Here is a 144,179-nt window from a genome sequence, read left to right as displayed (position 1 = left end):
AGTCTCGTTCCATGGTTCCGTCAACTAACACGTCAAAACAAAGCCTCAAAATCCAAAAAAATACGAAATGAACCCTTTTAACAATTAATTTTTTGGACCACTGAAACAACGCATTCAACTTTATTATGGGAATTAAACATGCCGTAAACATATAAAGGTTACATCAACGAAAAAACAAAAAATTAAACAAGACATTCAGTTCTTTAGCGACGTCCCACTGACCTCGTCTTCAACATATTTAGTAAAGACAGCTAAAATTTCTATTGGTCCATATTTTTTCCAGTAGTTAGATTGTACTAACACCTTCAGCAGTTCTTCGTTGGTGATCAGCTCATTTATTTCATATTTTATAACCGTATCTGAATACTCAAACCGAGCTGGTTGGCGGAAAAACAATCGTCTTACCGTTTGTGATTCGTGAATTCCAAGAAGGGGAATCCCTTTAGGTGCAACTTGCTTGATTAAATTCTTCAGTTCATCGATGGTACATGTTGAAGGAATTTGAAATTTCTTAGGATTTTTTCCTGTGAACGCGCAACCAACAAATTTGTTCTACGGTGGCATGTTCCATTTGCCGTTGTAATACAGGATCACGTCATGAATACGAGGCATAGTGCGTTCAAGTAAGTTTATTATTCCATCTGGTGTTCTTCCAACGGTGCATAATAACTCAATCGGACCAACACAAGAAAATTGATCATTACACATTAACATTGTGTTGACATCGTCATCATTTATCAATTTGATACACTCAAAGCGAATTTGGTTACCTGTATCGGTGAATGGCTTCCGGTAGTGAATTTCATCCAAAAATTGTTTGTCGGATAGCTGAAGGGTATTGTGTATTCTGGTTTTTAGGCTTGCAAAATCACACCTATTTGGTACTCGAATGGGCACCGGAGTTGAAGTTTGGAAGTAAACCCCAGTATCATTGTGAATAATCGATCCATTTGGATAAATGAAAGCCAACCTTGAGTTGACAATCATCTGACTGCTAGTTTCTCCTAGAAATGCCATAGTTTGTGTATCAGTTGGGAGATTATTTGAAAGCAAGATAATGTGTGATTTAGTAGCCTAGTCTGCCATATATATAGATGGTTGTGACCGAGCCTTTGTTTAACTTTGTTTACAAAAAAATAGACACGCGTAAATGTGTAGTCAAGTCAGCCAATGTGTTGTCGCTAATGTGTAGTCAAGTCAATCAATGTGTTGTCGAGCGACTGCTAGTTTCAAAATGTGTACTGAAGTCAGCCAATGTGTTGTCACGCTCAAACTGTAATACGCATGCATGTCATTATGTGTTGTCAATTATGACAATGATGTATGCTGCACACGTAAATAATTTTTGTTGGACCAACAATTTCCTTGCTTAACCAAACGAGTAGTTGATAATATTAATTGGTTAGTAACGGGTTACAACGAATTATATCGCATAATGAATACAATTAAATAAACAATGCATGTTTAGTCTTCATTTAGGTCTACATAGTGTGTTTTGAATGACATCAAGCTTGTGTATTGCTGCATTCTACTAATATATGGAATTGCCCATTGCTTTGCCTGAGAATAACAATTGGTTGACCACAACAGCGCTGGGGGCGGCAACGGACAATGGTCTTTCAAATAAACCTGTTGTACATGAACAAACATTATATCATGCGCTGACCGTGCCAAACGAACCAGCGAAGTCATTGCATAATTGTTACACTAACTATATTCAATGTACCTGAACAAAATGATTTCCAAACACGTGACCGACACATATGATGCGGTGGCCAGAAGAGTCAGGTGGTGGTTGACTTCTAAGAGGGAAAAATGTCATGCTTTGTTGCTGGGACAACGATACAAGGATTACGTTATACCGTGAAGCAATCACATATCCCATGTCTGTTATATCCATCCACTTGTCCACACTAACCTGAATGAACCAAACATACACATGTAAGTAATTTAAACATTGTTATTAAAAAAAAGTAACCTAAAAACATACCTTTGAAAATCCATCAACAAGTAGGGACAACTTTAATTGTTCAAATCTCTCTGTGCCACCGAAGAGGTTCATGTACTCATGCGACCACCTGCCAAGTTCTTTAAGCAATTCATTACGCACTAACGGCCACGAATCTTCCCCCATACCTAATAAAGCGCCAATGGACCGATATCCACAGTTACCGTCCGCTTTCACATCCACAACGTCACGAATGAAACCTTGAAAGAATGACGCAAATTGATCCAACATCGGGATGATCCTTGTTGGCTGACACGGTTGAGAACATGATGCACTTCGTTTCACTGGAGAGTTGCTGCTTTGAACAGAATGAAAAGCATCAACATACTCCCAGTAAGACGGATCACGCTTTGTGGATGTTTGACTTCTTTTCATCGGTTTCTTCGGTGCACCTTTAGTGTTCACCTTTGATAGAGGAGGGCACATAGAATTATGATCAGGGTATGCGATTTCTCGAAGTTTACTCTTCAGATTTACTTTGCCAGCCACATCAAGTTTATCAAACCTTTTAGATATGACCTCTATTTCTTCCTTGATGGTGACTTCCGTCTCACATAACCCTTGGTCTGAAAAGCAAAGTCTCCTCCAAAAAAGATGGACTGACTCCAATGGGATGCTGCTAGCAGTATACCTAGAAAGCTCACATGCACAAGGAAGCCCGTGCGTGCTTCTCATCACACAACCACAAGAAGAGAGATTGTTGCCGAGATAACGTAGACGGTCAATCTCAGAAGCAATCTGATTTAAAGCATCCCTCGAAACCATCCCAAGAAGCCTCTTGTATAAGGTTTTTTTATATACATGGCCAACCACATGCGTACTGGTTTCAAAGGATACTTTAATTTCGACGTGTTGCAGCGTGATCATGTTGTTCATGGCATCCCAAACACTACATAGGTCTCCAACGCTATTTTGTAGTACTCTTTTGAGAGCCCAATGAGCTGATTCAACCCTACATTTAAAATACACAACAAACATGAAAATATACGACAATTAAATACCATTTAATATTAATCGTTACTAACAAATAAAATCAGTTGTTAATACCTGTTTGTTGTTGTGTTGCCTAGGTGCATGACCTTATTCGTCCATGCTGTAATAAATTTTTCCTTGTGGGGGATAATCCATGTGTCGTTAACATAGTCAACGAACATCGGCCAAGGCGAACAAGCAACTTGAAACTTCTGATATGACTCATGGAACTCGTATTCGGACGGACAATCAACCAAAGTACCCCAGTTATCCATTACATAGTCCCACACATTTTTTTCCCCGATTAAAGATTTGCACTTCGCCTTCACATTCTTATCGATATGAAACCTGCACAACAAATTAGTAGACTCGGGAAACACAGTTTTCACTGCATTCATCAGTGCTAGGTCTCTGTCAGTGACAATAACAAGAGGGAGGCGATCGTGTCTTAAAAATAGGCCTCGAAATCGTTCCAAAGCCCATACAATATTATTAACACGCTCAGCCTCCAGATATGCAAACCCAGCAGAGAATGTCATCGCCGTTGGTGTCACTCCAACAAAGTCAAGTAGTGAGAGTCTGTACCTGTTTGTTTTGTAGGTACTGTCTATAAAAAATACCAGATGACATGCATTGCATAACTTTACTGCATCTGGGTGACACCAAAACAGATCACGCACCACAACTTCATCCTTCAATCTATGCCAATGAATGTATTGATCACGTTCGAGAAGCTTCATCAGATGCTGCATTTCGGTATCAGCTCCTCTTATTGAAGAACGATATGCACTTCTTGCATTGTAAATTTGCTTTATCGTGGTGTAACTGTCGGCATTGTGTTCCTTCAACGTTAGCAAGATGTTTTTCGGTTTCACCATCGACTTTGTCATATCAGCAATAATTTTCTTTTCTTCCTTAGTCAATCGCCCGGCGTATGGATGTCCAACTAAGGACTTCGCCAATTCATGATTATGAATCCCACAGATCAACTTCACCATCCAACCTTCCCCTCCACGCACTGGTTTCCCACGAAGCCTGAAGGGACAACCACATTTCCTACTCCCGGTGTCTTTTCTAACGAATTCTTTATTTCTACACTTGTACGTACCACTCCTTTCACACCCAATTAACACAAATGAACTTCTTCCTCTGCTACCGGTCTCTGTGTCAGATTTCATAATCACTGCAACAAATCCATTTTCATGGGCAACTGTTCGAGCCCATTGCAAAACATCATCTCGAGTAGCGAATACCTACAACGCAACCCTAACACATTAATTTTCATACAAACCATCAATTCAACCAATGACTCAAATTACCTATGATTACCTGAGATGTATTAAAAGCATTTGAACAATCGACATGTGGTTCATTCACTCCACATTCTTCTTGATTATCATAATCATAATCCATATGAACTTCTTGTGACATCGCAAAGTCATACCTCCATTGATCTTCGTCCATCTTAAGGACATACACAAGTACATTCAAATTATCATATAACCACATCCAAAAATTTACTACACCTTAAATAACAAACATATTAATAGGACATATGCATCATACACGACTATATTAAAATTATCACTATATTCTAAATTTATAACTACATTATTTACTTAAACTAAACTTATCACTATAATAAACAACTAATAAAACATTTTTGTACCATTATACATTTAAGTTACCTAAATCATTTAATATTATACCATTATACCTAATTAAATCAATAATCCACAACATATATAAAACAGAAATAAAAAAAATTATAAAACAGAAATATATATATATATATATATATATATATATATATATATATATACCATTATAAAACAAAAAAATTATAATCCACAATATATATCATTATACCTAATTAAACCAATAATTCATTATTAACTAACAGAAATATATATATATATATATATATATATATATATATATATATATATATAAATTATAAAACAGAAATTAAAAAAAATTACTAATAATTTAACATTCCGGAAGAACTTCTTCCGGAAGTTACGAATGCAAATTCCGGAAGCACTTCTTCCGGAATTGGCCTTCACCACTTCCGGAAGAAGGTCTTCCGGAAGTTACGAAGGCCAATTCCGGAAGAAGTGCTTCCGGAAACTACTTCCGGAAGACCTTCTTCCGGAATTTGCAGTCGTAACTTCCGGAAGACCTTCTTCCGGAAGTTACGAAGCCCAATTCCGGAAGAAGGTCTTCCGGAAGCACTTCTTCCGGAATTGGCCTTCGTAACTTCCGGAAGACCTTCTTCCGGAAGTGGTCATTCCGGACCTTCCTCCTTCTGTGCCTAAAATTTCTTCCGGATACACTTTTTACTGTTTTTCTTCTCTAAAAACTAACCGGAAAACGAAATAAACGCGTACCTCCGACAAAATAGGAACAACAGCCACTAATAAAACTTCAAATACGGAACACGGGACCACCAAATCTTCAAATACTTCACTTCACGGGACCACCAACAGACTGCTGAAGGGACCACCACCGAAACAACAGCAAACGGAAGAAACAAACAAAGCAAACGGAAGAAGAAAGAAAGCAAACGGAAGAAGAAACAAAGAAAGCGCAGTAAAACACAGCCTCAACACGTTAATTTAAAGAAATTTACACAAGGGCAAAATCGTCATTACATACGCATTAAATATTATTTTATTTTTACTTATTATTATAAAATGAAAATTCTTTTTTCTTCATTTTGTTATAAAACAATAATCACGTTTAGGAATTAATTAATTTTTATGGTTTAAATTAATATTTGACATGCGCGTAAAAAACAAATTATAAATATTAGTCATAATTATGTTCACTAATTATTTAATTATTTATGCATAATAATATTAATTATTTTATTAATTAATTATTTATGCATAATAGTATTAATTATTTTATAAATTAGTTTATGCAATTAAAAGTAAATTATTACAAAATAAAATATTTGTTAAAAAAAAAAACTAACTTCCGGAAGAAGCTTCTTCCGGAAGACAATGGAAATCTTCCGGAAGAAGCTTCTTCCGGGAACATTCCGGATGACGTTCTTCCGGAAGTTGTCTGTGAATACTTCCGGAAGACACAAATTATTCTTCCGGAAGAAGGTTCTTCCGGAAAAGTTCCGGAAATAATTTTTCCGGAAAGTTTCCGGAAGAATCTTCTTCCGGAAGAATAATTGCTGAAGGGCAATTTCACCACTTCACTGTTTGCTGGGTGCCCCAGCAATAATGCTGGGTGCACGTAGCAACTCCCTGATTCTTTGGCCAAGTAGGACTAAATGATTGGGTTTTCTATGTTTTTTTATTTAAAAAAAGAAATGGTAGTAGAGATGCAACTTAACCAAAAAAAAAAAAAGAGTTAATAACTAAGAGTGTAATAAATAAAGGAAGAAATGGGGATACAAATTAAATGGATGAAAAGATATTTAATGACTTAATTATTTTATTCTTTTTACTTTTTTTAAATAATAAAAAACGATTAAGGAAATTATATATACACGTTCACAAACTTTCGGAAATGTCCTTATTCTCTTTTTAGTCTAATTGGAGAGAGAAGCTAAGATTTAAACTAACATATGTAGCACACTAAATGAACACGTTATTTACTCATTGTGACCAAAATTAGATAACAAGTCAATATACTAAACACAAAAAGGAGACTATAACACACTAAATACGCGTAAGGCTGCAACAAACAGATGAAATTTTCCATAATTAACTTACCAATTCCCACGGTTAAAATAAATTCACCTCTAAACCAATGAACAGGCGTTAAGATCTGTTACCTTGGTCGTAGTTCAAAAAATACATGTAATGCTGCAACACATGAAATTTTCCATAATTAACTAACCAATTCCCACGGTTAAAACAAATTCACCTCTAAACCAGTGAACATATATGCTTCAAGATTTGTTACCTTGGCCGTAGTTCAGAACAATCTCAAAATGCACAATGTAAAAGACAACCACATCGTACTAGAGGTAATTATAGATCAAGATTAACTAACCAGGATTCATATACAATCAAGAGAATCATCATCAAGACTTTAATTTGACCCCCTTTTGTCACTTAATTTCATCTAATTCTTTGTTAGTTAATTTTGTTGACTGGATTCAATATGTCGAAAAATTCTTTAAGGCCAAAAGATCACCAAAGGGAGGTTCATAAAACGAGAAGATTTGAAAGTACCAGAATAAATTTTGCCAAGAGTGGATGGATGTTTGTGGGTGCTTGCAAGAAAGGGTGGTACAAGATCAGGATGAACCTCAACTTCTGATTTCACATTAACCATTATGCTTTGTTCTCCAATGTATCCAATGAGAAAACAGTAGCATTAGAAAGCTAGCTAGATAGACTTATAGCTCCTCACATTTTTCATGATTAAAATGTTAGGAAGTTTATACATTTTTCGCTTCTTTGTTAAAGATAGCTATTATCTACGTATAGGCATTTGGGCTACCTAATGCTCATTCATTTTTATTGAAATAATGAAATGATAGAATCTGAGTTCACGTAAAAAAAAAAAAAAAAGTACATTTCCAACGGTTATATATCATTCTCCATGCCATATCTGTTTGCATGTTTGGATTTTTCTATTTTTTTTATACCTAATTTAAAAGTTCATAGACTTTAGAGTGTTTGAGACTAGAGGAGGAGCACTTGTGAATAAAGATTGTTTGTGGGTGAGTGACAAGGGATATACTTACTTAGAATGTTCCACTACATTTCTCATTCATACATTTCTCATTCATGCATTTCTCATTCATACATCTTGTGTCAAACAGAGGGAGATCCTTCGAGAGACCCTCCATGGTTGCTTCCTATGCGCAACTCCTTGGACAGAGTATTCTTCGAGAGATTCTCATGATTGCCAGGTAAATATATACTCTCTTCTTTTTACATGATTTTTACACAGACATAAGAAATATAATTAATTTATTAAATTTTAAAATTTTATCAAATAACTTTTTAATATATTATTTATTTATCTAATTAATGATTTATTTGATCTTCATATATGTTGCTTTCACTAAGTATTGATCATTATGTCAAAATTAAGCATAAATATCACCTATTAGATGGAACATAAATATACCACTTTTAGCTACTTAAAAAAAATATTTAAAATCGACTTTGAATTAATGTTGAAGGTGTGACACTTTCAACAAATTTTTAAGCCAATATTAAAAATAAGTCTTTGACATTGGTTTACGAATAAACTAATGTTGAAAGTGCATTATATAGGTGTATTTTTATCAGATTTTAAAGTTGATTTTGGTTAAAACAGGTTTAAACCTTTACAACATCGGTTTTGAAACAAAATTAAGTTTTAGTAAATTAATTTGATATCAGTATAGTTTTGAATTATTTTTTTTCGAAAATTGAAGTTACTAAAAGAAATAAAAATAAATAAATAAATGTATTATTATAAATATGAAACAATATTAAAAGTTAATTATTTTTAAAACATATATATATATATATATAATATTTTAAAATATTAATAATAATATTTGTAATTATTGTCATTGTCAAAATAAATTTTAAATTTTTTTATAATTCATCGTGTCATAAACTATGTTGTGAGATATTGATTGAATGAATGGGGTAAGATATATTAATTATTTGATAATTAAGTTTTAATTAATAAATTTAGAGTTCAAAATGTTAGAAAAGTAAAATAAAAATTGATAAATTATATTAAAGTAAGACTAGAATATAAAATTTACTAAAGATATCGAAAATTTTATATACAGTTTTAAAGATTTTAATAGTGGATAAAAAAATCTACGGCTAATATATATATATATATATATAGAGTGTTTGATAAAGTGAAATGAAATAGAATAAAAATAAAATTGAGATATTTTTTAATTAAAATATAATATAAAAATGTGAATCTCACTATTTTATTTTATAATATTCATTTCACTCCTTTCAGTTCCTTTTTACTTCAAACAAACGAGAGCTACAAGTGAACAAATATATTTTAAAATCTAGGGCTTTGTTAAAGCAAATTTAAGTATGATGTAAAATTGCAAATATCTGCAATGATACAAATGCTTTGATATCCTATATATTCGGACGTGTATTACTATTACTATCCTTTTTCACATGAAAGCTAGTCTAGCTGTAAGGAGTATGTAAAGACAAAATATCTGCAATTATTGTTGTTCCTATTTATGGATTTCTCAAATTCTCCAGATTGAAATTAGAAAAGAAAAATGTCATTTCACCAGTTTTCATATATTCTTCACGCGGTAGCATGCATAAATCTTCACGCTAGCTAGCATATAATTGCCCCAGTTTATACTCGTGCAGTGGCATTAACTTTAAAATATAGATAATACACGACAACAAGACAAGCTATATATGCATATAGAATGGACCAATAATTGTATATGTGATTCATGTTAACGTATGCGTGATAAGCATGTTGACATATCTTAATGTAGATATGACAAGGTCTTTTGGATTTTATATATAGCTTACACGCATGTTAAGTAGTGTTACTAACAGATTTTGGATATAACTGGAAGAGACTAATCACAGTGTCTCAATTAGAATTATCTCGTCAGAGAATATTTGTGATGAAAAAAATGATAGTATATACGCGATAAATTTTGAAAAAGATAACACAACATTATTTAGAATATACTCTTTTTAAATCATCCAAAAAATACTAAGATATTTTTATTATTTTTAAATAGTGTATAACTATTATAAATTTTATACATATTTTTCAATTAAATTCCCAAAAATAAATCATGTAAGTAATGTCTTAAATAATTATATGTTAGGTAGTGTATAGATTAACTATTTTTTACGATAAAAAAATGGTTCACGAAACTAATTCTCTGTTAGTTTCTTTCGGAGGAAAGAAAACGAAATAAAAAAATGTAAGTTGAACTAATAATAAAAAAATTATTTTCTTAAAAGTATTTTTTTCGTTTAAAATTTTGCTAACTAAATAAAGATTTAAAACATACCTCTTTATTTATATCTTTTTCTTCGCTTTCTTTCTTCATTCCTTAATATCGGTAAACTAGCTAGAGCCACATGACACTAAGATAAGTACTAGTACAATTTCCATTCCTTTTTCATTTGCTCAAATAGAGCATGTGGCTATCAAGGGTTTAAACTTTAAACTTCAGACTTCAAACATGCATTATGCATACCTGAATTGATTGAGTGATATTTGATTAAGATGAAATTTTAATTAATATGTTATCTGTGAATATTGAGCTGAAGGTCATCAAAATTATTGTGAAGCAAATCATTATGACCCCTCAGAAAGAATGATTGGAACCCACCGAATATTCCGAAGAAGATTCACCCCAAGAATCACTATGATCAAGAGTCTTTGCAAAATAATAATAATTATTAACCATTTAATCTTGGTTTATTAGCATGCACGTTTGTAAAAAATAAAATAAAAACAGGAATTTTGAATGGAAGGGCACGAGACTCAAGAGGCCGCATCACAATACAAACAGATGCAGATAATTAGACAACGCTTCACAATACGGAACAGACCCTAAACAGTAAACGACTTCTCTCACCACAAAATTGTTACATCCATCTCTTTCCACATTTGGCATAATCAATAATCAATTTTGTTAGCTACTTGTGTCAGATTCTGAAGCTGTCCATGTCAATGTATGTGTTCATTATTCATTTATGTCTTCCTTAATTGGGCAAAAATACCAAATAAAGTTCTTTTTACAAATTTTTTATCAAAATGGATCTGCTTTGAAGTTATTTATTTTATGGGTTTTTTTTTTTACTACAACGCATCTACCTGAAGGGTGCGTTCCACGAAAAACTGACACGTGACATGGTGGGACGGGGAGTCAAAACGGTGCTAACAGGGATTGGAGGCGCCGCAGGTGAGGCGCCACGTGTCATGTTGGGCCTGCAGGCGTCACACCGCAAGTGAGGCGCCACGTGTCATGTTGGGCCTGCAGGCGTCGCGCCCTGCACGCAGGCGCGTTGACCTGCGCCCTTGCCCGAGGCGCCTTGGTTCGCGCCCTAACCCCAAGCGCCCCCCCTCAACAGTTGGATAGTTTTTTTTGGTGCTTTTAATTTATTTAATTTATATAAATTGTTATATTTTAGTATTTATATATTTTATTTTTTGCATATAGGCATTTTGTGTTTTTTAGTGGATTTATTTGTAGAGGTAATTATTGTTAGTTTTATAGTGTGTTAGATTTGGATTTTTTTTTTATAATAATATAAAATTGTTAATTGTTGTTGAAGATAATTATAGATAATAATATTGTTATTTATGATTTGTCATTTAAATATTATATTATTGTTTTTGTTAATATTTAATGATATTAATTATGATTTATGTTATTTATGATTTGTCATTTAAATAGTTAATATTGTGATTAATGTTAAAATAATTTATTTAATATGTATGATTTGTGTCTGTATTTTTTAAATATTTTTTTTATCATATTATTATTATTATTATTATTATTATTATTATTATTATTATTATTATTATTTATTTGTGATTTTTATAGTTTTTGTTTTATTATATTAGTATTTTTAAAAATATATTGGATATATTTTCATTGTCGCATTTAATGAAATTATTATTGTTAATATTAATTTATATGGATGCCTTGAATTTATGTTCTTTTTTATATACATTTAATGATTTGTCATTTAAATAGTTAATATTATGATTAATGTTAAAAATACGTGGTTGTTATCGATTCTGTGTAATTAACAAGTTAATGGCATTTGACCCATATGGATAACATCTCAACAACCAGCCGAAAAGAAAACTTTCCATTTCAAAACCCATCCTAACATAACATATTAGCACTTTTTAAAATTTAATTATCAATATACTACATTATTCTGATAACAAAGTAATATGATTTGTCATTTAAATAGTTAATATTGTGATTAATGTTAAAATAATTTCTTTAATATGTATGATTTGTGTCTGTATTTTTTAAATATTTTTTATCACAATATTATTATTATTATTTTTTATTTGTGATTTTTATAGTTTTTGTTTTATTATATTAGTATTTTTAAAAATATATTGGAAATATTTTTATTGTCGCATTTAATGAAATTATTATTTTTAATATTAATTTATATGGATGACTTGAATTTATGTGTTTTTTTTATATACATTTAATGATGTTAATGTTTTTAATTATTTGAGTATTTATGGATATCATTTTTGTTATATTAAAATCATTAGTAAAATGTATTTAAATATATCATAATTTTTTATTTATTATTTATGATATGCGTGATTATTATTTTTTTTTATACAGGGGTTTTAAGATGGCAATTTTAAAATTATTGGACGGGTATTGCATTTCCCACCCCCGACTTTCTGACTAATCTCCGACCCCGCCCCCGATCCTCGCCGGGATTAAAAAATACATACCCACCCTCGTCCCCGTTGGAGGTCGGGTTTTCCCGCCCCGCCCCACCCCCGTTAGAATTGATTAAATTTTTTTTAAAAAAGAGAAAAAATATTGAAACTTATTGAAAAAAAAGGCTAAAAAATAGTTTCATAACAAAAAAACAATAACAAAGCCAAATTCAAAATATAGGATCATTATCATAATTTAAAAAATTACTAAAACAAATCAATATATTCAATTAAAATCATAAAATTTGGGTATTGCATGAGGAATTAAGGACATGCATATTTATTCCCCCCCCCCCCCCCCCCCCCAAAAAAAAACATTACCATCTAAATATATGTTGTCCCAACAATAAATAGCATATGATTCTATTTAGCAAAAAAGGAGATATTAATATACTATGTTGGTTGTCCTTCAACATGTTTCATTTTGTTTAGCAACTTAAACATGTATCATTCTTTCAAATTACATAATAAAAAAAAAGAAACAACTTAAATTGTTCAACAAATAAATGTTAATCATTCCTCCAAATTAGTGACACCAGCAACACCCATCATTTCACCTGCATAAAAGAAATAAAAAATTAGAACAAAAGCTTATATTATATAATAACAAAAAATGAAATTTAGAACATTATTTACCTTCATCATCTGAAACCATTTCATTCATTACATTAGCACTTTCAGCAACAACTTTATAGCTCGTAGAACCTATAAAAATACATTACTAGTATTAGTTCTTGAATAAACACAAATATCAATTTAACAACATATATGAATAAAACTTTACCCATATTTTCAGCACTCCGCAACCAACTTCTAGCGCATATTAAAGCCTCTAAAGTAGTTCATTGAAGTCTACTACGATGTGGGCTTAATACTTGACCACCAGTGCTAAATGCAGATTCTGAAGCTACGGTAGATACTAGAATAGCTAATATATCCTTAGCAATTGCTTGAAGTGTTGGATACTTGACACCATTAAACTTCCACCACATCAAAATATCAAAGTCAACAGCTCTTGGATATTAATTTATATGGATGACTTGAATTTATGTATTTTTTTTATATACATTTAATGATGTTAATGTTTTTAATTATTTGAGTATTTATGGATATCGTTTTTGTTATATTAAAATCATTAGTAAAATGTATTTAAATATATCGTAATTTTTTTATTTATTATTTATTATATGTGTAATTATTAATTTTTTTTTCTTTCTATACAGGGGTTTTAATATGGCAAGTTCGTCATCTTTTAATCATTATGATGTGGCATCTGGACCATTAGAGGATGATTTATTGTGGATGCAAAAAAATCATATATCACAACATATTTGGAATGGTGCTAATGAAAGGATGTTTAAAATCCGACGAGCTACCACTGTACAATCATAGAGAAGCACCACAAGACGAAATTATTCCTCTATTACAAGTTTCAGGTTTGTACCCAATAATGAAATTGGCGCATTTGAAAGTAAATGGAACATTAGTTAATGCTTTTATTGAAATGTGGAGGCCAAAAACACATACATTTCATTTGAAGTGTGGGGAGGCAACTATTACACTTCAAGATGTTTCTGTGCTACTTGGTATTTCTATGGATGGAAGACCTTTAACTAGCAATACAAATATTAACTGGTTTGAGTTGTGTCATGAATTATTGGGTGTCATGCCTGACAATGATGCAGTTGATGGGAACTCACTTTTATTGAGTTGGCTGGCTTCTCAATTTGAAAATATTCATGATTTTACAAGCAACCAACAAGGGCTTGAAATATTTGCTCATTCTTGGATCTCAAGATTCATATGAGGGGTGATGTTTGTTGACAAAAACAGCAAAAGGGTGCCAATGAGATATTTGCAATTTTTGAGAGACCTTAGAGAGTGCAGCACTTATGCATGGGGAGCTGCTCTTTTGGGTAACCTTTATATAGAGATGTGCATCGCAACAGACTATAATGTTAAATCAACAGGCGGTTTCACTCTCTTGATTCAATTATGGGCATGGGAAAGATGCCCAACGTTAGCCCCGTTGTTTATTCCTCCACAACAACAAAATGCACCACTTGCCTACAGGTATACTTTCCTTTACTATTTTGGATTGATTATTAATAAATACGCTTAGTTGATGTTAACCATTATTCTATGTAACATTTTATTTTATTATTTAATTTTTTGTAAAGATGGTTGGGAGGTGAATTTCATCACATAGGCAATGACAATTTACTTGATTTTCGTCGTAAATTAGATGTCATGAAACGCGACGAGGTAACAATTTTGACATTTATTTATTAAATGATGTTGTAATTCTTAATTAATTTATTAAATTTAACTTTTATATGCAGTTTGTCTGGATTCCTTATTCTGGACATGTGGAAATGAATTTGAGCCAAGTTGGTTTTATTGGGTCTGTATTATAGACATAAATCGTACCACTTATTTGTTTTCAAAAAGTGGAATGACACCAGCCAACGGATAGAGTCATGAGACAATTTTGAATGCAATAACCTATTTCGGGCCCTGTAATGTGACTTGACATTAAAGGGAAAAGAAGGAAAAAATTTGATGCGACTAATGCAACCCGCGCTTAATGGATGGAATAGTCGCTATGAAAGGAGAGTAGAGCAAACGCCGCCACAAACAGGGACCCTTAGTCTGAACTCTGAATATATGCGGTGGTACAAACGTAAAACAAAAGTTTATGTCGATCCAAAACATGCAAGAAGAAGACTATTGGTATACATTGTTCATTATAATTTAGAAAAGAATGTTGCACTTATTGAAAATTATTTTACTTACTATTCCATTATTTTATATGCAGGGTGAAATCGCCGAAACACTATATTTTATGGTGTCGCCTATTGGGAGAAGGGTTTGTACTTTTGACGATTTACTGGCATGTATCGAGAATATCACTCTTTTGTATGACGAAGAGGATAGGATACTTGAGGCACATGAAGATGCTCCCCCTTCTCAGCCACAATTTGAACATCAACAGTTTAATATACTACAACGAAGTGTGGAGACTCGAGGCTTAGCGCGACGTCGGGAAACTGTTGATGCAGCACCGTATAGTTTGCCTCCGATGCCAGAATGACAACATGGAATGTATTACACACCGCTGGCATTCACCCAAGAACCGTCACAGATACCGCCGATGTATTCATACCCACATGATTTACAACCAGGGTACAGTATGGCAGGCATATTTGGGTCCTCTCCTTCTTCAGGGGAAACTCCTTTATTTACCCAAAGTGGTGAACTATCAACCCCAAATGCCCCACTTGGTGGTCCGTGAAATGTACCTGAAATATACCCGACATGGATGACTTATTAGGGGTCGATTTACGTCATGATTTCTCTACCGAGGCTGACGAAGTGGATGAAAGGGCGAATCGTAGAAGAAGAAATCCTGATAGGGCAGCTAGGAATTGGGACCGGCCATGTGGGACTTCGTCGCGGCATCACAAACATAGTCATGATTGATTAATAATGGGTTTACATTTTTTTATGTTTTAACATTTTCATGTACTTTGTATTGTTTTTTTTTCATGTTTTAACATTGTCATGTACTTTGTATGGTTGTTTCCATGTTAATTTTATATTATTTCCACTTTAACGTTTCAATCTTATTGTGCAATGCTTTTAAAATAAATAATGATAATGTCAATGACACATAAATGTGTTTAAGAATAACAAAAAATGAAGTAAACATTTCATTATCAGATGATCTAATACATGACATCAACAACTGCCTTGTTGAGATTGCAATGGACAATTATGCCGGTTGTGTCCTACTGTCCCACATCTCCCACACTTATATCGAGTTTGTGATGGCTCCCTCCAATCCATTTCATTTCTTAACCGTGTTGATCTTGGCCTTCCTTTTTTGTCACGAATAAAACTTGGATCAGGCGGCTCATCAGATGGGAGAATCGCATCGTCATTCCCAAGAGGCCACCATTGTGCGGAGTAAGCACGTAATATGTAGTCATTTGTGTACACAACATCTATATATTGATAGAAGTTGATGTTAACAGTACCGCACGCAGCAATTATATGAGAGCATGGATAGTGGTAAGTAGTAAATTGTCCACATTGACAGTAGCGCCCATTCAAGTTAACTACACATTTATGTCCACCTCGTTGAGTCATAGGGTCGAAAGCCTCCTCAACCTTAAATATTGTTCTCTGAATATCATATATCCAAACAATGTGAGAACAAGCCTTTTCTTGATTTTCCCAAAGTTTTTTCATGACGTGTGAGCAATATATTTGACCATCGCGTATTTCCCTTTGTGCTTGACGACCGCGATCAACAAAATACTTTCGACACCTACTGTATGTTGACTTCACAAGGGCAGTTATTGGTACATTGCGACATCCCTTAAAAACTTTATTTACACATTCCGATAGATTGGTTGTCATATGACCGTATCTACGGCCTTCTTTGTCATATGTCATTGTCCATTTTTCTTTTGAGATCTTCCCAATCCATGCTTTTACAGGGGGACTCAGCTCACAAAATTTATCAAAATTTCTATCAAAAATATGCTTACACGGGGTGTATCCTGCACATAATTAATTATCCACATTAGTAAAATTTGCAGAAAAAATAACATGTTATATATGAAATAATATATGTTAGATAAGAAATGTTACCTAATTTTTTTTAACATTTCTTTTTGTTTCCCATTCTTAAACTTGTGATTAAAATTGCTTGCAATGTGGCGCACGCAATACACATGATACGCATGAGGAGGTTGCCACCCAAGTGCTTCATTCTTGAGTGACGGATCTTCTTTGATCATCCCTATAAAAATAAGTACGAAAAATTATTGTAGACCAACAAACACAAAAAAAGGATAAATAAGAATGAAAATTTATAATCATACCTAGTACACAAGTGGCAATCAAATCAGAATCCAATTTATCATGGTCTTGAGTTATACTCATATTCAAGCAATTGTGTGGTCCTCCCCATTGCGTAACTTTCCATGTATAATTTTTTTTAGATAAAATTGCCCTCATATAAAAAGGGCATGGGATGTCATCGCTTCTATTTCCACAACACACGACATATTTCTGCGATTTAGATTTAACAACTTTGAAACTTTGATGCACTTTCATTACATATTGTTGTAATGCATTTTTTACTGCGCTTTTGGTATCAAATTCCATACCAACATATAATTCTTGACCCATATTAAAATTTGATCCCATATCTAAATCGCAAATTTCTACTTGGTCAGGATGACTCTAATTAATATTACTATAGTGAGAAGCAGAATCCTAGAATGGAGTCTGACTTCCACCTACAAAAATAATATACCAAAAATTTAAAATTCAAGGGTAGTGAATTATTTAAATATTATAATATTTATTTATATATAACAATAAATATACCTTCTTCTAATTGCACAATTGTAAGTGGTTCGATCAAACGGGTAGCTTCATCATCTGTGTCAGATATTTCATCAATATCTTCATCCTCATCTAATGAGTCCTCAACGTATGAATTAGATATTAAATAATCATCATCATCAAAATCTTCTTCTGAATTTGTTCCAGCTCTTGCACTACCCGATTCATTGTGAGACATATTATTTCCGCATGATAACAATGAATTTGTGAAATTAATTGCAGAAGCACCCGCAACATCAACTTCAACACATAATTCTATGACAGACATTTCTTGTTGTTGTTCAAAACTTTCAATCATTGTTTCAACATCTTCATCGTCACAAATTTGCAGTGCAATATATTTACCTGCAACTAAAAATCTACAAGTGATAGTAGATATACTTTCATGTTTTTGTAATTTTACCTTGTCGTGTATCCTTTTTTTTTAAACTCTCAAAACTAATACCACGCTTTATTTGAATAGCTTTTTTAGGGCCTTCAAATGTGATACCATCATCAGTTTTATACATCTTACCATTTAAATAGACGAGTGTAATAATTGAACTCATTTTTCAAAAATATACCTACAATAAATAATTAATGTCGTCAACAAACAAAAATATAAAAAATATATTAACATAACATAAATTATTAACCTAAAATAAATTAACATCAACAAATTACTCAAAATAAATTAAATTATTGTGAGAACAAATTACTACTTTGCACACTCATGATGCAAAACAATCAGCATTTATTTTTAACGTCTAAGTAAATTTTGGCTATTAAAAAAATATACCAACAACATCAATAATTATGAGCTTAACTAATAATAATAATAATGTGGTGGACATAAAAACTACTACAATAAATAATTATTGTCATCAACAAACAAATATAACATATATAAACACAACATAATTATAACCAAATATTAAATTATTAAGTTACAAAAAAATTATTATTTATCACACAAAAAATATAAACAAAATTACTATTTAATTTTATAGTCCGTGTCAATTTGTTTATGCACCTACAAAATATAATCATTATTATCATCAACAGAATAAATATTACATAATGCTATAATATATCGAAGATAAAAAATATTTACTAGTTTTGAGCAAAATTTCTAATCGATATAAAGCACTTCAACAATGATACATACAACAGCAAGAAGTCAGATTCAACTGAGCTCACTTCAACGATTTCGTAGTGCAAATGAAACGGAGGAAAATAGGTTTTATAGGGAAAAAGGAAGTGTCAGGCTGACCAGCACGTGTGGTCGCGCTTGGCATACCACCACTTCTTCCCCCTGTCACCTAGTCATGTCATGCCACGTGTCAGTTTTTCGTGGAACGCGCTTAATCCAGTAACACGTTGTAGTAATAAAAGAGACTCATAAAGTAAATAACTTCAAAACAGACTCATTTTGATAAAATTTTTATAAAAAGAATCCTATTTAGTATTTTTGCCCCTTAATTGTGTTCTCTTTTGCAAACCACATGCAGCTACCACTCCACCACGGTTACCCACTATTGTGAATGAAAATAGTACTACATTGCGCAAGTGCACACCCTTATGGGACATTTGATGATATTAAGAAAAAAGTAGCCACCTTGGATGCGTCAAAGTTACAAATATTAGGTTTTTAGAAAGAAAAAAAATGTAAGCTAGCTCATGAATATCTTTAGCAGCTAGCATATAGGAACTAATGTAAGCTCACAGGATCCAACAAAAAGTAAAATCTAAAACAGATTTTAAGTAAAATTATTTTTATATGTTTTAAATAAGAGAATTATATGTTGAAACATTTTTGTTGATATATGTGGTTTTTTTGTCAACATCTAAAATCTTTTTGTACTAAATCATAATCAAGGACAAATACCTACAAACATATATTCAAAAGTTATGGTAGCCTACATGATTGCATCCTTATGCACTCACACAAGAGACATCACCCTAACAACGAAAGGAGATTAATATAAACAAACACAAATAACATCAAGTGGACATTCATTCATTATCCACTATGGATCACTGCTTTTACTTACAGACTAGAGTGTGTCAGAATCCTTATAAGTGACAACACTTTAATTTGACTTCAAGAATTCATTGAAGACATCGATCTCCTAAAGATTCTTGTGACTCCAACATGAATATTTCAATATGTTCTCATGCTCTATGTACCTACATCACTACATGCAAAATGTAAAATTATCGTGCAATGAAGGTACATTGCAGAGTTTCTATGTTTAAGAGACAAGTGAAAGTTAAAATAACTGACAAGAAAAAGAAGATTTTTTTTTAAGCAACTCCTCGCAATTATTGCACAATAATATATATAGCCCCTACAGGCTCTACCCTGTCCAGCAATATAAAATATGGAAAGGACAATAATTTTCCAAAATAATTAATTTACGATCCATTTAATCTGTATAATTAGATATTGCTAGATATCAATGTTAACCTAGCTATCTTATGTACTATTAATCATCATGTGAACGTATTGGTTATTATAATGAGTCTATATGGGTCTGGCCATCTGATCATGATTCATGAGACTTTAGAATGATATTATTCACATAAAGGATTAGTTAGGGTATATCATCACTCTCCCGTAAGCTCCAATTGCTTTATCAGGATCTAACCATTCTAAAAATAAAATATTACCAAGTTTCATTCTTCAACTTAATTTAGAAACGTGCAGTAGTAGACAATATAATAGTGATATTTTTTTATTCCCACGTTGCCTGCAGGGCCTTGTTTTATCATATGACTGAAATAATTAAAAAACATGAAAGCGTAAATATTTCGAATATACTTTTTGTCATGTGTTGTATTATTAGGAAGTTTTAGGTTTAAAGGATGTTTGCTAAGTTCAAGTCATACTTTCAGCAAAGCTTAAAAGACTTTGTTTTATAGTACTTTTTTATAAAATTATTTTGGATGCTATTCGGTGGATCGAGATTGGATCATGCTGACATATATATTTCTATCTTGCTTAAATAAAATAGAATCATCGTGTCTGTTACACCAAGTGAAAAATTAAGAGACTTATTTGTCAAAGACTTTGTGCTTTTGTTTACTACAGCAGGGTCGATTTAACTGAGATCTGAAACAAGTTTTGAAAAATTATTTTGTCTTTTGCTTACAGAAGAATTATTATATGGTAAATAAGAAAGTAATATGTTCAATTTTTTGTTTTATAAACTAATGGTAAAAAACAGAAAAAATATATAGCATATGAAACTATCTATATATCATCACTCTTTTGTGATAATTTTGGTAACATCATGTGACTGAGTGAGCCCAGTACAGTACGGTTCTCTAGGCTTATTGTGAAATATAAGATAAGACTTTATTTTAACAAATACTACTATAAAATATTGATTAAAGTTAATTATAACTTTATTTAAAATTTATCCTTTTAGATTTATTAAATTAAAAACAATTTAATAAAAGTGGTATGAAATATTACTATATCATACAAAATTAATAACTAGACTCAAAAGTTATGGGAATGATCCTCTGTGCAGTGAAAAAATATATCTTTGTTGAATTCTCGTCGTTAACTTGTTAAAATTTTCATTTTATAAGTACGAATTATTATAATAATAAAATTGAATGAATGATTCGGATCCTATGCTGACGGTGATCTTTTCTAAGGAGAAACACGTTATTTTTAGACACATTCAATAAATAATTTACACATTATTAAAAAAGAAAAAGAAAATTTTCTCTCTCCGTTCATTCCCTTTTTTTGGCACTCTCCATTACACCCCTTTATGGCTTCATCTCTTTCTTCCTCCATTGACACCGGTTACCATCACGGCACAACCCACCATGAAATTTCAAAATATTTGTTGTTTCATTTACACCCCCATCATATTTTCTATTCTATTTTGCTATAATACCTATTTTCTTTTTTCAAGTTGTGTCAAAAGCTATATATTTATTTGCTATTTGATAGTTCAAAGCAGAGCCAACGACGAGAGAAGTTTTTTGTTTTTTTTTTTAGATTTTGATATTTTTTCCATTATTTTTGTTTTGTTACAATAAGTGTTATGCCTGTTGGTTCCTTGCAATTGCATCCGAAAATGACGGGACTATTAATTGACATCTTAGAATCTTAAAAATATAAATTTAGATGAAACTCAACTCCAAAAAATAATTCTAAGGATGAGAATTGTTCCTCATTTTTATATTTTAATTTGATTTTATTTTTTTTATTGATATGAGACTTCAATTTTTTCTAACATGACAATGTGAAAGAAAATTGAAGCTTATGTTTTTATTTATTTTTAGGTTAACTGGGGTTACTATTTCATGTGAGTCTGAAAATGGCTGTTTTGGGAACCAATGACAGTGTGGGGAAAAAAATGATTTTTTTTAATGGTCTCGTTGTTGTCCATTATCAGTGGAGGAAGATAGACATGAGACCATAGGGTATAAATGAAAGTAGAAAAAAGGGATGAATGGAGAGAGAAAATTTTATTTTAAACCTTTTAACGATGTGTAAATTTTTTATTGAATATGGCTAAAAAATAATGTGTTAAGGTTTATCCTAGACTTTCTCTTTTTCTAAGTACATAACGATTAATAATTAACATCTGAACACACTCATACTATAGATACTTTTATTAATCTTTACTATTATTTTATCTCTTTCTTCTTAACTATTACATTTTTTATTCTTTCACTTCTCTTTCTTTATCTTTCAAGTGTTAAATTATATATGAATGTTCATTTTTTCCAATCCTAAAGATTAAATAGTACGATGTAAGTTCCTTATTAGGTGAGTGAATAAACTAATGAAAAACGTTTAGTGACGCAGGAATACAAGTTCAAGGAGAAAATAGAAAGAGAACTATAAAATGACATTTATCAGTTAAAAGTGTTGGAAATAAGGCTTTTTATGTTTAGGAAAAGTGTTTAGGAATATTGGAGACTTTGAATAGAAACTTGATAGGAAGGAGAATTCTTTATGGAGGAGAGAACTTTGTATTTTTGCTTGATACAAATGTGTAGGATTACATCTCTATTTATACTACTCTAAGGAGAACTCTAGACACACTAATTCTAGAGAGTTCTCAACTCTAGAGATCCAAAGAGTATTCTAGAGAATATTACAACCATAAGAAGTATCTAGACACTCCAAACACTACAAGAATTTTCTAGAAACATGACCCACAATTACTTAAGCCCAAAATAACTAAGTCCAAGGAACCAAATAATTAATTTGGGCCCAAATCAAGTTTATATTTCAACATCCCCCCTTAAACTTGATTTGTGACTCCAAGCATACTCCTTAGCTTCACGAAAGTTTCCAACTTAAGTGGCTTTGTGAAAATGTCGGCAGCTTGATCTTGAGACATCACATACTTCAACTTTACCTCCTTCTTCTCAATGCATTCTCTTATGAAGTGGTAACGGGTGTCGATGTGCTTACTTTTTTCATGAAAGACAGGATTCTTTGCCAAAGCGAGTGCTGATTTATTGTCAACACATATTTCCATAGGTTCTTCTTGTGGCATTTTTAACTCTTTCAACAAGTTCCTTAGCCAAATTGCATGACAAACGCATGATGTGGCCGCGACATACTCGGCTTCACAAGTTGATAGTGTGACTATTGGTTGCTTCTTTGATATCCAAGTGAAAGCAGTATCTCCCATAAAGAACACAAAACCAGTAGTGCTCTTTCTATCATCCAAGTCTCCACTCCAATCGCTATCACTATAGCCAACAATGTTATAATTGTCAAAAGAGTAATAGTGCAAGCCAAAGTTTGTTGTACCTTTGATGTATCGAAGGATTCTCTTTGCCGCCTTGAAGTGAGTTGTGGTTGGAGCTTCCATGTAGCGACTTACTACTCCTACAGCATAGAGAATATTCGGCATTGTACATGTCAAGTAACGTAAACTTCCAATCAAACTTTTGTAAAGAGTTGGATCCACATTCTCTCCTTTTTCATGCTTGCTCAACTTGCTGCCACATTCCATCGGGGTGCCAACTGGATTGGCGTCATCCATCTTGAACTTCTTAAGGACTTCTTTGGCATAGCCTTCTTGGGTGATGAAAATTCCTTTGTCTTCTTGTTTTACTTCGATGCCGAGATAATATGCCATGAGCCCCATATCCGTCATCTCAAATTCATTTGACATATCTTTCTTGAACTCTTCGAACATGCTTGGATTGTTCCCTGTAAAGATCAAGTCATCTACATACAAACACACAATCAAAATATCTCCACTTTGCGCTTTGATATAGAGTGCATGCTCATATGGACACTTGATGAAGTTCTTGTCTTGAAAGTACTTGTCGATTCGAACATTCCAAGCTCTCGGTGCTTGCTTGAGACCGTACAACGCCTTCTTCAACTTCAAGACTTTTTCTTCTTGCCCTTTTACTTCATAGCCCAATGGTTGCTCAATATATACTTCTTCTTCGAGAAAACCATTCAACAAGGCTGACTTCACATCCATTTGATATATCTTCCATTTATTTTGGGCTGCCAAAGAAATGATCAGTCTAATAGTTTCAAGACGAGCAACAGGAGCAAATACCTCATCATAGTCAATTCCTTGTCTTTGACTATAGCCTTTAGCCACCAATCTTGCTTTGTATCTCTCCACTTCTCCTTTAGCATTCTTCTTTGCCTTGTACACCCATCTTACTCCAATTGCTTTGTGTCCTCGTGGAAGTGTAGTAAGTTCCCACGTATCATTCTTCGTGATTGACTTGATTTCTTCGTCCATGGCGTCTTTCCACTTTATGTTTTCCGCCGCTTCTTGATAGCTTAGAGGCTCACAATCACCAAAAAGACAAAAGAGGTTAATGTCGTTTAGGTTTTTGGTTACCTCATAAATCTCTTCAATGCTCCTTAGTCGCGGTGTCCTCTCACTTGAACTTGTTTCATCCAGCCTTGGTGTCGGTGAGGCAGGTGGTGTAATATGTTCCTCTATGATTGGTTGTTCAATTTCATCATCTTCTTCAAAATAAGGAAGAAAATCATACTTATCTTCTTGAACACTCCAATCCCAACAATCTTCTTCGTCGAACTCCACGTCGCGACTTATGAAGATCTTTCTACTATTTGGATTATAGAGCTTGTACCCCTTGGATCTTGAGTCGTAACCCACAAACACGTACTTCTCACTTTTATCATCAAGCTTTGTCCTCTTTTCGTCTGGAACATGGGTATAGGCAATGCTTCCAAACACTTTGAGGTGAGAGATCCTGGGCTTCCTTCCACTCCATGCTTCTTGTGGTGTCTTCTCATGCACGCTTCTTGTTAGAGAACGATTTGTTAGATAAACTGCACATGCCACTGCTTCAGCCCAAAACTCCTTCGGCATCTTCTTGCTCTTGAGCATGCTTCGCACCATGTTAAGTATGGTCCGGTTCTTTCTCTCTGCTACTCCATTTTGTTGTGGTGATCTTGGCACTGTCAGTGGGCGACGGATTCCATGGTCTTCACAATATTTGTTGAACTTATTTGAAGTGAACTCTCCTCCTCGATCAGATCTCATGGCCTTGATGGAAAGACCACTTTGTTTCTCCACAAGGGCTTTGAACTTCTTAAAGTTTTCAAACACTTCTGATTTCTCCTTCAAGAAATAAACCCAGGTTTTTCTGGAATAATCATCAATAAAGAGGAGAAAGTACTTATTCTTACCAAATGAATTGGGTTTGATTGGTCCACAGACATCGGTGTGTATGAGCTCTAGCGGCTTTGTTGCTCTTGTTGTTGATTCCTTTGGAAAACTTTTACGAAATTGCTTTCCAATTAGACATCCTTCGCAAAGTTGGTCTGGGTGGTTGATGCTAGGCAAGCCTCTCACCATCTCCTTCTTCGCTAAACGTTCTAGACCGTCGAAGTTGAGGTGCCCGAACCGTAGATGCCATAGCCACGAAGAGTCGGTATAGCAAGCCTTGAGACACTTTGCCACATCATTTTGAATGTTCAAGAGGAACATTCTATTCTTTGACATAGGCACCTTAGCAATCAAGTTATGTCTACAATCTCTTAAGAAAAGACTATGTTCTTTCAAATGGATGTCATAGCCTTTCTCTAATAATTGTCTCAAGCTCAAAATATTATTCTTCATGTTAGGCACATAGTAGACATTGGATATGAATTGATGACTCCCATTCTTCAAACGTATGAGAATTTTACCTTTGCCTTTGACTTGTATCTTTGAGTTGTCTCCAAATGAGACATCGTCAGTTGCCGCTTCATTGATCTCCACGAACATGCTTTTATCGCCGCACATGTGGTTGCTTGCACCGGTGTCGAGGTACCACTTGTTTCTTTTCTCTTCAAATTTGTTTTGGCACGCGAGTAGCAAAGTTTCTTCTTCTCCGCCTTTTTCTTCTACAAAGTTAGCTTTCTCTTCAACCTTCTTCGAGAATCTACACTCGGATGCGTAGTGACCAATCTTGTTGCAATTGAAGCACTTGATTTGTGATTTGTCATACCTCGACCATGAATTTCCTCTTCCACGACCTCTTGTTACTTTTGGATTCCAACTTCTTTCTCCATTGTTGAATTTGTTGGAGTGGTTGTTGTAACCACCTCTTCCTTCTCCTCCATGTCCTCGTCCACGTCCACGATCTTGGCCGCGACCTCGTCCTCTTTGGCTCTTGTAATTTGCATAGTTTGCTTCCTTTACGTTGAGTTGTAGTAGTTGCTCCGTAGCCTCCTTTTGTTTAATTTTTCTTTTTTGTTTTTCTTCGTATGCTTGTAAGGAACCCATGAGTTGCTCAATAGTCATGGTCTTTAAATCCTTGTTTTCTTCAATGTTGGTAACAATGAAGTCAAAACTTGGATTTAAAGTTCGAAGTATTTTTTCCATGACCTTCACCTCATCAACATCTTCACCATTTCTTTTAAGTTGATTGACTACGGCCAATACTCGAGAAAAATAATCAGAAATTGACTCGGACTCCTCCATAAACAAACGCTCAAAGTCACCTCTAAGAGTTTGAAGACGAATCTTTTTTACCTGCTCAACTCCTTTGTTGCAAGTTTAAAGCTTATCCCATGCTTCTTTGGCCGTCGTTGCGTTGGATATCTTCTCAAATGTATCTTCATCCACCGATTGATAAATGAGAAAGAGAGCTTTCTTGTCTCTCTTTCTTGACTCCTTTAACGTCTCCTTTACACCTTGGCTTAGCGAGGCTTCATCTTGCTCCTCGAAGCCATTCTCTACGATATCCCACACATCTTGAGCTTCTAGTAGTGCCTTCATCTTGATACTCCAATTATCATAGTTGTTCTTTGTGAGCATCGACATTTGGAAAGGAAAACCTCCATTCGTCATCTTTTGAGGATCTTGAAGCTCTGATACCACTTTGTTGGAAATAAGGCTTTTTATGTTTAGGAAAAGTGTTTAGGAATATTGGAGACTTTGAATAGAAACTTGATAGGAAGGAGAATTCTTTATGGAGGAGAGAACTTTGTATTTTTGCTTGATACAAATGTGTAGGATTACATCTCTATTTATACTACTCTAAGGAGAACTCTAGACACACTAATTCTAGAGAGTTCTCAACTCTAGAGATCCAAAGAGTATTCTAGAGAATATTACAACCATAAGAAGTATCTAGACACTCCAAACACTAAAAGAATTTTCTAGAAACATGACCCATAATTACTTAAGCTCAAAATAACTAAGTTCAAGGAACCAAATAATTAATTTGGACCCAAATCAAGTTTATATTTCAACAAAAAGAACTAACCAATACAAGAAACTTTCGATTATCAAAGAAGAAATGGTTACAAAGATTAGAAGCTTCACGAGGACTTAAAATAGAATATTTGGTGTGATCTTTGGGATTATGGGTGCCAACATAGTTAGGATGTATATCACCCTCCAAGGTTTCCATGCTAAGTTTATTTTATATATATATATATATATATATATATATATATATATATATATATAATAAACTAATATTATTAAACGTCCAAAGCAAAGACTTTAGCTGCCTTTGGCTTGTTCACTCACATTTAGACCTGTCTATATCTTTGATTTTATCAAAAGAAACTTATTTTTATCGAACATGAATATTCATCGTTTAAATTTTTATGTATCACACACACAGACACATTTTCAAATAAGAAACCTTACTTCTGTAAGTAATTATAACTACACGTAAACAAGCTATAAGATTGTTCTTAAAATTAAAAGAATAATTCTGTAAAATACAATTAAAAGAATAATTAATAAAGTATCTCACTTTAATTAAAAAATAACAATTCATTTTTTTAGCGAGAGACATCGTGACACGCTTCGTGTTTTTCTGTTAATAAAACGTAGTACCAGGAGAGTCCTACGGCCATATAGCCACATCAGAAAGGTAATTATTGCATCCAAATCAATAATTGATGTTCTCTCCTCTCACTTTCATCTATATATATATATATATTCGTGTTTTTCTGTTAATAAAACGTAGTACCAGGAGAGTCCCACGGCCATATAGCCACATCAGAAAGGTAATTATTGCATCCAAATCAATAATTGATGTTCTCTCCTCTCACTTTCATCTATATATATATATATATATATATATATATATATATATATATATATATATATATATTATACACCAACATCAAATAAGAAACGTTTTCTTCAATAATTTATAACTACACGTAAACAAAAAGAAAAAAAAAAGTCAAGGTAATAACAACCCATGAAATGAAATTATTCTTAAAATTAAAAGAAAAAAATAAAAATAAAAGTATATCACTTTAATTAAAAAATGAATAATTTTTCAGTGACAGAGAATTGTGATATGCCTCATGTCTTCTATTGAGCTTAAATAACCTTTTATAATTATAAAATATGATATTTTTATTTAATTTAAAGTTTTTTTCTTTGCTTTAGTCTTTTAAATATTTAAATTTTTATTTTAATCTCTGTTATCAAATAATTAATATCGTTAAATGATAACGTAATAATAAATTAACAATTTAATAACATGTAATGTCATTAAAAAGTCTAACGAAATATTTTTTATAAACTTTATTTTTAATTCTCTTATCAACTACTACAATATCATCAATTATTTTAAACATACAAAAATTTAAAAACACGGTTTAAAAATATATACGTGTGTACTATTTAAACCTTTCTATTTAATAAAACATAATACTGCAAGGCCAATGCCCCACCATGATAAAACCACCTCATGAAGGTTCACACGTTGAAAACAAAGTTGAATTTGTTGAAAAATGTATTTAAAAGGCAATTATTGCATCCATTTTTTTAAAACATTATATTGCATCCAATTAAGACTAAGGAAATATTACTATTAGTTAAGAAATTAAGGAAAATCTTTTAAATATAATGTAAAATATTTAATGTTAAATTATATTTTAAAAATTATCAATGAGATTGGATCTAACAGAGCTTATTCCTCGTAACTTAACCAATCATATTCGAATCTCCATTATTGCAGGAGATGTTCGTATTTAATTTTTTATTGTACCTTAAACAAAATTGTTTATGAAAGAAATACATGTGTGAAATTAAAGAAATATATTTTTAAAATTTAATTAAAATAGTGTTAGAATTTTAATATCGCCATTTAATCTGTAACAAAAAAATTATCATTAATGATAGATTGTCATATATAATAATATTGTTGACTATTGTAATATATAAATATTCTAAAACTTATATTTAAAATTATTTTTAATTTATTAATAGCATAAGAATTTTTACAATAATAATGTATGTCTCAATATTAAATTTATATCTCTATAATTTAATTTTATAGAGTAAAATTCTCTAAAGTTTTTCAAATTCAGTTTTAGTTTTTTTTTTTTTTTGTCTTTTTACGTTCCTCTAATTCTTTTAATCCTCAATGTACATTTTATAAATGCTAATTATAACTACTTAATTTGAAGATAGAAGATAAAAGTGAAGTAATATATCCAAATTAGAAGGATAAAAAAAGGACAATTTTTTAAAGGATTAAAATTGAATTTGAGACATTTCAGAAGAATTAAAATCGTATATATTTTTCTGTAATTTTTTTCACTGTAAATGCAAATAGTTTAACAGTATTAATTACTTAGAATTTAACCTTAATATAACTTTTAAAATAATTATTACATAATTAAACAATCATAATATGCATTATAATCTACAGTTAAATAACAATGTACGTAATATTTCTTTATACTATAAAATTATAATGAAATTTATTATATTTGTAATAATTATTAATCAAATTATACCATTATTAATACTTTAACTAATATTCTTAAAACTCTATGCAGTGCACAATCGTGAAGTATCATTTTGTATTACCACAATCATGAAGTAGTTGAACAAGAGTTAACTTCGTACCAACCATCTGAATATTCCGTGCAATATTTTTTCTTTTAAATGATTAAAATTATTACATAATTTTTTTTATAAAAAAACATTAGTAAATATTACTCATACAATCTTACAATCAATGTTTTATATGCGTGTTTAATATTACAGAATATTCTTATACATGCATACACACACACACATATATATATATATATATATATATATATATATATATATATATATATATATATATATATATTATTTCTCTTACTCTTATACCAAAAAAATTTCTCTCACTATATATGTTTCGTATATATTTTTTCTATTTCAAAATGACCGATGTTTCAAATTTTTGTCACACATTAAAAACAACAATAAATATGTTATTGAAATAATTTTACTAAGCTTACTCTCTATAAATACATTATTTGTAACTATTAGGTGATAGTGGTAGTGATTGAAAAATTAATGGACACACTCAAAAGTCAAAATTATTAGATTGATGTAATATATTTGAAATAAATTCGGAACAGTTTTAATGTTTCATTAAAACCTTAAAATATTAATCAGTATGAATTTTATTTAAATACTAAAATTAATATCAGTCATTTTAATTAAAATGGAGGAAATATATAAATAAAAGTTTAATATAAGAAGTTTCAACATGGTTAATTGGTTATTAAAAAAATGTAAACAGTTGATGAAATTCAAAAAACAAAATGATAAATATAAAAAAATAATTTTTAAAATAATAATATAAGAAAATATCATCCATAGTGTGGTGTTGAGAAATAATTGATACCACTTATATTTTATCGGATTGGATCATGCATTGTGACGAAAGGGCAACTTGTGAACATAATATAATATATAAGACAAATGACAGCTATGCATTGATTCAGCTAACTATGCAAATGTAACGTGGTGGGGTTGGAACAAGGAGAGAGAGAGAGAGAGAGAGAGAGAGAAATATGCAAGAATATTCACTATTCCACGTCTATAAATCGAAAGATCCCAATGTCTTAGGAGCAGTGTGCTATAGTGAGTCTACGTGTTTGAGAGAAAGGTTGAGCTATAGCCTAAAGGGAGAGACACATAAATAGTTTCTACTTTCTATTCATAGATAGATGGCTGGCCCAATTATGAGACCTCAGATTGTGCTATTTGGCTCCTCCATAATTCAAATGAGCTTCGACAATGGTGGTTGGGGTGCTATTCTAGCTAACTTGTACGCTAGGAAGGTGTTTTTCTTTATCCTAATTCATCATTTTATGTATGGTCATTTAATTTGATTCTATATACCAGAGTTTCATCATAGTTTTGCTTCCTCAACAGCCTGAAACTCTTAGCAGAGTTTTCTTTGAATATACACCACAATTTTATTTCTTTTGAAAGGAATCGCACCACAAATGGTCATTTCTACACCTCAAAATTAATTAGCGATGATTAAGCATATCTTGATGCACACAAAAAGATTAGTAACACTTATGCATACATAAAACAGTGAAAACATTTAATTACTATGATAAGGATGTGATACTCGCTTTATATATATATATATATATAACACTTCCACGTTTTTTTCATTATATTGCTTATTATATAAATCATTTTTATGTTTTTTTTCTTTTTTCCTTATTTTCCACCTATTTTATCCTAATATTTCACCCCTAAATGGTGTGGATAAATATCAATATTTATTTTTCTTTTTGTTAATAATATAATAGATCAAATATATATTTTTTGTCTTCTTATTTCTGTTTTTTTTTTCTTCTTTTTATTACATTACTCATTTACATGAGTCACTTTCTCTCTCAATCCTTTTTTCTTTCTTCCTGTTTTTCTCCTATATATATCTAACTCCAATGTTCCACCTAAGGATGAATAATATCATTACTTCTTTTTTTTTAAAATAATGATAGATCAAATTCAATTTTTTAATTTAGTGTATATTCCAGTATATACTTTTTTTGTCAATTTTCATGGATGAATGAACCTAAATTATATAATGTTTAATATATATGATAACATAGGCGGACATCATCTTAAGAGGATACTCTGGTTGGAATTCAAGGCGGGCTTTGGAGGTTTTGGATGAAATTTTCCCCAAGGTATGGACACAACGGCATGTTGAATGCTTCATCAGCAGATTTCATTTGCTTTTGAATATTTTTTTTCTCTGGCATTGACCAATTAATGGAGGCATGCAACATCTCTCTAAAAGAGACATGAAATTTGACATGGTCTGTGGAGTGTTGGATTGGATCCAATTACTATTTTTTAGTTATTTTGAAGTTAAAATTTAGAATAAGAGATTTAATAAACTAAAAACTTAAAAGAAAGAGTGACAATAAGGAAAGAAAGAGGAGGAGACTGACAACAGAATGAGTAGAGACAAAAGCAAAGAGAATAAAAGTCATTTTTTATTTTCAAAAACTCTTTCACGTACTTTGTTTTTTTTATAAATTTTAATTTATTAAAAAATTAAATTACTTAATTTTTAATTAATTTTAGTGGAATGTTTTTATGTAAGTTTTTTTTAAATCTAGAAACTGCGACACGAACAACTAGTAATTTGTATCATTTAATTTTTTTCTTAATTAATTCTTTACGTTTAGTAAAAAAATATTTACAATCAATATAAAAAAACTAATTCTTTACATTATTGAGAGATTAATCTAATGACTTCCAGTAAAAAAAAAGTATCTTGCTTTAAAAAAAATCTATTTTTAAGAAGAAGAGAAGCCCTAACAAAGTCAAGTCAAATATTAATTCCCAAATATGTCTTGACAATTATATAACTTGAGGAATCCTGCACATGATATCCTGAATGCCTTAAATGGAAAAGTTGGACATGTTAAGAAGTTCTATTTGTTTTCAATTGTTTAGATTTGTACTCATCCTTTGCACAATGTGGTTGGTGTTAACTTTTCATAAATGTGATTTGCTTTGATTCTTGCTCCGAGTGAGACATATATATGAACAATGACCCTTATATATGTTCTGTTATTTTCTTAATTAAACTCAGGATGCTTATGTGCAACCATCATTGGTAATTGTGTATTTTGGTGGCAATGATTCTATTGATCCTCACCCATCTGGCCTTGGTCCTCATGTACCCCTTGAAGAATATGTTGAAAACATGAGGAAAATTGCTAATCATCTTAAGGTAATAAATAATTAATCTTCCACATCAAACTTTATTCATCATATCCACCCCAATATATTAATATAAACCTTATATTATTCGAATATTATTATTGTCTTTACTTGTACCTAATATTTAATTTGTTGGTGGCATTAATGTTTGACACAAATCATAATGCTTGACAGAGCCTCTCGGACCATATTCGCATTATATTTCTCACTTCTCCTCCGATCAATGAAGAACTAATCCGCAAAAAGCTCAGGTTCATAAATACGCTTCCTATTTGCTTATTATAATGTTTTTACTCACTAGCTCCACACTTACACATACATTTTTAGCTACTAAATGTAACACATTAAATTATAACTACATATATATCTCATCTACCCTTAAATTAACTAGCTAGAATGCATATCAGAATCCATAAACTCCTTGTACTCCACCAGTTTTCTAATGAATTTTTGGCTGCACCGAATCCAGTGCAACGCAATCAGGAAGAACCAATGAATCCTGTGGAGAGTATGCAGATGGGTTAATGGAGCTTTGTGAGGAGATGAATATCAAGGCCATTAATCTGTGGTCTGCAATTCAGACAAGAGAGGATTGGTTAGACGTTAGCTTCACGTAAGTATATAATATATATGATCTCTCTCCTATATATGCATGCATTATTATAAATTTTTTTAGTTAGTATGATTTCTAAAATTAAAAAGAAATTATTATCAAATTGTCATGCGTATGATAAATTTATTAATTTTTATAATAATTATATTTTGAATAATTGTTTTGTTGATTGACAGTATGAAAGTCTTAATAAAATTAAACTTTTGTTTTTTTAAATGAGTAACCATGATTAAAAGTGAGAAATTAAATAAAAAATTATAAACTTTTTAAGGATAAAACATGAGGGACCACAAACTCCCTGAATTGGAAATAACTCAAAATCTCTGCATTTCCTTCATCCTGATAATGGATTTTGGTAATTTCTTAGGGATGGAGTTCATCTATCAGCAGAGGGAAGCAAGGTAGTGGTGAAGGAAATATTAAAGGTTCTAAGAGAAGTAGATTGGAAACCTAGTCTGCATTGGATGTCAATGCCAACTGAATATGCAGAAGATTCACCATATTATCCTCCAAGTCCTGATGGAACAACAACCATAAATGTGTCTCATATTATCTCCCGAAGGTGTTTGCAGTGGGATATATAGTACTTTATGTATTTATATTGCGTACCATATAAGAGGCTCAATTATGTTGTGTGGAGTGGAGCTCTTGGAAAAGTGATATTTTCCCTACCCCATACGTTTTGGGGGCGCTTTAATTATTCTATTCTAGTTTTCATTTGTTACATGTACTTAAATTTGTGTTAATAAATTAAAATTCCACTCAATTTACACTTTATATTCTCTCTTGTTTTCAGCTTTCAATCTCATACACAGTAAGCTCTTTAATTGCCACTCTCATTTGTTATGGAGAAATTATTAAGTAACTCTGAACCATCTTTTAATTTTGATGTCTCACTACACTAGTTACAAAATTAACTTAAGAATAAAAGTGTTGATGTTTTTATCAATTAAATTAATCAAATACAAAAGTGTACATTTCAAACTCATTGGTATCAGGTTAATTTGGAAGCATCAGAGTCTAATGCTTAATAAACTTAGCTGCAAGAATGTGGGTCAAAAAGCTACTAATTTGTGAGTTAATTTCAATATTCCTTAGTGGAGTTTCGCCTTCGAATAACATTTTTTCCATTCAAAAAGTTCTAATTTAAGATATTGTTTAAAAAAAATCAACTTCAATATGACTCAGACGAATAATTTTTTAATTGGCAGAAAGTTTTATGCATATATAATATCCTCTGCTATTGTACTTCCAATGAATTCTGACTCGTAAATACATCACACACTATAATATGGGTTAAGGATTGAGATCTTCGGCACAGTTTAATTTTTAAACTGAATATATATTAGTAAGTTTTATAAATAAAAAAGTAAATAAATAATTAAATACGTACTCTCAGTGAATTCCGTTAGATCAAACTGCACCGGGTGTACGTAATTTATTTTTATAATCTTCAGAAGATCCAAAACTGGTTAATTATTCTTTTTTGAGAGCATCCTTTTCATCACTGTACGTTTGTAGGATCTATAGCAATGTGACGCGAGCGAGTTAACCGCGAATAAAAAAGACAAATAATTAAGTATGCGTGATAACTATGATAAGCCTTTTAACCTATCTAAATATATATGCATGCACGAGGTTGGTAGCGCATTATCCGTGGGGTTTGGAGATGGTGAGAGATCCACATGCCTTCCGTGGACGAGGTTGGTAGCGCATTATCCGTGGGGTTTGGAGATGGTGAGAGATCCACATGCCTTCCATGGAGTCCACAAAAAGGTGTGGAGGTGAAAATAAACACATGTATACTATGATAAAGTTTTTTGTATTAGCAAGATTAAGTTTCTTATGTATAGACAAATACACTTCTTCTATTTGTTTTAGCATCTTGATATAGGTCTTCTTGTATTAGCACTTTTGATTTTCTCTAACTGCGGGGTATGTTCCATTTATTGTTGTATCATTTTGGGTTTAATATAATTTACATTTTTCTACCTGATTCAAAGGGACTATGTAAGACACTGTAACATGTTCTTCTCATTTCTTGGTATAGTTTGTCACGTTGCACACACCTTGTGTGCTCCATACTACTAATTACAAGTAATATATTGTCTTTTGTCTATAAAAAAAGAAAACAATGACAGTAAAGATTATGAAGCAGATGTGTATATTTGAAATAATTAGTATTTTCTTGATTTATGTAGGTAGAATAAGTTGTTATTATTGTAACATGTTAGGAGAATCTTCTGTCATTTAAATTCAACCAAAATCTTGGAGTTAACTTTCTTATTTTCAACATTACTATTTATTGATAAAATCAGAAACACTTCAAAAAAAATATTTCAAACATACTTTGTATGCCACACCTTCAACATGTGTTGGTTATCATGTTAAAATAAAAAATATATTTTTAGATTTAGACATCTCTTTTGCCACGACTTATACTATGAATATTTTTTCAATATATATGACTCGAGCACGAGTTAATTAAGAGAGTAAGCCGACACCTTTTTTTGGTTAAATAATCCCAAACAATCTTATCATAAAAAAATATAAAATTGAAAATTATGTCAACTTATAATATAAATATTGCAAGGTTGATAACATTCTTTTTGAGATTAACTAGTTATTTTAACTAATAAGGAATACGTCTATTGGTATTTTAACTGTGAGGCAGACATATTTTCTTACCTACTGAATACTATTAAGGAAATTATTGGGAATATTATGCAATCAATATTATTATACTGATCAACTATTTCAACTACACAAGTATCCTACTTGTCGAAAGCAACTTGAAATAGGAATGGGAAAGTGTTTATTAAGACTAACATTATCAATTATATCCAAATATCATGCCAAAAGCGAACCTGCATCCTTTGGAATGTTTTAGCAAATTGAGCTGACTTTGTCAATCTCTGTCTGTTTATACAAAGAGCTTTTATTTGATTATATTGAATTCGCTTTTGTTGGTGTGGTCACATTTCGTGGCCATTAGCCTTAATAAAATTCGTTTTGCTGTTAAAAAAATATGACAAAGTTTCATTCGGTAAAATTAATCATGGAGAAATTACCAACGAAGATATATATATATATATCCGTCACTTTCTCATATGTTGCCACCGCCCGCAATGGAGAAAGAGAGAAGGAAGTTGTTTAGGTGTTGTTTAATTTTTTGTTCAGATGTTAGGTCACACTATTTGTTTAAATATAAAATTGTGACATAAGATGATAAGATTCGGTATACAGGTATAAAATTTAACACTTACTTTACACGAGAATGTGACCTCTATCATATATTATTACCTCCCGTCTTATATACAAATAATAAATAGTATTTTTTCCTAATTATGAACAATAATGATTAGTTTTTTAATTTATTTAGAGTTAAATATTTTTTTATCCTTAATTTATTGCTAATTTTTTTATTAGACTTTCACTTATTGAACTATAAGTATTAACATTAAATTATCACTTATAATATTTAAATTTAAATTTAAAAATACTTTTAAAATAAAATTTGAATTTATAATAATATTAACCGTGATTACCAGTTTTTTAGTCTTTTGATAATTTATTTTAGGTTTATTGTATATGGTAATAGGACCGGAGTAGAAAGGAAAGCTTACCAGAAAAGAATGCTTATAAAGTGCAATAACTGCACCGAGACAAGAATATTCAGAATCCAATTATGAAACATTTAATATTATGCTGGATTGAATTGCCGAACATGAAGTGGCAATATAATATGCCATGATTGGCAGCTATCCAGCCAGCCAGATAACGTGAATTTACCATTCGATTAGGTTGATTAAAAACAAACAAGCACTCCAATAATGCTTTCTTTAAATAAATAAATAAAAAGACAAATGAATGGGTAAATATTCTTGGGTCCCACATCTCAATTAGGGTTGGGAATAGGTCAGGTCGACCTACAGGGGCCTACGACCTGATCTACATAAAGTCTGGTTTGAACTGACCTATTTAATTAAAAGGTTAGGCTCAAGCTTTTTTAAAAGTCTATTAAATTAAATAGATCAGGCGTATACTTGTTAAAAAGTCTTATAAGCCTGATAGGCCGACCTATATATATATATATATATATATATATATATATATATATATATATATATATATATATATATATATATATATATATATATATATATAATTTTTTGGTATCAATTTAAACTTATATTATTTTTTGGGTACAATTAATTTTTTTTAAAACTAGCAGACTTTGATTACACATTTATGCTCCATAATTTCCATTCCTATACTCAAGTAAGACTTTAATTACAATTTAGGTGTGAGTCCCTTTTATATTACTCATTATTTTTATTGACTTTCCTATTCTAGTTAACATTTCCTTTTTCATTAACTTTCCTATTACGTTCCTACCCCAAAGCAAACAAATATAAAAATGCTTTTAAAAAGGCTATTCAGGCTAGGCTTTTAAAAAGGTCAGGCCGAGCCAAAATAAAAGCCTTTGATAGGCTATAGGCCAGGCTCAGACCTCAAAAATTCATCGTATGCTAGGCTTAGGCCTTTTAAAGCCTAGCCTAACCTATTTTCACCCTTAATCTCAATTGATTCTCTTTTGTCCTTTAGTTATGTTTACTCATCCTAAATTAGGGTTTAAAGTTAAGTATATAAACATGAAAATGACTAATGATAGATCATTTAAAGTAAAACTTAATATTTATGCTAATAATGTTTTTTAATATTTTTCTGTTATTATAAATTAGCATGAGATGGGGTTTAAAAATAAAAAGTGATTAATGAATATTCTAATAAATATATTAAGAAAATATAAAATGAAGTCTTACAATATAAAATTCATTAATCCAAAACAAATCACACAATGAAAATGACCATAAAAAACTTGAGAAAATGTAAATAAAGTCAATAAATAATTAATGTGTTTGGAACCACACATGTGTGACTCTCAAATAAGAGTTAGAAATGACAATAATAATTTAGTATAAAATTCATTAATTCAATGAATCAGACTGAAATAATAATAAGAACCTTGAGAAAAATGTAAATAAAGTCAATAACTATTAATGTGTTTGGAAGCACACTTGGATGGTGCAATATTTTTTATTTTATTTCAAAAAAATGTTTAACTAAAAGGCCTATATTTGTGAATAGATGAAAGGTCTTTATGGCTATGAGAAGCAAAACCTTTAGTCAGGGACTGACATGTCTAAAAAGCCAAAAGATGTATTGTACATTAGGATAATTCTTAATAGAAATACAATGAAGATTTTGCATACATCTGTTCTAGGAAGTAGTCACTCGACAGAAGGTAATTTCTAATAGAACTAAAAAGAAGGGATATCTTAATAAAATAATTGCTAGAAATAAAGTGATTGCATTATACTCATGCATCAAAGCAAACATCTAGAATTAGAACTTCATGCATTTTATCTATTGAATCGTTGCAAAGACATTTAGGAGATATATAGGTAAAATAGGCTTGTTATCATGAGACATTAGGTGATGTGAACCTTACGGGGAGGATCGCTTGATACAGGCTGTAGAGTTTTTGGACGACGCCACTTCCAGTGAAGGAAGATAAGTCAGGGTAGACGCCACTTCCGGTGAAGGAAGATAAGTCCGGGTAGACGCCACTTCCAGTGAAAGAAGATAAGTCAGGGTAGACGCCACTTCCAGTGAAGGAAGATAAGTCAGGGTAGACGCCACAAGGATTACCTTGATAAGTCTGATAATTGGTTCAACAAGGAACCCAGAGAGAAACTCTCACCCAATTTTATGAAAATGCCAAAAGTTTTTCTTTTATTCAAAACAAAAACCAATACTTATAGTGTATCTGAACAAAAAGATAAAAATAGACATGAGCCTTCTAAATAGTTTGGGCCAAAATTACAATAAATAAAAATTATAACTAAAAAACATATTTAACTTGGGCCTTCAAATTAGTTTGGGCCTTCAGCAACAGTTAATTGTCTTGATAGTGTCTCTGCCTCTGGACCTTCATCCTTCTCCACTTGGGCCTTCATCCTTCTCCACTCGGGGGCTTCGTCCTTCTCCACTTGGGCCTTTAGCCTGTATTTGGTCAGTTTCATGATTCTCATCATTCCCTCCTTCTTGGAAAACATTTGTCCTCAAATGTCCAAGATCATCACCGGGTTCAAGTACCACTTCCTTCCTTTTCTTGTTGTCTTGCTTGGCATAGCTTTCATTCTTCTTTGCAATTTGCACCTTCACTTGGTCATACAATCTTTTCAAATACTCAACTTTGGCATGTGCATCCTTACGTTGAGTCTCTTGAGGATTGCTTTTGTAAGTTGGCCTGTTAGGCAATGAAGCTTCGGGGAAGAGATCAACTTGATGTTCTATGCCTCTTGAAGGTGGCAGTCCATGAGGAATCTCCTTAGGAAAGACATTTTTAAATTCCTGCAATAAGGGTTGAACACTAGGAGAGATAGAAATAGTAAACTCATTAGAATTATCAGTAGAAATTTTACTGTCTTTGCAATACTGTAGATTGAGTGGTTCATGAGCAGGTAACACTTTCCTCACTTCACTCGCCTCTGAAAAATAATTAAATTTTCTCTCATGTGTATCACTCTCTCTCTTATGTGTATCACTCTTTTCCTCGGGTGTATCACTCTTCTTTTTCATATTCCTTTGTGGTGCCTCACTATTTTCTTTCTCTTGTTCTCTCTTTTCTCTCATTCTGATTTGGTCATCACACACTTCTCTAGGGGATAGAGGTTTAAGAGTAAATGAGGAAGATTTGGCTATTCGTCTGTAGGGCTCTTCTTTGTTACGGTTCAACAAACGTTGCATTTGTGTAGTTCACGCGTCCAGAAATAAGCGCTGAGATTCGTCCAATTGATGATATACACCACCATTGTCACCAGCTCTTGCCATGATTAAGGAACAAAGAATTTTGCAGTAAATTAGAAAAAAAATTCAGGACCTCACCACACTCTACTCACGTGTTTCTCTCTTTGATGGTAGTTCACTCATGTTTGATGCTCTCAATATAGGCTTTTGTGTGATTTTTTCACTCTTGCCTTTTACCACTCACTCCCTCTTAAGTTCCTAGATGGATCGAATTAGACACACAAGGTAATATAAAATAAAAGGAAAGACAATATAATTATCTGAGTAACAAATTTGATTTGGGATAACAACTTGGACTTGATTTGGATAGCAGATTGGATTTGATTTGGATAACAGATTATATTTGATTTGATTTGGATAAAAAAATTTGATTTGATTTGATTTGGATAATAGATCAGATTTGGATAACAAATTAGATTCAATTTGGATAACAGATATGATAACAAATAAGATAACAGATAGGATAACAGATAAGATAACAGATATGATCAATAAACTTTAAATGCTCATAACTTTTGCTACGGTTGTCCGTTTGAGGCCCACTATATATCAAAACGCTCAGAATTCAAAGGAGAATCTAGATAAGGGGATTTGGTACACGATTTTCTGCCAAAAAAAAGCCTCTAACTTCCTCAATTTCGTGTTCAAAGATCAAACACCCCACTTTCTTGTCTTTTCTTTTCTTTTTTTTTTCTTCTCTTTTTTTTAAATTTCTGCAACTTTTTTTTTTAACTTGAAATAAAACTCAAACAAATTTTTTTTTACACAAAGTCTGAAAGACACAAGAAACAAGAACAAGAACAAAAACGTGACAAGAACAAGAACAAGAACGAAACAAAGACACAAGCAAGAACGCAACAAGACGCAAACAAGAAAACAAATAACAGAACAAGGACAAAACACGAACCTGGACAAATTACAAAGAAAAATAATAGGATAGGATAGAACCTGTATCAAGAGCCGAAGCTCTGATACCAGATGATGTGAACCTTACGGGGCGGATCGCTTGATACAGGCTGTAGAGTTTTTGGACGACGCCACTTCTAGTGAAGGAAGATAAGTCAGGGTAGACGCCACAAGGATTACCTTGATAAGTCTAATAATTGGTTCAACAAGGAACCCAGAGAGAAACTCTTACCCAATTTTATGAAAATGCCAAAAGTTTTTCTTTTATTCAAAACAAAAACCAATACTTATAATGTATCTGAACAAAAAGATAAAAATAGACATGGGCCAAAATTACAATAAATAAAAATTATAACTAAAAAACATATTTAACTTGGGCCTTCAAATTAGTTTGGGTCTTCAACAACAATTAATTGTCTTGATAGTGTCTCTGTCTTTGGGCCTTCATCCTTCTCCACTTGGGCCTTCATCCTTCTCCACTCGGGGGCTTTGTCCTTCTCCACTTGGGCATTTGTCCTTCTCCACTTGGGCCTTTAGCCTGTATTTGGCCAGTTTCATGATTCTCATCATTAGGAACAAGTAATCTAATAGATGTGAGTAAGATAAATTTACCTGATTGATAAAAAAAAAAAAAATACATCTTAGACAAATAAGACATGTCAGGTCCTAACATTCTCATTTTATTGAATTCCCTATTAATTCTTTTCTTTTCTACTATTTTCCTTGTTTACTAATATATGTTATTACTTATTGTTCTTATTACCCATCCTTTATGTCATTTTTTCTCTTCTCTTATAAATTAAAAATTATACAATACAAGTACAAAATAAAATTCATATAAAAATCGTCATTTGAACTTTCGAATCTTAACTATTTAAATATTTGGTACACTTACCAAATAATTAACACAGTGGGGTTCTATTCTAACTAATATGTATTGTAGAAAGGTTTTTTTCTTTCTCTTTTTCATCAATTTTAATTCTAATGGTTACAACTGCTATTAAACTAGTTCCATAAGCTGGCAAGCACACATTATATATTATGCTTCTCTTTATATATAGTTTTCTTTCAACTAAGGGTTTAGATTCAATGTACACTTCAAGAGACGCTTAATTATTACCAAACTTAATTTATAAAACTGTGAAAAAATGTTGTTACTATATATAATGAATTTAACCAGGTCTAGTTCTAAATAAACATTTGGATTTCTAAATAAACATGTTGTCAATGGTTCATTTTTTATTATGTGTAAGATTTTGTTTAAAGAAATAAAATTCACTTCAATCATCTCTATCATTAAAAAAAAAAGGTGGAAAATTTGAAGTTTGAGTGAAAATATAGTAGTTAGAAAAGAAAAAAATAGCCAAGTAATTTGATTTTAGTAGTGCTTATCGATATTAAAGTGAATGAACCTGTTTTTTATATCTTGCGGATGTGGCCATACAGGCTGACATAATATTGCGAGGATATTTATTTAGGTTGGAATTCAAGGCAAGCTTTGGATGTTCTGGATAAAGTTTTCCCCAAGGTACGGAGCAAACATGTTCGTTGCCACGTAGATTTCGTTTGTATCCATTGGAATCTATTTTGTGTCTCTTAAAATCATTCTGTTTTATTTATTGTCATTAACTAAACAAGAATTGAATTGTTAGGATAAAACTAAACGTATATTCCAAATTTGAAATGTATGCATGAGTGTAAGGAGGAGGGAAATAGATATACCTAATATATGATGGGATAGGAAATGTAAAAAGGGATAAGAAAAAAATTAAGGAGTGAAAATAAGATGAAAGAAAAATTGATTGTTATAAATAATAATTTCTAGTTGTTCAATTTCAGTGCACCATTTAGAACTATATCACATTTGAGATAGGATGAAATATGATGAATTCAGACGATATTTTATAACTACATACTTATCTTGAATAAATTTATTATTTCTTTATTTTTTTATTGCCTAGAAAAAATAAAATGTTTTTTTTTTCTTTCTTCAATAACTTCTGATCTCTAATAAATCTCTCAGTAGGATTTAAACTCAGATGAAGTTCTGATCATCTATCAAAGAAAAAAGAAAGAATAACTCTTGCAAGATTTTTAAGAAATTCTTCAATTTCTTGTGGAAGCATATGATTATTCAGTTGGAGAATTTAAGGAAGTAAACATCAGATAAATTTATACCAATAAGTTATAAACGATCACATAAGAGAACTTGACATTATATTTTCATCTAAAATCTTTAAAAGTGAATTATTTTTTTTCCTGCTATCATTTATTTTTAGATAATATGTGATAATTTTATTTATTTTTTAGATTCTTGTTCATGTATTATATTGAAATGTAACTAGTGACTCTTGTTATTTTCTTGAACTTAGGAATCTCCTGTGCAACCATCATTGTTAATTGTGTATTTTGGCGGTAATGATTCGGTTCACCCTCACCCATCTGGCCTTGGTCCTCATGTACCCCTTGAAGAATATGTTGAAAACATGAGGAAAATTGCTAATCATCTTAAGGTAATAAATAAATAATTTTCCACATCAAACTTTATTCATCATATCCACCCCAATATATTAATATAACCCTTATATTATTCGAATATTATTATTGTCTTTTGTGCGTAATATTTAATTTGTTGGTGGCATTAATGTTTGACACAAATCATAATGCTTGACAGAGCCTCTCGGACCATATTCGCATTATATTTCTCACTTCTCCTCCGATCAATGAAGAACAAATCCGCAAAAAGCTCAGGTTCATAAATACGCTTCCTATTTGCTTATTATAATGTTTTTACTCACTAGCTCCACACTTACACATACATTTTTAGCTACTAAATGTAACACATTAATTATAACTACATATATATCTCATCTACCCTTAAATTAACTAGCTAGAATGCATATCAGAATCCATAAACTCCTTGTACTCCACCAGTTTTCTAATGAATTTTTGGCTGCACTGAATCCAGTGCAACGCAATCAGGAAGAACCAATGAATCCTGTAGAGATCGAGTATGCAGATGCTTTAATGGAGCTTTGTGAGGAGATGAGTATCAAGGCCATTAGTCTGTGGTCTGCAATTCAGACAAGGGATGACTGGTTAGATGATAGTTTCACGTAAGTACATATGCTCTTAAGGGAGTAAAAGAAGAAAATACACTCTCATGATTTTTAATAAAAATCCTTAACCATTATCCTAAGACACTAGTTAGTATATATGACCTTAAAAGATTAAATATTTGACCTCTTAGAGTGGATATATAACTACTAACTTCCTTTCTAATTTATAAATTTTTATAGTGAAGATTTAATTATCGTATTTTTTAACAAAATTTGTTCTCATATGTATTACTACTGAAAAACATAAATTCTACAACATCAATACGACGTCGGTGCTTCGGGGACCGTCATTGAATACAACGCGGTGACATTTTTGTAAATACCACGACATGAACAATGACATTTTTGGTCAAAACCGAAGTCGTATTTGACGCGGTTCATAAAACGACGACGTTTCAGTAAAAAAAAATGTTATCGTATTTGACTACAGGCAATGAATACAACGACGTTTTTTAAGACATCATAGTCATTGTTTCAATTTTGCAAATTAAATTTTATCTCAGAAAAAATCGTGCCGCCGTTACCTTTCGTTGTGCCCTTGATCTCTGTCGTGCCATCCCTAGCCTCGTAACCTCCTTCATCTCATAAAAACGTTTTTGGTTCTTTGTGTTACCTAGCCTCCTCCGTCGAGCCCTCCCTCATGGGCTTTCGCGTTTCGTCGGTCATGCCTTTCGATAACTTGTCCGGGCTAGGTTGTGGATCCAACTTTGGTGAGGTAAGTAAAATTCGTTCGTTAATTACTTGTCAGTTTTGCTCATGTACCAGTTCCTTATACTCTGGCATTAGGCTTGGTATTTAGAGTGACCTCGAACTCTAGGCTCTGTTGGACTAACTTCTGCATAAGCAACACGAAAATATAAAAACAGTAAAATGAACCTAGCTTGTCTATAATTTAGTGAGTGCCATGGTAAGTACTGTGTTCAAAAGTCAAAATAATTTTTTTAATTGGAGTTGTACACTTTGAGGTAGCAACGTATGTATGATAAAGCTATATAGGTGAATCATGGTTTTGAGGGACAAAGAGAAGGCTTCATGGGGTGGGAATGGTAAATAATGATGATGATGGTTTGTGGGGTTTTCTTAAAATATGAACATGAAGGTATACAGGGAGAGACGGAGGAGAGATGATGTTGAAGTAACTTGATACTTTGGAATCATTATATTATCTCATGCTTCTTTATTTCCATAATCAGTTTATTGATTAACAATGTGTGTACCAGATAATGACCAATTGGTACTGGTGTGGAGATTACTATTTTTTTTTTTTGTTTTTACAATTAAAAGATGTTGACTTTCTTACAATCTATTTTGTTTATGCTGCAAATCAGAAACCTTTTCCAAATACTTAGATACCTATATTTGTTTTACTTGGTGGTTAGTGAAATCCCATAATGCATCGGAATGTAGGTAAGATAACTAGCATTTTGATTTTAGGGATAATTTAATTATTATTTTTTTTGGACTCTGGATCATTATATGTAAATACAAATTATTTTGTTTGATTTCAAGCAGATTGGTGCTCCTTATTAAGTAGAGATCCATAGAATCTACTCCATTCATTAATTAGATTATTATTTTAGGACTTGAGATATATAATTTGTTTCCTTGCCTTTTTTTGTTTTTGTAAAGTATTTTTTTTCTATTTTTTATTTTTTTTTTCTAAAATAAAATATTTTAAGACGATCTTTTAAATAACCATTTTAAAAAGTGTATATTCTAAGACAACTGTTAACTTAGAAGAATACCCTTCTAAGACGATTTTTAAGGGTATTCTTTTCTAAGACGGTTTTTATGAAACCATCATAAAAAATCATGACTTTTGACAACGTTAACTTTAAAGACGGTTCGAAACCGTCTTTGAAAGTGATTTAGAACTATCATTGTAGGGTCTTTTTGCATTAGTGTTTCTTTCGTTTGATTATTGATTAGGTGATCTTTTGCTCATATTGTTGACTTTCGTAAGGATGAAGTTCATCTATCAGCTGAGGGAAACAAAGTAGTAGTGAAGGAAATATTAAAGGTTCTCAGGAAAGTAGATTGGAAGACTAGTCTGCATTGGATGTCAATGGCAATTGAATTTGCTAAAGACTCACCATATTGTTGGATCGAGTGGCCTTAGAATAATTAAGAAGGGGGGTTGAATTAATTATTCCTAAACCTTTACTAATTAAAAAATTATTCTTCTAAGGCTTTTACAAAATTCTTAAGAGAATGGGGAGTAGAAGAGAAACTTAACAGAAAGTAAAAGCAGAAATTAAATGCACAGCGGAAAGTAAAAGAGTAGGGAAGAAGGAAACAAACACATAAGAGTTTTTATACTGGTTCGGCAACAACCCGTGCCTACATCCAGTCCCCAAGCGACCTGCGATCCTTGAGATTTCTTTCAACCTTGTAAAAAACCTTTTACAAGCAAAGATCCACAAGGGATGTACCCTTCCTTGTTCTCTTTGAACCTAGTGGATGTACCCTCCACTAGAACTGATCCACAAGAGATGTATCATCTCTTGTTCTCAGTCAAACCCAAGTAGATGTACCCTCTACTTGTACCACAAAGGATGTACCCTCCAATGTGTTAAGACAAAGATCTCTTAAACCTTTGATACTTTGTGAATGGGGATACAAAAGAATTCTCAGGCGGTTAGTCCTTTGAACACTTTTGTATTAGGGAATGTGAAGAATCAAAAGAATTCTCAAACTGTGTCGTTTTGAATTCTTTGACAAGGGAGAAGGGAATGAAAAGATGAATAGCACAAGTTGTTTTCAAGGTTTGGAAAACCAGAAAACTTCAGAAAGCTTTTTGTACAAAGAAGAAGAAGAAGTTCAAATAGATTCAAGGCTTGTAAAAGATTGTATGAATATGAAAAGTATTCAAGATTATTGAAATGCAAAACAAAGTCTTGCTTTTATAGACTCTCCATGTCTGGTCAAGAAGACCATTCAGAAGAGTTATAACTTTTAGACCATTCAGAAGAGTTATAACTTTTAGAAAAACTTAAAACCCATTTGAAAAAGTCAAAACCTTTTTGAAGAGTTACATCTTTTGATTTTTTCAGAAACAGTCACTGGTAATCGATTACCAAATTAGTGTAATCGATTACACAAAGCTTTTGAGTGAAAGGATGTGACTCTTCACACTTAAATTTGAATTTCAACGTTCAAGGGCACTGGTAATCGATTACCAAAACATTGTAATCGATTACAGCTTTTTGAAAATAATTGGAACGTTGTAAATTCAGTTTGAAAACTTTTTCAAACTCATTTTGCTACTGGTAATCGATTACACCAATATGGTAATCGATTACCAGAGAGTAAAAACTCTTTGGTAAAGGTTTTGTCAAAAACTCATGTGCTATTCAAAATTTTGAAAAAACTTTTTAATACTTATCTTGATTGAGTCTTTTCTTCATTCTTGAATCTTGAGTCTTGAATCTTGATCTTGATTCTTGAGATCTTAAATCTTGAATCTTGATTCTTGATTCTAGGCTTTCTTCTTGAACTCTTGACTTGTTCTTGATTCACTTGAGATGTTCTTTGATCTTTGAGCTTTTTGTTCATCACCTTTGTCATCATCTTTTATTGTCATTATTGTTATCATCAAAACACCTTTGAATCACATTCACCATGAAGCTTTGCTTGAAGCTTTGCTTCTACACTTATTATCCTCCAAGTCATGATGGAACAACAACCATTAATGAGTCCTATTGTATCTCGCAAAAATGGTTGCAATGGGATGATTTGTAGAAACTATGTAGTATTAATTTGGAATTACCTTGCAGTATGTCATGGAAGATATGCTTTGTTATTATTCAAGCACCAAGCAATAGTCACGAAAGGACAAGGAGTATTTTTTTTAATGGATAGGGCAACACACCTCTACAAAGATCAATTAAAACCTTCACTAGAATAGCAAGGAGTATGATTATATAATAAGATGTTTTTTAGCATGTATTAATATTATAAATCTATGTATCAACATAGTTCGATGTTAACTCGTTGGCAAGTGTACCAAATCGTCACAAGTAGTAAAGTTCTCGGAAGTTCGAGTGTCGAATCCACAAGGACTTTGTTTGTACTTAAATTAATACAGACCCAATTTAAAAGCAAGAGATAAGAATTTAAAATAAAAGATAAAGAAAGATAGAAGATAAGGTAAAGAAAAGATAAGATATTTAAAGATAAAATTAGAAAATAAAAGAAAAGATAAGATATTTAAAGATAAAATTAAAAGATAATAGATTAAAAGATCAAAATAAAAGATAAAATATTTAAATTGGGATAAAGATGACTACTTCTACGAAATTCAAATAAATAAAATCTAAATCTACTAAATCTAAATACTTACTCCTATAACCCAACAGTAAAATAAGGAATAATTACTTCTAAGAAAAACCAACAATAAAAATAGGGAATAAAATCTATATATTAAAATCGCTAAAACCTAACAAGTATAATTAGCCTAGATATATGGATTCTGGATTTGTCTGTTATCAATACCAGTGAATTAATTATGTCCCACATCTATCCATCTACTTGCCCTTGATGCCTCACGATGACAAGCCTACCTTAATTACCTATCTTCCAAATGTCATTTGCGAAGACTCAATAACTAAGATGTTTTAAGATTACATTCTAGATGTTTGCTAAAGCATGGGCATTGAGGCATTAAGTCATGATAACCCAATGATTTCTTTCTTTAATTGTTCTATTAAGCGTTACCCTCTTCCGAGTGGCCTAACCCTTCAAACCGATTCACGCATTCATTCCTTATCCCTAATTAGGCTTTACCCTCTCCCGAGTGGCATAAAGACTAACAGAAAACAAGGTCCGAGATGCAGAATAAGCAAGAAAGAAAAGCAGATAAAAGAAACTGGAAGAAAAACCCTCTAAAAGATAACCCGATAATTTCCTCATTTTAGTGTTCTCTTAAGCGTTACCCTCTCCCGAGTGGCCTAACCCTTAAAACAGATGCAAGTATTCATTCCTTACCCCTAATTAGGCTTTACCCTCTCCCGAGTGGACTAAACCCTAACAGAAAGCAAGTTTAGAGATACAGGATGTAAAAAGAAAGAACGGTAAATAAATAAAGAACATGGAGGGAATTCCTCTTTTTATTGATAACTCTTGAAATGCTCCATTGGCTTTTTAGGCCTGTCAGGCCCTAGCTAGGGGGATTAGCCACTCATGGTCATGAGGGCTTTACAATGAGAAGGGTTGAAAGAAAGAAAGGGAGTAAATGATGGGGTTCTGTTGTCGTCTCTGTCCCTTAGACTAGCTTTCTATTTATAGCAACTAAAGTGAGCTTTGGGCCTTCATAGGCGCGCTTAGCGCGCGTGGTGGGCTGGGCCTGCTTCAGATTTTCTACTTTTCTTCAATTTTCCTGCCCTTTTTGCTTGTTACACCTCCAATTTTTATATCTGCAACCAAAAATTCAATTTAATTAATTTTCTAACTTTTAATCACAAATAACTGCTAAATAATTAATTTTAGGCCAATATTTAACTAATTTTCTACTATCAAAATACAATTATTTAGCAGTTATCATTCGACACAATTAGTGGATTGATGAGTCTCATAAGTATAATAATAGAGATTCAATACCTAATCATGTGTAGGAAAAAACTTCGTTAAAAGAGAACATATTTAATTTGCTCTATTTTAGTCTATTATATATTTAGTTAAGAGAGACTCAATACCTAATCATGTGTAAGTTTTTGCTTGTTTATCTCATATATTTTAGTCTTATGATCATTTTTATCAAATTTATTTTTCAAAATAGATTGTCTACTGACCTGGGGTCCTAGATGTGTCGTGAGTTGAAATGTTTCCTAAAAAATGCAGTTATTTTCCTCCTTAGCTTTAATTTTAAATAAAATAAGATGAGAAAAATTATAAGTGGTTGGATTTGGACAAAAATGCCAAAAGGGGACAATAATTTTTTTAGACTATCAAACAAGGATAAAATTTAAATTAATATCTACACAGAGATAAATCATAGATATCTCATGACTTCTAAATACAAAATCATAAATTAATTTATGACTTATATTTTTCATTTTTTTTCTTTTTTTACTAAAGTTGTAAAAAAGTAATTTTCATGATTTTTTTAATTATGACTTAGAAGTTGTAAATATTTAATGTTTAAAAATTTTTATTAGAAGTCAATTTGGGATTAAAAGTGGATTAAATTGCCACGTTCATTTCGATAGGGGTTCAAAACTAAATGGAGGAAACTATTAATTTATTAGCCCAAGTAATAAAATTATATATTTAGTCATTAAAATATCAAAATGACTAAATATTTATGAATTTTAATCCTTATATTGATATATTTTACTTAGAGACTAATTAATTTTTTTTAAAATATTTTAGTAAATTACTTAATGTAGTTTTTTATACTTGAAAATTTACTTATATAATTTATTTAGTTTAAGGATTATTCAGAAAAAGTATTATTTTAGAGACCAAATTGATGTTTGTTTTCCTTTTAATTAAATTTAGTATAATTCATTTTAGATGGATCGGGCCGTGAACAGTTTTGAAGTAAATGATCTACTACTTCATAGGCATAAATCATTTAAAAAATTTGTTAATAATTAATTTTTAAAAAAAATTGTAATTTTAAAATCATAAATCATATACAACTTCTAATAAAAAATTTAAAAATAAAATAAAATATTTACTATTCAAAGCTGTAATTAAAATAAATCAAAATTTTTTATGACTCTAGTAAAAAAATAAAAAAGTCATAAATTAATTTATAACTTTGTATTTAGAAGTTGTAAGGTATTTTAGCATCTATTTTTTTTTTGTAAGTATTAATTTAGAATGTATCCTATTTAATAATTTACAAAAATTATTACTTCTTCCGGTAGTTTGGCCTTGGATTTGGTGTTTTACTGAGGTGACTGTGTTAAACCCTAAAATTCAGCCATATTTGAATATATTTGATTTTATCCGTTGTTGTTATTATAGTCTGTTAAAAAAAAACAAGAATACATTATTGAGGTGGGTTCGGATCTGTTCCAAAACATTTGAGAGAGGCAGAAGAAGAAGAAGAAAAGATGGTGGGACCAGTGAGACCTCAGTTTGTGCTCTTTGGTTCTTCCATTGTTCAGCTCAGTTACTCTCTCCAAGGTTGGGGCGCTATTCTTGCTCATTTGTATGCTCGCAAGGTATGCTACCTTTCATTTCTCCTTAAAACTTTGAACTTTTAAACCTCTCTTACTGTCTCATACTCATTATGGTTTCAATCTGTGAATCAAACTGTGAACGACTATGTCTATTGACTATAGAGTTGTGATGTATGTGTGTGAGTAAATTTTTAAATTGTATAAGTTTTTTTCTTTGTAACTAGAGAGATTGGTATTGTATATTCAAATCATAACTCATCAACACTAAAAACTAGTATTTTAGTTGAGATTAGTACTTGCCGAAAAGAAGGTAGATTCATGAATTTGAATGAAATATGTAGTATTTACAGAGTATTTGGTTGGGGAAAATCAAATTATACTTTTAATGTCGAATTGGGATCAACTAGAACAGAAATAAAAGCTTTGGGTGGAAGTCTTCTTAGATATCAAAATAATAGCTATGAATTGTTGTACACTCTCTTGGTAAAGGGTAGATGAGTAGAATTGAGGCTAAGGGTGGCTTACAAACACTCTTCTGGCAATAATTGGATAATACGAAAATATGCTAGATAATGCAACTTGTTTTCAAGTGGAAGAAATATTAAAATGAAAGATAAACCTAAATTGTCGAGGAATATTTTTCTGCCAACAAATCACCTTATTGAGGAAAGTTTGTGGTAATGATGGTCCTACTTGGTTTCTACTCTCTACCAATCTTTCTTTTTCCAGTACAAGGCAATGGTATTAGAACAATATCTTACTGTTTCAAATAGACTAATATGAAAGCATTGCACATAAAATGCCTTAACTTTTTTAAATTTTCGGCCAGTAATTGAATGAGATAATTACCTTTATATATGCCTTTATGGGATGCATTATGATAGTCAATGAGTTTAACTTATTACACTTTGACATGACATAGGCGGATATAATTCTGCGAGGATACTCTGGTTGGAATTCAAGGCGTGCTGTGCAAGTTCTGGATGAAATTTTCCCTAAGGTATTAACAATGAGTGTTACCCCTGTTGATTCAAAAGCTCACCCTCTTTCTTCATTTTGAATCTTACGTCCTTTCATCCTGAATGACAGTTATTGGTTATTCTATTTGTGGTCATTGTCATTGAGAAACAAATGGAACCTCGGAAAAGAGTTAGGAAGTGACTAGGTTGTAGCCTTGTAGCTAAGGAGTGGTTTGAAGAATCTTTGCACATGATATCCTCAACTCGTGTGAAATGAACTTGGACATATTAGGAAGATTATTCTAAATTTTACAATCTGCAAAGTACTAAAATGAAGTACTTAGTTAATTATCAAAACTTGTAGCTTTTTTATTTGTTTATTTAAGATTCTTGTTTGCAAATCATGTTGAATCTGATTCTTGCTCAGACTGACAAACAAGGAATCACCCTTTTGCTCTGTCATCTTATTTAACTTAGAACGCCACTGAGCAACCAGATTTGGTAATTGTGTACTTTGGTGGTAATGATTCTCTTCTTCCACATCCAAGTGGTCTTGGTCAACATGTACCTCTCCAAGAATACATTGAAAATATGAGAAAGATTGGTACCCATCTAAAGGTAAACTTTCACACTAGAATAACGCCTTTCAACCTTAAAGTATTTCTTAATGCACTGCTTGGAGAATCTCCTTCTTTTTAGCTTTTATAGTTATTACTGCCAAGTTTGACACAAATCCTTATGATTGCTAGAGCCTTTCAAAGAAGACTCGCCTTATATTTCTCAGTGCTCCTCCTGTCAATGAGGCACAAATTTATGGAACCAGGTTTTGACTTCAATCTAATTGCTATTTAATTATTAAAATTTCAACAAAAAGAAAAAACAGATAACTATATGCTTTAGATTTCTGCACTTGGGTCAATACTATGATTATATGATTACTAACAAATATACCAAGAGTATCCAGAGAACTGATCCATAGAAGTCATGAACTAGATTTGCTTTTATATAAATAAAATCTGTTCCCAAAATTTTATCTGATTTATTTATTTATTTATTTATTTTGATCAGCAAAGATAATATTTTATATATTGAAAGAAGTACCAGAGGTACTTATAATACAAAAAGAGGCCATAGAGATGGTTCCACAGTCAGTCATTCATATTCTGAGGGGGAACCAAGCTATGGATACAATTTGCATATGAATTTACATGTATAGAGCTCATAACTATGCAGTCCCCTGCTGATACATAAAACTTTGTGGAAAATTACTTGACCATTGATTAAAATGCACTGTGAAATCCTTCTCAAAACTCCTAAGCCAAGACCATAGTTGGAATATTGCTTCTTCAAGCAGTTTATTAGCTTCGAAATTTGCATTAGAGAACACTATACTGTTTCTAAGCTTCCAAATGGACCAAGTTAAGGCTAATCACCAGCATTGCCATCTATTATTCCTTACACCAACAGCTTGAACACCCAAATGTTGAAGGAAATGCTGCTTTGGGCTTAATGGAAAAACACCTTTAATTTGCAGCCATGACATAGTTTCCCACCAAATGGGTTGTAATTTACTGCAGTGAAAGAATAGATGGGATGCGTCCTCTTCTTGAATTCTGCAGAGAGGACATAGTGTATCCGTGAGCTGTACTTGTCTCCTCCGCAAGTTTTGTCTTGTTGGCAATCTGTCTCTTATTAACCTCCACGCAAACACCGCAAACCTAGCTGGAATCCTTATCCTCCATAATTTCTCGAAACACTCCTCCTGACTGCCAGCTACTGCTTCTTCTCCTATCAAATTGTATGCGCTGCGTGTTGAATATTGGCCCGCTGGATCTCCAGACCACTCCCAAGCATCTGAACCCTGTTGCTGTACTTTCTTTTCTGCAATATCTCTGAGAAAGTTAGCCGCTGAGGTAACCTCATTGTCAAACAATGCCCTTCTCCAAGTAAGATTCCACTCCCACCCTATGTCTTGATGCATTCCCATGGACCTTATGAGTTGATGCTGCTGTAGTGATATTAAATAGAGTCTAGGGTATTTCTCTGCCAATGATTCCTCCTCCCCGGTCCACTTATCCTCCCAAAATTTGATTTGGTCTCCGCTTCCCACCTTCCACTTCAATCCCTTTTGAATAAGCTGTCTTTTATGTGTGCTGAAAAGAACCTTTTGTAAGTCCCTCCACCAAATGGATTTGTGGCCCACCCTATCCACTTCAGCCAAGCCTCTCCAACCTCCATATTTTGATTCCAACACCTTAGCCCATAGCTCCCCTTTGTGTTGCATTAGATTCCACTCCCATTTCCAAAGTAATGCTGTATTGAAGTTGTTGATGTCCTTTAAACCCAAACCACCCTTCTCTTTTGGCAGGCACACTGACTCCCAGCTGACCCATGCGATTTTATTTTGTTCGGGTCCTCCTCCCCAAAGGAATCTACGTTGCAATCGCACCAACTTATCCTCCACTGATTTAGGCACCCTGAAAAAAGAGAAAAAATAAATAGGAATCGAAGTTAGCACTGATTGTATGAGTGTCACTCTCCCCCCGAAGGATATATTTCTCTGTTTCCACTTAGCTAACTTTCGCTCGCATTTGTGGATGATAGGATCCCACATATTAAATCTCCTTGGGTTTGCTCCGATGGGTATTCCCAGGTAAGTGAAAGGAAGAGCCAACAAATGACAATTCAAATAGGTGGCTGCCTGCTGCTTCCAAAGATAAGATTGACTAAAAGCTCCGAAAGAGCTCTTGGCAAAATTGATTTTAAGGCCAGATACAAGTTCAAACGACCTTAGGATAACCTTGATTGTTTTGACATTCTCCATATTCGCCTCCCCAAAGAAAATTGTGTCATCTGCGAACTGTAAAATGCTGATCTTCACTTTATTGGAGCCTACTTGATAGGCCTTGTACATATTTTCCTCCCTAGCTTTTCTCATCAGACCATTCAACCCTTCAGCTACCACATTAAATAAGAACGGTGCAAGTGGATCTCCCTGGCGTAATCCCCTTTTCGGAAGAAACTCCCCCCGTAGGACTACCATTGACCAAAACCGAAATGGATGCAGATTTCAGGCACCCCTCAATCCATTTGATCCACTTGGAGCTGAAGCCTGTTCTTTCCAGCATGTACAGCAAAATTCCCAGGAGACCGAATCATATGCCTTCTCGTAGTCGACTTTGAATACGAGGCAGGACTTATTGCTCCTTTTGGCCTCCTCAATCACCTCATTTACAATAAGGACACTGTGCAGTAAGTGTCTTCCTTCGATAAATGCAGATTGGGTCTCGTCGACAATAAGAGCCATCACCTTCTTCATTCTATTGGCCAACACCTTAGCAACAATCTTATACATGCATCCAATTAGGGAGATAGGTCGATAATCATTCAAAAATTGGGGGGTCAACCACCTTGGGTATCAAGGCTATGAAGGAAGCGTTGCAGCCCTTTGGGAAAACACCATGGACATAAAATTCATCTAAGAAGCGTAGGATGTCAGGTTTAAAAAGCTGCCAAAATTGCTTGATAAATTTGAAATTCAAACCATCGGGTCCCGGGCTTTTGTCGCTCCCACAATCCCATATGGCTTGTTTAACTTCCTCCTCTTGGAAGCGGGTAGTCAACCTATCATTCTGGTGCTGATTTATTTTCTGAAAGCAAATGCCATCCAATGTAGGTCTGTGGTAATCAGATTCTTGAAACCTTTTTGAGAAAAATGTTATGACTTCCTCCTTTACCGTAGATGGCTCATGAACCCAAGTTCCACTAACCATGACACCCTTCAAATAATTATTCCTACGATTTGCATTCATCATCAAGTGAAAATAATGAGAATTGCAATCTCCTTGCTTGATCCATCTGACTCTCGCCTTTTGCCGCAATACTGATTCATGAGCTTGGGCGGTTGTCCACAGATCTTCCTGCAGTTGTCTCAATTTCATCTCTTCTTGAGTAGATAGCTTTCTTTGGCTTGTATCCTCTTCTAGTTTGTTTAGCTCCTCTTCAATCCTCTTGACCCTCTTGAGAATATCACCAAAATGCTCCCTATTCCACATTTTCAGTCTTTGCTTCAGAGTCTTTATTTTCTCTTTGAGGACATATCCACCCCAACCTGATTGCTGATTGGAGGTCCAACAGTTGATAACAGTTTCCTTAAAAGATTTGTCTAGCAACCAGCAATCTAGGATCCTAAAAGGTTTAGGACCCCAGTCCACTGATGTAGACCTGAGCAAAATAGGGTAGTGGTATGAAAAATTCCTAGGAAGGGTGGATTGAATACTTGCAGGCCATCTCTCTAGCCATTCAGGAGAGAGTAAAAATCTATCGAGCTTACTCCTGGATGTCCCGTTTGGTCTAAACCAGGTGAATTTTCTCCCCAGCCATGGCAGCTCCACCAACTCCAGATCCTCTATCCAATCATTGAACTCCTTGATGTCTTCGTCCCTGAACCCCTTTGGCAGATTCCAAATCTCTCAGCAAGATCCCTGATGTTATTAAAACCACCCAGGATGCACCAAAGGTCCCCTGATAAGGATTGTTTCAGCTGTTTAACCTGATCCCACAGTAGCCTCTTATTTTGTATTTCACAGGGGGAGTAAATTGTAAGTATACTAATTTGTTGAGCCTCCCTCACCCATTCTCCTCTCAAGAAAATAAAGTCAATGCCAACAACTTTCATTTGTAATTTAAATGTTTGTTCACTCCACAAGCATAATATACCACCTACTTTGTTAATAGCTGCCTGTATCTCCCAGCTGACTTCAGCATCTCCCCACAATGACTGACACATTGTTTTATCAATTGACTGACACATTCTCCTTCTTGATCAGTCCAAGAATAGCTGCCCATTTTACACCCCTCCCTAATCCCCTGACATTTTAGGATATTATATTCATGGATAACCGCTGCTATTTCCCAACCTTTCTACTTCCTTCTTATCTCTATCCTCCATTTCCTTTAATCTGTCAATAACTGGATGCAAATGTTCACCTTCTGTAACCCCTAGTTTTTTGGTCCGATTCCAGATGTCGGAAGCCTCTTGATAGTGCAATAATTCATCAGTTTCCTGGATGCCTTCGTTGAGAACTGCTTCCTGTGCTGTAGAGTAATTTGCTTCCTGTGTTGTGGAGTAATTATGGCTCATGGCAGCAGTCTCCCTTTGTACCTCTCTTTGGAGGTGCTGGGTTTGGGATTTATCGAGCCTCATGGGTGTCGCCTTAGTGGATGAGGGCTGACCCGCAGCAGTTTTCTTTTGGAACCATCTCTTTCTTGTATACACCATGCAGCTGCTTCCATATCCTCCAATATTATTTTGCAGATTTGGGCCGAAGGGGTGTTTGTGCTGTGGGGGGGTGCAGATAGAAAGCCCCTTATTATTATTTGGGTCTTCTTCCTGCATGTTAGTGGCCTCCCTCTCCACATGCACTGTTTCTTCACACACTTCCACCTGGGCTTCTTTATTTTTGAAACTGCCTGCCCCAGATTCATTAGCTTCTGCCACGTTGCTTGTAAATGCCACGTCACCATCTGCTTTATCAAATGTTGTGAAACATCTCTCCCCCTCCTGGGCCTCTTGTTTCTCCCTCACCTTTCTTTCCTTTAACGTGAAACATCTCTCCTCCTGCAGCGTTTACGTCCCCGACACACTTCACCATTCCCTGTGCAGTTTGCATGTCATCTGGGTATGTAGCCGTTGAGTTTGGTCCCACAATTTCTAGTATGTTCTGACAGGTGCTAGTTGTTGAACGTTGGCTAACACCATTGCCCAGTGCGTAACTGCAGACACGGGATCCGCTGGGTAATATGATTGTCTGTTGGACATCGTCGGCGTCGGCGTTCCTCAAGTCAGGCACCAATGTTCTGTCTGTATCCTGGTCGTTGGTTCCGCCTGACCTCGTCGGACTGGTCCACCCGTCGTCTCGGTGGTTCTAGGAGTTGCTTGATCTCGGAGTAAGATGTCCGAGAGAGCTATCGTCGAAAACAATTTCTTCCGACGACCCACTCAGGCTACAACGTCTTCGTCGACAATCGTGGCTTCCTCCTCCACTTTCCTCAACAACAAACACCTTAAAGCTTTCGCCATTTTCGCCACTTATGTGAACATCAACTGTGTGGTTGATTATCGCTCTCCATGGTGTCTTTACGAGCACCCTAGCCTTGTCAAGCCTCCGTTTCGCCTCTGTGTCATCGTCCACTTCCACCATGTCCCCCATTGCTGCCAGTATACTCCTAATGTACTTCAAGTTCCATGCCTGAAGCGGTATGCCCCAAACTTGAACCCATGTCAACCTGAAACTTGTGCATAAGATTGGGCTCCATTTTTCCATTGTATAGAACAGTGGTCTCCCCCCATGATGTCCGCCATTCATGAGTTGTTCAGCTCCGCTGTCGGTAAGTCCAAGTAACAGGACTAGATTGTCACCTATACTTAGGTGATATATCCAGTCCAGTTTCCTATAACAGCTCTCGTCCTCAATTTTGTCGAACATAGCAGGATTTGTTAGTCGCCCTACCCACGCATCCTTCAACCAATTGGTGTCGTTGGGGTCTATGTTTAGGTGGATCGGGGACATGGAACTTTGATGTCCTTGGGAATAGCTGTTGTAAGGCATCCGTGGCCCCTTAAGGCCCATATTTCTTCTCAGTGCCTCAGCGTATGATCCCTGGTTTGTGTGATGTTGTTTATCAATACGGTCAGCTGCAACCTGGTTACTGTCTTCTCGATCACGTAGCTTGTTCCCTGTTTCTCTCTGCCTTGGCCCCTCCCTATTGTACCTAGGGATGTTCACATACATCTTCAACCCCCCAATGATGATCCCGTCGAGTTGTTTTGCCAGGTGATGAGTGTCTTTAACCTCTTTGAATCTAACAAATCCATACCGCCTTCCATTATTATTCCTTTTGCTGGGTATAATGATTTCCCTCACGTCGCCCCACTTTCTGAAGTGATACCAGAGCTCCTTCTCCGTGATGTCGTCAGAAAATCGAGTGAAGTAAAAGGATGATATATCCTTTTTATCCCTCCAGTTTGAAATGTGAGTTTGCTGGTTTCTTCCTCTGTTTCCTAGGTCTTCCCATCGTGAGATCCCCTTAGAGCTTACTCTGTCTCTCTCTATTGCTTGACCTCTAGTCCTAACCCTCTCCCACCCAATGTTCCTCTCTCTCTCTGTCTCTGTATCTCTCTCTCTCGCTTGCTCGCTCTCTCTCGCTCTCTCTCTCTCTCGCTCGCTCGCTCTCTGTGGATCAATTATACTTTATGGTGCTATTCTCTCATTTCCTGATTGATTTATATTGTTCTTCAGACTTTAGATTCACCTTGAGTAACACTGCGTGGCTGTATTTAAAATTTGACATCTTCCACTTAAAACAAACAGCTTTTGAGTTTTGAATTTATATATATATATATATATATATATATATATATATATATATATATATATAGCTAGCATATCGCTAGTTCAGAGGATGACTGGTTGCTTTCCTAGAGCATTTAACATCCTTATTTCCTTTGTTCTTTCTTTTTTTGGAATTTATATTATTTAGATCTAAGACTCTGATGAACAAATTTTTTAACTTTAACCAGTGTGCCACTGGGGCAGCGATTAAGGAACAACGAATCATGTCAAAAATATTCAGAAGTATGTTTGAAGCTGTGCCACGAGATGAACATCAAGGCAATTGATCTATGGTCTGCACTCCAGAAAAGGGGTAACTGGAGAGATGTTTGTTTCACGTAAGTATATGCATTCATAGTCACACATCACATGCTCCTCAATAGACAAGGTTCAAATGTGCCTATTCTTCAATTTTTTGAGTGGTGTTTGATAGGGATGGAATTCATCTTACTTCTGAGGGGAGCAATATAGTGGCAAAAGAGATCTTGAAGGTCATCAAAGAAGCAGAGTGGGAACCTTGCCTGCACTGGAATTCAATGCCAACTGAATATGGAGAAGATTCACCTTATGATCCTGTTGGCCCTGATGGAAAGACAACTGTGAATGTCTCCAACTGGACCTTCCTTGAAACTAAGGAATGGGACTAGAGTGATGTGTATTTGAAAACTATAGACATGCCCCTATTCATAGAAGCCTAAGCAATAATCACAAAATAACTGGAATTTATATAGAACTGTGGCTAAAGAAAAATATATTGTTCTTAGTTCACATATCTGCATCATTTGTCACTGGTTTTTCACCATGTGAGTGGGATGATTTGGTGACTGTAATTGCACTTTGATTGAGCTAATTGCCTAGTTATTTTCACCATTTTATGGTTGTCTTTCACTAAGGTTATACACAATAGTTGGATAGGTGGGGGCACATTATAGAAACAAAAGTCACATGATCAATTGTGGGCCTGTATCTGTGTATGACAATATTTTTTCATTTTGTGCAACTTGTGTATGGCTTATATGCTTTGTAAATGACATTAGAATTGATAAATTTATGAAGTCAATTAATAATTAGAAACACTAAACATGTTACTATTATGTGAGATGATAACATTTTGTAAGGGGAAAAAACTAGTAAAAATACAAGAAAAACGACAACTTAGTTATTTAACAAAGAAAAGTTGGAGAAAAGAAGTATTCTAATAATATTTTTGTTGAAGCTCAGACCTGGTCCAAAATCTAAAAGGGATTTTTTGGTAGAGGGAAATTTAGGAGGAGAGAATACTGCTCTAGTCCGAAGCAGGAAAAACCTTTGAGTTCAAAGAGTGTTTACAACTATATTTAAGTTACCCAAGAAGACGAATGATGGTTTAAACCTGTGATATGACAGTGTCTTGCTCTACTCAACCTTTTGGAGTTAAATTCTAAATGGATTTTGTGAAACATTAATGATTTATTCAGTGCTACATTTTTAAGTCCAATTTTAACTTCCCATTTTCCTCGGTTTTTCTTTCATTTACTATCATATTGACATATGCCTATTAATTAATCTACTATTTTTTAATTTATTTTTTTATCTTCATAAGAAAATGTAATGTTAGAACTATAAGTGATAGTATGGCTGTTTTATTATTCTCTCATTTCTTTTTTAAAAAATATAATAATATAACCAAATTAGGTTATGCCAAGTCTTAATGTAAGAATTTTATTTTGTCCTTCTAAATGTCATTTTTGTTTTGTTCTTAGCCTCTATAAATTATATTTTTTGGTTTATAGTCTTTTTAATTTTCATTTTATTTTTCTTAATCCTTGTAAATTATATCATTTTTATTATTAGTTTCTTTAAATTTTTTTTATCCCTATATATTTTTTTTTGTTTAGTCCATATTGATGTGGCATTGGTAATATGATTTTTTTTTTCTAACTTGACACTTGTTGACGCAAACAATCGTTAGTTACGTCAGTCATTGTTAGAAATTTTTAGCAGCAATGACCAAGGAAAAAAACACGAATCCCATAATTTAATCATTTTTTGTGTTTAGTTCTTGTAATTTTTTTGTAGGAAATCCTTGGAATTCGTTTTTTTTACTAGACATTTTCTTATATATAGTGTTAGTTTTAGTTTTGAACACGAAGTATATAGATATGCCACCGAATCCCTGGAAAGAGCAGCGTATGCTCTAAGTAAGCCAAGTCTTTCTTTGATTGTGTTCCGCAGCCCTTGCAAATTGTTGCTTCACGGTGATAATTTGGAAGGTTTTGTCCTATGTGAGTCATCTTATCGAGTTGGCATATAATAATAAATTAAAAATAATCCAAGTTGATTTTTCTAACAATCGATTTATGCCATTCTTTTGATATTTGTTGGCACCTATTCATCGATTCTCACCATTCATTCATTTCGGATAAACTTTCGTTGAAATTTGTATGCACATTAAACCGACGTTAAGGAATAAAAGAAAAGGATTGTGTTTCTTGCCCAAACTGTTGTATTGACCAAGAAGAGCACTGTTATTGTTACCATTTTTTCATGTATGAATTTTATCAATACAAAGGTTAAATTTGGTCTGTGACAAAAATCATAGGTACCAATAGTTGAACATCTAGGGGTATTTGTGATGCAATTTTGTGCGATTTTAGCTTAAAATTAACTTGAACCAAACAAAAAAATTAAACGCGGTGTGTTTTAGTTTAATTTGGATTATCTATCAAATCTGAACCAAATCAATATTTTAAGGTTTGATTCCGTTCAATTTTTACAGTTTAAAAATTCAGCTAATAAATATTAAAAAATACTTAAAAAATTTGTTCTAATTGAACAAAACTTAAATAATAATTAATTCAACAATTAATGATATAAATGATTAACTTAGAGTTTCAACTTGAATAATAATCATTCAACTTAAATAATAAATTATTAAACTTAAAATTACAAATAATATGTAATACGTTCTTCCAAGTTTCAACGACTAAACTTAAAAAAAATAATAGTAAGTGTTGTCATTGGAGAGAGTCGTCACCCCAAACGCAAAGAGGACGGCATAGAGAGCGATTTTAAATTTTCAATTTAGAATTCCACTAGAGAGGAGAGTGGAGTGAGAGCCATTGGTGTTAAGTGTTTTAGTTTTAGATTTAGACTTAGAGTAAGTGATACTCTCATTAAGGTTAAAGTTACTTTGTAGTATACTATAACACTAATATGAATCTTATGATTTTTTATTTTCGCATGCTAAATTGAAAATTGAATTGAATTGCACGGTTCCAAAAAATCAAAAGGCAAATCAAACCAATGTCCTTTAATTTTTCTGTCGTTCTTGATTTTTTTGGGTTAATTTTAAGTTTTATGCTTGACTTGGTTCGATTTTAAATATCTTAATCAAAACCGTAATTTTTTTTTTACAAAAATAACATTTCTTTCTTTTTCATACAACTTTTTTTAATCAAACCCTTCGTATGAATTTAGGAAGGAGTATTTTCCAACCAAGATTGTGTCTGACGTTATTTTATTTTTTTCTTCCCTCTTCCTCACTTCGCACGCATTTTTTTTTTATCACATACTGTTTATAGGAGGCATAGGGTAAACGAATTCCAAGCATTAAACCGAGTCAAATAATTTATGCATGAAATCTTGCTGTATGATAAGTCCTTAGCTTGTTCAGGAATCGAATTAAACCCTTAAATTTCCTTTTAGTCTACGTGCAATTCTTTTTTCTTTATTTTTTTTTCAAAGAAGAAACTATTGTACTAACTCCCTTTTCAAAATTGTATGATAATTCTTGGCGTACAGATTTTGTTTTTTTTTTTTTAAGAAACCAAAAATATTATGTACACGTTAAGTGTATTTTTAATTTAAAACTGAGTTGGCGCTCATTGACAGTTCTGATACTTCCTTTGAATTGTTGTAAACATTGACATGGTAGTTTAAACAAACTACATATAATTAAATTAAGGTTGCGGTTTTGGATAAGAAAACTTTGACTTAGAAAAAGGAAAACGTGTGTAACTACTATATATATTCTCAGCCCCATTGTATTGGTGTGTATTTAATTTGTTGTGTTTTGTGTTTAAGAGAGAAAGATGTTAGGAACATCAAGGCCACAATTTGTGCTGTTTGGGTCTTCCATTGTTCAATACAGTTATTATGAAGGTTGGGGTGCTACACTTTCTCACTTGTATGCTCGGAAGGTATTTCTTGTTATCTTCATCTTGAATGTGTGACTCATTTGGTTTCTTTGGGTGAAAGAGGATGCTTGATATTAATTTTGACTAGTTTTATTCATACACTACAATATCTTACATCAATCTTTATTCATTACTTTAATCAGAGATAGCAACTCATTTTTCTGTTTAATTTTTCCTTTGGCAATAAAGTTGTGAAGAAATAAGGTGTTAGAGATTTTGTTGACCTTTGAAGGAGTTTTAATTAAGAATGTGAGATATTTTACTGAAAAAGAAATTAAATATAGCAACAAAAAGTATTAGTTGCTCCTTTCAAAATATATATATTAGTTATTGAGCTTATTTTTATTAATATTATTTGTATCAATCAAAAGATATTTTAATATAAATATTGTAAGACTACATACACTAAAATATATGATATCCTAATGATATAAAGTAATTCTTTATAACAAAATTACTTTTGAAAACAAGTTCACTTTAGGGACCGGAATATTTATTTATACTTTGAATGTAAAATAATTGTAAACTATCATCTAATTATAATTATAAATAATTATATATGATAATTTTATCTGATTTATCATTACAAAATCAATTTATAAGGTTAAGATTTTCCTCTACTTATAAACTTTTTCTTAACATTATCTCTAATCGATATGAGATATTTTTTAGATTTTTCTTAATATCCTTTCACCCTTAATACTTTTGGATTTAATGCATGAATAATATGGTAGATGATTAATTAATGGATTCAAGATAGATTTTGATGTCATCTTAAAATTTAGATTTAAGTTTGACTCAATTCTACAAAATTCTATCTTAACATTATTTATTGTTCTAGTTGATATAATAAGAAATTTTCTTATATGCTAGAGATCATGTCATGATAAATTCTCATCTTATAAACTGTTTTTTTTTCCTAAAATAATATTAGAGTCTATTTTAAATTTATCAATGATCATTCATCATATTACTCATACATAAGTCTATGTTGAGCATGAGCCATGAGGTAATGAATGAAAAAACTACATCACTAAAAATATGACCAAATTAATTAGTCTATATTAGAGGACAACCTTCACTCTATTTATTCATTAAAATATACACACTTTTAGTTCTTCTCATCATTATATTTATCTATTAAGGAATAACAATCAAAAGATTGACTTGTGACATATATATTTTTTAGGAACAGCAAACAATCTTTGTTAAATTAAGAAATGAGCATATCCTTTGCAATGATTTTGCATTGTGTATGCGTGCACTCTTGTTCGTGTAGATGAAACGCATGCAAACGGGTATTTTGTCCCTTAAAAGTCAAACAAAATGCAAATGGTGAAGCAAAAAATTTAAATGTATTTTTTCCGCCTAAAAATATGCAACTTAATCAACCCTGGTGGGGAGTGAAAATAATTTAAGTGGAAGAAGAAACTAAATTATTAAGGAATACTATTCTTATTTCCAGTCTGCAAGAAGACCATATTACAATATTTTTGGGGAAGTGGTGGTCTTAACGCACTCTCCATCACGCATAACTTCTATTTATTATAATATTAATAATTTTACTTATATATATATATATATATATATATATATATATATATATATATATATTTGAATTAGTTTTGACAGTAAAGAAATTATCTTAAATGTAATTTTTAAAGTAATTATTATAAAAAGAAAAAAATTGCTATACAAGATAATCCACGATTAAGAAAAGTATATATAAAAATACTACACAAATAATCTAGACTTATAAATATGCTTTTTGGGAGTAATAATGCATTGGTCAATGACTAAATATTTATCATCATATCCTACATGACATAATTAGGCGGACATAGTTTTGCGAGGATACGCTGCTTGGAATTCAAGGCGCGCTTTGCAGGTTTTGGATACAATTTTTCCCAAGGTATTCATCTAAGTGCTATATTCCAATCTTCAATCAGATTTTCTCCTTAAATGTTAACTCCACCACTTTCCCCCACCCCTTGTTTTGATATGGAAAGTTTATTACAAATGAACCTCACAAATTGAATATGCGTGTTACTGATATAGATGAGCTTGAAAATATTGCACATGATGTCTTCAACTTGTCTTAGAAGAAGTTACCATTGAAATATATGTTTGGAAGATTATATACTAAACGTACTATTGAATGAACTCAATTATCACAACTTGCAAGCTCATAAAACAAATTATCACAACTTGCAATGCTTTTTTTTTTTTTTTTTTTATTTACATTTAGCTCTGTATAATTACGATGATTCTTGTTGAGACTGTTAAACAAGGAATTGCCCTTTTGAAATGTATTTTCATGTTCATCTTTAACTCAGGATGCCAAGGAGCAACCATCATTGGTGATTGTGTACTTTGGTGGTAATGATTCTACTCTTCCAAATCCAAATGGCCTTGGTCCTCACGTACCTGTAGAGGAATACAAGGAAAATATGAGAAAGATTGCTATCCATATGAAGGTAAACATTCGCACTAGAGTAACTTTTTCTGTCTTAATCATTACTAGTACTATTTATCATGTGGAAGAAATCCTTCCTCATTCAAGAAATTCTTGAGCAGCGTGTGCTTAAAACTTGATCTTATGTTGATGGTTGCTAAGTTTGATACAAATCCTAATGATTGGCAGTGCCTTTCTGAGAAGACTCGCACAATATTTCTCACTACTCCTCCCATCAATGAGGCTCAAATCCATAACAACAGGTAATGACTGCAGTTGGTTATTTTAATTTCACATAAAGGTAGATAGATACATTATAGTATTAATTTTTTTCATGCAATGCTAGTATAAAGATTTTTAAATTGTAAACTAATAAAAAATCATGTCAAACATAACTTTTAAAATAATCTATAGTCTATAAAAACCATCCAACCATCACCACGTATTATCACCATTCTATGTTACATGGGTCCAGTGTCCTTTTTTTATAACTTTTTTTTCTCGTTTAACCTCTTTTTTTACTCTCTCTTTTTCATTTTTATTTTTGTCCCTGCATAACAAAAGTTGTTGCCTAATTATTATAAAAATCAATAAATTTATTATACATGATATATCAATTAGTGCTTAAGTGAAAGGATAACAATATATTCTAATTGAATTCATATAATATAGCATGGTTGATATGTAAGAATTTACATCTTGTTCATGGCAAGAAAATCGCCAATTAGTGAGGGATTATTTTCTCATATTTCTGTAGCTTCCCTTGCTATTCATGCTAATTCGTGACTAATAATTTACTCGCTATTTCGTTGTTAATCCCTTGCAATTCCCACGCTAATATGTCGCTAATCCCTCGCTATGCAGATCCAGACCCTAAGTCAATGAGATCAAATTATAAAAAATAAAATCAGTGAGTTCAATTATATAAATATAGATAAAATAAAATATAAAAATATAAGATTTTATTTACAAATTAGATGAATTTTAAAAAATAAGGAGATACAAATGCCTACCCTCACAACCATATAGGTCCGCCACTTCTCGCAATACCAATGGTTTAAGGTATACACAATGGCTACTCGCTTGTTTTGATGAAGGAAGAGGATAATGGAAAATATCATATGTAAAATGACATTTGATACAGAACAGAGTAGTAATAAAACATGGAGAAATCCATAGCACTGTCATAATGTCATGCAAAAAAATATGAATGTAAAACCCATAAAAAAAAAAAAAAAAAGACTACCTAGCCTCGTAACACTACGACCATAGAAGGTTGAGAAACATAATTCTTACTAATTAGTAAGGTCAAACATATATAGGGGTTGGTGCAGAGGAACTATACTATTCAATAAAGATATATATATTCACCTTAACTACTAGTAATTCATAATAATTTTAGCACTACCTAGATATACTTTCTTAGGTCAATCACACATCAAACACAGACAAACAGGATTATCATAAATCATAATAAATTATTCAGACTAACATGAGCATCTAAATAAGATACTGCAAAAATTGCTCTACCATCCTCACACCAAGACATAAGCAGCAGCAGTAACGTGCTTTCCATTACACAATATTGAAATTATTTTTGCTAAAATACAAACCACAATTTTGGAACCCAACAAAGAGCCAATTAGGGAAAAAGTGCGATAAAAGAATAAAACATCATCTGTTACATAATTGAGATGGCTACCTCATGGTTAGTAATTGAATTGCTTAAAGCCAAATAGTAATCCTAGCAACCCTTGCATCAACAGGGTCTTCCCTTTTAGAGCTGTTTGAAATAATAATTGAAACAACTATCAGTCATCCAATCAATAGTTTCAAATTACAAAATATAATTAGTTAAAAATTAAAAAAATAAGGTGAGTAGATGGGGAAGGTGAGTAGATGCCATAACCCAACAACTAATTACCACAGCCACCACAAAAAAAAAGGTAATGAATTCAGCATAAAATCTACAAGACCTTAATTAAATCTATTTTGCTGCCATATAAGTTTAGAGGATGACCGGTTGTTTTTATAATTAAAACCTTAACCTTTGACATTCTTATCCTAATTTCCTTTGGAATTATAATATGATTTTTAAACCTCTGATGAATAAATTGTTGGAATGAAACCAGTGATCCACATGGCCTGCTACTAAGGACAAATGAAGCTTGTCTAATATATGCAGAAGCATGTTTGGAAGTGTGCCATGAGATGAATGTCAAGGCCATTGATCTATGATCTGCTATTCAGAAAAAGGATAACTGGAGAGATGTTTGCTTCATGTAAGTATATATGCTCTTATGTTTCACTCAATTAAAAAGCTAAAGGTTCAAATTTGCATATTCCATTCAGTTTGATTAGGTGGCTAATTTGGTTTTTATTTCTTAGTGATGGAATTCATCTTTCAACTGAGGGAAGCAAGATAGTAACAAAAGAGATATTGAAGGTGCTCAAAGAAGCAGAGTGGGAGCCTAGTTTATATTGGAGGTCAATGCCAAGTGACTTTGGGGAAGATTCACCATATGATCCAGTTGGACCTGATGGAAAGTCAACTATTAATCTCTCCAACTTTGCATTTCCCAACAATGACCAATGGGACTAGACTTGTGTTTATTGAAAACTATATATAGACATTCCCCAATTCATTGTATCCTTAGGCATCAGTCACAAAATAGGCTTTAATTAATATTGTGCTTTAATTTGTGCCTAATGAAAGCATGATATATATTCTTTGTTGTTATATTTTCAATAATAAATGGGTGATCATTTGACCCTGGCTTTTCACCACGTAATGAACTTGTAACTTACTCTGTATGCGACATGTAGGTTTCATTTCATCTCATGATTTTATGTTTCCACGGAGTTCATTTTAAATAATGTAGTGCACGCCATTTGTATGAGAGGAGAATAAAGAAGTAAAATGAATGAAACTATTTTATGAGATAAAATCAATCAGTCATGATATTTAAACACTTAAATAATACTACAAATACTCTTTATTTTTTTTATATATCTCTTTCTCACTTATTACCAGTCAAATTAATTACTTATCTTTTCTCTTTTCCTCTCTAGGTATACTAGTATTCCAGGCATATCCACACTTAAATGAGCGGCCTTCTAAAAAGTTACATACAAATGCCTTGAATGTGTATGTTTATCCCTCCTATTTTTTATTATATTTTAACCCCTACCTATAATTTTTCCCTAATACTATCCGTCTTTAAATATAAAATTCTTTTTTTAATTTTGTTTATTCCTTTTTATAAGACTTTTTTTAAGTTATATTTTGTATTAATTATTTTTTGACCCCAATATCCTTAGTTACTTTATAATAAAGGTTATGTATTAATTAATAAGATAAATGTATTATCTCTTACAAGAATTGAATAAAAAAACTAACAAACATTAATTAATCAGGAGTGAAAATAATTAAGTGAAAAGTGAGCGATTGAATTCCAATAATTTTAAGGATAATTTTGAAATGTTATGAAGTATATTAAGCAACTTTCTTAAAAGATATGAAATAGTTAAAAAAAGTCTTAAATTTAAGAACAAAAGTAGTGCTTATTAATTTTTATTTTTTTAAATAGATTATCCCTCATGACTTAAGGTCCTAGATTTGTTGCAAACTAGTATACACACCTCTTAAGTGTTCAAGACTCCATGCGTGCATTTGATACACACTATTATACAAGACAAAAGAGAACATTGTGTACATGACAATTTTTATCATGTACAAGGATATGAACAACACAAAAACATAATATTAAATTTGTTAAAAATACCCTTTTTAATATTAATTATCTTAATATAATTTAAATTATTATATATATATATATATATATATATATATATTAGCAAATTCAAAATACATAATATATACAAGTAATTAGAAAAAAATCCAAGTCCCACATTAACTAGAGATAGTGTCAAGATAAAGCATATAAGGTGAGGTAATCCTCACTCTATGAGCTAGCTTTTAGGATTGAGTTAAGTCCAGATTTCTTCTTGCCATCAGAGCTTATCCTAGATTCATTCAAAAGGATCACGCACCAAGCCCAAAGAGTGTTGGGCATGAGAGGGTGAATTAGAAAAAACTCAAGTCCCACATTGACTAGAGATTGTGTCAAAATAGAGCATATAAGGTGAGTGCAACTTCACTATATGAGCTAACTTTTAGGGTTGAGTTAGGCTCATATAAACTGTATGATAAAGTGGTTAAAATTGGTAGATAACGTGAATTCAAAATATATGACATGATAAAGTTGTTGTAGCTAACAAATTATGTGTCTTTTGAATATTTTATAATTTGGATTCAAAATAACAAATTATCTCATAATTTTTTGAATAAAAAAATTAAATTTTTGTCATATCCTTATATGTTTCATTTGTGCCCTCCCATAATTATTTTTGTGAAAAAAATATTTGTCATAATGTGTATCTGTTAACTAATTGGCAAGTGCACTAATTCGTTCAAGTAGTAATTTAAAATGGTAAGATCGAGTACCGTGTCCACAACGATTTTCTTGCACTCGAATAATGCGTATTCAATTTGTATGCGATTAATAAATGACTTTATACTAAGTTAAGTAAATCATTTGTGTTGCAAGGCAAACAATAATGCAATTCCATGTTAAAACCTAGTAAAAGAAACAAACATCGAGCTTAGTGAAACAAGGAGAATACATGATTGCTTATGTTAGGGAACACCTTACCAGAACCTTTCTTGATGTAATTATAATGATTTTTCTCTATTTAATATTATTCTAAATGTCACTTACACCTATGAAATTACTTTTACTATGATTCCTCATATGAAAAAGTCTAATCCTTCCTAGTTTCGTTCTTGATTTCTCAAAAACCAAACTAAGTGAACAACATGACGAATGAGATGTAATCTATTACTAAATTACTTCACACTATACCTAGAAATGAAGAATTTTAGTTGCTCTTCCAAGTTCTAAGGATTAACCACATTTTCCAATGCTTAAACCTTAACACAACATATAAATGGATGATCAAGCAAAATACATGAAAATAAACACATGAAGAAGCAAAGGCAATAACAATAATATTAAATAGATAATGAGAGTTTTTACATCAAGAGAGTTCGGTGGAGATTCCCCAACAATGAAGTGTTTAGCCCTCCATTAACATGGAGAGCTCAACTATAAAAAAAGTGGAAAAAGCAAGGGAAGTGGATGATGTGATGTGAAATGAGGAAGAAGTGGGCTATTAAATGTCTTCTTTCAACCTATGCTCTAGGGTTTTTGTTCTTTCTCCCCAGAAACGTCATATCTTCCTCTTTTTTTGCCTACTTTAAAGCCTCTTGGGTTTCACAATCCGCGACTATTCGTTAAGTGCACAGGCTGAGCTAAGTGCGAGTAAGTGGCTAGGCGCTGAGCGAGCTAAACACACGCTAAGCGAGCTGACTGCACACTTAGCGCGAACAATGTTGGCTGCAAGCTCTCCAGGCTGCTTCTTCATGCTGGGCAGGTCTCTTCCCGTTGAGCAGCTAAACTGGCTAAGCAAGATTCATGCGCTGAGCGCGAGCCTTCAAACTTCACTTCTTAACTTCCCTTGCTCGAAATCTACAAAAATTCAAATCAAAATAGTATAAATTATCATGTTAAGATCTTCATTGTGTAAAACTCATAGGAAATCAACTTTCTAATGATTCACACAAAAAGAAACAGTAAAAGTGGAGGAACATTGCTAATTTTCATGTGTTTTAGTGCATATTTTACTTATGAATATCAATTATTAGTATCTTTCTTAATGAACATATACATCTTAACCTTTTCAAATAGTTGTTTAAAAAAAAAACACCATTACCCTTTTAGAAGTTTTTCTTGTTGCTTCTACAAAAGTTAAAATATATAGTTTGATTATAACTTTTTTAAAAATAAAAATACTAAAATCGTAAAATTTCAGTCGTCCCAAAGATTTAAACTTTATTATTTTTTGTATTTATACTCGTATAACTTCCTACAAAGAAAATTATCGGTATCCAACACAAAAATTATCTACTAGACAGCACAAAATAGAAATAACTAAAATTCTCGCTATAAATCCTAAAAAAATGCTGTCTTTTATGCCATCTTTGACATGTGTTTTGTGTTAAAGGATAATTACAGTACATCTTTATCCTAGTTTTGATAAATTTTATCACCTAAATTTTATTTTTATAAATTTTATCATTCAAATTTTTTATTTTTGTATATTTTATCATCATTAACAAAGATGAATGATTTAGATTTTAATATCAATTATAATTATATCCAATATAAAAATCATTTTTTTATATCGATTAAATTAGATCTAATAAAGAAAGTCATTTTTCTACGTCTATTAAAAATACAATCAATAATCAATGTACAAAATGTTAAAAAGTAATTTTTTACATGGTTTTATTACCAACATGATAATACAATATATAAAAAATGAAAATTTAAATAATAAAATTTATAAAATATTAAAAGTTGTATAATAAAATTGGTGAAAAAAAAAATTAAATTATAAATTCACAAAATTATTAAAGTTGGATGGTAAAGTTTAAAAAATAAAATTTATAAAATTAAGAATCTTTGTTAATAAAATTTGCAATTAAACTTTTATACTACTAAGAGAATTTACAACTTAGTACAACATAGGAAAAGACCCCTCTTGACGGGAAGGACCCCCGGTTAGTTGTATTCGACGACGTTGCCTGCGGCCTCTGTCTCTTCTGTTTAAGGGCCGTTGTTGTTGCTGGCAGCTCCTCTCTCGTGCTGCTAGGTGTGAGACAATTTATTTCTTCAGTGCTCCTCTTTTTTATGGCATCCTTAAGGGTGAGTAGTAAATTACTAATATGTTCTGCACCATAACACAACAATTTGGGAATTAATTATAAGGGTATTTAGGAAAAAATATTATAATGGAGGTATATATAAGGGTGTTCAAATTCAGACCCATCTAAAATAAAAATAAAAAATCACTAAATAAAATAAAAAATCAAACCAAATTGATTTATTTTGTTATGCATTTTATGCAAATATCATTGTGTTTTGTAGTGTTATGTTAATGTATACTACTTTTCTTTCATACCATTTTTTTTAAAGATATATTTAGTTTAAAATAGATGAAAATTCAGGGATTTAACATATTAATAAATATGGTAGATTGTTATCAACAATTTTTTTAATGCAAATTTATTTAAAATATGAAAAGAAAGTATATAAATTTTAATGAAATAATATTTTAATAAGAATCCCAAAAATTAAAGAAACCAAGTCGTAAAATATTAATTTGGTTTGATTGAGATTTTATTTTAAATGAAAATAAAATCAAATTTAACCAGATATGTTTTTTAAACTTGATTCCAATGATTTTTTCAATGAAAATCAAATCAAACCAAGCACACATACCTTAGGTATATTTGTTATATGGGGAAGGCATAATTATAGTGGGCCGTTAAAGGCTTAGTCCGTTGCCGCCACCGCTACAACGAGAGCAAAGCTTCGTAGCATAGCAGCAGCCAGCAGCACTTGGAGTTCCGACTTCGGCTTCTACTTCTTCCTTCGCTTTCGCAGCGAGGCAACGCATCGCAACGAGATTCTCCAAGCTCTGCATCCCTCGGCGACGCCGTCCACAACCTACTGTGTGAGCTTCTTCTTCTTGGTGTTGCTGTTGTGATTAATTTCTGGTTATGTTTTATTAACTGATGAAAAATGAAACCTTGGCGCGGCATGCATCGCATGTTCCCTATCATTTATCTTCACCCTTAAAATGATTCTTGCCCACAGCATTAGGTTTCAAGATGCTTTTTTATTTATTTTTTTTATTTTTTTGCATTTGGAGCTCACAACCCTGTTCTCCGAGTTTGGTCTGTGAGCGAATCTCTTGCATTCAATTTGTAATCCATCCCCTAAATGCTTTATAAGCATCGGATACTTTCATGGACTCAATTTTATTGTAGGCAGGGGAATTTCCCTAAACTTCTCTCTTTTTTCATTCCTTTCCTTTTTCCTTTCTTTTCTTTTATTTGAGCTGTATGGTTTGATACCTTTAAGTGAATTTGCCCCCAAGTGGATTGGATTTGAGTTAGGGTAATTCTCTCCGTGTCTTTGTTCATGCTTCATAGGACCGACCAAAACTTCGCTTTAAGGGATGCCAAGAAAAAAATATATGTGGTTTAGTAAAAAAAATTGAATTTGTTGCATTTATGCGGTTTTGTATAACTGAAATTGGGCCTTCTTTTGCAAACAAAACAAATAGACACTCATGCCATTGTGCTGCTACAAGGAGCATAGAGGCAGCAGCATTGTGAATACCATTAAAAATCAGTTACAGGTACTTCTTCCTTCGCTTTCGCCCTTCCTATGAATTAGTACATTGAATGGCACTAGAATCTAACTCAGCTTTTGCTTTTGCTTCTGCTTTTTTCAGTTTCATTATTAGTGCAAGATGCCTCGTTCTAAAGCCAACAACAACTCAAAGAAACTGAAGGGCATTGACTTCAAGGTTTCCCCTATGGCCCTAGCACTGCCCAACTCTATAATATGCATTTCTGCATGTGTAAAATTCTGTTTATGAGTATTTTGTAGCTTTTAAACATGGGTCACTTGTTCAAAATTTTCAGAAAATAAGGCGAAAGGTTGGGAGGAAACTGCCACCACCTAAGAATACAACAGATACTGAAATTAAATCTAAAGGTACCCCTTCTGCTCCAAAATTAAAATAGGTTCTGTTCATCACATGTTCATTTACCAATGGGTGTGCATGGTTATCCAAATTAAAACTAGATATATAGTTTGAGTTTTGAAACCATATCACTTTTTTTTTTTCCTGCAAAAATAGTATTATATTAATGAGTACCAGCGGTACTAAAAGTACATAATACAGGTCAGATCTGATCCCTTGACATTTGTTACGTCTATGGAACCATAATCTGATCTATGTGAAAACATTACAAAAATCTGCTCTGAAATTCTGTCCTCCTCATTTGAGGAATCCTACTCTAATTCTGTCCTCCTCACTTTTTTCTTTTTTAAATCTGGTTTGGTTTTTTGGCCAAATAGGTATATGGAGAAAACTGGATTTGGCTCAAAACCAGTTTTTGAACCAAACGTTATTCTAAAACCAGTTTTGAACTGATGTAAAATTAGTTATATATATATGAAGTTTGTAAAAAAATGGTTTTGAAACTGATTAACCGAACCATTTGTTAAGAAGTAATAAACCGGTTTGGTTTGAAAATCGGTTTACATTCTATGGATTTTTGGAATGTGGTTTGCGTTGGGTTATGGATTGGTTAAGTTTAATTGCTTCTTTTGCACACCCTAATAGTCTACTACCATTTTGTGTTAGCAAAGCAAAGTGCAAGACACGGTGAAATTTGTTGTACTTGTATTAACTTAATAACTTGTTTGATTTTGTTGATGCAAATAACAATCTGAGCTGTTTTCTTTTGCCATACTTCAAAGTTTTCACAAAAAATAACATAAAATAAAATTCTACACTATCCTGTCAAATTAAAATATATTTATATTTTGTCTGAAGTTTAAGAATGTCCATCTGCTTCTGCTGTTAATACTTATATAGTATAGAATCTCTCTTTTCCTCCCTCCGTATCTCTCTCTTACAACCCAACAAATGGAATTTCTTTTTAATTGTTTTACAACATTTATTTACAAATGACTTTAATGTCATGAAATAAGTTAACAAACATGTCTTCAACAGCAATTGTTCTTCCGGAACAGAGTCTTGCGGCAGAGAAGGCAGGTTTGGCTGTAAACAAGAAAGGTTTGACTTTAAAAGAACTTCTCCAGCAAACATCTCATCACAATCCAAAAGTTCGTAGAGGTATATTTATTTTTTTATAATATATTGTAATTATCTAATTGCCTTTAAATGTACTTATTAGTGTCATTAATCCTCTACATAACTATAGAACAAATTCTGTATGTTTTAAACCGATAAAATCTTCAAAAATATTATTCTTGATAAGCTGAGTTGAACAAAATTTTTCAGCTTAATAGAGATTAGCTTATTAAGCTATTAACCTTAAAAGTTAGAGGCCTGTTTATACTAGTGCACTTGCTACTAACATGTGATCATGTGGAGGGAATGTGACTGATTGAATTACGTAGATAATTCTAGCTATTTATTACAATTGTAATGTATTTTGTGTTCATATAATTAATGGAACTTTTTTATGAATTCAAATAACAATGAACCTTGGTTTGGAGCTGAAACACCAAGCCAAAACCTTGGTTTTGGTTTAGTTTTAAATTTTTGAGGAATGATAGCTCAAGTTGGTTCGAGTTTAAGCTTGAAGCCTAAAAATCAGTACCATGGATGCTGTGTCAATATTAGTCATTATTTCCAATCTGTCAAAAATAAAATTAAGCAGCCATTAATTATATTATTTGGATCTTATGAAAGTTAATCTAATGGCATGTCTTGATTGATTTAATGTCTTGGCTTGGTTTCTATTCCTAATATACTCTTAGTCTTTTTGAATTGTAATGTCACAGATTAATGTCATTGCGTTATTTAATCCAGTTAAGCATTCAAATTTTCATTTAAATTTGATAATCCTCATATTTAATACTCTTTCTTTTCCACCCTTTAAATTACAGATGCATTGATTGGTATTAAGGATTTATTCACCAGATATCCAGCTGAACAGAAGTTGCACAAATATGCTGCTGTAGAAAAACTTCGTGAGCGCATTGGTGATGATGATAAAGTGGTTCGAAAATCATTATATGATCTTTTTAAAGTAGTGATTTTACCTTGCTGTAAAGAGGTACTTTTCATTTTGTTTACTTAAATCACTTTTCTAATACATTGGGATGATGCACCATTATCATTTGGATGGATAAAATATTCTAGGCTGCAGCTTTTTTTCTCCTTTTTTGATAATAGAGTTCACGTAGAACAAAGAAAAAAACAGCAGGAGGATTAAGATTTTTCCTAAAGTTGGATAGGACACTATAGATATCGAAAAATAATGATAATGCACATCAACTCAAAAGAGCAGCCCAGTACATACTGGAAGCCCAGAACTAGAAGAACCTTTAAAATCTTATCAGCAAAACTGCAAAAGCCCAAAATGCCCAGGAATGGTGGGGTAGAAGAAATTTATGGTTAAAGGTTATGGAATCATGCTCCCACCAAATTAACCTCACTCCAGCTAAAAAGCGCAATATTTTCATCCTACTCCCTAAACCACTGATCCACACAAATGTTGAGCCATTCTAACTTCTTGTTGGCTTATGAAAAATATTTTGCAGAGAAAATTTCATCTGTTAGAAACTGAAATATATAGCATTTGTAAAGGATTTCAGTCAGGGATTATTAATTTCTGATTAGTCTAAAATTAGTTTAACAATATTTGATACCTTGACGGATTATTCATTGGCTTCCGGTTAAGGGATACCCCAGGTTCACAAAAAAAAAATGCATTTTGATAGTTATTCACCAAAATTTTATGCTTGATAAAGCCTTGGTACGCACTTTAGGGGAGCCTTAACAAGGAAAGGTGTAATATGGTGTTGGCTTGGAACATTGATATTGGATATTTTTTTCTCTTGTGAAAAAGTAAATAATGGTTTTTTTCTCATGATTTATGATTTGTTATATTGTCTCTGGTTATTGATCTATGATGCATTAAGATGTTTGATTGTAATACTCTATAACTCTCTGAAGCTGATTGCTATCCTCATTGTTTTTGAATTCTGATCGAGGATCCAATTATTTTTTTCCTCATGCACCCTGTAATCTTTATATGATTATATATCATTACAGTAAGGATTTGTAACACTTCAATTGCCTTATTATGTTACTTGGTTCTCCCTATATTTTGTAGGACAATCAAGAGCTGATCGTTTCTTTATTGATGCCTTACATTTTTAATGCAATGACTCATTTGGTGGTTGATGTTCGGATGATGGCATTTGATTTTTTAGACCTCATTCTTGAGTTTTATCCTCCTTCCTTTTCACCATCTTATGCAGAAAAGGTGATATTATCTGCCATATTTAAAATTTCTTTTGCCGACATGTTAGGATTGCTCCTTCAAATCATATTTTGTTTTAAGATGCAACTCTTTGTTCTATGGTGATTTTGGGGGGTGGGGGTGGGGTGAAGGTTATTTGCTCATGCAATAGCAGCAGTTGTGAGCTCTTTAAACTTCTCTGATGCTCTTGTAATTGGATTTTACTTCCACCTCTACGGATGAAGCTTTTAATAATTTATTGACACAATGTCAAAACCTTTGTTATACAGTTTCATGCTAGTGATCTTTGAATTTTATGATATTTTCTGTACTGAAATGTTGCCTAACAATAGGAAGAAAAAATAAGCCAATGCTTCAATATGTCTTTGGATTTTTTATAGAATTTTGTGTAGTGTTTAACCAGATATAACAATAGCTTAAAATTTACTTGAGGTGCAATTTCCTTGTTATTTTAAATATTCTTATTTCTGATATGTTGTTATTCTGAATTCCTATACGGTCAATAGAGTATTTTTTTTTTAATTATTAATACCGTTTGAATATTTGTCTGATGAATTTGGGAAATTTGCTTAAATTATTGCGGCAATTTATTTCGTAGTTCTGTTGGCAAAATACACTGCAATTCATTGCATTTCTATTTCCCATGGTTTTTCTTGATTGGTTTCAGTGCCTTCATTTTCTTTATCTATTTCCTAGCACGCTATTATATTCTTCATCTGCATGCTTTTATTCTTCAATTGTTGCTGAAATTGAGTTCTATATCTCTCCCGTTATTGTAGTTGTATTTTTGTATTTGATGCTTAGAATTCACTTATCTTGGTTGCATGGTTAACAGATTTTTCAGAATTATGAGGATATTCTAGTGAGGAACCAGTACTATTTACAGGACAAAGGAAAACTAAAGGATGCTCTTGCTGGGCTGGTTCGCTGCTTGTCACTCCTGCCATGGAATAAAGAAGAAACTGATTTGCACAATAAGGTATTTTATTTTCATTTGGCTGTGAAAATTAGTAAAGACTCTTTTACATGAATCGACAATACAATTGTAAATGCTCTGTTAGTCTTTTTAATTTAAGTTTTGCTATTTCTATGCATGACATAAACCTCTTTGCATTTTCATTTTAGCAATCTCTTTTGTCATTTCATTTCCACTTAGCTTTATGATTAAATTGGTTGATTTATGTGCATCTGGAACTTGTAACTTCTTCTCAGGATACATGTAGTACTTTGTAATCTTGCACAACTCATAATTTCACAATACTATTCGGATAAATACATATACTATGAATAGAGTGGGAGTTATGACTATGATTTATATTTTTGGCTTTTCAGACCTGGTAAGTTTCTGCTGTGTGAAACATCTCATTGTGATTAATGTTGACTTTATTTTATCTTTTGTGCATTCACCAATTTATTTCTAATACTTTTTCTAATTTTAATAGGATGCTACTGGACAAAGGGTGTTGCATGCCTTTGAAGTTGATGTGTCTATGAGCTCTAATGGTATGCTAACTTCAAAAAAAAAAAAAAAACAATTTGATTTTGAAACAAATAACTAATTGACTGCTGTTGCATGAGTTTGCATAATTTTCAAATATTTAAAAGTTTTGTCAAGCTTTTATGTTCTTAACAATTGTCTGACAGTCCTGTTCTATGCTTTATCTGTTTGTGTAGGTTTTTCTTGTATCATAAAGAATTTGAAGGATCTAGTGCCAGTATTAATAAATAGTTTCCTGGAATTTATTCCATTGGTTCATTCTATGGAAAGTCTTGAAGGGAAGTCTTTTGGTTGTATGATATCCATTCTTCATAGCATATATCTTATAGTCAGGTCTATTGCTTATGGGACTGATAAGGATTCAGAATCCCCAAGTTCTCAAGGTGGACCTGATGCAGCTGTATGGGATGTTAACATCTCTTCTGCATTCTTGAAGAAATTATTTCCTCGTTTCCCCCTCAACCCGGTTGATCATCTTTCTGAAAAGGTGTGTGATTGTGTGTGTCGATTTTACCCTTTAGTGGGGACTGGTGAGTAGAACAATAATTGTAAAATTGTGGTCTAAAGAGAAGATAGAACTATTCATATAAAATTGGCATGTTATGGTCAAGTATATTTCAAAAATAAATTAGTTTACCCCTATAAAAAGTTTGTGGTGGATTACCCTTTTTCTGCTGTGTTGTGGTGATCTGGTTCCATTTGTGACATGGAGTGGGGGGAAGCAGCAGGACTGTGATATTCCTCTAATTCCAAATAAACTAATTCTTTCTTCTTTTACTTTGCAGGATTGTGATAGGTTGTTTGACTTGAACATGATCGTTGCCAAAATATTTTTTGAATTAAATGAATGGACGAGTCTTCCTCCTAATTTGTTGGAGACATTTCTAGAATTTTTTGAAAATGCTTTGCTTGGGAAGGTTTGATACATAACATAATCCTTTTTAAGTTTCATTATCAGTTGAAAATAGTGGTCATTCTACATCTGAAATTGACTTGAATTGTTAGTATACAGTTCTGCAGGGCTACACAGTCTGGTAAGGCTGTCTGGGAAGAGTGTTTAGTTCAGCTCCTTTCATTTATTCCTAAATTTCTTTCACGTGGGGCAAGCTCTTGGACATCACGTCTTCTTCAGGTTTGACTTGACAGTTGCCACATGAATTCCAAATAATTTATTTTTGTTGGAACTTTGGAAGCCATTAATTTGGATATTCTGATTTTTTTTTATTCTACAGTGGCTTTTGGTTTCTTTTTAGTTTTTATTATATGTTGATATGGTATGTTTTCAATTACTTCAATAATTACAAAAAATGTCATCTTCTATTTTCAATTGTTTCCTGTTTCCAAGATGTTGTCAGAGATATGGTAGAAGCCTGATTTTCTTGTTTTCACCATCTCCCAGTCCCTTGTGACTTCTTGAAAATAATAAAGAAAGGGTGACCTTTTTGTTAATCAGTGAAAATATATTAACTAAACTGAAAACAGTAAATAAACTGAACACTGCATTAATTTTCTGGTTTTGTATTATTTTGTACCATGTTTATGGTAATTATGTTTTTCCTTTCCACAGGTTTTGATGTTGCTATTAACATGGAATTGTGGCACTTGCAGGCTTTTACCCAGACATTTAGGGAAAGCAAGCCAGGTTCCTTGCTGAAATTGGCCTGTGTTTCTGCTATTGAAGATATGCTAACTCCTGTAAGTTTGGCTTCATATCATTCTAGGAACTTCTTTGAAATGAAATTCTTGACTTTTGGATAATCTTATGATTTATGAAAGCAATTTATTTCCTTCCTCTTCTCTCCCTTTCCATATTAACATTTATTTTTGTCTTTGGTTCAAATCTAGATTGAAAGCATGCTTTCCATAGAGACAAGCAATCCAGAAAATTTAGAACTTCAAGATGCTTTACTCGCATGGATTAGAGAGCTCCCTCTGTTGCTTATCCAGCTTGGAGATAAACACCCAACCTGCTCCCAGGTAGTCATTATTTTGATTCGAAAAGCAGCTTTTTATGTGAAATTCCTGGATTTGACAGAATTTTGAGAGATCAATGTGCTTTAGTATTGATCTTAAATCTGCAATTTAGTGTCTTGTTTTACCTAAAATGTTCAATGTTCATCATAGGTTGTGTTACGCCTTCAACTTCGTATTGGACAATGCTCTTTGTTGAATTCATCACTTGTTTGTATGTATGACAACACACAGTACTCATTGCTAGATTTTTATTGTACATGTCAAGGAGGTAAACATGAACATGCTGTTGACATCAATATTAATTATACATTACCTGTGTGAGTTATTCTTTGGCTTCTAAGTTTTTGGCTTTTTCATCTTGCAGGACAGATATGTTATGGTCCTTTTCTCAGGCTTCCTAGAGAATCTCAAGAGCTCTCTTTATGTTCCCTTTACTATTTCTCTTATTTGGACCTGCCTATTTTAAAGTCAATAGCTTGTTGTTGCCTAAGTAAGCTTTTGCGCATGTTTTAAATTTGACTAACTTGATATTTTTTAATGAATTTTTAGTTCACCATATCTCTTCACTTAACATTTTACCTACTATCATTTGCATAATTAATATTAAATGTTATTAAATTTTACCATGATACATGATGGCAAGTTATTGAAAGGCTTATCATTTAAATTTAAACATTAAATATAAGAGAAAAAGGTTGTCTTTGAATTAGTTGAATGTGAGATTTTGTTATTTGAGGAGAATAAGTTTCCAACTTTGTTCTTTCTTTACTTCTAGTAATATTAATAAATGTGAGGTATAGCATAGAAGTCCAACTACTTTGATTTTTTTTTTTTTTGAGGAATTTTTTTTCGGAAGCATCTTAGTCTATGTCCTCAAAGATTTAAGTAATATTTATTTAATAAAAAAACATGTAATTGGTGTGTCATCAAATAAAAAAAATGAAGATATTTGTCTGACTTGGAAGCCTTATTTTTTATTTATTTTTATGGCCTCCAGTAAACAATGATGATGGGACTTTTCAATCAAGAAGTACATAATGTGGTTTATTTTTGTTAAAATCTTGTAATGTTGATTTTAAAATTGGGACTTTCCCCCCAAAGTAAATGTTACAGTGATAAGACATTGTTTCTAAGTTATCCGGGAGAGATGCCTACAAGGACTCTGATATTAACGAGAAATAAGTGTTTTGATAAGTTAAAGCAATGGAGGATACTTTTGTATGGTACTTTTTCCTCAATCCTCACTTCCTGTGTCAGTGCTTTTAATGTGCAATGTAGCCAATGCCTTTAAAGTTGGAATAGGATTCAGATACTAATTCTGTACAAGTTTCTGGCTTAAAGCTTATGAATATTAATTTTGTTTGTACTTATTGCAGGTGCAGATCTAGATCCCTATGTGTTATTTAGGATCATAGAGGTTCTCCATTCAGCCTATAGAGATGGACATATAAAAATTGCAGATTACTTGAGTGTTTTCATCACCTTGGTCTTGCGTTTCAAAGTTTCCCCTGGTAGCTTACAAAGATTTATTTGGACTACTTGTTTGAACTTGTAACTTCTGATAATATCCATTTCTTGTTTCACTTTTCCAATTTAGAGCTTTTGTACATTATACTCAGTAGTAGTGATCAGAAAAAACTAGAAGGGGTTGAAATTGGCAATGCAAAACAACATATTCCATGTAATAGAAATAGGACCCAAAAATTGAATAGGGAAACTGAACAGTATTGATACTGAAATATGACTAATCAGAGGGAGGGGAAACTTCTGTTACAACATGGAATTAAGGATAATTAAAAGGAAAACTAGACTGTAGGGGCAGAGCTCCTTGCAGAATGAAAATGAAGAAAACTGAAATAAGAATAATCCCTTTCATGAGGAAGAACCCCTTCACTCAGCCTATCCAGATATTTTTCACTCAAGAATCCTCATACCTCTCATTCTGCTACCTTCCCTCAAATATTCATTCTCTCTCCCCCTAGTATGATCCTCACATCTCCCTCCCCCACTCTCCTTCTAGCTATCCATTCTGTTATGCTCTCCTTCTCTTCCCTCCAAATCACATCTTACCCTTACCACTCCTCTTTATTTGTTAACTTCTAACTGCAGGCACAGTAAGCCCAATAGTTGGTTACCCTTCACCTTGTCTACATTGCTAATTTTCATCTGTACTTATCTATCCAATTTGCATTCCTACCACCTATATTTGGCTTCTTGGTAACTTGTAAATAACAATATTTATATAGCATTTTTTCCATGTTCTTGAGCTAGAAAAGCTACTGAATTGAGGAAAGTTGTGTTCATCCCTGGCCAAGAAAAAGCTAATTTAGTTATCTATGGTTATTGAAATAGCTATATTTATCAATCTTTTAAACCTACTTTTGGTAGTCAGTCTTCTGGCATCAGAAATGTTATTCTTTTTTAATTCTGCAGAAATCGGTTCTGCTGGTTTTAAGAGTGATCCACTCTGCCAAACTTTGAAGTCAATGACAACTGTTCTTTGCTCATACATGGCACAGATGGGTGACAATTCTCTTGTTCTGCAGATAGTAGAGAAAGTGATAATTGATCAGATAGTAAGTTGACACAATTGTTTGTTTTGAGCTTTCTTTTGCATTCAGATTTTTTTCTTGTATTTTTCTGGTGCTTGCTTGTTAGCTCATTTAGAGGTTTTCTAGAAGAATGACTCCTCCATTTCTCTTACTGATATTTTGTACCACAGCCACAAAAGCCTTCTTTGGATAATAGTTGCTCTCTCCTGAGAATGCTTGTTACAGTGGATTCCAAGCCCACAAGACTTTCTGAACAAAGCATTATCATTCTAGGCCAGCATCTTTCTGAATATCTGATGGATGCTGTGCAGGTGCGTATGCTGCCAAAAACTCTGACAAGCCATCAATATATGTTTGAAGCTATGTTGTTTCCTACATACATGTCTCCCTTAATTTTGTCCTTAATTTTGTTTTGAAAGTCAAATTGTTTAGAATGTCTTTGAAATATTATGATTGCTTGGTATGATATCTTACTATATAAAATAAAGATTGACAAGTTTTAAAAAGAAATGCAGAATCTGCAAAATATCTACGAGACATTATTATTTTATAGGAGATGGTGGGAATAATTTCTAAATCCTGCCTACTTCCCAGTTGATTGATTTTGGTTTATTTCCTTTGTTGATAATTGTTTTTGGAATTATCTAACGAGAGATATCAACATCACCCTTTTAACCGAAGTGAGAATTCTTTCAGAAAAATGTCGACTTGACCATTCTATGGGTGCTTACACCCTACTTTTGAGCTAGGACTTGATTCTTTTTTATTTTTCTTGCATTAATTTAGTGTTTTTTTTAATGGCTGAAGGTTCCATAGTTGAGGGTATATAAAACTAACCCTTCGGCCTCAAGGGTATTATTTGTAACAAATAACCAAGATCTTTTCATTTTCTCATCCTGCTTTAGAGACATCTATCAATTATTATTATTATTATTATTATTATTATTATTATTATTATTATTATGCTAGATCCCTATTATGTTTTCTGAAACTAGTACGTGCTTCTTGCAATTTATCATCATTTTCTTTTCTTTTCAAAAGCATTGGGTTTTAATTTTTGTTGACAACATGAATTGATTTAATTATTATATATATTTTAGTTTTTTGCTAGATTCCTAGTATGTTTTCTGATTCTAGTAAGTACTTCTAGTAATTTATCTTAGTTTTATTTTGTTATTTTTCCTAAAGCAACGGATCTTAATTTTTGCTGATATGAATTGATATTTTTCTTGATCATATATTTCACTGTACCACAGTGCATTCCAGAAGATGGTGATGAACAGGGGACTCCCTCCATTCAATTAAGTACTCGGCATTATTATCTCCTACCTTGTTTTTTCTTGTTTGATCGGTGCCATAAACTTATGAATCTTGTGTTGAAGAGAATGGGATCAGCTATAACTGAAAGTAGTTTGTCACCGATATCTGATAAATGCACTCAACATACAAGGAACTGTTTGGATAGAGTGAATGCTGTCACTTCTGTACTTTTTTTGATGCACAAGGATGCTAAATTGCAACCGATTATGTCTTTATTCAAGGAAGATATTGATAACGTCATACATAAAGTTTTTTCTTTAAAGGTAGGCTCAACCTTAGTGATCAAGAACATCTATTGATTGCTATTTTGAAGCTTGCTGTTCATAACTATTACTTATCTGCAAGAATTTCTTTTGGTTGGATAAAACAAAATTGTGAGTTTTAATAAAGGTTTTCAGTATTTTGTGATTGTCTATACTACTGTATGTAGATAGTTACATCCTCTACAGTGAGGCTTTGTGGCCTGCAACATACTAGGGATCATTTGCTTTTGGGATGTGTATCTGCACCAAATACATGCACACACTCCTTTATCATTTAATCCATAATATCACCTTTTGTTTTGGCAGCATAAAGTTCAAGTAGAGTGCTTATTGCATGCAATTATGCTAAATATATTGGCTAGCTTTCTGTAGGAAATAACTTCAAGGAAGATATGAAATGAATTACAATATTACATGGAAAGGTGTTCCTGTATTGACAATTTAGTGTAAAATGGGCTATTTTAAGACAAGATAATTCATTATCTTGAAAAAGGTTTGGTAATGGATTTGAAACATAACAATGTCTCCATTGTTGCTTCTATTATACTTAGATAAACTGTGGTAGGATGCCTTTGGTGCATTTATTTTAATCTGACCCATGAACTCTTGGGTGTTTATGTCCAAGTTACATCAGCACTCAGGCTTCTGCAGTAAAACACTGCTCAGGCCTTAATGGTTTCTTAGACAAACACATAGTCAAGCTAGTAGATACTAAATTTGGTTGGGTTGAAATCTGGTAATGGAACATTGCAAGTTTCCCAAAGAATACTTGTGCTGTGACATAATGATTTGATGTATTTTCATTTTTGTTTGTCTGACTGTTCTGTTAACTGTGGGATGAGTTTATTATTCTTGTTATTGTTCTGTTAACGTATTTAGTTTCCCAAAAAAAATTAATAGGCGTTCTTTGATTATTTCTTTTATTTTTTATGTAGACATCAGGGCGGATCAGTACGACAATTGAAGAAAGGCATGAAATACAATGTGCATTTGAACAACTGAAAATCTTAACGGGATAACAATTTTCAAGAAGGATGTTCTGAATTGAGAAACTGGTTCATGTATGTTTTTAAAGCTTGCTAGCAAATTTTTCTGACATATCATTCATCTTCATGTCATTTTATTATGTATCTGTTGGAATTTCGTATTTTGTTGTCTAGTGTGTACCATATAATACATCTTCAGGAATTTCAGAATAATTCTAGTGCTGTTTTTTGGTTTGTTCACTTGTCAGGGGTGAGGAGTGTCGTTGGGACATGTCTTCTAGTGTCTCTTGCTTTTGTGTATGACCTGTTTGAATTGAGCTATTCATCATAAAGATGACCCCACCTGCAATGTTGAATTTACAAACCAATGTTTATCATCTTCCTTCTCTGTCTTCGTCTTCCCTCCTCTTTTTTTGAGATATCATGTTTATCTTCTTTCTATCACTTTGTTCAGCTTAATCTTGCTAATAATTTTTTTTGCTTCATTTGTGTGCATTCAGCCTTTCAAATGAATCATACTATCCATGACTGCCAAGGTCACCAAAAAACATGAATAAAAATGTCATAAGTTGCTTAATCTATTATTCACCAAAAAAAAAAGTTGCATAATCTATCCCTGAATATAGCAATTGGGTAGTTCTGATATGCTCGAGTCCATGACAGGATATTTGCAGGCATCGTTGGCATAGAAGGGAGTTTTTTTTGTCAAATTGACAGGCAGAGGACATGGACTGAGCTCTGGGGTAGGTAAAATGTTATTCATATATATATATATATATATATATATATATATATATATATATATATATATCTTGTGAGGGAGCCTTTTTTATGTTAGAGTGAGTAGTAAATCTAGGTTATTAGATATATCATCATGAACGGTCAAGATTAATACACAGATTGTGTTAAAAGTTAAATGACTTTTTTAAGTGATCACAAACATTAAATTTTGACCATTTATGCATAATTGTACAATTCAAATTTACTTCACTCATTTAAAAATGTCTTTTCTCTAGATTTTCACTAGATATGCTCTTTCTCTCTTATTTTATCAAATTATGTTATAGTGTAAATTATACCAACTATGACACCATTCAATAATTTTTAATTGAATAATTTTATCTCAAAATTCACCATTATATCGAAAGCTCCTTTAAAATGGGCAAACTTTATTAGAGAGACTAAAATTAATCATCTAAAATTTGATAGGGTCTAAAAATGGGCCAATTTTTTGATAGGGACTAAAAATCGAATCGAAATTTGAAATAGTTGAGGGACAAAAAACTTAATTAATCCTATTTTTAAAATATATATAAACATGAAGCATTTGATCATCTTATTATTGTTCATTTATTTGCAAAGTTAAATTAATCACCTTGTGTAGTTATATATCAACAATTGAATCAAGTAAAATCACATTTTAGGTAAAGTTATTGACGGTGTAATATTTGGTGTTATGCAGGTGTAATTTGATCTCTCTCCATATGTGTGCGCCCTTTTTGTCTTAGATTGCTTCCGAGTTGTAACTTTTTCTCTCTAACTTGCGGTGAAGTCTGGATCAAAACTGGTAAACTTTGTTAGGGTAAACGCGGCATCAGTTTTATTACTCTCAGAGCATACTTGGCATTGGCATCCTCATCTACTAACCTACTTCTCCCGAGTTTAATTTGCAAGCAGTTTTGAGGCCTGCCTGCAGCAGGCACTTTATTTCACTTTGGAGAAATCTAAAGTTTGCATGCAGCCTCAGTTTTGTTTCACTGTGTTTCTATTAGCTAGCCTCGTGATGAGCGTCAATGGCTTAGACACAGTAGATATTATAGTTTTCGTGTTAATTTTCTTTCCTATACAAGTATACAACAATAGTGTTAAGACTAAAGATTTCTGACCAAAATTTTGATGATAGTATAACTTTATATGAGATTATTTAAAGTAATTTAACAAAGTCACCAAGTGTAAAAAATCAGAAGACGCTTGCAGCTAACAACAAATTTAAGCCTAAAGTCTCGTACTATATAATTATCTGCAGATCATTTGAAAGTTGCTCAAAGCAGTAACTTTCCTTGATACTGTGGTAGCTCATTTAAAATTAAACTTTGACAAAAATGGGTGAAGTATATAGGATGAGCAGTAAAGAAATAAGACAAAAGCATCAAATAAAATAAGATTGTTGCGCAAGAAAATATAGGTCACATGCATCAAATCTTTAAGAAGCTGTTGGTTTAATTGTTAAATTATACAAGAAGACAATTATTGTACAACGGCTTCATATATTTACTGAATCATGTTGAATAAATTCAAAAGCATGTTTGGAAGTTTGCCTCGAGATGAATAAAAATGTCATTGATGTATGATATAGGCAATAGAAAAAGGATAATTAGCAAGATGCTTGCTCCATGGATATGTCCCTGAATTTAGAAAAGTTTAAATATGCTTCCTTCATTTGATTTATTGGCAGCAAGATAGTGGTGAAGGAGATGTTGAAGGTCTCAAACAAGCAGAGTGGAATCAAGCCTTCACTGGAAATCAGTGCGATGTGTTGGAAAATGAGAAATGTATAGTAAAAGACGTATCAAATGACATTGTCGTTAAAGATTTATGTCGTTATGGATTTATGTCTCAAGGTACTACGAAAATTCCTCAAGAAATAATAGGCTCTTAAAGCTTAAGCAGAACAACTTTATCCTACGTTTAGATGGGCAATTAGAATTTGAAAGAAAAATATGATATTTGAATGACTTTCAATTGAATTTCCTACACCCAATGTTTGGATGGGTCACTTTTACAGAGCAAAACATTTTTTTATGAAATTTTGGCATTTTTACAAGATATTTAATTAACTAAAATAGTGAAATTTAAAATTCTACTAGAAGATATAGATGCATGTTCGCAATTAGAACTAGACATGCAAGTAAGCCCACTCGCGAAGCTTGCATTCAGCAAATTCCACAACCCGTAAAATCCATACAGTGAAGCGCATTCTAAACGTATCTAGGACGAAAACTGAATTTTTCTAATTTTATAGATAAGAAACATCTTTTAATATATATTTTTTTTCAATTGGATGTTTTCATCTAACTTCTTTTGACCATTAATTGTTAGACTTGGAGCTGACATTCCTATTAGATGCCTACGGATGTTTGGAAGAGTTTTGTTGCTGTTATGTAGTTCAATGTTTTTTCTAGGTAGCAGTCATGTCGGGTTATGATAGCAATCATTTCTTATCTAAAGTGTATGTTTAGATGGATAGCATATTCTCTGAAAGCTTTAACAACTATTCTATCACCATAGAACTTCCTCATTGATTGTCCTGTTTATTTTGTACTATCAACTGCATGTATTGATGTATAACCTTCGTTAGAAGGAAGACATAAAACCATATATAAGACATTAAAGAACAAATGTAGAAGTACAATCACAACAGTATTATGGAGAGAAACCAAGGAGAATTGAATCCCCATTTATGATTAAACAAACATAAATTATTGATGGGATTTTCGGATGGATCCACGTTTTCTTCTGTTTTTTTTTTCGTTTCAGTTTTTTCGGGAATTTGCTTTCTGAATTTGGTCCATTTTCCTCCCACGTTCAATCCTTATCTCTGCAAACGTTTAGTAATAAACTCACGTCTCTATCCTCAAACCCACATTCTGATCCGAATTGATTGAGCTATGTGATGGACAAATTCTATAGATAGGATGAAGTGCTCTCAGTTTTGTATCACCAAACCTACTTCTCTATTCAGAAAAATACATCATCTATTCAAAGTGAGTAAGGGTCTGGATAAACAAAGTTGTCTTTGGGTTCGTGCTTGTGCTGCTTCGTGTTTGATCTGCAATGGCTGGAAGTACACTTGTGTTGTTTAGCTTCTGCTGTTGGATCTGAATATGTCATTTAAATTCATTCACATGTTTAGATCAATATGTATATCTTTTACATTTGGTATCATAGCACTATATGTCTCTGTCTTGCTTCTATTTTGGAACTATATGTCAGTAATGTTGTTCTATTTAATGTGGCTGGAAACCTTCGAGTTCTCCTTTGTGTTGCTACTTTTTGCCCACGATGACATTAATGATTCACGAACCCATCTTATTGGTTGGAGGCCGGAGATGTTCGTGCATGTGACATCGTACCACTAGCATGGCGTGGCGTCGTCGTCGTTCCAGTTGGAGAAAGTGACGACGCTGGAGGCATCCACGACGGACTTCAGAGTGAAAAGCACGATGCCGTCGGAGGAGATAGAAACAGAGGGACGGAAATAGATGAGCAGAGTAACGATCATTTAGAATAAGTTATAATACGACACCGGTTTGGAAGTGAAAGAAATATCACGAGAAACCCGTCCCTGAAGTTTGAAAGCGTATACTGAAACATATATATATATATATATATATATATATATATATATATATATATATATATATATATATATATATGATATAATAAGGTCATCCTTTCACCTGTAGGAAAAAGTATATTAATTTATTATTTCTCTACTTATCAATATGATTTAAATATGAGTTGTTAAGTGCCTTTTTGTGTGTTTGAATTATTTATTTATTAAGATTAATTGTATGCTTATTTTGGTATTTAAGCATGCAATATTAAGTTAAATAATTTATGCACATTAAATTTAATGGTTAAGAGCTTATATGGTTTCAACTATTGGATAATTGTATGCATATATTATTTATTTACTTTTGAAGTTTTGTGTGTATGATTTTATGATTTTATACATGCGAAGTTATCTTGAATATTTTTTATGCAATGTTATTCAATTTATTTACATTATTTAGAATATTATGTAAATATTTAGCTCTTAATTAAGAATTAATGTTAAGTGATTAATATGATTTAATTAATTAGAGAATAGCCACAACATCTTTAATTGATTAGGTTTATATATTAAGTGTAAAAATCACATTTAAAAAACATTGGTTGTGATTAATCATACTTAATGTGATAAAATATACCCACAGGAATTTTGTTATGTTTGTATGATTAATTAGGATAAAATATCAAGTTATATTTCTTAATTTACCCACAGGAATTGAGGAAAATGAACATAATTTGATAGTTTTATCATAAGTATGAATCTAATTGAGTAGGACTTTGGCCCACAGGCAAGTTGTATGTCACTAGGTTCATGAACTAATACATATTTTACATTGGTAAAACATGACAATTTATTGAGTCTCAAATTACGAATAATGAGAATGTATTCTTCAACTTTGTAGTTAATCAATCCGCAAACATTTTTTATATTAAGTGTGATATTCCTGAATTGAAAAGGGACAATTATAAAGTTTGGAGGGAGAGAATTCTCCTTCATTTAGGCGGGATGTATATTGACTATGCTATTAGGAAAGACGAACCGTCAGGCATTACTGAAACTAGCACTCGAGACTCTGTTGATCTTTATGAAAAGTGGGAGAGATCTAATCGTCTATCCGTAATGTTCATAAAGACTAATATATCTACTAGTATCCGTAGTTCCGTCGATCAGCATGAAAAGGTCAAGGATCTTTTGAAGACCATTAATTATCAGTTTATTACATCTTATAAGGCCCTTTCCAGCACCCTTTTAATGCAGTTCTCATCCTTAAAGCTCCTTAAAGTTCTCACCCTTATAATGCAGTTTATTACATCATGCGCATGAGGGATATAGTGGCTCAACTAAAAGCCTTGGAGGTTACCATGTCTGATTCATTCCTAGTACACTATATTTTGTGTACTCTGTCCTTGCAATATGCTCCCTTCAAAATCTCTTATAACACACATAAAGACAAATGGTCAATTAATGAGTTGATGACCATGTGTGTTCAAGAAGAGGAAAGGTTAATTATGGAAGAGGGCGAAAGGGTGAACTTAACTGTTCATGGAAAAAAGAAAGGGGATCAACCCAAAAACAAGGGCAAAATTCCTGCCCAGCCAGTCATAAAGAAAGAGTCCATGTGTTTCTTTTGCAAGAAGAAATGACACATGAAGAAAGACTGCTTAAAGTTTAAGAGTTGGATGGACAAGAAAGGTACTCCATTTTCTTTTGTTTGTTATGAATCTAATATGGTTAGTATTAATCATAACACATGGTGGATTGATTCTGGTTCTACAATCCATGTTTCTAATACCTTGCAGGGTATGGAAAACCTAAGGAGGCCAATAGGAAGTGAGCAGCATTGAGAGACATAAGGCAAAACTTGTTGCCAAATGGGTTCACTCAAAGAGAAGGAATTGATTACACAGAGAATTTTTCTCCTGTATCTAAGAAAGACTCCTTTCGAATAATTATGGCATTAGTAGCTCATTTTGACTTTGAGTTACATCAAATGATGTGAAAACGACATTCCTTAATGGTCATCTAGAGGAAGAGTTTTACACGAAACAGCCTGAAGGATTCTCCTCTACTAAAGGCGAGCACTTAGTTTGCAAGCTTAATAAATCAATCTATGGCTTGAAACAAGCTTCCCGCCAATGGTATCTAAAGTTTCATGATGTCATCACTTCATTTGGCTTTGAAGAGAACATCATGGATCAATGTATATACCAAAAGGTCAGTGGGAGTAAGATTTGCTTTCTTGTGTTATATGTGGATGACATTTTGCTTGCAACTAATGATAAAGGTTTGCTATATGAGGTGAAACAATTTCTCTCGAAGAACTTTTATATGAAGGATATGGGAGAGGAATCTTATGTCATTGACATTAAGATCCATAGGGAAAGATCTCAAGGCATTTTGGGTTTGTCTCAAGAGACTTATATTAACAAAGTTTTAGAGAGATTTAACATGAAAGGTTGTTCACCAAGTATATAGCTCCAATTGTGAAGGGTGACAAACTCGTTTTGAGTCATTGCCCGAAAAATGATTTTGCACTAGACCTAACATTGCATATGTTGTTGGAGTTTTGGGAAGATATCAGAGTAATCCAGGTATTGACCACTGGAAAGCAGCAAAGAAAGTGATGAGATATCTTCAAGGGACAAAGGATTACATGCTCATGTACAAAAGGACTGATTGTCTGGAAGTGATTGGCTACTCCGATTCAGACTTTCCTGGTTGCGTTGATTCACGAAAATCAACATCTAGTTATATTTTTATGTTAGTCGGTGGAGCTGTATCTTGGAGAAGTGTCAAGCAAACCTTAATTGCTACTTCCACTATGGAGGCTGAGTTTGTTTCCTGTTTTGAGGCTACCTCGCATGGTGTATGGTTGAAGAGTTTAATGTCTGGCCTTAGAGTTGTGGACTCTATTTCCAGGTCATTAAAGTTGTACTATGACAAAGTAAGCACATCGATGTCAAGTACTTAGCCATAAGAGAACGTGTTAAAGAGAAGAAAGTGGCCATTGAACACGTCAACATTGAGTTGATGATTGCTGATCCTTTAACTAAATGCATGCCACCAAAGAATTTTAAGGATCATGTAGTACGAATGAGACTTGGTTCCATGATGTAATTTCATTGTACGTATATTTGTTATTTTCAATGAAACTCTTATTTAGTTAGATATTTTCTCATATGGATTTGTGCACATATTTATTTATTTCGAGAAAAATCATTCGGTTTAGATCTAGAATAAACATATGGTTTATTCATTAAGTTGAGAGACTTGATATATTGTGGTACATGGAAGATATTACTCATCATCAGAGGACCTATTGTCATGACTCATATATTATGTTTCTTGTTATGGTTGATGTTGAGTTAAATGGACCAAGTGGGAGAATGATGGAATTTTCGGATGGGTCCACGTTCTTCCTCTGTTTTTTCCCGTTGCAGTTTTTTTCGAGAATTTGTTTTCTGAATTTGGTCCATTTTTCTCGTGCCTTCAAATTGTTGACTGCATTTTATTTCTTCTTTTTGATTGAAGAACCTTTGGGATGCACATGACTAAAATCAGATATTAGTAGTGTTAGCATGTGCCTTTAAATTGTTAATTGCATTTTTTTGGAAAAAATAGTATTTATAACTAAAATTATTTTGATATCCTAACAGAATATGCTTATTAATTCGAAAATCATGATAATTTCTATATCCTAACAGGATATTTAAAATTCATTGTTAAGTACCTATTAATTTGGAATGAAAACTAACAAAAATACAAATAAAATATGCTTATTAATTAAACATTAATAAATTGACAACGATTACGGCAAAAACAAATACAAAATCGAAGCTGATTTGAATAATATGTTAAAATTGATAGTATAATATTTAAAAATCTCAAGCAGATGAATGAGAGGCTGCATAATGAATAGAAATGAATGAATTGATTGCATATATAGATAAGAGTAGTGAAGATTTAAAAATCTCAAGCGGGACGTTGCTACTTTATACAACAATACTAACCTAAAAAGTGGTAAATTTATATGAATATGCTTTAGTGGGAGTGATGTAATACAATCGTACACGTGCGCAGGTCTGTCCCGTAGACTTGTTAATGGTCATTGCAAATGAAGTCGTGAATGGAAACTGTCTTCCAATTAGTTTGAATGGCCACGAAGAATCAAAAGGAGACATATTCATTCTTGGTATAAACATTAATTTTTTTATCAATGGTGTTAAAATTCATTATGAAATGGATGAAAATTAAGTTTATTTGGATGATAATAATGTTTAAGTAGTCGTGTATGAAAATTTTCTTCTAATATTATGTTAAAATTGATGGTGTTATATTTAAAATTAATTGTTAAGTACCTACTAATTAGGGATAAGTCAACCTCTAAATTATGATTATTTCAATATCTTAACAGAATATGCTTTAATTTGAAAATTATAATTATTTTCATATCCTAACAGAATAGTTAAAATTGATTGTTAGGTGCCTATTAATTTGAAATGAAAATTAATAAAAATACGAATAAAATATGCTTATTAATTGAACATTACTAAATTGACAATGATTACGGCAAAAAAAATACAAAATTGAAGTTGGCTTTAATAATATGTTAAAATTGATACTGTAATATTTAAAATTGATTGTTAAGTACCTACTAATTAGGAATAAATCAATGTCTAAATTATGATTATTTTCATATCTTAACAGACTATGCCTATTAATTTGAAAATTATGATTATTTTCATATCCTAACAGAAATTTTAAAATTGATTGTTAAGTACTTATTAATTTGAAATGAAAATTAACAAAAATACAAATAAAATATACTTATTAACTAAACATTAATAAATTAACAATGATTACGACAAAAACAAATACAAAAAATAAGTTGGTTTTATTAAAATTGATATTGTAATATTTAAAATTGTTTGTTAAGGACCTACTAATGAGGAATAAGACAACATCTAAATTATGATTATTTCCATATCCTAACAAAGTATTACTTATGAATTTGAAAATTATGATTATTTACCTATCCTAATAGAATATTTAAAATTAATTCTTAAGTACCTATTGGTTTGAAATGAAAATTAACAAAAATACGAATAAAATATGCTTATTAATTAAACATTAATAAATTGACAATGATTACGGCAAAAACAAATACAAAATTGAAATTGGTTTTAATAATAAAAATTGATATTGAAATATTTCAAATTAATTGTTAAGTACCTACTAATTAGGAATAAGGCAACGTCTAAATTATGATTATTTTCATATCCTAACAGAATATGCTTATTAATTTGAAAATTATGGTGATTAAGTACCTATTAATTTGAAATGAAAATTAACAAAAATACGAATAAAATATGCTTATTAATAAAAAGTTAATAAATTGACAATAACTACGGTAAAAACAAATACAAAATTGAAGTTGGTTTTAGTAATATGTTAAAATTGATATTGTAATATTTAAAATTGATTATAATCATTTTTATTATTATAATAATAAATTATTATAAATGATTATTATTATAAATCATTATTATTAATCATAAAAAAAATTTGTTATTATTATTTTTATTTTATTATTGTTATCAGATGCAAGGGGAAAATCGAAAAGCCAACATGTCACACATTTGAATTCAAAATGAGATTGGAAGTTCAACATTATTTTTCTTGGAAACATTAATTCGGCAAAATAAACATAAAAGACAAAAAATAATAAATGCTGATTGACATTGACGGAAATAATAAATGCTGATTGACATTAACGGAAATAATAAATGTTGATTGACATTGAAGCAACAAAAACATAGAAGGCATAAAATAGTGGAAAATTGAAGGAAAGAAAACGCAGAAGCATTAAAAGTAATTTGTTTTTATTTTTAACCTGTATAAGCACAAATGCCAAGAATATCTACTTCAGGGATTTTGTACACGTTGATTCGTTACCTTAATAAGAACAGAGATATTGGAGAAGATTGAAAATGACTCGTGAACCTCAAAGTTAATCATAGTAATAGACGTCATTTTTTGCAAGTAATACAGAAATAAACACGATAAAGAAAGGAACCCAAACATGCAACACAAAAAAAAAAGATAAAAATAGGCATTTTCGTTCGATGCGATTCAGTGACTCGCCGTTAATGCACATATAAAGTCTAGTCCCATTTGTCATTGTCAGGGAAGACCCAGCTGGAAAGATTAATAGTTGACTTTCCATCAGTTGTAACTGGATCATATGGTGAATCTTCATCAAACTCACTTGGCATTGATTTCCAATATAGACTAGGTTCCCATTCTGCACCTTTGAGGACATTCAGTATCTCTTTCAACACTATCTTGCTTCCCTCAGATGAGAGGTGAATTCCATCACTATAAAATAACAAAAGCACCAAATCAAATGACAGAAAGGACTATGCAAATTTGAACCTTTTCAATTGAGGGACACTACACATGAGAGCATAAACTTACATGAAGCAAACATCTTGCCAGTTATCTCTTTTCTGAATAGCAGACCACAAATCAATGGCCTTGATATTCATCTTGCGGCACACATCCAAACATGCTTCTGAATATATTTGACAAGCTTCATTTGTCTTTGTTGGCTTCCCATCACTGCGTTCACTCCAACAATTTATCGATTTTGTGAGGACAAAAAATAGGAAATTTTTTTGTGAGGAACCAAAAATTTATAAGAACGAAAAACATACTTTAGCTACTTATTATAACAATTAAATAGAAAATCTATTGTAGTCAGAACCTGTTTGGCGTAATTGCTGCATCATTGAGGGGAGGAGTACTGAGAAGTAGAATGCGAGTGTTCTCTGAGAGGCTCTAGCAATCATTATTATTTGTGTCAAACTTTTGCAGCCACAAGAATAAGAAGGGGAAAAAAATATACCATTTTTCAAGCAGTGAACAAAGGTAAAAAGGTTTATTGGCACTGGATGAACATGTTTGATGTGGAAAATAAAATACCTTGAGATGGTCAACGATCTTCCTCAAATTTTCAATGTATTCTTGGAGAGGCACATGAGGACCTAGGCCAGATGAGAGGGGAGCAGAAGAATCATTACCACCAAAGTAGACAATAACCAATGAAGGTTGTATAGGGGCATCCTGAATTAAACAAGTTGATAGGGTCTTAGCAAGAATCGAAGTAATGATATTGTGCATGCTAACAATTGTCATAATTAAGAAGTTCATTATTGTACATTTAATATAAATAAATATCAGAATAATCTTCCAAGTATAGGATATATTTTTCAAGCTAATTGATGCAAATAAAATTCATTTGCTGACAGTAAAAAGGTTAATTTTGACAGATACGATGACTCTTTCTGAACCAACAATTATGCATTATTAGTAATATTAATAAATTAAAAATAACCTTGGCAAATCTATGATTGAATAATGGGGTAAAATTCTTTTATATTATCAGTATATTCTAATTAAATTCTGTAATCAATCAGTTACTACCACACTTTAGACAAACTAATTTTGACCTCTTTTGTTAAAACACCATCCCTCATCCCACCCAAAAAAGAAATTAACGTTTATTAAGAATGGGAAAACAAATTTCACTCTGAAGGGGAGATTTTTTATTGAACAGAAGCACTCAGATGGTGAATACCTTGGGAAAAACTTTATCCAGAACCTGCACAGCACGCCTTGAATTCCAACCAGCATATCCTCGCAAATCAATATCAACCTGTATCGTATCATTGAGCATTGCTTTATTAATCCCAAAAAGACATTTATAAATGTAAAACATTCCAACATTCTACTAAGTTTTAAAAAGTTAGGCACTTCATAGTTCATATTAATAAATATTAGTTTAATAAGCCCGTTGTACTGAAGAAAAAAGACTAATTAATCGAAGGTGTTCCCACCCTTTCCTCATAAAGTATTATATATTCCTTAATCCTTACTAATTTTGTTAACCATTGTTTTAGCTAGTTATAGAATCAAAATAATTTTTTTATTTAAGGCATAATATTTATTATTACAAATGCACTTCAATGTGATTTTTAATAAAACATATTCTATTTATTAATTTTTTAAGGAAAATGCTAAATGTTACAAAAATTCCATTGTACGAATCCACACGAATATACGTGGCTACAAATTATAATAAATGAACTGATTCGTGCATTTTGTGTTTATGTTTTTTGTACGGTATAGCATTGCTCATTTTTTTAACGAATCTTATTAATTAGTACTCTTAGATATATTGGTTGAAGAATTAAAATGAAAAAAAAATATTTTGTAAAAATCAAATAGCATAAATAAAATTATAAACAACATAATTTTATGTATTTTAATAAAAAAAATACTTTAAATTTCTTAACCAGATGCACTAAAGACACTGGTTGGTTAGTAGTATTTGTCTTTCTTAATTATGGCAATGACACCAAAATTGACTCCTTCCTTTATTAGTAATTTAGATCCACTTTTCCATTTTAAGATTTCTCCCACGTGGTGAAAACAAACAACATTGCCTCTCTATTGCTTTCAAATCTGGTGAGATTGTTGTAACATCCTAATTTTTCGTAAATAAATTGAAAAAAAAAATTTAGTATAATTAAATAAATAAATATAGAGCAAATAATAAGTTTACTACCCTAGGTAGTCAGGTGTCTTTTACACATCTGGTGTGGAAAATATTTTCTCTTTGATTGTCATCCAGTGGCTGCATTTGATTTCCCAACAGCCTTCTCACCATCAACATATCACCCTGCATAACTTCCTCCTCATACTCTTCTTCTTCCACTTCTTCTTCACTGATTTCAGACTCACTAGTGATTTCTCCATCAGCCTTCATGATCATGGTCCTCCTGGTTGGACATTCAGAAGCAATATGTCCTCTGCCTAAGCACTTGAAACATTTTATGTTTCTGGTTCCAGTATTGGATGAGGAAGTGGAGGTGTTATGTTTGCTTCCACCTACACTGGGCGTTGCTGACTTTCCATGTGGGGATGTGGCTGCAGGTCGGAACGAATTACCTCCCTCCTTCTTGGATCTGTTGGCCCAGTTTTGGTTGTAAGTATTGGGTGAGTTCCTCCTTGTTGCACTTTTTCTTTTAACTTGCTGTTCAACCCGAAGCGCTCTATGTAACAAGTCATCCAACACCACATACTCCTGTAATTCAACAACATCTCTGATTTCAGGGTTTAGACCATTCAGGAAACGAGCCATTGTGTCTTCAGAGTCCTCTTCGATGTTGGCCCTCACTAACGCCATTTTCATCTCTTTATAATATTCTTCCACGGTTAAATTCCCTTGGGACAGCCCTTGGAGTTTTTGTCGCATGGTTCTGTTATAGCTAGTAAGCACATACCTTTTTCTCATCACCCTTTTCATCTCAGTCCATGTATCTACCTCTCGCCGTTCCTCTCTCAACATTTCTCTTTGGTATTTATGCCACCAAACAAGGGCATAGTCGGAGAATTCAGCTGCTGCTAGCTTGACTTTCTGCGCATCAGTGTAGTCATTGCAGGCAAATACGTGCTCAGTCTTCATTTCCCAGTCCAGGTAGGCATCTGGATCACTTCTACCTTTGAAGGGAGGAACATTGAGCTTTACTCCCTCAACCAGGTTCTGTCTCGGTCCGTCATTACCGCCATTGTTACCTCTATTCCCATCTATATTTCGTCTAGCATTCTGATTGGCTTGGTTCTCCAAAGCTTCTAGTCGTCCATAGACCTCCTCATTGGTACGGTCCAGCAAACGTTGCATCTGTGCATTCATCGCATCCAGTAACAGACGTTGAGCTCCGTCCAACTGATGATACTCATCACCACCACCACCTGCTCCAGCCATAATTCAACAGGAAAAAAAAATGTGCAATAAAAATTATTAAGGTTTCAGGACCTCACAACACTCTACTCATGTGTTTAACTCTTAGATGGTAGTACACTCGTGTTTAATGCTCTCAATAGGCTTTTGTGTAATGTATTCCCTCTTGCCTTTTACCACTCGTGTTTCCTCTTAAGTTCCTGGATGGACCAAATTAGACACACAAGGTAATATAAAATAAAAGAAAAGACAATATAATGATCACAAACAGATTTGATTTGGGATAACAACTTGGACTTGATTTGGATAATAATATATTAGATTGGATTTGGATAACAGATGAGCTTTAATTTGGGTAACAGATATGATAACAGATAAGATATTAGGTAGGATAACAGATAAGATATTAGATAGGATAACAGATAAGATATTAGATAGGACAACAGATAGGACAAGTAAACTTCAAATGCTCATAACTTTTGCTACAGTTGTCCTTTTGAGGCCCACTATATATCAAAACGCTCAGAATTCAGAGGACAGTCTAGATAAGGGGATTTGTTCCACGATTTTCTTTCAAAAAAACACCTCTAAATGCCTCAATTTCGTGTTCAAAGATCAAACACCCACTTTTTTTTTTCAAAATTTTTGCAACTTTTCTTTTTGCAACTGTTTCCTTCTCTTTTTTTTTCTTTCTTTTTTTTTTCGTCTCTTTTTTTTCTCTATTTTTTTTGTTTTTTTTTTCAGACGTCCAGCTATTAGAATTCATTCAATAGGCAATCATCATTAGGCAAATTTGACAGTTTAGCAATTCGGCAATTAGGCAATTTTTACCCCAAACAGAATTCGAATAGGCTGAAACAAAAGTTATGAACAAAAGACAGAATACAATATGATAGGCACAAGAACAAGAAACAAGAACTCAAACAATTTTTTTTGACACAAAGTTTGAAAGACACAAGAAACAAGAACAAGAACGTGACAAGAACAAGAACGCAAATAACAGAACAAGGACAAAAACACGAACCTAGACAAATTACGAAGAAAAAAAATAGGATAGGATAGGATAGGATAGGATAGGATAGAACCTGTATCAAGAGCCGAAGCTCTAATACCAGATGATACGAACCTGAGTAGGAGCGGATCGTTTGATACAGGCTACGGAGGTTTTGGATGACGCCACTTCCAGTGAAGGAAGATAAGTCAGGGTAGACGCCACAAGGATTACCTTGATAAGTCTGATAATTGGTTCAACAAGGAACCCGAAGAGAAACTGTCACCAAATTTTATAAAATGCCAAAAGTTTCTTTATTGAAAACAAAAATAAATACTTATAGTGTATCTGAACAAAAAGATAAAAATAGACATGGGCCTTCTAAACAGTTTGGGCCAAAATTACAATAAAAATAAATTATAACTAAAAACTTATTTAAGTTGGGTCTTCAAGTTAGTTTGGGCCTTCAGCAACAATTAGTAGTCTTGGTAGTGCTTCTGCCTCTGGGCCTTCATCTTTCTCCACTTGAGCCTTCAATCATCATCAATGGCAACTATACAAATGACCAGCCTTGTCTCTATGACGTGTTGGGCTTGTTTAAGTCTGCCTCTGGTCATGGGACCTTCAAGTACTTCATGGTCCTTGCCCTTGGTTATGTCCTCATCACGTTTCGTTTCTCCCCTTCTCCTCTCAAAATCTTTTCTTTTTCACGCAGCTCACAAAACCTGTCTCAAAAAAATGATGATCTCGGACGCATTCACCGTTGGATCACCGTGAAATCTTAGTAGCGCGTTCACAACCCAATTCCAAACATTCTCACCGTTGGGAATTTTAAAACCATATCTGAGCTTAGAGAAAAACCCTTCACATTGTAGCCTTTTATTTTCCCGCAGAAACCCAAAACTGTCTCGGTAAAACTACGATCCTAGTTTCATTAACCGTTGGATTTTCATGAAAATTGGATATGGTTTTTGAAATTTAATTGCTCACACTTTCACCGTTGGGATTTGCGAGATAATATTCGTGGAGAGAGAAAAAGGAATCATATGAAGATAGTACAAGTGGAAGTTTCAATCTCTTCTCCGTCTCTCTGACATTTGGAAATTCTATCGGAGCAGTCGGAGGAATAACTGAAGGAATCTCAAGGAACCGCTAGAGATGCTGCTATCGCTAGCTAAAGACACATGAGTCCGCTCAGAGGTAAGGGATGAGTTATTTGGGAATTAGTGAAAATATATACAGGGATCCTTAGAGATATCAATTGGAACGAGTTTTGGGGTGTTTTTGCAATTTTCATTTTATCCTTATAATTATTACAGTGAATTATATATGTTTGCCAGACCAATTGTTGTAAAATTAATATGTTATTGTGTTGAGTGTGAACCCTATAAATCGAGTATTTTTTTCTAATTAATATGAATTGATGAAATAAAGTAATGAGAAATTTAGAGAGATATTGATTTTGTATTTTCTCTTTTTCTTGATTTTTAGGTTTTTATATATAATTTAAAAAATTAATATCATAATTGAAATTGACCAAAGTGTCCATATAATTATTTAGAATTTGTGCATTGAAAGCTTACTTTGTAATTTTTGATTCAATATGATGTATGCTAATTTATATATAGAGAGGTAGTTATTTATATTAATAATTTATGTAAATAATAACGGAGAGTGTTATAATATGATTCCAAAAATTATTAAGTGTTGGAGTTTGAGAATATTATGGTTAAATTTGATGAACATGTGTATGTTGTACCTTATGAATATCATTAGGAATGTTATGAGATGATTGATGTGATGTTATGAGATGTTAAAGTGTGAACATGATATTCGATTGTGAATAAGTGGATGTGTTTAACACTTGATGTTACATTAATTATATTGTGAGCTATGAATTATACAATAACCCGACTAGTGTTTATGCGCAGTGTTAAAGAGAAAGTGTAGGTTCCTAGTTAGGAACCAGTCTTAAATTGTAGCGCAATGTGTTAAACGTGTTTAAAACATGAGTGTGAGGTCGTGGGTATTGTATAATTCATGAGCAGTGTCTGCATGCGAAAATTATTTTAGGGGTTGGACCTGAATCAGGAGGGAGAAGCCATGACGGACTCTTAGGAGTGTAAGCCTTGGGGGTCATCGGGTTTGAGTGCTCCTTTAAGCCTATGCTTATCTCCTATGGTTGAAGCATTCTCGCAAAACATCGTGACCTTGACTGGTCTCCCTATGATCTTACTTAATGAGAGTGACCTGACAAACCCATTGTGTGGTGTGTCTTGTTATGTACTCCTAAGCGCCCCAGGGTGGTTTTTCACTGATATGGTACCACATTACATATAGGTTTGAGTCTTAGCATAACTGTTGCATACGCTTGCTAATTGTTTATTATGAAATTGATGTGTTATTATGTCTTGATCGGAGTGTGTGATTCTTGTATAATATGATTGATGATTGAAAAGTGTGATTGATGATTAAAAGGTGAATTTCGAATGACAAAGTGGTAGAATCATGTGAGTTATATTTAAGTAAGTTTTATTTTATTTATATGATATGTATATGTAGTTGTCTTGCTTCTCTATTAGTTAGGAATGTGATAACTCACTCTCTGTGTGTTGTTTGTGTTTGGATCCTGTGATGATCTTGAACTTTGTGTTCGGGGGAGCAGATGACTAGGTGAATTTCTTTAAGGAACCTTGTGCTGAAGGACGTCGAGACACAACACTCTAATAGGATGTGACATTGAGGTATATGATTTTGTATTAATTGTATAAAGTCTTAGACGGCCTTGTTTGAGCCGATGACTTTATTATTTATTTGGACAAGTTTGAATATGATATAGAAGAAAATGATTGTGAACCTTTTATCCCTTTGAAAGGCTTGTATTTAAAAATGTTTTAAAAAAATACTTTTAATTAATATTTGAATTTTTATTCCTTGTTTGTATATATGTGAGGGGTAGAGGGTGTCACAATTGTCCCCCCCACCCCCGCACTTTTTTTTTTTTTTTTTATCTTAGATGATCTTTTCAGAAAGAGCTCTTGTATTGCTTCATATAGGTTTCATTGAGGGACTTTTTATTTGTTAATCTTGGGGAAAGTGTGACGAGTTAATTTAAAATTAATGATCGAAGTAGAAGTTGAATATATGAATTTCAAGTTATTAATACGATACTTTAATAAGTTGAACTAATAGTATAATTATGTTATAAAATAAATAATGTTGTTATATATAACACTAAAAAATTCTAATGTATATTTAATGTGCATGTAAATTTAAATAATAAATTTTGTGACAATTAATTTTGATATAACTCATATGAATTATTTAATTTGTATATTTTTTATAAATAAAAAAATATTTACTATTAAAAAAATTAATTTATTAAAAAATTAAAAAATGCTTACGTATGACGTAATCCGTATGAGTTAATCCGTATGATTCATACAGATCACGTAATTCGTATGAGTAAATATTTTTTTATTTATAAAAAGATATACATATTAAATAATTCGTATGAGTTATATCAAAATTAATTGTCACAAATTTATTATTTAAATTTACATGCGCATTAAATATACATTAAAATTTTTTAGTGTTATATATAACAATACTATTTATTTTGTAACATAATTGAACTATTAATTCAGTTGGTTAAAACATTGTGTTAATAAGCTATGAGACTTACGGATTGACTGATCTATATTCTTTTACGGAAGAACAAAATGTAAAAAATGTGAAATTACTAAGTGTACCAATAAATTCATTGATAGTACGTAGCAATGTCCTAATCCCTGTCATGAATTTGGTTTGGGCCCCATTTTTTTTTATATGTTGTTTCTTTTTAATTCTATAATATCTTTCATTACAACCTCCCCTCTCTTATCTTCACGTTTTATTAAAATAAAATAAAAATTACATTATCTCTTGGAACTTTTTTTTTTCATCATCCAAATTGTTGGAAAATGAAACTTTAGACTCCCCCACCCCCTTTCCTAAACTAGGGAAATACCATATTAGGTAAACTCTTTTTACATATTCCTAATGATCAAATACAGAAACCGAGGATTCACATGCTCTTCCAAATGAAATGCAAAATGGAATAAGTCTAATATAGTCGTTTGATCGATCAACAAAAATTAAAAGAAACACATTTCTCTGAAGAAAAAAATCAAGCAAAAAAATGGCAGAATACAGCACTTTGAAGTTTGAACGAAATGTCTTACGAATACATATTCCTTTGATAAGTCCTAAAGTGTAATGGATCAGCTACAGAGGAGAGGTTCATAATGTAAAATGATTTCTTTTTCACTAAAAAAAAAGTTTATATTATTATAGATAAGACAGAGGTTGGCATGCCAAAACATGACACACAAAACAAAACAATGACTTGAAACACTCTTTACAAAAGAGTTATAACAAATAGCAAAGTGCTTTCATGAATTACAAGTTAATGATATAATATATAATAGAATATTCTATCAGTATTTTTAATTTAACTAATCAGTTTGTATTTAATAGAATATATTATCAAAATATAAGATAAGATATTTTATCATTATTCTTAATTTATCTTTAAACTTGTAATCTTTTATATAAGCTAATGATGTTTAATGAAAGAGGAGAAAAAAATATTTTTTTCCTCATCCCTGAATTACAAGTTAATGATATAATATATAATAAAATATTTTATCAGTATTTTTAATTTAACTAATCAGTTTATATTTAATAGAATATATTATCAAAATATAAGATAAGATATTTTATCATTATTCTTAATTTATCTTTAAACTTGTAATCTTTCATATAAGTTAATGATGTTTAACGAAAGGGGAGAGAAAAATGTTCTTTTCCTCATCCCTAAAGTTAACTTTTAGGATTAACAAACACATGATGAATATATCATATCATATTCTCTTTCATACAAAGAAACTAACCAAAATACATTAACACGCGCCAAGATTTTTAACTTGTTAGCAGAATGAGATTTTTAACTTGTTCGCAGAATGAGAAGAAGAAAAAAAAATGTACCTTGCGGGCATACAAATGAGAAAGAATAGCCACCCAACCTTCATCATAAAAACCAAATTGAACGATGGAAGAACCAAAGATAACAAACCGAGGCCTCAATGATCCTGGCATCGCTCTTTCTCTTTCTTTTCTATCTTCAACACCAATAATACTCTCATATAATGGGCTGAAAATTTATTATATAGTCATGTCATGTCTTCATCCCCAACCTCCGTATCCTTGATATTTAATACTTGCTAGTTTTTTTTTAACAAAAAAAACTGTTTACCCTTTTTTGAATGACCTTGTTAGTTGTTACTGCTTTTTTTTAATCTCTTCCTTTTCTTTTACCTTAACATTTTTTTTTGGATTAAATACGATTTTCTCTTTTAAATGATTTTTCATCTCTTAAGGTAAAACTAGAATATTTAATGTAGTTTTCAACTTCAAGCACGTTTTTCAGATGTAGTAGAGAGTTGGCAACTGTTTTTCTCTTTTCAACTTCCTTATTTATTGGTTACAAATAGAAAGTTTGATTTTTCATTTCTGTAGCGCTTTTTTTCGTAAAATCCCACATCCTTAATGTAAGTTGTTTTTGTTAGCTTCTGTTAGTCTCTTCTTCTGAGCACTTTTTGTCTCCGGTGGTATATGTGTACTGCTCGAGAGGATACGATGAAGTTATTCGTTATCAAAGAAGAAGAGATACATAAAAAAAATTAAAAACACACGAATTGTCAATTTATATGCCTCATACGGATTGATCTGTATGATTCATACGAATCAATAATCCGTATGTTTCTAATTTTTTTAAAAAAAAATTAAATTCACATGGTCATACAGTGATTACTAATTAAATTTTAGATCTAAAATTTTAGTTTCAATATTTTTTATAACTACCAAATTTAATATATTTTAAATTTGATTTCAATCATTATCTTAAACTAACAATCTTATCATATTTTAAATTTTAAATTTTAGTTTCAATATTTTATATAACTAATAAATTAAATATTTTAAAATTTGATTTCAATCATTATCTTAAAAACTAGAAATCTTATCATATTTTAAATTTTAAATTTTGATTTCATATTTTTTATAACTAACAAATTTATTGTAAAATTAAAAATTATGATTCAATATTTTTATAACAAATTTCAATTATTTAAAATTTTCATTTAAATATTTTTTGTAACTAAAAAATTTAAATTATTTTTAATTATGATTTCAATATTTTTCATAAGGAACAAATTCAATATCTCTTAAATACTTGTTCAATTTTTTTTAAAATTTAAACAAATATAATTTAACAATATTGAAAATTAAAATCTAATCTTAATTTTAACAATTTAATCTAATCTTAGTAATAACTAATATATATTTTTTATAAATAAAATCAATACTTAACATATAAATTAGAAAAAATTATAAAATTCATATGAGGTTTTTTTAGAAAAATGTCATTTTTGTTTACGACATTACTTCAAATAACAACATCAAACCAATATCAATAACATCCAAAACAACATCCAGCATCCACAAAGGAAGAAGAAGAAGAAGCATCAATGAAGTGAAACAACACAGAAAAGAGGAAGAAAAAGAACCACAATAATGTGGGAAGTGGAGGAAGAAGGAGGAAAGAAGAACCACAGTCATGCGGGAAGTGAAAGAAGAAGAAGAAGAACCACAATGAGAAAGAACCATGAACCACTTGGAGAATGAAAGAGACTACAACGTACTTGAAGGACGAAGAAGCTAAAGGAGAATGAAGAAAATCACCACAAGAAGAAAGAAACACAACACGTAGGAAGAAGAAACACTGCGGCAGAATTATACAGACGCGCACTGTAGCCGTATTTATATTAATAGGATGAAAGATGTTTTAGCCATTTTATCTAGGGTGTTGGGTGTCCCATCAAAATTGCTGAGTGTCCAAAGAAATACCCTAGAGAGTTTCTATTACCTGGTCCTTGCCGGGAAAAAATTGCTCTCCTGCGTGTGATATTAGTACACATGTTGCCGCATCGGAATGGTAACCAATCCAATTCACAATTATACTGCAAGATTATGTGTTTCTCAGATAACATAAGTACAACCCACTTTAATTTATTTATGATATGTTTGAATTACAGTTGCATCCAACTAACATTATTCTTTAAAGTGGGTTGTACTAAAACGTGTACACGGTTATTCTCAAATTCAATGAATGATGATTATTAAGATTTCCAGAAAAAATACTGATAATGACTAAAATATTCACGACTATGGTAAGATGTAATTGTTGAATTCATTATAAAAATACAATGATATACTCGAAGAAATTGAATATCAAATGTAGTGAAAGTATGTAGCTACTCCATAGAGAAGGGAGAGTATATAACCACTTCAGCTAAAAACAAAGGTGGCTACATAAACATCAAATGCAAAAGAACTTCAAAACGGTAATACACAATCTGAAAGCTCTACTAAGAAACCTATCACACAAAGAATGAATGAAGTACAAAAACAAGTATGATCATTAAAAAAAAAAAAAACTACCCTGCTCGTACAACTTCTATTTGGCAAGGGTTGTGTTACCTCGCAGTATTGAAGGAATCCAGTACTCTTTGCATACACGTAATAACAGTTTAATTACATAACGAGTGGGATGTAACACAATCAAAGGAATAATACATACAACGGCAACAGAAGAGGCAAAGGCCAAAGTTGCAGCACTAGCACCCAACTAATGATTCGACCGTATCAGATTATTCTACTCAGATGATGATCAGCTTGCTCTATAGCTTTCAACATAAAACAACTCTAGGCCAAAACACATCCAAATATTAAAAACACTCTAAAATGATGCAAGGAATCCCCGATGGCTCACTCCAGAAAGTGCTTTTCCAGGCTACGCCATACCTCATGTAGACAATTGGAACCTGCCACTAGGCTTTTTTCTTCTCCATCCCTGATATTTCCATATTAAAAACCTTTTAGTACCAGCAAGATATTAATATACATGAAAAATAAGCGAAAAAAACTAAGCAGAGGTAAACTTACAAAGGCAGCGTAATACACAAAGGTCAATCCAGCCAAAACAACAAATGCAATTTGGAATACATTGTACCTGTAATGTGATAACCAGTAAATCAAACTATATTAAACTGTTTCTACCAAATTATAGTTATGCGAAGTTTACAGGTCCTCATCTTAAATTCGCCAAGGATAACGATAAAGGAAACAACCTGGATAGGCAGGTTATGCTGCTTACACCCGAAAAATATAAAAAAAAAATAAAAAATCTACAATCTGTTGGATCTATAACATGTCACATCAATTTACTGCACGCATTATCCAATCCAACACCCTACTTATTAAATATTTTAGTTCGTCAATGATGAGTATGTGAAGCATGATTCCTCATAGAACTTCAACTGAAAATATGAGATTTGTTTGAATTCATATTGGAACAATAAGACGGTCGACCCATTGTGTGCTCTAGATCTACAACTTAGCAAAAGGAAGGGACCATTTTTGCCCCAGTATAAGGCAGAGCAAGAGAGGCAGAAGAAATCCCGATTGACTCACTTGTACAAATATTTAATTCCTCGAAGAGACTCCAAAGTGTGGCCAAATATTTCCTGGGCTGCAGTTGCTTGAGCATAGTAGGCAAATGCTGTGGAGCAGAACTGGATCACACTGAAAAGGTAAAACAATAGAACTTTGAGCTGTACAGCATCACATTATCATGACAACATAACAAGTGCCTTATGCTTTAAATAGAACACTATGCGCTATACTCCAAAGCATTTGTTATGCTGCACAAACAATGACTTAATTTTCCTTTCCACTACCAAATTTAATAATTTCAAAGGGGAAAGTCAAAGCCCAACATATAATAGTATCCCCATTTTAAATTTCCACTTTTGTGAAACTCTTCATACAATATGTAACCAAAAGCAATACAGATAACACTCACAGGTAGAAACTTTAACTTCAATACAGATAACATCCCATTTGGAATGTACAGTACAGACTATACTGACCTAATGGAACAAAGAAGAATAAGGCCCACATTAAACAGAAAAGAGTTCATGAGAGTTCCTCCCCACCTGCCAGAGATATGATCACATTATAAGATACAAAAGGGATAACAAACTACCAAAAATGGAGAGAAAAATGATAAATCTGTCAGCACAATTTTATTACTTCATGGGATGTATAGTAATGAATACTAGTCTCAGTCCAAGCATCATGGCACCAGCAATCACAGCAAGGAGAAGGTAGAAGCAGAAAAATGCAAATGCAGCAGTGCCAAGAAGACCTGATGAAAGAACAAATTGCATATATCATCTAGATTAACTGAATGAATATTACATATAATGTATCAATTATTATACATAACTGAAGGAAAGAAAAATAGCCTGAGCCTTCCAACATACCCCAGACATCATCTAGCTTAATGAAAACTTCATTCAAGAAAGGAGAAAGTGGAGGATCAATTAATAGGTAGATAATTATATGAGTGACCCACGCCACTGAAACAATCAACCTGTTACAATTTTAAAATTTTAGGTTAGATAAGAAACATAACACCTGTTAAAGTAAGCAATCTTTGTAAAACTATGTGCAACAGTTCAAAGCATCATTATTCATTATGCATCATACATTATAGCTTACCCTAAAATTCCCAAAACAAATTTTGCCAGGTAACCAAGAACTGTTAGAGCCCATGTTGTCTCAGCCTGTGTTCATGCAAGCTTAGTCAGAGGGAAAAAAATTACACATTGATTATGCCTGAATTAGAAAGTTAGAAATTTCATTACTGACCTTTTCCCCTTGTGGATACATCTCTTCAAGAAGCTTTACATCTTCTTCTAATTGAAACAACTCCTAGAAAATTATGTGAGATGGATTAGTAAATAACTACTATCACGCAACTATGAATACTTCAGCAACTGTATACTTTCTACCACAAACTATAACAGCATGCATCAAATTATTACATGGAAAGCCCAAGCTAACACCTGTTTCGGGAAATTTATATGATAAATCACCAATATTTGTTGTTTACCTTCTCAACTTCCTTCACATTTTTACGAAACTTTCTACCCTTTGAACCACTTCTTTCTTCCTGATGTAGTGCCTCAGCTGCTTTTTTTAGTTCTCTTGCTTTTTTACCCAGTTCAGTGGCTTCCTACAGTAACCAGCCAGGAGCACCATAAATATAGTATGGCATATCATGTAACCAAATACACACATAATCAACAATTTAATATATCTCCTTCAGTAACAATATAGCACCTTGATATACTGCGAGCGAGTGATAACAGCCTTTGGACGCCGAATAAATGAAAATATAAGTCCTAATGGAAGACAGGCAATACCAACACCACCAAATATCTGGATTGAACAGTGAGAAAACAATGGTTAAATATCAAGAATAGGACAACTAGCGCTTAATGTGATTTAGAATGGAAGGCTTACTTAAATAAATCCATTACGAGACTGCTTTCACTCAGTATTTTTATTTTATTATATCCAACAAAAGCTCAATTGCCAAAGAGAATAGTATAATGCAGTATTCTAATTCACTCAGTCTCACACTTAAAGAAAAAAGTATAGCCAGAAGAGTATTTATTCATCAAAAACAATAATGTTAACCAAACAAGCCTAAAAACCTATGCCAAATAAGAAGCAGGAAAATTGAAACAGTTAAATTAAATTTTATGAAGAATGAGCTTACAGCAAAAAGCACAGATCCAACAATAGTAGCAAGTGCAACAACATATTCTGGAAAGGTAGTACGCATGGTCCATGTTTTCTCTGATGAAGGACTAGCAGAGAATGCTGAACACTGGTTTGAGGACAATGGGGGAAAAAAGGAGAATGAGCAACAGCAAAAATATTATCTCTGACAACAACAAAACTAGCCAAAAGAAAAACAAAAAACTAGTGCAGAAAAACACCTGATGGGCATCACTTCCAATACAAGGTTGACCACTACTGAATGTCCATGTGCTAGGAAATGAAGTTGTGGATGAAGAGAGATGCCTAATAGTAAAGTCCACCTTACCAACCAGCCCTAATATATCAATCATGGAATAGAAGCATAAACAAACACAGTTTAAAGCTCATATTAAACCACATCAGATTTGACGTATTTACTCAAGATTGTAGGTGGATTGTATGGTATCTTTATCTTTAACAGTGTTGTTAAATGGCGGCCATGGCGGCGCCAGGGCGGATTTTCATGGCGGTTTTTCGAAAAAACGCCACCGAATAGCGGTGGCGTGGCGCGTTTGGGATGGCGGCCGCCATAGCCATGGCGGTCGTGGCGGTTATGGCGGAGTGGCGGAAAATGGCGTTTTTTTTTTGCTTTTTGTCCGCGGTAGGAGTTGGGCTGACCCGACCCAACCCTACCCGGTTATTCATCCAGCTAAAAGACCCTCCAGCACAGCTCTGTGATTCAGAACAACCTTCCATCTAAGAGAGAACCCAACCGCGAGCCTCCCCTGCACCAGCCGCGTCCCTCCCGCACCCCACACGCGCACGCAGCCGCGACGACCTCCGGCAGCGACTCACCGGCACGAACGGCGGCGACGAGCTCCGGCAGCGACGCACCTGTCACGAACGGCGGCCTGCAGCGAAAAGTTCACGCAGAGAAGACGAAGCTGTCGCGAAGAAGAAGACGTAGGTTTTCTTAGTTTTATTTTTGCTGTTTGACACCCCCTGTTTTCTGTCTGCAGCTTTTTTTTTCCTTTTGCTATTTGACACCCCTTTTTACTTTTAACAGTCCCATTTTTTTTTTCGTATTTGACACCACAATTTTTTTTTTCTGTTCATTCCTCTTTTAAATGGCTGAGTTTATTTGAACTCTTTAATGAGTTTATTTAGTGTTGGTATTTGATTATTGTATGAACTCATGAAACTTTTTTAGTTTATTTGAATGCAATCCTTTGTTTTTTTCAATTTCAATGAGTTTATATATATGTTTTTTTTTTTTGTCCGCCATGACATCCGCCATTTTCCGCTACGCCATCCGCCATATTTATATGGTGGATTTTTGACTTTCCGCCGTGAACCGCCATCCGCCATTAACAACATTGATCTTTAATAAATTTGAAATGACGAACAAAAATGACTAACCTTCTTGAAAGAATGACTAAATTCTGAATCATGACTTTAACTCTTTAAGATGATTATGAATTATATAGTATTGTTTACACCTATAAATATAATTTTCAATATTTTAATTGTTTATTTTATGTAGAAAGTCTTTACGTATGTGTTCCATTTCCAAGCCAACCTACATTAAAAAGTGAACATTGTCCAGGAAATGAAACAGGTTTAATGAGTTGAAATTTTCAATAACTTCTTTTTTTGTCTCACCAAGTCTGATTCTGATACAACCATTGGTGAAGAATTACGTGAGCCTTTAGTACACGAAGGCAACCAAGGAAGGTGGGGGCGTGTTTACGTGAGGAGAGGACATTAGAATGGTGATTTGGTCATAATTGTTAGTGAATGGGCATTTTGGGGTGTGGAGTTAGATATTTTGCCTTTTGTTATCTTTACGGTTATTAGTAACAGATTTGGAGAGAGAAGGGGGAGCATTTTCTGTTTTTTGGGGATTATTATCATTTTGGATAGAGGAGCTTGGCTCTAGGACAGACTGGGTACCCATTCCCGTCTGTTTTTTCTTTGTTCTTGTTATCTTTTTAATTCAATCAAGGTCTCCCTGTTTCATTCACAATATCTACGATATTTTGTTTTCTGGTTCTGCATCAATTTGGTCCGACCTGCCGGATATATTCTCATTTGTGGATGCCCACAACTAGGAATCAGAAAAAGAAGAATCAACGACAGGAATCAGCGGAAATGGAGGCACGCATGATTCACGTAGGAGAGCTGGATTGGGTTCGATCATCAATTGTGGAACTGCATCTTAAGGCAGCAGAAAGCAAATCGATTATGGACCAGCTGCAGAAACAATCGGAGCAACAGACAAAACTAATGGAGGCCATATCTCGAGGTTTTAGGAGGAATGGAGACGAAGATGGAGGTGAGATCTCGGTGGGACAGAAGGAGAGTGAGAAATCGAAGGCGAGTGCGAGCTTGAAGCCATTGGAGGGGACCGCTTTGGAGGAATTTCGTCAATCCCTCAAAAAGGTGGAGTTCCCCTCTTTATACTTGTCGACAACAGCACTTCCCATAACTTTATTTCTCGGAAGTTAGTGGAGGCTATGGGATGGAAGTGGGAGGAAACGAGGAGCATGTGAATCTTGCTGGGTGATGGTCACAAAACTCTGACTTGTGAGGTTTGTCACGAATTAACGGTGGAGGTTAATGGATGTTGTTTTGTGGTTGACGCTTATCTTTTTGATCTGGAGGACATCGATTTGATTTTGGGAATGGCGTGGCTAAGTTCTTTAGGGGAAATGCGTGTGGACTGGAGAAGGCAGATTATGAAGATTAATACTTCCAGGGAGAGAAAGTTTTGATGGGTCTCCAACCAGGAGAACTCAAATTTATTTCATTGTGCCATTTAATGGAAGGGACAAAAGAGGTTCAGGAGAATAGAGTGAAGGGGGAACCGCAGGCAGTTTTGGAGAGTATTCTAGAGATATTTGCCGAGGTTTTCAAGGAACCCACTGGTTTGCCTCCCCCACGAGCTCGTGAGCACAATATCACTCTCCAACCAGGAGTGGCTCCAATTAATGTAAGACCCTATCGGTATCCACACCTCCACAAGAATGAAATAGAGAGACAGGTGAAAGAGTTGTTGGCGAATGGTCATATCCGATATAGCCAGAATGCTTATTCCAGTCCAGTCATCTTGGTTAAGAAGAGGAACAATAAGTGGCGTATGTGTGTGGATTTTAGGGCACTGAATAGGGTTACAATACCTGACAAATTCCCAATTCCTGTTATCGAAGAATTACTGGACGAGTTACAGGGAGCTAAGTATTTTTGTAAACTGGATTTGAGCTCAGGATATCACCAGGTGTGTATGAGGACCAAAGGCATACCTAAAACAGCGTTTAGAACCCATGAGAGCCATTACGAGTACCTTGTAATGCCTTTTGGGCTGATGAATGCTCCATCTACCTTCCAAGCTTTGATGAATGATGTCTTCAGAGATTATTTAAGAAAAGGGGTGTTGGTTTTTTTTTATGACATCCTTGTGTACAGCAAAGGATGGCAAGAGCACTTGCAACTGCTTCAGCAGGTTCTGGAAGTTTTGAGGCACAACAAGTTGTTTGCGAGACATGAGAAATGCACTATTGGCCAAGAACAAGTTGAATACTTGGGTCATATCATCTTTGTGCAGGGAGTGGCGGTTGATCCTGCCAAAGTGAAAAGCGTTCTTGAGTGGCCTAGACCAAAGAATGTGAAGGGGGTCAGAGGCTTCCTAGGCCTCACGGGCTAGTATAGGAAGTTTATAAGGGATTATGGTAAGATTGCACGAGCACTGACTGTTCTAACAAAAAAAAAAATAGATTTAAATGGGGTGCTTTGGCTCAACAAGCATTCGATGCTTTGAAGAAGCGTATGACGAAGGCACCAGTGTTGAGATTGCCAAATTTTGAAGAACAGTTTGAGTTAGAATGCGATGTTTCGGGAACAGGAATTGGAGCAATCCTGATGCAAAACAGCCAACCAATTGCATATTTCAGTAAGGCATTGGGTGGGAAGAATTTATCTAAATCTGCCTATGAGAAAGAGTTGATGGCAGTCGTCCTTGCTATCCAACATTGGCGGACACACCTGTTAGGAAGGAAATTTGCTGTGTTTTCAGATCAGAGGAGTTTAAAACAGTTGCTAAGTCAAAGGGTTTTAACAGGTAATCAACAAAATTGGTTGGCCAAGTTGATGGGGTATAATTTTGAGATAATTTATAAGCCTAGGAACGAGAATAAAGGAGCTGATGCCCTGTCAAGGAGTTTGGAGGATGCCGAATTGACTAATATGATCTATTATCCTAAGTGGTTAGATTGGCAGCAGTTGACTCATGAGGTGCAGCAAGATACCCACTGGAAAAATGTTATTTCTGATTTGCAATAGGATAAAGAGGCCCATACTGGTTTCTCCTATAATCAGGGAGTGCTGCTTTATAAAGGAAGGTTGGTGATGCATGAGAAATCTCCTTGGATTCAGAAGTTACTAGAGGAATTTCATTCTACTCCTCAAGCTGGTCATTCGGGTTTTTATAGGACATATCGGAGGTTGGCTTCCAATTTATTTTGGAAAGGTATGAAAGAAGATGTCAAACAGTTTGTGCAAGCTTGTGACATTTGTCAGCGTCAGAAGTATAGTCCTACCTCACCTGGAGGATTGCTGCAACCTCTTCCTATTCCAGAACAGGTCTGGGAGGATGTATCAGTTGATTTTATCACAGGGTTGCCTCGCTCGAGAGGCTATGAAGCTATTCTGGTTGTTGTGGACAGGCTGACCAAATATAGCAATTTTGTTCCATTGAAACACCCTTATACTGCCAAGGGAATTGCTGAGATTTTCGTAAGGGAAGTAGTGAGGCTACATGGAGTTCCAAAATCTCTCGTGAGTGATAAAGATCCTTTATTTATGAGTTTGTTTAAGAAGGAAATTTTTAAGTTACAGGGAACAATGCTCAAGATGAGTACAGCTTACCATCCGCAAACGGATGGACAGACCGAAGTCACAAATAGGTGTCTTGAAACCTATTTGCGTTGTTTCATTACCGACCAGCCTAAAAATTGGTCCCTTTGGTTGTCCTAGGCAGAATTCTGGATCAATACCACGCACCAAGAGTCTATAGGGACTACTCCTTTTGCAGTGGTGTACGGTCGTGAACATCCCAAGATTATACCGTGCATTCCAGGGGAAGTGAGAGTAGAATCAGCTCAGAGGGAGTTAATTGATCGTGACGAGGCATTGAGACAGTTAAAAACACATTTAGTAAGGGTCCAAGATCGCATGAAAACCCAGGCGGATAAGCACAGAAATGAAAGGGAGTTTGAAGTAGGAGATATGGTGTTTTTAAAGCTTAAACAACACAGGCAGCATTCAGTCATGGCTAGAATTAGTCCTAAACTCAGTGCAAGGTATTATGGGCCGTTTAAAATACTAGAAAAGATTCGGAAAGTGGCTTACAAACTGCAACTTCCTCCCACTTCAAGAATTCATCCCATGTTTCATGTGTCCTTACTCAAGAAGGTAGTGGGAAATTATGAGGCAGAAGCAGACTTACCTACTGGGCTGGAAGATGATAGAGCTGACATCATCGAACCTGAAGCTGTTTTAGCTTCTAGGAGAGTGATCAAGCATGGAGAAAGATTGAAACAGTGGTTGATTCAATGGAAAGGGAAGTCAGTGGACGAAGCAACATGGGAGGATGAAATCTCAATCCGGAGCCAATTTCCTACTCTTTGTCTTGAGGACAAGACAAATTGCTCAAGGGGGAGGTATTGATACAACCATTGGTGAAGAGTTACGTGAGCCTTTAGTACACGAAGGCAACCAAGGAAGGTGGGGGCGTGTTTACGTGAGGAAAGGACATTAGAAGGGTGATTTGGTCATAATTGTTAGTGAATGGGCATTTTGGGGTGGGGAGTTAGATATTTTGCCTTTTGTTATCTTTACGGTTATTAGTAACAGATTTGGAGAGAAGGGGGAGCATTTTCTGTTTTTTGGGGATTATTATCATTTTGTATAGAGGAGCTTGGCTTTGGGACAGACTGGGTACCCATTCCCGTCTGTTTTTTCTTTGTTCTTGTTATCTTTTCAATTCAATCAAGGTCTCCCTGTTTCATTCACAATATCTACGATATTTTGTTTTCTGGTTCTGCATCAAAGTCCATGACTCCTTCCTGCCTCTCTGTCCTATAATAGAAACCACAATGCCTAACACAATTTCACTCACATAAACTTTTAAACAGATCCTGCTAGCAATGCAGTGTGCACTATTATTGCTACAAAGACAAACCAACAATTTAAGTTCTCCTTGCTTAACCCCTGCCCCTATTGTCTTACCAATAATCCACTACAAACCCTCCTAATCCATCATCACTTAGACATTACTCCTTACTTGTAAAGAACAAAACTTTGGTAAGCAGCACTTCCCTACTTCCTTTACAGAAAAACCCTGCAAATTATTCAGATTGATTTTCACTCTCCACTTCTATGTAACATCCCCTATTTTTCCACACAAAAACCACATCTTTTAAAGTTAAGAGATTGTTCTACAAAAATGGCCTTCAAACAAATCCAATCCATTATCCAACCACCCAATATTGACAATTGTAGCAAACACACCAAGTTTCTCACTTCCCATAATTTAGTTAGTCCAACAATCCTGGTCTATCATCCTACATCAAGAACCACAGCACCCAATACTGCTTCATTCACAAAATCTCGGAAACCTTCACCCTACCATCACTACAAAGAACAACCCAATAACTCCCCGCAAATGTGATAAACCCCACTCTCTCTCTAGTTCTAATTATTCCTCCACAAGCACTAATCACACGACACCCACCTTTCCTTTCCATTTTAAGAAACCGCACAACCAAAACACCCATCATCTAATCTAACCACCCAAGGTCCCCATTTCCAATTTTCCACAATCCCTAATCTTTGATAACACACTTCAAATAATAGTGTGTTTGGATTAGATTCACAGTGAGAAATAATCAATGACTTTTTTCATGGTAAAGGCAAAGCAAAAAATAGTTGCTTCTACATTTTCACGGCACCACCATGATTTTGAGGAATAGAATTGATTCTTAGGTGTTATCCAAACACACTATAAAGCCTAAAGCACAATGCGCGCACACAGAGCAAGTGAGAAGGAACCATACCATACAAAATTCCCAGAACGAGGGCGCACACTATAGCCGTGGTGACCATCCACATCAACGCACTCTTAATCCTCTTCCCCACACTCCTGCACACAACAAAGCCACAAACCAATACAACATTTCATTCAAATGGTGATATTTTGAAGCAACCAACGAAAGAAAAGAAAAAAAACTCGTACTTGTCCTGGTCGCCCTCGTAGAAGAACATGGCGAAGGGGATAACGAAAAAGACGAGGACAGCGTCGAGGATGTAGACGGCGAGCCAGAGGTCCTTCATGGGGAGCGTGAGGCTGCATGCGCCGTTGTAGATCGCGTGGCGGCAGGCCTGGCGATTCGCGACGTCGGCGGGGAGCATGAGGATGGAGATGGCGGCGACGGAGAGGCCCAAAACGACGACGAATTTGGGGAAGTAGGCCTGGTTGGCGTCATCGGGGTGCTGGTAGTTCACGAGGAGGTACACGTTCACCAGGAACACGATCACGCACACCACCACCGCCACGATCACCAGGGCGAGGTTGAAATCGCCCATCTTCGAAACGATCGTATCAGAGGAATGAGTGGGATTGGGAATTAGGGTTAGGGCTTGTTCGGATCTGGTTTAGAGAGAGAAAATGAGGAGAGAGGGAGAGGAGGTATTTGGTTTTGTTCCGGTGGTGGTTTTTTGCTACAGTTAGCGGTGGTGGTTTTGAGGTGTGAGGTCAAATTTACTGTTGTATCCTCGTGACCGTTGGCGATGGGAGAGGGGTGAGGAGGAAACTGTTTGGGGTATGGGAGTAATTTCGAATGGGGTGGTTTGCTGTTGCAAGCGAAATTCAAACCAGGCTGTACTCCAAATAATAAAGGGAGGGGAATTGGTGATGCTGAGTTGGACTAAGGTAAATATAAATACTTCTATAAATGTTTTCTTAGTCTTTGAGATCGAAACCCCATCCCTCTTCCTTAATTTTCTTACATAACAAAGTCTTGGTTAATTTTGTATTAAAATATAATTTTAGTTGAAAATTTGTGTTGAATTAAGCAATTGGATTATTTAACTTTTGAAAATAGAAAAACTAACTCCTTATAATTTATTAGTAATATTTAGATTTGTGAGCCGGACTAAACCTCTTAATACTGTATGGTTTACTAAAGGTAAGATTCTCCTAAATATCGTAACTTAGTGTCCAAGAAAGAATCAATCCCACAATCTAGTTAAGGAGCAAGGGTGACAAGCTTGTATGTTCTTTTCTTTTAGGTTGTTGTCATGTGCACCCAACAATTTAAGTGAAGTGGTAAAAATGTAATTCACTTGAATTTTAAAAACTCTTTCCCTCTCATTTCCCTTGCGCATTTCAAACATGTTTCCACCGCAATGCAGATTCTTCCTCCTTCGTCTCTACGTTATCGCTACCACGTCGCTGCTATCGTCAGCCTTCATTGACTTCGTTCAGGCCATCTACGCCACCTTGTGCTTTTCCACTGTCAAGGTAAGATTCTCTTCTTTGTTTTTCATGGTTTAAGATCGTATTTGACATCCATATAATACATACGGATTATAGGTGAGTTATACGAATTAGTTAATCCGTATGTTTTTCTAATTTATTAATAAATTAGTTTTATTTATTGTTTTAATAGTAAATGTTTTATTTATAAAAATATTATTTTGATTTTTGTTTTTAAATAGTTATTTTTTTTATTAAATATAAATATATTATTTTGTTTTTTTTTGTAAATAGTTACTGTTTAATTTTTATATAAAAAAGATTATTTTGAATTATGTTTTTAAATAGTAATTTTTTTTAATTATAAATATATTATTTTGTTTTTTATAATATTTATTTTTTAATTTTTAAATAAAAAAATATTATTTTGAATTATGTTTTTAAATAATAATTTTTTTAATTGTAAATATATTATTTTTTTTTTTTTATAAATAGTTATTATTTATTTTTTAAATAAACAATAACTAATTAATCCGTATGAGTTATACGGATTACGTAATTCCTATAACACATACTAATTAATCAATCTGTAAGTTATATAAAACTTACGAATTAATAAATCCATAAGTTATATAAAAAAATTACTTAAAAGGAAGAAAAAATATTTAAGGGCATTTTTGAAATTTTATTTTATTGCTAGATGCACAAATAACATGTCTGCACCTAAAAAACCCTTTCTTTTTTCAATAAATATTTATTGGATTCATCTAAACAAAACTACTCAACACAAAATCATTGGGCCCATTTATTATGTTAAATTGCTATTCTCACCTCTTCTTTTCCTATTTACATCCCATGGGTTTTAAAAATATTTTGTTCTCAAAATATCCTTCTTATACAATGGAAACATATTTCTATTGCTACAAGGGTAAAAAAAAATATATACAACAAAATGTGTCTCTCTTGTGTAAAGCACACAACAAAAACATATGTATGTTGTATATTTTGTTGCACCCTCTCTATCACAATTGAAATACTTTTCATTTTGTTATAATGAAACCCATTTGACTTAACGAATTTAGAGGTTGAATTGGTGATCCGATAGGTCATATATTTTTTTTCTTTAATTTATTTGCACCCACTCTATCACAATTGAAATACGTACTTAGCATTTTCTTTAATTGCCGCGCTCAACCTCAAGGTTGACTTGGCTGTGCCTAAACAGATGCACGCATGCATGCATGCATGGGAGATGGAAGATTTGTGCATGGCTTTTCCAAGCGCATAGGCAGAACTAACTCATTCATTGCTAAGTTGTGTTGTGGGGAGTTCTCCAGGGACACTTCGTATGCTTCAAGCAAAACGCTTCTATAAGAATAGTTTCAACACTTAACAGAATTTTGTTCAACAATAAAATATAACTTAACAGATTTTCAATGTCTACAAAATAACTCCTCTATTAATTTTAGGTTAAAATTTAGCATATTCGGTCATGTGACCTACATATAACTATTCTGGAATCTAGTCTAACTCAATTTATTGGATAAATTGTGTGAATATTACAAACTCTATAGTAACATGTTTTCTTACAGATAATTTTTTTAATATTTATGTATTGATAATATAAAATAATTTTATAAAATCATTTAATTACAAATATCATTTGAATTATTTTAATATCTATGTATTGCTAATATAAAATGTTTTTATTACTTATTATATGATAAGTTGTAATTAAATGACTGTGTACAAAATTTTAGGTTCTCAAGATATGATCCTTTTTCTAAAAAACAAATTGTTTCCAAAATTATTATGAGAAAAATATTGCAAATTGTCACTCTAAAATTTGAATCGTGCGCAACTTAATTTATAACCTTTAAAAAATATTTATTTCAATCGATGATATTTTGAAAGTGTGTAAGATGGCGTACCTTTTTCTTTTTTATGAATAGATAGTGTACCTTATAATTTAGAGTTATTCTGAATTATTGTTATTATTAATTAATTAATAACAAACGTCCGGCACGAGACATATGTTTTTGACAGTCTAATGTCGTCAAATAATGCATAATTGAATTGCTCTTTTTGAGACATGAGATTTCCTTTGAATGTAATTCTCCACGTACGCCTTTTTTATATATATAAAAAAAGTTTAATAACTCATTTTATTTATATACTTTTTAAATTTATTTTTTTAGTCCCTATAATTAATAAATTAATTTTTTAATCTTTGAAGTTTATATTTTAATTTTCAAAAAAATTTACAGTTTCAATTCAGAATTAAAAATATTTAACTGCAGGAACTTTTAAGAATTTAAATGTAAATTTCAAAAATTCACTTATTAAATTTTAAAAATTAAAATATTCACTTATTAACTATAGAGACAAAAATAGATAAATTTAAAAATTATAAGAACTAAATGAATAATTAAAAAAAATATAAAATTGAAAATATAGTTGCTCTACATCAATTCAACTCATTTTAATTTAAAAATAGACATATGTTTAATTCATTTTTACACTTTAAAAAGTTATCACTTTAGAAGGAACTTTCTCACTTGTAAAGGCCTAGGTTTAATGTAAATCCAACGTAAAATTAAAAAGGATCCTCATTTAACGTATATGTAAAAAAAGTGTGAATGAAATAAAACAACACACTAAGTGCATCTTTAAGAATCTATTGATGGTGCACCAAACGAAAGTTGGGCCAACGCATCTCCCCCTTTGCATTTTTGTTCATGCGCTGAATTTACATTAAAAAGCACACTGCAACAAAACCAAACGGCAAAACAAACATGCCTTAACTCTTCACAGAGTTGTAAAGTAGCTCAAGGCAGGAGAAACTATTAGATAGACACAACCCCAACACATCATTTTTAAGTATAACCAATAGGAATTTAATAACTAATAAAAAATCAGAATATTAAGTCAAATTAAATTTCATAATCTTTTTGTTTTATTATATAATCTTCTTCCTAATTTTTTGCTAAATTGCATTGAAATAGAAATATATAAAGGATTATAATTCGAATTTAGAAAATATAATATAAATTTTAAAATAATGTATTTTAGTGGTGTAAAATTGTGGAGTATTTTATTTTAAATAATAAATTTATTAATGCAAATAAAATACATTGGTTTTAAGCAATCGTAAGACTTTATTGCCGTTGAATTTATAATTTTAATTTTCATAATACAATTTTAATTAGGATTGATAAATATTACTCTAATATTAATATTCAATGTATTTATAAAAGAAAGACCTATTCAGTGTATAAAATATATCAGAAGTTTAAAACTAAAATCAAACTATAGTTATAATTAATAATTTTTAAAAAGAAAAATTATAAATAAAAAGTTAAAATTAAAAAAAATCCTCAATGTGAAGTGGCATGTTATTTAAGGTGTAGCGTGTTTAAATTTTCAACTTTTTATTTGTAATTTTGTCTTTTTAAAAATTAGTAATTAATTATAATTGTAAATAGAATAAAATTCACGCTCCACTTTTTTGAACCTGCTGCTATACATATTTTTTTAATCGTTTCTGCATGTCATGCACTTCATAAAATTAAATTTCTATGAAAATTTTTCAACTTACCTTCAACATTAATAGAAAACATGAATATATATTAACAAAATATTTTTAAAGAAATTTTTATTTCAATTTATTGTCATTATTATTAATTTATTTAAATTAGGTGTTTAATTGTTTCTATAATTTAAATTATGTATTCTTTTATAAGGTTGTTTGTGTAAGTGATTAAACTTTTTCTTATCATAAAAAGAAAATGTTACTAAAATACTTTATAAAATATTTTTGGCATGTTTTTATATTGATAAAAAATTACCATAAACATCAAATTTTGGTAGGTTTTATTTTTCTATTTAAGAAATTTTGCTCGTAGGAAGAAGATTAGAAAAAAAACAGAAAGAATATCAAAATTATTTTTAATTACTTGACATTCTGATTTTTTATTTATTTTATTTTATTTTATTAGTTGTAAAATTCTTCTTGATTATAACTAAGAATGATGTGTTGAGTTTGTGCCTATCCATGAGTTTCTCCTCAAGGTATTACTATTAATGTCTTTTATTTATAAAAATAAATAAAAAGGCTACCTTATTACTCACTTTGTTATTATATATATATATATATATATATATATATATATATATATATATATATATATATAAAAAGATGCATATACTTAATTTCAAAATTAATAAAAAATGATTAATTTAATTGATAATCCTAAATTTATTCTGAATTTATAATTTTTTTCTAAAATTATTATTGTCATTAATACTTTTTCTTTTTTAATGATTTATCTATATGTTTTGTTTCTTCTTTTAATCAGAAATATTTTAATTTAAAAATAATTAATATAATAAAAATTATAAATTAAATATTATAAAAATAAATAATAATCATTTTAAGTTTAAGTTTTATAGATATAAAATGATCTGATTATAATATTAGGCTTTTTATGTCACATGCAAATGGTAAGGTTTGGTGGAGCCCTCTCATTGGGACCGTTGTGGTGTTGCACCACAATTTAGATTATCAAGAGATACGCGATCTACAACTATTGGCTCTTTCAGCCACGTTGCCTTGTGGAAGTCATGCGTTTGATATTGAATTGCAGAGAAGATATTATAGGACATTTTTTAACATATTATTTTAAAAATATTTTATATTATCAGTTAAAATTAATTAAAAATTACATATTATAGGTTTCATTTTAATTTTGCAAGTTTCATTAAATTATAAACGATATTGAATTGTGGGTTAGATAGAGTGTACAAATTTGAAATATAATTTATATATTTAAAAATATTTGTTTTTTTTTTATAAATTTATAATATTAATTATACATCTAAAAATAAAAGGAAATTTATTTTCGACAATACATGCTAAACAATAATTCCGTTAAAATTGCGTTATGGTGGAACAGTGGTCGTCCCAAATAAAAGCAAACTTACCACTATAGTACGGAATTCTTTTGTGGTTGAATTTGAATGGTACGGATGTACTAGCTAAAGAAGACAACCATTGCGAGGAATTAATGTGGAAAATATGCGCAACTAAACCGAGTACTCGTTGCCTGATTTTTGTAACATAAATTTTCTTCGATAATTAATATTCTGTTTTGCTTGAATGCTCTCTGAAAATGAAAGAGAAAAGGGAAAAAATATGCATTGTTCTATTTGTTTGGTAGAGGATTTGCAATTATAATGGAGAAAGAGATGGAAATAAGCTATGCTTTTAATATTAATCTTAGAAGGTGAATTTTAAATCTAACTCAACCCCAAAAGCTAATTCAAGAGATGAGAGTTATTTCTCACTTATATATTATAATATGTGATTACTTTTAGTCGATGTGAGACTTGAATTATTTCCAACAATTAATCCACAAAGAAACAAGAATGAAAATACCATTATCCCTTACATAATTGGATATTGGTTTTGAGTTTTCACCGTTTAAAACCTCGTCTCTCAAACTTTGATGGTGACCAACATTTCTTTCCTTCACGTCTTCTACACATAGAGTAAATGACAAGTTCAGAATTTCATAGTATCGCCTAATAAGCACAAAGAAATTGAAAATAAGTATAAGGTAATTGGCTTAAAGACGACCAAAAATGCCAAACCCACCATGTGACCATTTTTCATCCACCGTCCATGCCGTGCTCTTAGAAGGAAAAGTCACTTTATAACAAACAAATATATGTTAGATTTCGACCAAGGTTCTTTGGGATTTGGCTAATGCTTTTGTGCTTCTAGGGTTTCCTGATTATCATTTTCATACAAGCATAGCATGATATTACTTTCAATTGTGTGTCTTTGGACATTAATTGAACCTTTCAGATGTATTTAATTTTTATCTCATCCAGTATTTTTTAATGGTTGGATTGTTAATTTGCTATGTAAGAAAAAATATAGTATATTGCTCAAGTGAATGTACAATTTTGATATCTCATTTCAATTATGTAAATTGAATCCTCAAATTTTCTCTCATTTACTATAAAACATTTTTCATCCTGATTTTATTCAATATTTAAGTTATTTTGCTAAAAAAAATATTCATTATGTTATTAAAGTCATAAAAACAATATTGACCTAAATATGGCTAACATAAAGGTCAAATTTTAATGCAAACTATTAAGTTATATGATTCATTACACCATTCTTTAGGGTTATTAGATACATCAAGATATATAACATTATTATTTTTTACATATAATTTTTTTTGTCTCCTTCCTCATTTTTCTGTCATTATTTTTATTGTCATCGTCATCAAACTAATGTTTCAAACTACACCACATCACTGCTTTATAGACATGAAAACTAATCAAGCTATCAACCACATGTGTTACCGCCGGAGATGATTTTTGGCAACAATGTTTAAGTTTTTTTTTTCTTCATTTTGTTTAACATTGACATTGTCGCGAACAAGTTCATCATAACCTACCCACCAATTACAACGAGTCCGTAGCGCACCCACCAAGTCCTGCTAACACACCCATCATGCATAGTACAAAATGAAACAAACACAATCTACAATGAAATCGTGTTAACTGAGGAATATGAATGATTTATTAATTCACTAAAATTTTGTGATTTTTAAAACAAAATAATACGGGAGATAAAAAAATTGTCTAACTTATTAATTTTTACAATTATGTTCATTAATAAACTAAGTACTGTGATCTAATAATTATTTTGTGATCGTAGTACTTTAGTTCATTAATTTTCAACTTCAACATAATAATATGTCAATCAACGTCAAGGAGTGCATCATTTTTTCTTGGTATATCATTATACTTAATTTGGACCAGTGTTTTTATTAATAAATATGATAAAGTTTTATTTACACGTTATTATTTTCAAAAACATATCTTATTAAAATCCAGCTTAAGATAAATATAAAAAGTTGAAGTATTAAACAGTCAAGTAAAAATATATCCTGGCTAATTCCTAGCTAGCTAGGTTGCATTCTTCTGTTGTGACGATTGAACTAGCTTGAACTTGTCAGTACTTGAATTGTGAGGTCGACCTCAGCTGGTCCAAGCTCCATGTCCATGCATACAATATTAAAATATCTACATGTACCCGCTTCAATAATGATTGTGGTCAAATTTATTTAGTTTTATCATATTGGAATATAAACCACATAAATATAGATGCATAATGCTCTATTGTATTATATGGTGACAGTGACAACGTCTAACATTGTATAAAAACAGACAATACTAAAAAAACTATTTTCGAGGATATAGTATTTATGACGGTCTTATAAATAAAATTTTTTTACATCGGTCCTTAAGTGAGCACCGATGTGAAAAAATACTTTTTTTTTACATCGTTTATGAATATAATACCGATATAGAAGGTGTAATTTTTACATTGGTGGTCAGGATAGTACCATTGTAAAAACTGCGATGTTCAACAAACGTCCGGCACGACATCAGTATTGGCATAGATAACATATTTTCTAAGTCGTTGATGACATCAGCGACGTCTTCAATAAACATTTTTCAAAGATGGTGGGTACATTAGGTCTGATGTGGAAAACATTGTCTTTCTACAATGGTGATTTGGGGATCGATGTTGAAACTTTTAACTTTCAACGACATCTTATTCAACATCGGTTGACCACCGATGTAGAACATCATTTTACACCGATGTAGAAACTGCGTTTTCTAATAGTGAGGTAACAATATATAGAGACAGAGAAAAGTTCAAAGAAACCTCGTAAGATATCAAATCACTATTTTGTATATTTGACAAGAGTATGTGTGGATGAGAAAAATAAATGTTATAATTAAGTTATATTTTAATTTTAACTATTTATTTAAATTATATGATTCAAATTCGTTTTTCTCACACTTCTATTGCTCTATCATTCACCTGAAATAATTTCTTATACCAAAGATGTTGGTTTATAAATTAATGTACATTTTTTTTCATAATTGATTATCTTGAAATTTGAACTTAAAATTAACTCAATTATATAGAATCAGTATAACAGATAATAATGAACTAAAGATATATCTTAATATTATCTTAAAATTTGAACTTAAAACCTAGTTTAACCCTAAAAAATCAATTTGTAAGATAGAAATCATTCAAGCTTTGTAAACTGCATTTAAGTTAATTCTCTGGTCAACGTAGGATTAAACAGTCACTTTAACCCTATGAGGGCATTTGGATAGTGTTGTATCCACATTCAACCGAAAAATGACACTTTCTAAAGCAAAAAAGCCAAAGTAAGTGTGTTGCGTTGGATACAACTCTTATGCAAACACCCTACAATTAAGTGTACAGTTGCATCTGACCAGCTTAATCTACCACTCACATAACTTTTCTATTAGTATATTGAAATATGTAAATTTTCAGTTTAATTAACATAGTTACAACGCCTATCTGAAGGTAACCCTAAAAAAGCCAAAACTCATGCTAGCAATAGACAACCGCAATTAAAGCGCCTTTTCAATAAATAATTATTTTCTATGGCTGAAAACAAAGCATGTACAGTTTTTGTAAAATACGGCTAAAACAGAGATATAATTGAAGAAAAAACCAGTTCCTTCCAGAGATTGGAGAATGTGACATATGTTGGTATATATCAAGTATCAACTACATATTTGAAGGGAAAAGAGGAAGCTTCCTCGAAGGTGCGAGCTAGCAAGAAACCAAATGCATGTGGGGGTAACACTTGCGGGTGCAAACATGTTAGTGGCTATTGGGAATGTTGAAGGGTGATGATGAGTGATGACCATTGGAAGAAGGAGGGTTAACAGATTTGGATGGGACTTCAACCCAATTGATGAGTGTTTTGGAGGCAAGTGATAATAATGTGATAGGGAGATATACGGTACTGAGTTTTGAACATTTCGAGAGGTTTCAGTTCTCATTATTCATTCATTGGCTTCCAATTTTCGTTGACAAAGGATAGACACAAAAAATAAAGCTAAACCAATCTGCCTCCTTCAGCATGTGATCCCCTCGTGGGTGAGCCCTTAGGACAGTTAGATCAATGTACATGCGACAAAGCAAATTACAAATGCTTGGTTATTATAGAACATCGATAATTGATTGTGCAATCTTGTGAGTCATCACTTCTTGGATATGTAAATGTAGTTTCCTATGATTTTCAAACATTTGGTGGGTTTTGCAGTTATTAGTAAATCTAAAGAATTGTATTCACATGTAAAGAAATATTTGAATTAATTAACATTATTTTTTTTAAAAAAATACTTGGTTAAAATTTTGTCTCTAAAAAGTTTGTAATTTTTGTATTTGGTCCTTTATTTTTAGTTTTTTTAAAAGAATATTTCATTAAACATTTGTTAATTATGAAATGACATTTTTTTCATTTCTCTGCATGTCAAATATGTATATATTTACTCTTTGGTTTCTTTAAAAAGGGGATGAAATGAAGAATCCATGATTTTTTTGGGTACATGAAAAAATCCATGATATTTAAAAGGAGCAAATGAAGAACTCATAATATTTAAGTTGTTTAAAAAATATAATATTTAAGGGAACTATAGACAAAAAAATAAAAAGTAAAATAAGAAAAGGGTTATTAATTTGATAAAAAAAATATTTTTTGAGAAATCATTTAAAACCATAATTTTTAACAGATTAAAAGTAAAAAAAAAAAAAAAAAGGTTTTGCACTTGTCTTGCAATGATGTACTCTTAGAAAAATATTTAAGGTTTTTCATATTCATCATAGGATCCTTCCCCACCTCTCTCCTTTCCCTTGAATTATGGTGGTTTTATTTCCTTTCTTTAACTCTATATGTTTTCTTTTTTGTCTAAAAAAAACTCTATGTTTGTGATGAGATTCAAATATGAGTACTTGAATTGCACAAAACGATAAATACACATAGATATTACTTGGTTAAAAAATCTGGAACAAAATAAAATATATATGATTGATTAGTCTTTTCCTACTCTATGTTCATATGGCTGAAGAGAAAAAATCAGAAATGGTTGAGCATGGGTACAAAATAAGCTTCAAATTCAAAGCCACTCTCGTACGTGTGGTGGGTGCAAAATTTGAGAAGGAGTACCGAGTGTTGTTTACTATCTAAAGTTCAAGCAATGCAGTACAGTTGAAACTTGAAAATATCTTCTGATCATATTTTATGATCCAGCATTTAATATATATATATATATATATATATATATATATATATATATATATATATATATATATATATGTCAGAATTAAATTTGAAATTAAAGAAAAAATCACAATGATTATAAAGACAAAAATGGTTGCGGTCCCTATATATAACTACGATAAACTCACGAGAGAGAGATGTTTGATCAGAACCATGTGCGTTTACAGAGCAAGAGAAAGAAAGAATGATGAATCTGTTGAAGATATGCATCAAATAATAGAGATATAGTATAGGGAGAGAAAAATGCATATAATATATGATATAGAACAACATTAATTCCCTAACAAATATATTTTCAGCAGGCATGTCTGCAGACATTCGTTATCTTGATGGAGATTATATATATATATTATTGCATCATTTGATTCTGGAAAACTAAAAAAAATATTTTAAAATACAGCAGTCCTCAAACAATGATTGAGATATGTAATTTATGTGTTTGCAGGGAAAGAAATAAAAATCAAATGAAGGAAAAATGTAGTTCAACTTATATATGGCATTGGTAGCTCCAAAAATTACAGCTAAAACTCCAGTTTCACTCATGGGTTTTCTATGTTATTAATTAATATATATCCTCCAAAAAATGAAAATTTCACATGACCATATATATAAAAAGTAATAATAATTTTACCCAACGTAAAGAAAAAAAAGGTTTAAAATGTGAAAAATAGAGTATTTTTAATTTTTAGATAGTAAGTCAAATAGTGAAGACTTTAGTGTGCTCGTGAAACTGTGAAGGACACAGTACCTTGTGGAATGTGCCTCTCCCCCATCTTGTGAAGTAAAAGTACGACCCTGCAGCTTGGTTTCGATCTTCACCAAAACTCTTCAACAATTTTTTGGTGCAAACTGGTTATGGCAATATATAGTGCAGATAACATGCAGCACTTTATTTATCACCTTGCTTAGGGAAATTTCTTACCACTTTCTCTGTCTGGGTACTTTCCAGCATTGAGTGCTGTGGATGTTGATGTTTGTTAGTTTCCTCTTTGTCTTGGCACAACGAAGACAGTAACTTCCATGCAAGCAGATTTGTATTCACAAATCTGTTGAGTAGTGCATAATTATTAAGTGAAAAATACAAACTAGCTAGAGCTAGCTCACTGGACTTTAATATCCAGTTCTTAATTCTGAATTATATTTAACTTAGTTTCTTTTTGGTACATATATGTCACATATATATTTTATAGGAAAAAAAATTCTAGACAAATAAGGCTACTAGCTATAACATAAAATTCTCTTTCTAAATATTTAATTAATCATTTTTTTTTCTTTTACATATTGACAAAACTCATTACATGACTAGCATCAGCTTCATTTTATTATTTCAAAATTACCTTCTATCACTTTAATTTGTCGATTTCCTAGGTTTCCCCTGTCCACCCCCTTTTTATTCACTTTTCGAAGAAAAAAAAAATTAATCCCTGATATTTTTCTTAAAACTCATTAACACTTTTCTACTTCCGTTTCTTTCTCGATCACTTTTAAGTTGGCACAAAATAGGCAAGGATGAGTGGATCCTAACCTCCCAAAAGCTTTTTTTTTTTCTTAAAAAAAATGTTATACACATGATTTTTTTATATAAACAATACAATCAGCACTTAAGCCAAATAAATAATGTGTTAACCAAGAAGTAAGATAATTATTTTTTGTTATTAATCATCCTATTCATCGGGTATAAAATCCTAATTAGTCTAAAGTTTAATCTGACGGTAAGTAAAGTTTGACTCATGATTATTTTTCTGTGAGATCAAACTTAAATAATTTTTAAATAATTTAATCTAAACTTTAATACATTAATCATTTACTCTTTTACATCTAATTTTCAAACATTTATATAATACTTTTAAGTTGATAAATAATATAGAAATATATTTCTCCATCAGGCCATCTTCTGAAGCCAAGCCTTCTGACAGCATGCTCATAAGAAAACCCCGTTATAATATTATATAAAAACTTATAAATTATAAACTCAATGTAAGACACGGGTTATTAGTAGTTTATTTTTTAAAAAAAACAATGCATTCATTTATACTATTATTTTATTTTAATAATAAAAGCGACAAAATAACTTATTTTAATAAATAACAAATTTATATATAAAAGTATAATTTTTGTGCATCTAGTCAAGTATTTTTAAATTTAATTTTTTTATATATATTAACAATTTTTTATGCATCTAGTCGAGTATTTTTAAATTGAAATAAATTTATAATAAAAAATTAAATGAATAATATTTTATTTATTTTATTAAACAAATAATTTAAAGACATAACATTTTAAAATTGATGAAAAATTAAAAAATAATAATTTTAATACATTTATATTAATATAGTGTAGTAAAATTTAAAAAATATTTTTTAGACTACAATAATATTCACATCTAGTTTATTTTAAAATATCACCAATCTTATTTAAAATTTAAAACATATTAAATGAGTATTTTAATAAAAAAATTCATAATTTAATAAAAAAATCTTCATAAAATTTAAATTTAAGAGTGAGAATTTTAAAATTATAATATATATATATATATATATATATATATATATATATATATATATATATATATACATTATTTGGCCTAAAGTATAGCCGTACAGTGGTTTGTACTTTGCGTTGTTGTTTTCTTTTTCTTTTTTCTTTTGATAAATGTATTTAATTTGCATTATTCAATGCCATAATAAAGTGCTACGTGTTTGGTTTGTCAGCCATTCTCGACTTCTGGTGGTCTTAGTTGTTGGTATCTTTGGTTCTCAGCATGGACAATGTGAGTGATTACTTGATTATGATATTTTAGTGTTATGCTATCGTACAAAACCATGAGTTTGTGGCTTCCAAGTTTTCTCCTCGTTCAATGATTGTTGAAACTACACATCTTTTTTCTATATATCATTTCTTAAATTCCATTTTATACTTACAGCCTCTGCCTTTGTTCTCATTTATAAGAAAAAAACTCAATTTCATACTTATTAAAAAAATTAGTTAATTTTATAATAAAATTGTGTTAATTTTAATAAAAAAATATTTTTTTTCCTAAATTATCCTTTATTGATATTTGTTATCAAACATAAATCCCATATTAAATAAAATTTATTTTAAAGGTAGTCTCATTAAATGAGACACAAGTAATTAAATTTTGTTTATATTAAAAAAATCATTGAATTTTTCCTTCTTATAAATGAAAACAGAGGGTATATGTATTTAGTAAAAGGTCAATTGATCATGTTAGATAACACTCTGCTAATGTATGCAGTACAATGTCCGAATGTGATAACCTCAAAAAAATAAAATAGTTATTTTAGATTTTGAAGGAGGAAAATCAAAGACAAAAAATATTTTATAAGAACCAAAACCAAAATTTGTTCATTTATAAGGACCAAAAATAATAATTTAAATTTTAGAGAATAAAAAAAAATAAGGACTAAAATCAAAACATGCTCATTTTATATGAAATAAAAATATATTTAAGTTTATATATATATATATATATATATATATATATATATATATATATATATATATATTACTATTCTTATTTTTAACAAATGAGAATTCTTTTTTAGATAACCAATAAAGTTTATTGAAGAAATTGAATTTGAGAGATAATTTGAAATCCTCTTATGTATATAAATGAGAAACTTCCCGGAAGGTTCCCATGATTATCTACATTTCAACTTCCATACAAGTTTATAAATATACATGACGTTCCTTGTTAATTTCATGAAGAAAATAATACGTGCATACATAGCTATCTATTTATCTATAGCAAGTGCGTCAAGAGACACGTGGTACCCTAGCTAGAGTGCCATTCTGTGGTTTCTTTCTTTCTTTCTTTCTGCATCACATCACAATTTGCATTGCCTCGTGTCCTTTTTCTTCTTTGCTCTCCAAAAATCTCACACACACAGGTATCTAGCAAATGGGTTCTCACCAACAAGAACCATGGCTATTGGAGAATGGGAAACCAAGGGTTTTGACCAAGGAGACCAGGCATGGCCGTTCTGCACACAGAATGTCCTCCACCTCTTTGCGCAAGAAATCTAGCCGAACTCTTGTCTCAAAGGTTCCATGTGCCACTCTCAGAAACTTTCTTTCAAATTTGCAAGAGGTTATTCTTGGCACCAAGCTTTCCATTCTCATCCCTGCTATTCCAGCTGCCATCGTTGCTGAGTGCTTTGGCTTTGGAAGAGTGAGTCCCTCTCATCATCACTCCACTTAATTAGTTGTTGTTGTTGTTGCACATGTTTGCATTGTTTTCTCAGTTCCAACTAACTCAATCATTCATCAACTCAACTAATTCAATCATTCAAAGTAATTATTAAAATGTGATAAATAACTTCATCTTTTAAATATAAGATCAGTAGGTTAAATTTTTAAATGGTATATGAACTGATAAAAAAAAATTATTAGAAAAAATCAGTTTCTTAAATGAATTTTTTTGATACTTCTACAGATTTGTCTTTAATTTTTATTTGAGAATGTCATGAGTTTACACTCAAGAAAAATCGTTTTCGTGTAATTATTACAAATTAAAATTCTAAAGAATTTTTTGTACATGTATAGCTACTCTCGTAATGGGAGTCTCTTGCATGAGGCTGCCCTTGAACTAATTCAACTCCCACACTTATTCACATTCAATGAGTTGTAGTTGGATGGTCCAAACCTTGATCTTCCTCGACCGTGACAATCTTTTATCTGTGAAAGTGAAAGCATGCATCAAAAAAAAAAAATCATGGTCAACTAAATTAACTAATATTGAGTTTAAAACTAACTTGGCCATATTTTGAATACGGCACTTAAATTAATTATGATAGAGTAGGGCGGTTCTTTTTTTTATCATTTAAAGTTTGTTTCGAACTAAGATGGTTACGTGAAAGTTGAAAATTCTATAAAATTTATGAAATGTTTTTCGTTAAAAACAAATTTTAATTGTTGCAGAATGATTTTTCTATTGCTCATTTGCCGCAATTACGCCACGATTATTGACGATCCTCTCTCTTTTTTTTTTAATATTATTATTATTATTATATCAAACAGCCTTGGATTTTTATATTAAGCTTACTTGGACTTACACCACTTGCTGAACGTGTGAGCTTCATTACAGAGTAAGGAACCTCGATGAACTTGTTGCACCCTTTCTTTTCTTTGGATGATTTGTTATACAACAAGCTTTTGTTTCTGGGTTGATTGCTGATACTTTTTCTATTTTCTCTGTTGGTGATTGTCCCTTCAAATGTCGCAGACAAGTTGCCTTTTACACTGGTCCCACAGGTATGAATCTAAACCGAAAAAGTGTATCAATTTTGGAGAATTTATCACCATGAAAATTTCCTTTAATAGCTAATATTTAATTTGGAACATAATATAATTAATATTTGATTGTTGTATCAATTTTGAAGTTTATAAACATCAAGAGTTAGGACTATTTTCACATTATTGCACCAATCGAATGTTCTAGACTATTGGTTTTCGAGACAAACCATGTGCTACTTGTGATCTTGGAAATAGTAAAATCAAAGGGTTAAAACTAGAATAAGAAAGCATGCTGCTACAAACTGCTGAGTAAAATTGATTATGGCATAACTGAAGCTAATTAAATGTTTTACATTTTCTCAATTACAGTTGGAGGACTTCTGAATGCTACATGTGGGAATGTTACGGAGCTCATAATAGCAGTATTTGCCCTTAGCAGTAACAAAATTGCCGTGGTCAAGTATTCTCTGTTGGGTTCTATTCTTTCAAACCTTCTTCTGGTTCTTGGGACCTCTCTATTATGTGGTGGCATTGCAAACGTTGGAGTGGAACAAAAATATGATAGAGTAAGGCCCTAAAAATCCCTTCACAGTTTCATCTAATAATGTGTGCACATTTTTCATAATTAGTCCTTTATGTTTTTTTTTAATAATGGAACAATGATGACTAATTTTAAGCATTGAATCTGCAGAGACAAGCAGATGTGAACTCACTTATGCTGTTGTTGGGATTGTTGTGCTACTTGCTTCCAATGCTGTTCAAATACAGTGGTGCCTCAGCTGCTCTCACTGTAGACCCTTCACTGCACTTGTCAAGAGCTTCTAGCATTGTGATGTTGATTGCATATGTTGTCTACATTGTCTTTCAACTGTGGACACACAGGGAGTTATTTGAAGAAGAAGATGTAAGGTTTCTTGAATTATGAAAATGGTTAATTAAGTTGGTTAGCAATTAATCTAATCCTTGCCAATATCGTAGAAGTAATTAATTAATTAATTAACACAATGAATTGTTCAGGACGGTAAAGATGGCGAGGATGGTTCAGAAGAACAAGCTGTGATTGGATTATGGAGTGGCATTGCTTGGTTGGTTGGAATGACTGTATTCATTGCTGTGTTGTCAGAATATGTGGTGGATACAATTGAGGTAATAATTGACATAAAATGCTTTTTTTTTCTTCAAAAAATGAAGTCCATTTAGTTTTGACTATAATAAATATTGATGGTAATTAATATTGTCAAACATAACAGGACGCATCAGATTCATGGGGTTTGTCTGTGAGCTTCCTAAGCATAATCTTGCTGCCGATAGTTGGCAATGCAGCTGAACATGCAGGAGCAATCATATTTGCCTTCAAGAACAAGCTGGTGAGAACTTGAGAGAGTGATAATATTATCATATTGGCCAAGCAATAAATTTATTTAATTAAAATGTTAATTTAGTTAAACTAAAGTAATTCCTTGAACACAGGACATCTCATTGGGTGTTGCATTAGGTTCAGCAACTCAGATTGCCATGTTTGTGGTAAGATACACACACCTCTAATATGTAAATGGACACTTTCATAATTTCATTTATAAGTTACTTTTTGTTTTTTTTTCCCTTCTTTTAATGAAAGCTTATGCAATTACACAATATAGGTCCCATTATGTGTAATCGTTGCTTGGATAATGGGTATCAATATGGACATGAACTTCAACCTCTTAGAGACAGGTTCCCTTGCTTTGGCAATAATAGTCACAGGCTTCACTTTACAGGTATATATTTAATTAACAATTTTAACTGGAAAAAAAACCCATATTTTTTTACCTCATTTTCATTCAATCTCTGAATAATGGAATATTATGAGAATTGACAAAACCACCCTTAATTATTCATAGGATGGGACTTCTCACTACATGAAAGGCCTTGTTCTCCTGCTGTGCTACATTGTTATTGGGGCATGCTTCTTCGTACAAAGAACACCCTTTAATAGTAAGTAAAATATGTCAAATTTCCAATGGTTACATAAATATAATAGTCAAAATCCGTGATGCCATTCTTATAAATTTGTAATTCATGCCTAATATTTGATCTCTTGTTTTTCACAGACCAAGCTGATGTTACTAACATCACACTTAAACCAGCCACTAATGCAGTTTTAAGCGCTTAATTAGTAGGTAAGTTACAAGTTATGTGTCACATAAATATAAATATAATCCTTCTTGTGAAATCACATAAAATTTGATATAAAGTTAAATTAATGTGGGAAGTTGGTTTGCAGGCTTTGGCCTATTTCTTGTCCTTTCCTGAGATGAAGAATGGTGGCATCGATCCAAACCCAAAATCAGATTCAAATTCAATGGATTGGTTATTGTTTCATTCTGATCACATTGTCATGTCCATAAAGAAGGGGGAAAAAAAAAGTTAGCACTTTGCAGAAGCATTGCAATTATTTTAAGTTGCAATAGCTAGCTGTTAGAAATGAACCACTACTGTGAAAGATGTTGAATCATACGTACGTGTGTTCTATCAGAGAAGCTGCTTTTGATCTTGTGTTACTACGGTAGATGCCAAATGAGTGGAAGTTGTTCTTGTTTGAGTTTGCTTTAGTAAGAATCCCTTTTTCAGTTTGCAGAATCTCTTGTATTTATTGTGTTACTATATATTGTACTAGGTCTCGTGGGAAATAAATTTTTTATAAATTTTAATTTTATAGAACTGAGTGCAAATATTATTATTGATCTAAATTAAAATGAAGAGAGAAGTTTTACGCATAAACTAACCACCCTCCAGCCAAGGTTCTATAGCAAATATATAAATGTATGTGCAAGTTTGTTCTCGTTTAAAAAATTCTCTAGAAAAATTGCCCATCAAAAATAATTATTTTTCTTAAAAAAATTTTTCTTATATAAACTAAAAGCTGCAAATTAATCAAAGATTTTTAGGAAATCCTCATACATTCGGGGGAGCACTGGAGCAAGTTGTGAATTTTTCCTTTGCCCATTCTATTTGCACCTCCTCTAATTCTCTTTAAGGTTTGACCCATCAAACCTGTGTTTCAAAAGAACAGAACAAATCAGTCCACCGAATAAATGGGCTTCTTTTAAGTTCACATTGTGTCTTTCAAATCCGCAGATAAAAGGATCGGTTCGAACCAGTTTGCAAGTCTAAAAAAATAATTTGAAAAAAAAAATATTTTTTAAAAATAAAAAATGTTTAAAATTAGAAGAATTTTTTCTCCTAATTTTTAAGTTAAAATCTATCATACTAAAATATACTAATATTTATAATAATATTAAAGACTAAATATTAAAGTATTTAGACAAAAATATACCAACATTTATTATATAGTCGATCTTTACTAAAAGCATCAAAATGTCTTAATAATAATTAGACGAATTTCAAGGATAGTCCGCAGATAACTAGATCCACGGATTTTGCAAGCCTAGCTAACTCAAAAACTCAATATGGGCAAATTTATGAAGGAAGGTTTCTTTTAGAAACTATTTACGGAATGGGGTCTCATCTATAACAAATTACGGAGGGGGTCGGTTTCTTACATGGGTGCCGCCATTGACACTGGCGGGAAGCTTGAACCGCCAGTGCCAATGGCGGGATAGGGGTGGACAGCGGTTGACTAGGAGAGAGGGGGAGAGGGTACCGCCAACAGCTTCTGCGGGATAGGGGTACCGCCATTGGGTGTTGCGGGATAGGGGAAGATAGGAGAGAGAGAGAGGGTGTCCCGCCCTTGGAGCTGGCGGGATAGGAGAGAGAGGGTGAAGCTAGTCCCGCCCTTGGAGCTGGCGGGATCATAAGGGAAAGTTGTTCACGTCAGGGTCCGGGGTAGGCTTCTTCATTGAGATTGGGTTGGTGTTCAGTGTGAATGCATTTCCAGTGAGATAAGAGAAAAGGAAGAAGGGGAAGAAGCTACTTATATTAAGAAATATTAATATACTTAATTTAATATTAATATGATCAATGCACTCACACACATTAAGGTATCTGTAGTTTTTTTTAACTAATGTAAATTTTTTTATGATAATGGTCTGTCACTTTGATAAACATGATGTATTAAAAATTGAAGTTTTAATCTTAAGCATCATTTTTTTATAATTATAATCTAATGATTAAAATTAATTTTTCTCATTTTTCATTTAATACATCTTTATCATATTATATACAACATGCATATAGGCACACATATAAAGAGAAATAGAGAGATAATAATGATTGTGCATTATCACTATAAAAACTCCTAAATGTTTGTTTTTCCAAAATGTGGAAACAGGAAAAGGCAAATCACGAAAAAGGTGAGGCTCCTTATCTTTTTCATGGTTTAGCTTTTTATTTAGAAGACTGAAAACATTTTTGTGGGAATCAAACTAAAAAATTATTCTGTTCAAAGAAGATGGAAAACAGAAAAAATATACTCTTTCATGCACAAATTAAACAATTTTTTTTCTCATTTTTTTATCTTTTTTGTTTTAATTTTTTTTATAATTTTAAACACATTTTTTATTCTTCTTTCTATACAACTAAACAAGAAGAGAACAATACTAATTTTCTTATCTTTTATTTCTTTCTTATCATACAATTTGAAAAAAAAAAGCATTTATATATTTTCTATTCCTTTTCCTTCGTTATTTTTCTCTTCTTACACTTTTTTCCCATAAATCAAACATACAGTTTTCTATATAATAATAATGATTTTAAACCACTCCAGGTGGACAGGTTTGATGGGACTGAAGCTTGGAGAGTGATGCTGAATGATGAGACTCAAGCCTGATCTGATGCAGCTAGGGTTCACATGATGCACTGAATTCTTTTTTATGCAGACTAGGGAGGAGAATAGGGCACTGTATTGGATAGGGAAATCAGAAATCACATGCATCTAGGAGGTGACTTCCATACAAAGTTACTTTAATAATGGTGTATAAATTTGCGTACGTAGCTTTTTGCTAAAAAATTTCTTTAAATAGAGCAAACTTCAATCACACTCTGCACTTGCATAAATTTGAGACTGAAGAGAGTATTGTGAAAGAGGAAGAAAGAGTTTTGAAGTTTGATTCTATAGTAAGGATGTTTTATATTTATTTAATTAAAGTTTTCTTTCATTTTGTTTATTTATGATGTACAAATTTTTTATTTTGAAGTAACAAATATTATGGTTAGAATGAAATTTGAAGCTCAAATTTAAGTGTATTAATTTTGTAAATGACATTTTAAATTTAAAAAATATTAGTAGTAATTATTTGTAAGCCTTTTTGTTAATGGTTTTTGCGTCTGAAGTATTATTTGACATATAATTTAATTTAAGACAAAAAATAATTACATGCTATTTCTTAAGTATTTTGTTGTTTGTTCTGAGTACGAAGTTATATTTTACTTGTAATAAAATTTAGTATAAGTTAACAAAAAGAAATTGTAATTTTAATTATAAAAATAATAAGAAAAATATTACCAATTTTAAAAGTCCCGTCATTTAAATTTACTAACATGGGAATAACACTCACTAATTTTGTATCTCTTTGTTTTTATCACATATTATAACCCTTCTATTTTGTGTCTGTCTGGAATTTTTTTGAAGTTAAGGAATTTTTCATAACTTATTTAATTAGAATACTTTTTTTTAGAATAAAGTATGAATGTGTAGTTTAAGTTTAATAGAGGAAGTAAATAAATATTTTATATTTAATTGAAGTAATGATTTTATTTGTTAGACTAATATTTGAAGGCAAAGTTTAAGTGAATTAATTTTTTTAATTAGAATTTTTATTATAAAATTAGTATGAGTAATTATTTATTTTAAAACTACTATTGTTATGATTAATTATTTTTAATTTTGATGATGTAGGTATATCATGAATTCAATTATTACAGTGTTGTATTTCAACGGAAGAGTATATGAAGACAATGATGGTGTAATATTTGAAGGCAGTAAAAAGGCCATTCAGATTAAACGCGGAATTAGTTTCAATGCTTTGAAAAAAAAAATTGGAGATAAGGTAAAGTTAGAAAATAATGAAATTATTTCTACTATAAGTTGTAGATTTTTAGTTTCAGGAAAATATGTTGCGGTGCAAATTTGTGATGACGAAGATGTTGAAACTATGATCGAAAGTTTTCAACAACAACAATAAATGTCAGTTCTAGAATTGTACGTAGAAAAGGATGTTGCTGGTGATTCGATGTTTCATGCTGCAAATTCTGTTACGTCATGTGGATGTAATGTATCTCATCATGAATCGAAACTGCCAAGAAATATAAGTAATTTACATGATGATGAAGATGATGATGATGATGATTACCTTGCATCTAACTCATACGTTGAAGAGTCTTTCGATGAAGATGATAGTGATGATGGAATATCTGATACAGACGATGAAGTTACTGACATCGTTGAACCAGTTTCAATTGTTCACCCAACCGAAGGTAAATGTTTGTGAAATACAAAATTAGTTGAATACATCTATCTTTTTATGAGAATTGTATTTAATGGTAACTAAATAGGAGTAGTTTGTTGACATGATTTTTTTTTAAATTATTAGGTGTACCACAAATTCAAAATCCATTTTGGAATGATGCTATGCATTATAATAATATCAATTGAAGTCATCCGGACGAGGAGGACATTTGTGGTCTGGACATGCCAACGACTTTTAATGTTGGACAAGAATTATATGTTGGCATGGATTTTGACAGTAAAGATGCGGTCAAAAATGCACTGAAACAATATGTGATGAAGGTGCATCAAACTTTTAAGGTTGTTGAAACGAAATCACACAAATATATCGTTTGTTGCCCCAACAACACCGAAGAGTCTCCTTGCCCTTT

The 144,179-nt window shown here is 32.2% G+C and overlaps 6 protein-coding genes and 2 pseudogenes across 8 annotated transcripts; 6 read left to right on the top strand and 2 right to left on the bottom strand.

Annotated features, from left to right (window-relative positions):
* Positions 1-31,104: 31,104 nt before the first annotated feature.
* Positions 31,105-34,690, top strand: LOC114419067 (GDSL esterase/lipase CPRD49-like). Of its 2 annotated transcripts, XM_028384666.1 has the most exons (6): positions 31,116-31,382; positions 32,175-32,252; positions 33,170-33,310; positions 33,475-33,551; positions 33,770-33,913; positions 34,281-34,690. In XM_028384666.1, the coding sequence occupies exons 1-6, from the start codon at positions 31,269-31,271 to the stop codon at positions 34,495-34,497; spliced, it is 771 nt and encodes a 256-aa protein (XP_028240467.1). In that variant the 5' UTR covers positions 31,116-31,268; the 3' UTR covers positions 34,498-34,690. The 2 variants fall into 2 exon arrangements, with proteins under 2 accessions (XP_028240468.1, XP_028240467.1); XM_028384667.1 differs by lacking the exon at positions 32,175-32,252 and having other exon boundaries at positions 31,105-31,382.
* Positions 34,691-35,598: 908 nt separating this feature from the next.
* LOC114420465 lies at positions 35,599-48,555 on the top strand (annotated as a pseudogene).
* A 3,244-nt stretch (positions 48,556-51,799) lies between these two features.
* LOC114419066 (GDSL esterase/lipase CPRD49-like) lies at positions 51,800-61,333 on the top strand. The gene is made up of 6 exons (XM_028384665.1): positions 51,800-51,986; positions 52,867-52,944; positions 53,381-53,521; positions 53,653-53,726; positions 60,486-60,635; positions 60,731-61,333. Exons 1-6 carry the CDS (start codon positions 51,876-51,878, stop codon positions 60,942-60,944), a joined length of 768 nt encoding a protein of 255 aa, XP_028240466.1. The 5' UTR covers positions 51,800-51,875; the 3' UTR covers positions 60,945-61,333.
* A 3,016-nt stretch (positions 61,334-64,349) lies between these two features.
* On the top strand, positions 64,350-69,767 carry LOC114419065 (annotated as a pseudogene).
* Positions 69,768-74,385: 4,618 nt separating this feature from the next.
* LOC114419064 lies at positions 74,386-89,445 on the top strand. Of its 2 annotated transcripts, none has more exons than XM_028384662.1 (23): positions 74,386-74,571; positions 75,187-75,261; positions 75,358-75,432; positions 75,551-75,623; positions 76,651-76,773; positions 77,553-77,722; positions 78,785-78,937; positions 79,770-79,913; positions 80,377-80,437; positions 80,609-80,919; positions 81,218-81,349; positions 81,445-81,564; positions 82,041-82,127; positions 82,278-82,409; positions 82,557-82,674; positions 82,771-82,896; positions 83,783-83,917; positions 84,840-84,982; positions 85,129-85,269; positions 86,215-86,541; positions 87,477-87,602; positions 88,191-88,270; positions 88,990-89,445. In XM_028384662.1, the coding sequence occupies exons 3-21, from the start codon at positions 75,376-75,378 to the stop codon at positions 87,558-87,560; spliced, it is 2,637 nt and encodes an 878-aa protein (XP_028240463.1). In that variant the 5' UTR covers positions 74,386-74,571; positions 75,187-75,261; positions 75,358-75,375; the 3' UTR covers positions 87,561-87,602; positions 88,191-88,270; positions 88,990-89,445. The 2 variants fall into 2 exon arrangements, with proteins under 2 accessions (XP_028240463.1, XP_028240465.1); XM_028384664.1 differs by having other exon boundaries at positions 88,191-88,274.
* Positions 89,446-97,842: 8,397 nt separating this feature from the next.
* Positions 97,843-107,856, bottom strand: LOC114419113 (GDSL esterase/lipase CPRD49-like). Its single transcript, XM_028384714.1, has 6 exons — positions 107,688-107,856; positions 99,503-99,580; positions 98,848-98,988; positions 98,630-98,703; positions 98,341-98,484; positions 97,843-98,241 (listed from the first exon to the last, which is right to left on the bottom strand). Exons 1-6 carry the CDS (start codon positions 107,796-107,798, stop codon positions 98,028-98,030), a joined length of 762 nt encoding a protein of 253 aa, XP_028240515.1. The 5' UTR covers positions 107,799-107,856; the 3' UTR covers positions 97,843-98,027.
* Positions 107,857-109,972: 2,116 nt separating this feature from the next.
* Positions 109,973-121,349, bottom strand: LOC114419063 (LIMR family protein At5g01460-like). The gene is made up of 14 exons (XM_028384661.1): positions 120,667-121,349; positions 120,488-120,573; positions 113,615-113,730; positions 113,392-113,502; positions 112,950-113,048; positions 112,720-112,842; positions 112,476-112,538; positions 112,326-112,390; positions 112,088-112,197; positions 111,855-111,969; positions 111,692-111,757; positions 111,234-111,344; positions 110,706-110,772; positions 109,973-110,613 (listed from the first exon to the last, which is right to left on the bottom strand). The coding sequence occupies exons 1-14, from the start codon at positions 121,014-121,016 to the stop codon at positions 110,566-110,568; spliced, it is 1,530 nt and encodes a 509-aa protein (XP_028240462.1). The 5' UTR covers positions 121,017-121,349; the 3' UTR covers positions 109,973-110,565.
* A 14,427-nt stretch (positions 121,350-135,776) lies between these two features.
* On the top strand, positions 135,777-140,060 carry LOC114419062 (vacuolar cation/proton exchanger 3-like). The gene is made up of 12 exons (XM_028384660.1): positions 135,777-136,299; positions 137,148-137,215; positions 137,353-137,381; positions 137,733-137,929; positions 138,055-138,267; positions 138,381-138,509; positions 138,614-138,730; positions 138,834-138,887; positions 139,004-139,120; positions 139,244-139,337; positions 139,454-139,522; positions 139,627-140,060. The coding sequence occupies exons 1-11, from the start codon at positions 136,030-136,032 to the stop codon at positions 139,513-139,515; spliced, it is 1,350 nt and encodes a 449-aa protein (XP_028240461.1). The 5' UTR covers positions 135,777-136,029; the 3' UTR covers positions 139,516-139,522; positions 139,627-140,060.
* Positions 140,061-144,179: the final 4,119 nt, after the last annotated feature.

Source organism: Glycine soja, chromosome 7 (genome assembly GCF_004193775.1).
Source record: "Glycine soja cultivar W05 chromosome 7, ASM419377v2, whole genome shotgun sequence".
NCBI lineage: Eukaryota > Viridiplantae > Streptophyta > Magnoliopsida > Fabales > Fabaceae > Glycine > Glycine soja.
Note: the sequence above shows the minus strand (reverse complement) of the source record. Positions and strands in the feature narration are given on the sequence as shown.

Bases quoted from the DNA above. Each gene is read 5' to 3' on its own strand.
- LOC114419064 (XM_028384662.1), top strand. From the start codon at position 75,376: ATGCCTCGTTCTAAAGCCAACAACAACTCAAAGAAACTGAAGGGCATT. The intron at 82,410-82,556 runs GTAGTCATTATT...TGTTCATCATAG, and splicing joins AACACCCAACCTGCTCCCAG to GTTGTGTTACGCCTTCAACT. The intron at 84,983-85,128 runs GTAAGTTGACAC...TTTGTACCACAG, and splicing joins AAGTGATAATTGATCAGATA to CCACAAAAGCCTTCTTTGGA.
- LOC114419062 (XM_028384660.1), top strand. From the start codon at position 136,030: ATGGGTTCTCACCAACAAGAACCATGGCTATTGGAGAATGGGAAACCA. The intron at 137,930-138,054 runs GTAAGGCCCTAA...TTGAATCTGCAG, and splicing joins TGGAACAAAAATATGATAGA to AGACAAGCAGATGTGAACTC. The intron at 139,338-139,453 runs GTAAGTAAAATA...TGTTTTTCACAG, and splicing joins ACAAAGAACACCCTTTAATA to ACCAAGCTGATGTTACTAAC.
- LOC114419066 (XM_028384665.1), top strand. From the start codon at position 51,876: ATGGTGGGACCAGTGAGACCTCAGTTTGTGCTCTTTGGTTCTTCCATT. The intron at 52,945-53,380 runs GTATTAACAATG...TATTTAACTTAG, and splicing joins TGGATGAAATTTTCCCTAAG to AACGCCACTGAGCAACCAGA. The intron at 60,636-60,730 runs GTAAGTATATGC...GGTGTTTGATAG, and splicing joins TGGAGAGATGTTTGTTTCAC to GGATGGAATTCATCTTACTT.
- LOC114419067 (XM_028384666.1), top strand. From the start codon at position 31,269: ATGGCTGGCCCAATTATGAGACCTCAGATTGTGCTATTTGGCTCCTCC. The intron at 31,383-32,174 runs GTGTTTTTCTTT...ATGATAACATAG, and splicing joins CTAACTTGTACGCTAGGAAG to GCGGACATCATCTTAAGAGG. The intron at 32,253-33,169 runs GTATGGACACAA...AATTAAACTCAG, and splicing joins TGGATGAAATTTTCCCCAAG to GATGCTTATGTGCAACCATC.
- LOC114419113 (XM_028384714.1), bottom strand. From the start codon at position 107,798: ATGCCAGGATCATTGAGGCCTCGGTTTGTTATCTTTGGTTCTTCCATC. The intron at 98,989-99,502 runs GTATTCACCATC...TGTTTAATTCAG, and splicing joins TGGATAAAGTTTTTCCCAAG to GATGCCCCTATACAACCTTC. The intron at 98,485-98,629 runs GTTCTGACTACA...GAGTGAACGCAG, and splicing joins GCAGCAATTACGCCAAACAG to TGATGGGAAGCCAACAAAGA.
- LOC114419063 (XM_028384661.1), bottom strand. From the start codon at position 121,016: ATGGGCGATTTCAACCTCGCCCTGGTGATCGTGGCGGTGGTGGTGTGC. The intron at 113,049-113,391 runs GTAAGCTCATTC...TGTTCAATCCAG, and splicing joins TTGGATCTGTGCTTTTTGCT to ATATTTGGTGGTGTTGGTAT. The intron at 112,198-112,325 runs GTAAGCTATAAT...AAATTGTAACAG, and splicing joins TTTGTTTTGGGAATTTTAGG to GTTGATTGTTTCAGTGGCGT.